Source organism: Gymnodraco acuticeps, unplaced genomic scaffold, assembly GCF_902827175.1.
Source record: "Gymnodraco acuticeps unplaced genomic scaffold, fGymAcu1.1, whole genome shotgun sequence".
In the NCBI taxonomy this organism is placed as follows: Eukaryota; Metazoa; Chordata; class Actinopteri; order Perciformes; family Bathydraconidae; genus Gymnodraco; species Gymnodraco acuticeps.
Window position 1 is genome coordinate 118,076 of NW_022989810.1, and position 144,179 is coordinate 262,254.

At 41.8% G+C, this 144,179-nt stretch overlaps 3 protein-coding genes and 1 non-coding gene across 5 annotated transcripts; 3 read left to right on the forward strand and 1 right to left on the reverse strand.

Moving 5' to 3' along the window:
• Positions 1-12,037: 12,037 nt before the first annotated feature.
• On the reverse strand, positions 12,038-22,384 carry LOC117555165. The gene is made up of 2 exons (XM_034229944.1): positions 22,250-22,384; positions 12,038-13,815 (listed from the first exon to the last, which is right to left on the reverse strand). Exons 1-2 carry the CDS (start codon positions 22,266-22,268, stop codon positions 12,326-12,328), a joined length of 1,509 nt encoding a protein of 502 aa, XP_034085835.1. The 5' UTR covers positions 22,269-22,384; the 3' UTR covers positions 12,038-12,325.
• Positions 22,385-23,291: 907 nt separating this feature from the next.
• rrp15 (ribosomal RNA processing 15 homolog) lies at positions 23,292-28,761 on the forward strand. Its single transcript, XM_034229957.1, has 5 exons — positions 23,292-23,445; positions 24,268-24,596; positions 26,455-26,552; positions 26,641-26,830; positions 28,148-28,761. Exons 1-5 carry the CDS (start codon positions 23,409-23,411, stop codon positions 28,289-28,291), a joined length of 798 nt encoding a protein of 265 aa, XP_034085848.1. The 5' UTR covers positions 23,292-23,408; the 3' UTR covers positions 28,292-28,761.
• Positions 28,762-32,025: 3,264 nt separating this feature from the next.
• On the forward strand, positions 32,026-98,693 carry tgfb2 (transforming growth factor, beta 2). 2 transcript variants are annotated; one of them, XM_034230388.1, is made up of 7 exons: positions 32,026-33,231; positions 87,304-87,467; positions 91,863-91,995; positions 92,089-92,199; positions 92,656-92,815; positions 94,440-94,593; positions 94,701-98,693. In XM_034230388.1, the coding sequence occupies exons 1-7, from the start codon at positions 32,886-32,888 to the stop codon at positions 94,857-94,859; spliced, it is 1,227 nt and encodes a 408-aa protein (XP_034086279.1). In that variant the 5' UTR covers positions 32,026-32,885; the 3' UTR covers positions 94,860-98,693. The 2 variants fall into 2 exon arrangements, with proteins under 2 accessions (XP_034086279.1, XP_034086287.1); XM_034230396.1 differs by having other exon boundaries at positions 92,681-92,815; positions 94,701-94,841.
• A 4,460-nt stretch (positions 98,694-103,153) lies between these two features.
• On the forward strand, positions 103,154-103,227 carry trnai-aau. The gene has a single exon. It is a non-coding gene; the product is annotated as a tRNA-Ile (tRNA).
• Positions 103,228-144,179: the final 40,952 nt, after the last annotated feature.

The window sequence follows — 144,179 nt, forward strand, 5'->3', positions numbered from 1 at the left end:
ATGACTTCTGTAAGGCTCTCCAGATTATATGTATCAATTATGTGCATCTGATGAAGCTTTTTGGCAATGAAGCCTAGATTTTCATGTTGTTTACACATGCAAGTTTCACGATCCGCTAATGTTGGATGCACAATCCAGTAGGGGCGAAGTGTGCAGAACAGAGAATATGACAGACGGTGGTTGGAGTGCTCAGCCAAGAACTTCAAATGGAGGTTCTTCATTGAATCCGTAAGCAATCTTTTTTGCATTTTCTTTTTTTCTTTTGTTTTCTTCCAGTTGTGATCCTGCTGACATCGTCACGTGAAAAGAACAACCTCACTGTTGATCTCAGCATGGCAGCTTTCCCCTTGTGTTTTTTCCGTTGGTACAAGCAGACATTTTTATTTGCCAGTTTCGTCCACCTCCTTCTTGAAAAACCAAAAACTTGCTGCGCCAGTTGGTGACAATTCCTGCAATGACTTGTCCGTCACTCTCTCTTCTTGAATGTGCGTACTTGATACGCACTTCCTCAGCTACTGCTGTATGGAACAACAAGGTTCTCTTTAGTGATGTGCCCGAAATATTCTGAATTAACTTGTTGACTTTGGATCTTGGAGATGGATGGTCATTTTTCAGTCTTTGGAGGCGTTTCTTGTATTTTTCTGCCCTCTGTTCGGCTTTTTTCAACTTGTCCTGTAGTTCCTGAAATTCTCTGTTTATTTTTGCTTTGGTAGCCTTCCTATTCCTTCTTCCAAGATCACGTTGCCTAAAAGAAACATAATACATAAACATACGTGTATTGTCACTTGACCATTTCACCTGCATGGACCTTTTCACAGCAAAACTTGCATTCCTCAATAACCTCAACTTATAAATGTCCTGACCATAAGGTCCCAGGTTGAGGGTCGACTGGAGGATCAGGGCTGACTGGGGGGGTGTTAATTCCCTCAAGTACCTTTTCCATGGCATTACTCCTCTGCTCTCTCCATTTCTTTCGCTGGGCACGCTGCTCTCTCTTACTTCTGTCTTTTTGCCTTTTCTTCTTTCCTGTCTCTACATCTTTCCTCCACTTCTCTCTCTCTTTTCCTAAGTACTCCTGTCTCTGCTGATCATTAGCATCACGCCTGGCACGATAGCGCCTTTGCTTTTCAGCAGCACTCAATGGTGTGCTAGAACTCTGTAGAAATCAATTAAAAAAAATTCTATTAACCTCTTGATCTAACCATGATTTAAACACCATCCATCCATCCATCCATCTTCTCCCGCTTATCCGTGGTCGGGTCGCGGGGGTAGCAGTTCCAGCAGAGAGCCCCAAACTTTCTTTTCCCTGGCCACATCAACCAGCTCTGACTGGGGGATCCCAAGGCGCTCCCAGGCCAGCGAAGAGATATAATCCCTCCACCTGGTCCTAGGTCTACCCCTTGGTCTCTTCCCAGCTGGACGTGCCTGGAACACCTCCCTAGGGAGGCGCCCAGGTGGCATCCTAACTAGGTGCCCGAACCACCTCAACTGGCTCCTTTCGACATGAAGGAGGAGCGGTTCAACTCCGAGTCCCTCCCGGATGACCGAACTTCTCACCTTATCCCTAAGGGCGACACCAGCCACCCTGCAGAGAAAACCCATCTCGGCCGCTTGTATCCGCGATCTCGTTCTTTCGGTCATGACCCATCCTTCATGACCATAGGTGAGGGTAGGAACGGAAATGACCCGGTAGACAGAGAGCTTTGCCTTCTGGCTCAGCTCCCTTTTCGTCACAACGGTGCGGTAAAGCGACTGCAGGACCGCTCCCACTTCTCCAATTCTCCGGCCCATCTCACGCTCCATTGTTCCCTCACTCGAGAACAAGACCCCGAGATACTTGAACTCCTTCACTTGGGGTAAGGACTCATTCCCTACTTGGAGTGGACAGTCCATCGGTTTCCTGCTGAGAACCATGGCCTCAGATTTGGAGGTGCTGATCCTCATCCCAGCCGCTTCACACTCGGTTGCGAACCGATCCAGTGAGTGCTGAAGGTCGCAGACCGATGAAGCCATCAGAACCACATCATCTGCAAAAAGCAGTGGTGCAATCCTTAGTCCACCGAACTGCAGACCCCCCTCCCCCATGACTACGCCCCGAAATCCGACCATGTATATTACAAACAGGATTGGTGACAAAGCGCAGCCCTGGCGGAGGCCAACCCTCACCGGAAATGGGTCCGACTTACTGCAGAGGACCCGGACACAGCTCTCGCTTTGGGAGTACAGAGATTGGATGGCCCTGAGTAGAGACCCCCTCACCCCATACTCCCGCAGCACCTCCCACAGTAACTCCCTGGGAACTCGGTCATACGCCTTCTCCAAGTCTACAAAACACATGTAGACCGGATAAGCGTACTCCCAGGCCCCCTCCAGGATCCTTGCGAGAGTAAAAAGCTGATCCGTCGTTCCACGACCAGGACGGAATCCGCATTGTTCCTCCTCAATCTGAGGTTTGACAATCGGCCTGACCCTCCTTTCGAGTACCTTAGAGTAAACTTTCCCGGGGAGGCTGAGTAATGTGATGCCTCTGTAATTGGCACACACCCTCTGATCCCCCTTTTTGAAAAGGGGAACCACCACCCCGGTCTGCCACTCCTTCGGTACTGTTTCCGACTTCCACGCAACGTTGATGAGACGTGTCAACCATGACAGTTCCTCAACACCCAGAGCCTTCAGCATTTCTGGGCGGATCTCATCCATCCCCGGGGCTTTGCCACTGTGGATGATTTAAACACATTTAAGTTAATTTAGAGTTAATAATTCCAACTACTAAATGGTTAGTAGTTTGGGTTAGGGTTAGGTAACCCTAGGGTTAGGGTTATGGTTAGGGTTAACTAACCCTAACCCTAGGCTATCCAGTGGCAATACATAAAAAGTTAATTTATAGCCTGTAAAAATACAGTAATACATTTAAAACATGCTAAAATATATATAACACATGTAATGTTACAATAGATTATAGAGTGAACAGAAGGAAATGCAACCCTGTTACTGTAATGCAACCCTGTTACTCTAATTAAAGTAACAGGGTTGAAAGTAACAGGGTTGAAAATCCATGCTAATGTTAGCTTTAACCTCAGGAATTATTGCTAGATGTAGCATGTAATGCTACTTTCAAGGCAAGGACAAACTTGGATATTTAATGAGAGAAAGATAACATTGAAATGAATATGCTTTATTCTGATAATATCAGTAACAGGGTTGAGTGGGTTAGAGTGCCACACTCTTTTAAGACCGAAAAGATTGTAAAAATATGAAAAATAAAAGAGAGGACTTACCTTTGATCTACCCATGGCACTAGCACATGGCTTGCTGATGTCACTTCCTGTGTGTCATTTGATTTACAGTTTTTCACTTCCTCTGCCAATCTAAAAAGGTTTCGGTAACAGGGTTGAGCGCATGTTGAGGGACACACCTTCTGCGCAAAATTACTGTTATCTAAAATATGTTTATGATTTAACAAATTGATTTTACCATTACAAGAGACACATATCAATAGAATAATACCAAAAAAAGGAAATAAAATCCCTATTTTAAATGTTATATATTTGACATGCAAGTTGGTCACCAAGAAGCGGGGACAAGAGAAAAAAGCAATTTTAGGGGGTGTTCGAGAGCTATTTGATCATTTAAATAATATTTTAAAACCACTTTTTCTACAAGTTGATATACATTTTGTCTCAAGACAAGTATGTTTAACACAACAAGTGCATGTTTTAGCTTTTTGGACATGGATTATTAGATTTTTTATATGGGGGACATGAATTGTCCTCCAATTCTGGAATGACCCATATACAGTAAATACTGTGGATATGTGTAATGTTCCTCTGCATTTAAAAATAAAATAGAATAAATAAATAAAATAGCTTTTGAAAATATGTGCATCTTAAAAGTGCTTAATTTTAGATACATAAAGTAAAGTGTAGCAGCAGCTTGAGTTTCCCTTTATCTTTGTTAACCGTTTCACATTACATTACATTGCATTTAGCTGACGCTTTTATCCAAAGCGACTTACTCACATCATGACTTAACTGTTTCAGACGATTATGGAACAATATCAGTCTTTACACATCATAACAATTGAACAGTTTTAAAGTTTCTCTTTCTTTCCCTCTTATATTGCAGTCCCTCACTCACTTTTTTGTATTCAGTGCGAGAATTGAGCTGGAGCTTGTCCTGCCAGGAGTTTAGATCTGTACTGAAATGGTGTCAGGGCCATTCTCATACACACATGCAGGTGCTCATTGGTTAGCCTCGGTTAGCCTGCGCTGGAACGATATTTAGTTTGAATTTTGATCCTGGTGGACTGATCATATCGGGCTCTGAGACTGCTTATTTTTTGTGACCTCAGTTCTGACTTGAGAGGGAATGTTTGGTCAAACACTTTGTGTTTTGTCTCATAGTGGCGTTTTGGCACTTTTAATGAGCGCCACGGTCTCTGAATGAGACACACTGGTTCTGTGCTCCCAGTGGGCAGGATCAGAGCCATATAATAGAAGAGTTATGACATCTCCGTTCACTCCAATGGACCACTTTTTTACAGCAATGGCGGATCGTGGAGCCTCTCAATCGTTCCCCGGAAGTTAGCGTCAAGGCGAGCAGAGCTGTGGAGTTGCAGCATAATAGACCGTTCGTGACGGACTTTTAAAGGTAAGAAGAAGTTTAAAGATTTATATTGCGGATATTATCAGTACATCTGATTCAAATTAACATGTGTATTAAAGGATGTCAGTGGATTATCCCTAAATTAGTAGATTTAGGGAACGTTTACAGATAACAGATCAAGCTAGGATACCGAAGCAAGTTAGCAACACACGTTGAACAGCCTTTTAATTGTAAATTCCGTTCTCTTAATGTCATTTGGTCCAACGTTGTTGAATTAGAGAAGAGGGGCTTCTAAACGGGATTGTATGCGGGGGTGGAGGGAGTTAAATATTAGATAAATATAACTTTGGTGCGTGTAAGAGTGAGTGTTTTTAGCAGAGCCATATTGTGTCCTTGTGATTATGTTGATTATTACCTGCCTGTATAATGTTGCAGCTCAGCTGATTTTGGATTGATGGCAAAGGGAGAGGAACTTAAGTGAGAGTGAAAACACAAGGTACGTTTAATACTACTGTTTTATATAAGTAAGCATACTAAACATGTATTATATCACTATATTACAGTGGCGAGCCGTCAGGGCCCTCTAGGCCCTCTGTGAGGGCCTAAGATATTCTAAAAAATAATATTTGAAAACATGAAAAAAAAACATTTTTTTAAAAATATTTTTAAAAATATTTTTTGTTGTTACATTTTTCATTCGTTTTACCAACATAACTTCATTTAATTGTATTTAAAATAACATTTCCAAATAAATAAATCCTTCGAATCTGCCTGTTCAGTTTCTGTTGGAATGTGAAGGGTTAAATGCCGTCTCTGCGAGTTACTGTGAAGACGGGTGGGCTTGTTGGTCCCTCTCTACATTCACAGAGGGCCCGCTATAGTAACTTAACGAGAGAGTAATGTCAAATGACAGTACAATTGACCAATCATATCTTCCCTCTAAATGGGCGGGCTTTCTTTTCGCGGACTTTATGACAAGTTCCGCCCGCTGTGAGGTCTATGCAAGTGGTGCAGTGACGCGTCCTAAAACCCGGAAGTAAGCTGCGCTCGGATTCCCTCGACAGAAAGCAACGGGATTTCTCCAGAGGGTTTTGGAAAATAGCTGGAAATAAGGTCTGTGGAAAACGAACCTGTTAGATAAATGCACGTTGTGTTCAGCCGGATAATATCCACATGTCTATCCTACTTTCATTATTTTCGAATCATAAATCTAATCGATAGATTTATGATCGATAGATTTATGATTAGCATAAGTTCGTTCATGATGGCTCACTTCAGTGATAGTGATGACATCGTTGCGAAATTATTAACCGAGTCATTTCCAAGATTGAGTTACAATGATAAACTGGAGTGGCAAAGGATCAGCTGAATGACCCGCAAGTGCTTCATCCAAAAGGACAGGAGGATTTAAGTGATTTGATCATCAAAGGTAGGCCTAAGTCATTTTCAATGTGGGCCGCCGTGCCGACTTAATTCATTTGTAATTGTTACTTGGCTGTGGGTGCCCTGTCATGATAGGTGTTTATATAAATGGTGTTGTTTTGTGTGGTAGAGGGTCGCTGTCATTGATGCGTTTTGCACCCTGGGCCGCTGTTTTGATATTCCGCTGAAGTATACGCTGAGACGTAATATATCTTCTTTTGTTTCGAGGGAAGGGGTTCAGAGGGCCTAGGTATAAAAGTCACGGCTCGCCACTGCTATATTATATAAGTAATCTTGTTAGTAACCTACTGTATGGCAGGTGGAGGGGCAGTGATGTTACAGGTGGAGGAGCAAAACTGCAAGACTGCAAACTCACAAGACAGAGAAATCGAAGTTTGTTCTCCAGAGAAGAGGTTGATTTCACTTCAATTTTTTCATATTTTCTAAAGATGTGGAAATGGCACAAAAAAACACGTGAGAGCTGTAACCAAGACAACTGTAACAACATGAGTAGACAGCCACCAAGGTTTTTCAAGTCCCTCTCTTACTCCATTTTGCCAACCCAAACTTCCAGGTACATGACGGGACACCTTGCTTGTTTTTGTTGTTTGCGCTCCTCTGGCAGGTGGAGGGCAGTGATCCCTTCCCTTCTTCCCTCAATCTTTGAGACTAATGTAAGTAGAAGACATGGCACTGTAAATGTTCGAACATTTAAAATATTATACCACTTAAAAATAAGAAATATTACTTTTGTTACTAAGAGTTCATACTTATTATACCTGTGTCACCTTTCACACTATCGCTGTGATCATGAGCTATGGGCTTTGTAGATACAGGTCCCGGGGTGAATCGTGGTGCAGGGGCCCTTCTCTTTTTGACCACAGGGCGATGCACGAAGATGGTGGGTATAGCCTCTGCTCTCAGCCTAGTCTTGCCCTTTTTTGTCTTGACAAACTGGTCTGCTTCAAAATGTGCCTGCGGAGTGACTTGAGGTTACTTCACACACAGAACAACTGTGTCTGAATCTTGTCTGCTCACATACATATTCCATAGTGGTTGAATACACAGTATTAGGAAACACTTTATACTTACTGGACATGTTATACTCATTACATACTGTATATACAATATGACCAAGAATGTGAGACAACTTTATAGAAATTCATATCACATATGTTACTGATGCCATTTGTCATACTTTGTTAAACTCACAAATAATAAAGTTCCATAACTTCAGTTGGGAACAAAGACCACACCTTATCTCCCCAAGGCAATTTCCCATCCAATAGGTGTGCTATATAGGTGTGTATAACCCTTTCTCCTGTCTGTTTATCCCTCTTTCAGCACAAGAACCAGAGGGGGATTCAATGGAGCCTGAATACCTGCACTGAGACCCTCACCCTGTACCCTGAGTCTCAACTCTCAGTGTTTTTCAAGCCTTTCCCTGTTTTTTGTATTAAACAAAACATTAAGCTTTCCCAATGGTGTGGTTTTCGTTTTGTGAAAAAGTGCAAATGCAGTGTTTGTATATAAATCACATATTTTTTTGCTGTTGGTCGTGAAATTGCTCCTGCTTCCTCCGCTCTGTGTCAGTGGGGAAGCTGTACATTCGTACTCCTTTCTCTGAGCGATTGGAGCATCCCCAGGCAGCACAGCAAACCATGGTGGCGACTAGGAGGCAGCACAGCAAACCAGGACAACAAGGAGGAAAAGGCACAGACAAACTGCATGATATGCTATTCAATGTTTATTGAATTCCATGTATTTGCAATGGATGTTCCTAAAACAACACATTTAACATCATCATCATCATGCTGCTGCTGCTAGTCCTTTGATAGTCACCTGTCGGTCTCCTGTCCTTTCTGAAAGCCATAAAGATGACATTAGTCATTTAGATAACTTGTGTCCTCAATTACCATGGGATTACTGAAACTACCATGAATTTAAGAAAATGGTAGACATTAATCTAATCTGAATTGTAAAGCATTACTTTAGATCCCCTCCCTCTAAATATATCAATAAACATTAGAAAGTGATGCTCCTGACTACCATACAGGTTTAAGAAGATAATATTGGTTTTAAAGAATTCAAAGCTATAAATAAACAGCAACAGGCTCTTTAACCAAGGCACTGTTAGCCTACCATGTAAACTAGTTGTTCACACTAATCCTAATATTATCACTTAATATTAGCAAATTCTATTTTATTTTTTAAAACATATTGATGTAAATACATACACATATCGATTTGTTGTATAAATATTGCAAATCAAAACCTTTATTCACTAATAATTACCAAAAATCGTAGTTCTATCTCCTGTTATCAATGCATTCACATTGCCCGCCATGAACTTCCGGGGAACGATCCTCTTCTACATGAACCACGTGACGATAACCGTTTTTGGACTTCCGTTGTCGTAACTCTTCTATTATATGGCTCTGGGCAGGATGAATGAGCTACTAACCTTTCTTCTTCATGAATTGTGTTCGTTTTGTTCTTGTTCTTCATTTGTTATTTACGGGCGGCTGGCTTTTAGGCACAATACCACCCCCTGGATTATATATAGTGTAATACTGCCCTGAGTGACAGACTTTTTTCCCACTCGTAAAAAAAGGCGTATTCGCCGTGTGACTGCATGTGCCGAACCGTGACGTCTGAACCGTGACGGTACGGGACGAATACGGATACCGTTACACCCCTAAAGAACATATTTGATTTTCATGTTAAAAAGAACAATTATTCAACAATATTTGACTTCTCCTCCTGCTTCTATAACATTTAGTTTTTGTATGCCAGCCATTTTGGATGAAAAGAAAGAGGAACTTCCCATCATGCAATTTTAACCAATGACATATCACTGGAAAGCCCAGGATGTCCTCTGTACAGCACATCAGGGATTGATAGAGTAGCTTAAAAGAGTAAAAGGAGATGCATGTTAACAAAATGTCCCCTACAGTGGACATTTGTCAATGGGCTGGGTCCCAGGAGGGACACAATGGGCCAATACAAAGCAGAAATGAAAAGAGTATTATACAATACATTTCTATGTACTAGGCATACAAATACATTAATCTCAAAGACTCTAACCCAGATTATAGCTACACTCTCATTTCCATCTGCACTCCCTGGGCAGGTACCCAGCTAGTGGGGAACGTTCTCACAACTTTGGCTAACGTTACCTACAGGTTCTAATAATGTTTTAAAGAAACGTTTTAATCCGATGTTCAAATAACCTTTTTAGGATGTTTATTATTTCAAATAATGTTCCTATAAGGTTTATGGTTAACTAAGACATAACGTTTTAACTGCAACATTCAGAGGATGTTTTGAGGATGTTATTGAGGCCTGAGATGACAGAATTTTTTTTATAAAACGTTCCTTTAATGTGATATGTTAACAAAGGTGGAACGTTTTGTCTGCAACATTCTAACGGTACGTCCACACAACAGCTTTTCAAAAATCTTGAAAATCTTGGAGCTGGGCGTGTCTGAAAGCTTGGGGATTTTTTGCAAGCAACGCGACCAACAACCAATCACATGAATCTCCCGCCCCCGACATACAAAGCAAAAAACCCCGGGGATTTTATGCCAGCAATATATATATATATATAAACTCCCCAAACAGGCGAAAACCTACCAGTTTCACCCACTGTCTCTGCCACCTCCCTCCATGCCTGGTTCCTCCGGTTTGTATCCCATTAATAGTTCTGGTCGTAAAGAACCGGGTGATTTGCTACCGTAATTTCTCGTTTGGAATATGAGGAAATGAACTGCGGTCTGGTTCTCCCTGCTTACACGCGGTTTGATTGGCTAGCGCTTCTACTGTCAGATTTGCATAAACGGGATTTGATTGGCTGACGCTTCCAGCTCAGCTTCAAAAGTTGAACATTGCTCAACTTTTGAATCCTGAAAATCCTGGAAATCTTCGCTTCGCTCCCCCACAATGCAGTTCGTCGATAAGCGAGGCAAAGTGACGTCATCCCCATTCAAAGTCAATGGGCAGAGAAGCGTTGGAAGCGTTGGAAGATTTGTTTAAAGCTGCTGTGTGGACGTACCGTAACGGCGCCTACACACGGCGGCGTGCGTTACCGCTTGGCGGTGGGCGTGTCTTGAGCTTGGGGAGTCAACGCGAGCAACGCGACCAACAACCAATCATATGAATGTCCCGCCCCGGACATACAAAGCAAAGCTCATGCTACATCCATGCTGGCTAAATATACTGTCTATGCTTGCTAGCTGTCCATTCAAATGAAGTACACTGGATATAAACTCCCCAAACAGGCGAAAACCTACCAGTTTCACCCACTGTCTCTGCCACCTCCCCCCATGCCTGGCTCCTCCGGTTTGTATCCCTGTATGTAAAGAGGGACTGGTCATATAGTACCGGGTGATTCCCTACCGCCACGATAATTTTCTCCTCCATTTTTTGACATATGGGAAATAACTGCGGTCTGGCTCTCCCAACATACACGCGGTTTGATTGGCTAGCGCTTGTACTGTCAGATTTGCATACGCGGGATTTGATTGGCTGACGCCTCCGTCGAGGCGGCAAAAGTAGAACATTGCTCTACTTTTGCAGCGAGCACCGCGAGAGAAGCTACGCTTTGCTCCCACAATGCAGTTCGGCGAATCATGATGTCACCCCATTCAAAGTGAATGGGCAGAAGCGTTGAAGCGGCAACGCACGCCGCCGTGTGTAGGGGCCGTAAGGATGTGTTTTGGACGTTGTTGGGGTAACACATTAAAGATGTTCTTTATAAAACGTTCCCTCAATGTTACATGATAACAAATGAAGAACATTTTCAAAGCAACATTCAGAAAATGTTTTCAGGATGTTATTGAGGCCTGAGATGACAGAACGTTTTTTATAAAACGTTCCTTTAATGTGATATGCTTACACAACACGTTCTCACTCCCAGCCCGTCACATGTTGACGGTCGGTCAGGGGCCCCTCCCCGTCACTCTATTACGGACAGGGTACCACTTGAGAGTCCGTTTTCAACGGGCAGGGCGTCCCATAAACCTTCATAGACCTCCCATAGCGTTGATAATAGACGCCAGGAGAACGCTCCCCGACGGTCGATTGTTATTGTCAATATTAATATAATAATTATTTATTTTTGAATAGTCACACTCGATTTCGCCAATTCTCTTGTTGCCCCAGCTGGTTGACACCTCTTTTAGCAGAAAAAAAAGGCTACATTAATGTATCAAATCGATGTTAATCCATGTGTGTGGTTGTGGAATTAATGCGTTGCCAGGAACGCAATAATTTACAAACTCTTCAACTACAACCCTAATTATATTTAAAAACATTCTAGAAGGCCTCACGAAATACATTAATGTAAATTTAAATGTAAATGTGAAGGGATGTGTGTAATGTGGTGGTTGACATTATTCACCCACGGATCTATGGGTTGGGGTATTGTTGCGCACGGACATTTAATAACCAACCAAGGTAACACCCCCAGATCTTATCACCTGAATCATCTCCTAGAGCACAATTGTGTTCTTTTTAACCAAATATCTCGCAGAGCGGTGTTAGGAGTGGCAACCTATTTTTATCTAAAGCAAAAGACAGAGAACCAGCACTTTTGAAACAGGGCTGAAACAGAGGGGATTATGGGATGCTACAATGCATGATCTGTTTGGTATTTCGAGCCAAACACTTCAGAGACATGTTTGTATATATCTGATGCCTATAATATATTGGTGAAAAACAGTATAATAGGGGACGTTTAAAGGACTGGCCTATTGTTATTCTATATTTTTCAAATTCTTAAATGTGCGTCTGTCAATACTTTCTGAGTTTAAAGTTCAATTTAAATTAAAAAAGGTCAGACGTTATTAAACAGATGTTCATCTGTAGTTTGTTACAAACGTTACTGGGGGACTTTTTACAGATTTAAGAACAATTTGGTGCTCTTGTGAGTTCTTGGTGCAGTAGGAGGGTGTGTGTGGTTTGTCCCAGTGTGTGTGTTCATGGTAATTAAGAAACGATTCTCCCAGTGTAACAGTGAGGTTCATTCATGTTTTTTTAATAGTGTTTGCACTACAACGGAGCTCCATAGCACACAGGAAAAATCTATAACAAGCAAAGTCAACATTTTTTAGCACTTTCAGTGTTCGTTTGGCTCTGCACATTGGATTTTGTTATTGTTAGAATAATAAGGAACTAAGCAAAAAGTTATCCTTTACAGTAGAGTACCTAAAGTAAAAAGGCAAATAGTGAAAATGACACACTGGTAACATATAGTGCATTGACAATTTTCACAGCAGACCTTTGGTTTCTAAATGTGTTAAAAAGGATTGGTCATAGCAAAGACGTAGGCCACAGGTACCTGCAGGCCGATGTTGACAATGTGCCATTTCCCCAATACTAATGCTCCTAACACCAGCCCTGCTATAGTTCCTAAAGTTCCTGCCCATGAGGACCACCTTCCAGCTACAGCCGCCGCTGCCCCCACAGACACCCCTGCTGCCCCCACGACCCCCAGCAGCGCCCCTGCTTTTCCCCCTTCTCCTAGAATCGGGGTTAAAACCTCCACCCCGGCCAGTAAAACCCCCGCCACTAAAGCTGCCCCCACTATTACCTTCACCTCTCCTGCTGCTCGTCTCACCAGCGGACCTCCCACTGTAGCCCCCAAACCCAACTGGCATAATTTAGCCACGAAGAAAGCTGCGTTCAAAGCTTCTAAAGAGGACTGCTGATTCACACGAGCACTGATTTTTTCTCTGGACTGCTTCTGCTCCGCCTGTGGCAGCTTCATGGCCGCTGTTACCACCACCTGCCCGGCGTGTAGCGTTAGCATGGCGACGACGAATGTAGCAACCATCCCCATACAGCCTATCAACATCCAGAACTTAAAGTCCGTAGATTTCATCAGGACGTAGGCTATGACTGCAACCAAAACTAAAAGCACTATAAACACGGATGGGTGTCCTCCGTAACCAAACACCCCGAATCCGGATGTCACCACGGCAATCACCGTCATTGGTATCCCAGAGAAAGCCAGAAAGTCCACGTATTTCACCAACACAGTGTTGATCCACTCATGGATGGTTCTCTGCTCCATCTCTGCTTCTTGACTTTCCATTTTCTTTCTCTCAATCTCCTCTCTCTGCCTCCGCTCAGTGGCCCATGTTTTCCTGTGATCCGTCGTGCTGCCTCCGTTCTCCACCATCAGGATCCTCTGCTCTATCTGCACAGCCACTCTGTTTCTGTTTTCCAAGTCTGTTAAATCCACCTGTTCCCTCCCCTTGTCCAAGAATATAGAACCCAGAGTGGAGCAGGCCTCTCCCTGCTGCCAGAGGATCTTAAATATATAGTGCAGGGGGGGTTTGAGCATGTTGAATAGACATAGCGCAAACAGAAGGCCCACCATGCCATAGTTCTTCACAATCCATTCAATAGAGATCCCCAGCGTGGCTCCGCTAAGAGAGGTCCCGAAGGCCCCAGCGACTCCTGCGGAGATCCACAGGCCAGCAGAGTCCTTAAGGGTGGGGCCGCAGCTCCTGGTGGCCACAAACACTGAAGTTAACACTGCAGACAGAATCACACCAGCTACTACTGAGGTCATCGCTGTGGTCAGTGCTGTGGCCCCCATCAGGGTCCCCAGCCCCAGAGCTCCCACAGTCCTGACCTCGTCCATCAGTGGTTTCAGGGGAGCGGCTGCAGTCATCACAGTCAGGGTCTGGTCCACTGGGTCCTCTGTCACTCCCAGAATGCATCCTCCCACTGCTCCCAGTGCAAACCCGACAGCCGCCTCCATTAAAGGGCTCCTCGATCCTGAAACATGACAACAACAAAGGTAATTGAAGAGGGAGTTCTGTGCAATGTGATAGTTAGAAAGAACTTTGTTTATTTGGTTTTATGGATCATTTTGAACTACTTGTTTATCATGGTGTAATGTTTGATAAAAGTTTATTTTTTTTCATTGATTTAATTGTTGCTTAATGACGTGAATTACTTTTTATTTTGTACAGTCCGCGGACTGTACAAAATAAAAAGTAATTCATAGTAATTCATCTAAAACATTTCAATATATATATGGAGTGCAGAATGTACAAAATTGGTTAAAATGTTTTGAATAGTAAATTGTGTACATTTTCACGTTCATATTTGTATTTTGTTCCTACTGTGACCTGTCTCCATGCTTTAATGTTCAAAAGCTCTTTATTTTTCTCATACTGCCTGTGCTGCAGCACCTCTTTCCACCCTCTGTCTGAAACGATGAGTTACGTATTGTAACCCTAGTTATATAAGCACAGGCGGAGCCCTCTCCTGGACTCTATGGGTACTGCCCTTGACCTCACTATGCGAGCGTTCACCCACTGAGAAATCTTTAAAAGTAGCCGGCCCCCAGGGGCGGGCCTACCTGAGTGCGTGCGTAGGCCCACAGTCATAGACTGTATATATAAATGGACGTAGGGTCCGTGACGTCACCCATAGGATTCTGCAGAGTTGCAGAGAAGCCCTTAGTAGGCGGAGTCGGCCAATAACGGCTCGACAGTGATGTCAGAGTTCAACTCCCGCCTGCTCCAAATAAGGGCAAAGAGGCGGAGCCGAGGCGGACCTCCTGCCACCGAGCTGGAAGTTCCAGAGCTAGCTGAATCTACCATGCTAAGCTAACATGCTCCCCATCTGCACACTGCCGTGGCATTTTACATTTCTAAGGTAAGCGGACATGAAACTATTCAGCAAAACTATAAATAATAATCTAAGTTATTGAGTTTTTAGCATAATACTTCAGAATCTTAAAATTCCTTAACGTTTGTATGCAATTGTGCTAATTTCAACACTGGAATCAAGCAAATATGAATATGTTTGCATGACATTAGTTATTTATATTTTGATATCATTTAATTACACGTTTAATACATTTAAGTCAAGCTAAGGTACATGTGATGGTAGCTAGTTAGTGCTCTTACCTGTGAGGCCTCCTCCAAACAGCATAATAACCAGACTGTATCATTAAAACTAAGTACCAGTTCTAGATCCTTGACTTTAGACAAACAATTCAAAAGACAAAATGTATTTAAAGACCAATCTTTATTTGAATGTGCCTCTTAACCTGAGATATTAGTTATACAGTAATAGTATTGACAATCTAAAAAAACTGAGCAACTCAACAGTCAACTTTATATTTCTTATTGTCTAAAGCATTTATTATTTTCATTTTTCCCCTCTCATATTCAGTGTGGACGGATTGAGACAGCGTGGTGTCCAGAGAGCTGCAGAGACTTCAGGGAGAAACCTCCGTGTGATGGACGTCCCGTCTGTTGGTTTGGAGAGGACTGAGGGTCTTTCCTCAGCGAGGAGGACCAGGCCTGATGGAGGAGCCCATGCTGGGCAAAGCTGATACCAACTGCACAGGCCTAGTCTGTCACTTTATTTGACTAAATGTGTTTACTTATACATTTAATAGGTTTACACCTTCTGTCCATATGTGCTTTTTATTTAAAACATGTTTGATTAAGTTTTGGTTCACATTTCAATAAATTGTATTTGCACTCCTTTCGTACATTATTCTTACTGAAAATGTTAGATTACACATTCACATCTGACTGAAGACTGAACATCAGCTTTTAATGTTCCTCTTGGATGTTCTTCTTGACTCTCAGAGAAGGAGAAAATGTTGAGTCGTGTCTTTCAGGCATGTCCTTTCCTAACAAAAATGACAGGAAACATAAAACATACTATTGCAGAACAAGTGTGTTATTTATGAAAGCGGTGTGTTTGTGTGTGGCTGTAGATATAATTATTTTGTAATTGTAATGTTTTTTGTTTTATTTCAACAGAGCTAGAAAGACAATCAGATTATGAATGAACAGTATGAAGTTCATCAACATTGAAATATATGTTATTATTAGGGATGCTCCGATCGCCAATTTCGGGGCCGATCGCCGGAATCAGTATCGGCCGATACCGATCGCCGATCCGATCGAGTGGGCGGGGCCTAAATGGAAGATTTAAACATCACTTTAAATCTTCCATTTAAAGTGATGTTTAAACTCAGTTAATGGGGCTCATTCACTGGATCTTCCACAAACAACAATCAACTTAATTATTACATTAAAATGATGTACATTATTCAAGTTTACATTCACTTTGGATAATAACACGGGAGAAATGAGCAGAAGCGCTCTCTTTTCCTCTCTCCCCCCTCTCTCCCCCTCCTGACAGCCTGTCAGTATCTCATGCAGCTCACTGATCTAGTAATGAGTGACCCGAAAGTGAAGAATAAATATATTTATAATAACTAGTTTAGCTTGTTCCAGAGGTAGATCAAATAGCTAAGTGTGTTAGGTCTAACTCTTGTGTGTTTCGCTCCGCTTACCGGTCCGGCGGGCGGAGCTGCAGGATTTCTGCTTCACACACACGTTCCATACCGCTATTTTACTGTCTTTTTCGGACACCTTAAAATAATGCCAGACCGGTGAAGACATTTTGGCGAGCTTGTTTTGCCGCGCACAGAGAAAAGTGTCATGTATTTTACGTCATGCGATCGGCTCTCGCGATCGGCATGTTTAGAGAGCACCGATCGATCGGTAGAGAGTGAGTATCGGCCGATATCGATCGGAGCATCCCTAGTTATTATCAAAATAATATTTAACTATTATCAAAACGTATAGTGCAACTGTAGAAGCTTGCTCTGTTGTCTCACTGAAAGAATAACTTTTACCACGTTTTTTCAGACAATATTGAGAGATAAATAGTAGCAGTTCTCACTATGTGTTAAATATCTTTGCCTTCAATATATTAAATTAGAAAGCTGACAGTCATATTGCTAAATATCTAAATGTAACTTTTTGCATGGAAAAAACCCTCAACTTAACTGATGTGTAAGTGATCTAGTATTTAGTATTGTTTAATGGAATGTATATCAGTGTATTAAAGTCAATATTTCATTCATTTAAACCAATATCTTTCTTGATTATTTGTACAGTATGAAAAGTCTTTGTACCTGTGCTGAAGTTCACTGCTGTGAGGAGTCCAGTTCTGTCTCTCACTCTCTGGTCCAGCCTGTCTGCATCACCTGGAAACCTTAAACAAACAGATATATATGTAAAGTACCATGTGTACAAACAATATAACTGATTATCTTCTGTTGAACATGTTGGATTGTGTATTGTCCGAGTCAGGGTCCTTTGTATTTTACTGTAACTTTGGAAGTTGTGTTACCAATGCTTACTGTTTATTTGATATCAATTTGGTAATGCAATTAATAAAAACAACAAGGTTTGGGTTCGTTCTTCAGATGACTGTGACGTTAACGTGTAAGCTCAATAATGAACTCCAGCTCAACCAACCATATTGTAATATCTAAGTAATCATCTTGAAATATGACATTAATAATTGTAAATATACACACATCTTATTGTGAGGTTGATTTCACATACACTACTTCGACGTTAGCTTGTCTACATACTTGAACATAGCCAATTTAAATTAACCATAGCGATGCATACAGTTCCTACTAACATAATAAACTATCTCTCTAAGTTACAAGGATGACCTTATTTTATCAACCTCAAACAGAAGCCGTTTATTCAACAGTATTATCCCACTTAACGCTTAACACTTGTCTATTTGGTTTTAAGCTTTATATAGTATATGATTTTAACTTGGAGGCTACTATTAGCATCGTTAGTACCGATGTAGCTGCCACTTGCTTACACGCTAACCCAAGCCTTAACATTCATTACGTAGCTGATTAAAATCATGAACACATAAATAAAGTACTCAAATTTCACTTACCGCAAAACCGCATTCATGCACCGTCTGTTTTAACCGCAGAGCGAGTCACAATAGTCCGATATATAAGCATGAAGTAAATTCCAAGTGTAATTCGTGGCACTATTCAAACGGGATCGAAAGATAATCTTTCTCTCTCCATTGACTTCAATACATAATTTTTCCGAAATAAGGTCCCATGCAGGTCCACCGGAAGAGTGGCGAAGTCCCTCCCCTTCCGGAAAGATTATCTTTCGATCCCGTTTGAATTGTGCTACGAATTACACATATGATGTTTGTCAATTTAAAAAATAATTTTGCCAGTCAAAAAAAAAAAAGTGTCGTAAAACTGTGAAGTAACAGATTTTTTTGTGTGAAACGGTCAATGAACTACATCTCTGGTCTCGCAGAACAACACACGTCACCAAGATGGCCGTCACTACTGTCTTGCTAAACAGGGATTGACTACCCTCACTATCACCACAATGAAACACGTCCAGAAGAATGTCATGCAAAGCTGCCTGCCTTCCTTTGATTCTCTCTGAACTGCCTGATCTTTTTAATGTTTAATGTCAACCATTTGTGCAGATAGCATGAAGTAGAAAAGATCGACGATGCTAATGTAGCGTTAGCGTTAGTAGCATTTCTCCCCCCTGGCTTACATGGTGTATTATAGAATGATCACACCGGTGTGACAGTACTCTTCAAAGGGTTCAAGAAATATGACTACTACTCTTCCTGTTTAACATTGTGGGTTACTTCATGTTACTTCATGTTAAGGCTAATACTAGGGACGCTCCGATCGATCGGTCACCGATCGATATCGGCCGATACTCACTCTCTACCGATCGATCGGTGCTCTCTAAACATGCCGATCGCGAGAGCCGATCGCATGACGTAAAATACATGACACTTTTATCTGTGTGCGGCAAAACAAGCTCGCCAAAATGGCTTCACCGGTCTGGCATTATTTTAAGGTGTCCGAAAAAGACAGTAAAATAGCGGTATGCAACGTGTGTGAAGCAGAAATCCTGCAGCTCCGCCCGCCGGACAGGTAAGCGCAGCGAAACACACACACAGAGGGAGAACCAGACCGCAGTTCATTTCCTCATATTCCAAACGAGAAATTACGGTAGCAAAGCACCCGGTTCTTTACGACCAGAACTATTAACGGGATACAAACCGGAGGAACCAGGCATGGAGGGAGGTGGCAGAGACAGCGGGGGAAACTGGTACGTTTTCGACTGTTTGGGGAGTTTATATATATATATATTGCTCGCATAAAATCCCCGGGGTTTTTTGCTTTGTATGTCGGGGGCGGGAGATTCATGTGATTGGTTGTTGGTCGCGTTGCTCGCAAAAAATCCCCAAGCTTTCAGACACGCCCAGCTCCAAGATTTTCAAGATTTTTGAAAAGCTGCTGTGTGTGTAAGAGTTAGACCTAACACACTTAGCTATTTTATCTACCTCTGGAACAAGCTAAACTAGTTATTATAAATATATGTATTCTTCATTGTCGGGTCACTCATTACTGGATCAGTGAGCTGCATGAGATACTGACAGGCTGTCAGGAGAGGGAGAGAGGGGGGAGAGAGAGAGGGAGAGAGGAAAAGAGAGCGCTTCCGCTAATTTCTCCCGTGTTATTATCCAAAGTGAATGTAAACTTGAATAATGTACATCATTTGAATGTAATAATTAAGTTGATTGTTGTTTGTGGAAGCTCCAGTGAATGAGCCCCATTAACTGAGTTTTAAACATCACTTTAAATGGAAGATTTAAAGTGATGTTTAAATCTTCCATTTAGGCCCCGCCCACTCGATCGGATCGGCGATCGGCCCCGAAATTGGCGATCGGAGCATCCCTAGCTAATACAAATGACAAGGCTAACGGCCCGTCTACACTACAGGCGTCGAAAAAGCTTGAAGCTGGGCGTGTCTGAGGCTTTGCGATTTTTTGCGACCAACGCGACCAACAACCAATCACATGAATCTCCCGCCCCCGACATACAAAGCAATAGCAATGTTAAAACGAAGTAAACTGGATATAAAATCCCCAAACAGGCGAAAACCTACCAGTTTCACCCACTGTCTCTGCCTCCTCGCTCCTCCGGTTTGTATCCCGGTAGATGAACAGAGACTGATAATACAGCACCGGGTGATTCACTACCGCTATAATGAATTTTCCCTCCATTTTTTTGAATATGAGGAAATGACCTGCGTAGTCTCTCCCAGCATACACGCGGTCTGATTGGCTAGCTTGTACTGGCAGATTTGCATAAACGGGATTTCATTGGCTGACGCCAGCTTCGAGCAAGCATCGAGCCTCAAAAGTTGAACATTGTTCAACTTTTGACGCCGATAGACGCTCGCGATGCTTGCAACGCCTTGCCATGCTACCCACAATGCAGTTCGGCGAAGTTTGGAAATATCCTACGTCACCACATTCAAATGAATGGGCGAAGCGTTGAAAGCATTTTTTGACGCCTGTAGTGTAGACGGGCCGTAACGGAGCGTCCACACAGCAGCGTGCGTTGACGCTTGGAGGTGGGCGTATCTGAAGCTTGGGGATTTTTTGCGAGCAACACGACCAACAACCAATCACATGAATCTCCCGCCCCCGACATACAAAGCAATAGCAATGTTAAAACGAAGTAAACTGGATATAAAATCCCCAAACAGGCGAAAACCTACCAGTTTCACCCACCGTCTCTGCCACCTCCCTTCATGCCTCGCTCCTCCGGTTTGTATCCCGGTAGATGAACAGAGACTGATCATACAGCACCGGGTGATTCACTACCGCTACAATGAATTTTCCCTCAATTTTTTTGAATATGAGGAAATGACCTGCGTAGTCTCTCCCAGCATACACGCGGTTTGATTGGCTAGCGATTGTACTGGCAGATTTGAATAAACGGGATTTCATTGGCTGACGCCTCCGTCGAGGCGTCAAAAGTTGAACATTGCTCAACTTTTGACGCCAGCTACGCCAGCAACGCTCCACGTCGCTTCCCAAAATGCAGTTCGGCTAAAAGTGACGTCACCCCATTCAAAGTGAATGGGCAGAAGCGTTGGAAGCTTCAACGCACGCCGCTGTGTGGACGGGCCGTAAGCCTGTAATGCTAACTAACGTGCTTGCTACTAGCTAGGTAGCTAACTTGATCCAGCCACTCCTGGTCCTTTCATCAGACGGGAAGCGAAAGAACGAGCAAGATCCCATTGCTGGTATGATAACAACCTGGTACTAAGCACACAGGCATCTTGTTAAAGTTATCTTATCTTAGCTATCTCTTATATTTAGCGGAGGAAAACAATTGTGACATCAGTTATGACATCACTTACGCGACTCTGGGATTTGTAGTCTTTCTAGTTGCGTATTTTTCATAGTCTTATATTTCAACAGTTTTACGACAAACTGTGACTTTTTTGACATGGAAATTATTTTTTAAGATTGACAAACATCATATGTAATTCGTGGCACAATTCAAATGGGATCGAAAGATACGTTTTCTCTCTCCATTGACTTCAATACATAATTTTTCCGAAATAAAGTCCCATGGACCGGAAGTAGATGGGCGTGACTTCGCCACTCTATAGAGTCCAGTAGAGGGCGGAGCCTGTGAGATATAACCAGAGCCCAGTCTGCTCTGATTGGTTAGCTGACCGTCTCTGTTGTGATTGGAAAAGTTTGTGTGTTACAAAGTGATGTTACAGAAGCAAACAAAGGAGTCCAATTGTGGCGTTTCAGGCAGGGGAGAAATGAAAAGAGAGAAACTCCCTCCGGGGATGAACTTTGGTTTTTTAGCTTTTGCAGACCATTTACAAAACGTGTATAACACTCTACAGGAAAGGGAAAACCCCCCAAAAGCATAATAGGGCCTCTTTAAGATTTAACATAACTATATATAACATGTTGTTTTATTTGCATTTTTTTCTCAAATGAGAGGAAATGAACTCAATGTGAGCAAAGGTTTACTTTCTAATGTTTTAATGATATAGAAAAGCATAAATTATATTTCTACCTTAAAATGTACCAGTAACCAATGACTTAGATGACATTCTGTTGATGTGTGTTAGTGAGTGAAGCCACTGTGTGTCTGTAATGCATGGCCAGCCTCCAGTCAGAGAGAGAGAGAGAGACTGGTTGATCAGGTTCAGCAGAGACGCATGCTGCTATGATTCCTATCAGTTCGCACTTTGAAGGACTCCAACGCTTACTTTTAAGCTATGACTGGGATAGTAAAGATATAAATAAAGAACAATAGAAAAGCTACTGTAATAGATTTAATTTGAACACCACAAGGACATTAAAATTGTTCTTTTCTATTTTCTTAGCATGTAGAAAAAGGAGGCATTTTACACTGCTAATTGTGTTTTGTTAAGCATAGTTTACACTAGTTAATCGGCCAACCACACATGCAAAGCAACGTCCAGTCATCAACACAGAGATACAGAGAAAATGCAGATATGGAAAGTGGACATGTCTTTACCCAATTTAATCCGTGCCATGTTGTTCTGGTGGGCAGTAGACAGCAGTAATGCCAGGCTTTCTCCTGGTAGTCATGAAATACAATTGAAGGTGCTTCTTTTCCCCTGTTTATAAGACAGCAGCACATACAGGACACACCCACTACCGGTCTGCCTTTCTGTATCCCTCCTCCAGGTGATCCCAAGTGATTACAACATGACAAGTGTGTGTATGGTATCTGCACATTGGTTTGATTGTGTCCTGTGTGGGATCTGAATAACTAATGTGTGAGAGGTGTAGCCTAAGGCCAAGTAGTAAATACAATACAAGGATTGAACATGTTAAAGTATATAGGTGTGTGGTTTGATGCTAAATGAAACTTGCATCAAACTACCGCTACATATACTAAGCAGTTAAGGATGCATTACTGGGCAAATAATAAAGGGCTTTCTTAATATCGACTTTCGACTACCAAGGTTCTTCTACCTTTTTGAGAGAGAGAAAGGGTCAAACTGGATATTTTATATGGGGTAGTGAAAAAGAAGATGGAAGCATAACAATAAGTCAGGAATAAGAATACTGTAATATTATTTATGTGGATAACAGCTCACAGAGAGATTCATTGAAATGAAATTGTGGATACATTAGCCAAGCAGTCAAAACAAACAAGATGACATCCTGGACATTAGACAGTAAATCTGAAGCAAAATAATATAATTAAGGGTGGCAACATAATTGGGATACAGGAAATAAAAAGCATCTTCAATATATGAGACTAAATAAAACACTGCATTTAATAACATCACTCAGGATTATGTAAGCACTGTCAGGTGGATAATTTAGTGGAGCATGCCATTCAGCGCTACTACCTAGTATATCTAAAACAAATACAAAAACATTAAAGAAAGACATGAGGAAGTCTTAAACATGTCTTGGACATTGGGTTAGAGAGACAATTAAAACATTTAAAAATAAAAATTAAGCAGGGCAAGATAGTAATATTTTAGTTATTTATTTTAATTGGTTATTTATATATTAATAATTTAGTAGAGTAGTACACCGACTGGGTTGGTCCCCGCCCCAACCCAGTAGGTGGCAGTAATGCACCTGATCGGTTCATGCGCAGAACCTTCGCTGTTTGCTAGTGGTGCTCTACGGACCCGTTTCAGTGTAACTCCACGATGGCAGCTCTGGTGAAAACACATGTGCAGTTGTCTGGTAGGTTTTTTTCTATACAGTTTAATATTGTTGCGTCTCAAAACTAGGACAAGGGGTGTTTTTCACACCTTATGTTAATGTTATAAAGATAGTAGCTAGCTGACCTAACTTCATTAGCTCTACTGTGTGTTAGAAGCAAACATGATGCACAGCTAGCTTAGCATTAGCCCTGTTTCTGTTGGTTAGCTACCCAGTTTAAATAGAACTGAAGCTGTGCTCAATGATATTTGTTGTTATTAAAAAGGAAAAACAGCACTGTGTTGTGTGTACTGTTTCAGACTAGCTAAAACCTGTCTGTCACAGGAGAAAGATTGTATTGAATACCGTTAACGTAAACTAATGTAGTGTGCTGTTCACTTGCATTACAATCACTCACAACAAACCTCTTTCCATACTCTTACAATACACTTTGTTACAGTTGTCAGAAAACCCTTATGGTTTGGATGCTTTTCTGATAAATGTTGACATCGCAGAGCAGCACTGAAACTTTGGTTTCACTTTAAATGTAGCTGTTGATTTTAGGGTTAGGTTTGAGTGCTAGACAACAGACATAATGTTTCACATGGGCCTTTTTTAAGGGGTTTTCTTCAAAGCAACCTATCAAGTACAATGTATACATTGGGTTTCTAAATTAGGCCAAATGTAACGAAATGAATAAATGCTGTAGCACTGCTCAATATATAAGAAAACACGGCGCTGACGTATTTGATACAGTAATCTAATACATTCATTATTTTACCTGCACTAAAGATATTCTACTATCAGTGTAGCTGTCGCAGTAATAATCATATAAATAATAATGTGTATTTGTGGTGTCCTCAGCGGACGATGCACAGCCTGAGTCAGAGGACAACGAGGAGCAGAGTGATTCTGAAGAAGGGAGCAATGACGAAGGCTCAGATGATGGAGAGAGTGATGGAGGAGAAAATGACCAAGACGGGGACGAGGCAGAGGATGAAGACGAGGATGAGGAAGGAGGAGAGGGTGAGGACGGAGGTGACGGAAACGCCAATGCCGGGTGGGCAGAGGCCATGGCAAAGATCCTGGGGAAGAAGACCCCGGAGACAAAAAGCATCATCCTGGTGAAGAACAAGGAGCTGGAGAAGATGAAGGAGAAGGAGAAAAAGGAGCTGCTGGAGAGAAGGAAACAGGTATCAGGCGCACATTTTGAAACTCCTTCATGTTGTCTGTTTATTCTGTCATCCCATTACTAACATCTAAATTCTTTTAATGAAAGAAGTCCAAGGGTCCGTGTCTGCCTGAATGCTGAGTCACCCTGTTTTGCTCCTATTATGAACACATTTAGATTTTATTGTCCTAAATGAAATGTTGTAAGTGTATCCACACAAACTCCGCCCTTACGAACCAGACCTCGGCGCCACATTTAGATCCTACTGCTCTGAATTCATTGTGTCTAATCTAAGGATGCAACGATGGCAGTTTCCAATGTTAATGTTTTAAATAATGATGATCAAAATCTGGAGTCGACATGTGATTTTGAAATATTAGAACACTGACCCTTACTTTGAAGTAACTTGCAGCATGTCTTGCACCGTCGTTTGTGTTCCCCAAAGAGAGTACTCTGCAACTTGTCACAAAGATGGCAGGGTTAACGGATTTCCATTTGAATGATAGCGCCTTGCAGGATGCCATCGCATTGAGGCAAGATACTCCTGGTGAAACATTCCTGTGGGGTTTTACTTTTTACCTTGGTTCCCTCGCTGTGTGTGAAATGAATGAGTTGCGTGTTTTCTCACAAGGCTACATGTGGAATGTGGCCTTAATATACAGGGGTGCACATCACTTTTTTACCCTGGTTCTCAAAGGAGCACCTGGAGATGTTGCTTGGTGCTCATCCTTAAATTGAAATAAATAAACCTGTCTTTATTTGCCAGACACACGGCACAGAACACACACACAGAGGTGAACACAAGACAACATTAGCACGACCAGTAATCCTACAAGCTGTCATCACTACCCTCCTGACTGTTCTCCTCACTGTCTTCCTCTGTCAGACATGGTAGCTGATGATGTAGGCCTACTACTTTCTCTCTGGTTGAGTCTGCGATTAGCTGCTTGCATCCACAAGTCAACAGCTGGGTTTGGGTCGAAAGTCCAGTTTTAAACGATATGTCTGGTTTACTGTCCTATAGTATACATTGGGATGATTTCAAACCTGTGTATCCCAATAATTATAAAGGAGTGCCTTGGAAATATGTGTTTACATAAATTGTGACCAAACCGTTTGAACTTAGACTAAAGTGAACTATCTAAACACTCAGAGTCCTTACCTCACTGAGCTGTAGTTATCAGCCTCAGTCTGACTGGAGAGGGCTCTCCCTCCACATTATTGTAGAAACATCTTCTTCTTCCGTTAGAGCAGCTAGCACCAGATGCTAATAACAACAGCGCCCTCCCTTTCTCCCTCGCTCACTCCCACGCTCACTCGCACTTTGGCTGTGAGCTGCGGGTGCCAGATAAGCCAACATCCCCCATTTTCATCACTTACAGCACCCATCGTACAGGGCAAATGAAACGTGTAACCGGGGTGAAAAGGGTGTTACATTTACTTAATTATGAATGTTGTTACATCAAGGCCGAAAATTAGGATGAGCCCCAACGGTCAAAAATGTTTTACCAGCGCAGCGCCTCCACAGATCTGGCGCCCTAGGCGAAAATCAACGCCAGTGCGACGGGCCGGCCCTGAGTTCATATGCAACTCGCAAATATCTTTCTTTCTCTCCCTCCTCTCTCCTCTCTTCTCTCTTCTCTCTCTCTCTCTCTCTCAATGTTGGTACACAAATACGCCTTTTTTCAAATGACCCGGTGCTCTTTTTTTGGCCGAGGTGCACCTGCGCACCAGTTATGTGCAGCCCTGTTAATAAGCACATTCATAGGTAAAAAGCCTTGAAGGAATTATTTGTAGGAATACATATGCAGACAGATTGTGTTTTTCACAATATGACAAGTTTGTGGAACTAATTGTGAGTTTGTTTTTGTGACCATCAGGTGGACAAGAAGAGAGCGTGGGAGAATCTGAGCAGGGAGAAGCCGGACCTGGTGAAGGACCGAGAGAATGAGAGAGCTATGCAGAGGATCGCTACCAGGTGAGGACTCTTTTTCTCTGAGGCTGCTTTGTTAAGCATTCTCAGAAAGCACGTTGAATTCCTGACTCCAGTGTGTTCTGGTGCTCAGAGGGGTGGTGCAGCTGTTCAACGCTGTGAGGAAACACCAGAAGACCATAGATACCAAGGTGAAGGAAGTGGGAGGCTCGGAGAGGAAGAAGGCCAAGCTGCTGTCGTCCGTCTCCAAGAAAGACTTCATCGACGTGCTGAGGAGGACGGACGGAGGCAGCGGATCAGCTGTCAAGGCTGAAAAGGAGGCGGTGAGTTCAATGATGTCCTGTCCACGTGTTCCTTATGAGAGTTACATGTTAGGGTATTGTTAGGATTTTAGAGATATGGTTACACTTTTGGTTCTGCCTATCGATTTCAGTTTGTATTGGTTCTTGATTTTGGTTCTTTGAGAGGTTAAAAAAAGTTGCATTCCTATTTCACGGCAAATGTGTTGGACTTATTAAATATAATGATTTCATATAAAAATCTATGCCTTGTTTTGGCCTTCACAAGTTTTAGGGATGCTCCGATCGTTATTGGCCGATATTCACTCTTAATAGATCGATCGGTGCTCTCTAAACATGCCGATCGCGAGAGCATGACGTAAAATACATGACACTTTTCTCTGTGTGCGGCAAAACAAGCTCGCCAAAATGGCTTCACCGGTCTGGCATTATTTTAAGGTGTCCGAAAATGACAGTAAAATAGCGGTATGCAACGTGTGTGAAGCAGAAATCCTGCAGCTCCGCCCGCTGTGACGGACCGGTGAGCGAAACACACACTAAGAGTTAGACCTAACACACTTAGCTAGTTTATCTACCTCTGGAACAAGCTCAACTAGTTATACATATATTTATTCTTCACTGTCGGGTCACTCATTACTGGATCAGTGAGCTGCATGAGATACTGACAGGCTGTCAGGAGAGGGAGAGAGGAAAAGAGAGCGCTTCCGCTCATTTCTCCCGTGTTATTATCCAAAGTGAATTTGAATGTAATAATTATGTTGTTTTTGGAAGCGCATCATTTATTGAAAAATGAATCTGAACTTTTTGATCCGTATATATAAACTGAAGCAATATAAAAATGATCCCCATTAACTGAGTTTTAAACATCAGCATATATTACCGGTCATAGTCCGATAATTACCGGCTAACAGAAACTCTGCTACTCAATTCACAATACAGCCCTTTAAATGGAAGATCCCCATAGCCCCCACCCACCCTATGATCGGATCGGTAACGACCGATTCTGATTCCGGTGATCGGTCCCAAAAACCCTGATCGGAGCATCCCTAACAAGTTCTATGTGTCAGTGTCCAACCATATACAGTCAGTGTCCAACACATATCCTGCAGTAAATATCTGCCGGGGCCGGATTGCTTTATTGTTTGCAAAAGTAAATGAATCATCATTTCATTTAAAAAACATTTAAACATTCTAAACCCTGATTCACAAACTGACTTCCCCACTGAGTGCACTCAAGGTGTTGCTGTTGCCTCATGAAGGCATCGGTGGGACAAGGCACAGCTAGAAGCACATAATTAACCATGTTTGCGTGTGTGTGTGTGTGTGTGTGTGTGTGTGCAGGCTGCAGAGGAGAAGCCCGCCTGGAGCGTCCTCACAGACGACTTCATGATGGGAGCCACCATGAAAGACTGGGACAAAGACAGTGATGGAGAGGAGGCCGATACAAACCAAGGAGCAGGGGGGGAGGACAGTGACTCAGACTGAAAGGACTGCAGGCTGTGATGCCTTCAGGGACATGTGTGTGGATCAGAGACCCTGACCCCTCCTGTCAGTGTGTGTGGACTGCGCAGAGAAAAAACCTGGAATGTGTTTATACTGACTGTATAAACACGCAAATATTTGTATGGCCTCTCACACTATGATGTTTGTTGCTCAATATGTTGTGCAGAGAGGGGAATGATGAGTGACAGTACAACTCTGAGGGACAATCACTGATACATGGGAACAGGATGTGACAGGGAACTGAGGGAAGCTCCTTGCCATGTGGAGCTCCTGCCCTCCATCAGTTTGCTTCCATTTCCATCATCATCTACATAATGTTTTTTTATGAATGACCTGTGTTCTGTAAATATGAGTGTGTTGTAGAGTGCTGGTTAAATAAACAGCTAGTTCATGTGTATCAGTGCTCTGTGGTCTTCTGTCGACTGGACATGTGTCTGGTGGTCATAGTAACAGTATTTTTATAAAGATTATTTTTGGGGCTTTTTTTTGCCTTTTTCAGTCATTTTCACAAGATGACGCAAACAAACAGTTACAGATTTAAATACAGAAAAAGGGCAGTGTGTCCCCGCATTTTTACTGTTTAACTTCAATCTCTGACTTCTGACTTAAAGAGGACATGTTCTCATTTTTAAGGTTCATATTTGTATGTAGTGTCTCTCCTGGGACATGTCTCCATGCTTTAATGTTCAAAAAGCTCTATTTTCTCACTGCCTGTGCTGCAGCACCTCTTTTCACCCTCTGGCCGCTTCTCAATGTCGAGTAAAACTGCTATTTCAAGTATGCTACGTCATCGAGTGGCGCCGAAGGACTGTTGAAATGCCCAGCATTCGGCGCCACTCGATGACGTAGTATACTTGAAATAGTGGCTCTGCAGCAGGTATACTCCACATTGAGAAACGGCCTCTGTCTGAAACCAGAGGTTTGTTGTGATTGGTCAACGGCTTAGCGATGTGTTGGAAAGGTCCCCCCCCTTTCATTTCACATACAATGTGTTGGAGTGCTTGCCAATAGAAGCGATAAAGTTACTTAGTGATGTTACGGAAGTAAACCAGGGAGTCCAATGGAGGCGTTTCGGGTCCTTAAAAAGACAATGCAAATGAATATTTCCTTAAATATTCCAGTTTATTCACCTGCCAAGTTTGACACAAATATTTGGGTTAATCAGGCCCTGGTTCAAGTTTATCAACTGCCCTTGTCAGCTCAATTTTAAACGTGCTTTTTCCCGTTGATGTTGGTGTTGGGATCAGGGTTCAGGTTCTAACAGGTTCAAACCCCACTGCAGTCAGCATGTCGTTGTGTCCCTGAGACACTTCACCCCAAATTGCTCCTGTGAGGATTGCCCACAGTATTGAGTATGTAAGTCGATTTGGATAAAAGCGTCTAACATGTAATGTAATGTTGCTCTGGTGGAGCGGAGCATGGAGGGCTGGCACCAGGTTTTGGCAAATAATTAAACCATTTCTGACAGATGTGGACATAAATCAAGCTGGCCCAGAGTGTGTGGGAGCGGCCGGAGCAGGAGGGTGGAGGAGACATGGTGGAGGTGGTGCTATCTGACATCAGGGGACAGGAGGAGACCCTGAGCCACAGACTGTTTGTCATAATGTCATAACTTAAACTGATATTCAATATGCGCTCATGGTTTTCTTATTACATTGTGGGCAGTCATTAAGAGCATGAGTTGTGGCTCCTTTCAGCTGAACGTCTGGGAACTGAAGAGATGATCAGAGCACCACATGGAAAGATATAGGGTGAATATAAATGAGTTCCATTTCTTAGGAACTAAATTGAGGAACATTGTTTGGAACTTATTCAGCTCAACAGATATTTTTTGGGGGAAACCGCTAAAAGGAGCCATAATCTAGTTACACGTTTTAAATATTACATTTATTGTCTCAATCACAGTTTTCTCAGTTGTCTGACTACTGCTGAAACAAATGCTATAGAGAAAACAGTTCAGATCACCATGAAAATGAAAGCCCATCTTCCTCTTCCCTCGGACCGCCCAGCAGATACTGTGTTTCAGACTTCTCTGCATTAATATGATGTTTTATGTCTGTATGTTACGTTTGTCATGATTGCAATACAATTACACTTCTAGTAACATTATACTGAAAGTGCACCATAAAAATCGAACTAATATGTGTATCATTTTTTTCTTGATTAAATCCAACCAGAGAATGTATGCAGGCGGCCCAAATAGGATACAAGTAGGCACATCAAATATATAGATTTGTTTATTTTAAGGTGATTTTATTTATTTGATCTTTTATTTGATTTATTCCAGCTAGGCCCGACAACAATACAACCACTTGAAATGATAATGATAATTTTTTTTCACCTTTTTGTCTTATTCTTTATGTTTTTATTTATTTGTGTTTGTAATATTAATAAAATAAGTATTACTTATGTTTGTTATATACTTTTTATTTTGTAAATACTTCTGGTAATAAATAATAAAAAATACAACTCTTTTTTTTCATTCATAAATAAAAACAACCTCGAATAAAATAACCCAGAAAAATGATTGAGTAAATTACATGCTTTTACGGACCTCGAGGTAATTTATAAACACACGCAAAAAAGAAAAAATTAAAGAAATCTAGACCGCAAAATAATTAAACAAGCGAGTGCCTGTTTTTCCTGGCCACGGTCAGGGTCCTTGAACACAACACGAGCCCAACGTGTCATCACGTGGTATGTCTCGTCTGACAGGGGTGCAGTTCTGCCGGAGAGCACCGGAACGCCGCTCCGCTCCGGCACTTCACAAATTACAGTAGCCTACCCATAAGGAGCCGTACACATGCCGCAGTTTTTGCGTGGCTGTGTCTTTAGTTGAAAGCCCAGTGGCGATCTGCTCATCTGTCACACTGATCATACAGTCAATAACTTGTTGTTATTAGCATCTGGTTAGCTAGCTATGCTAACGAATATAAGAAGTTTCTACAACCAGTAAATAAAGGCACATCTTTATATGATCGTTATAGTTATAAAAAACAAGAGAATAAAGTAAACAGGTATAAAACAAGAATACAGGGGAGTGATTTGTAAAATATCCATAAAGAAAAATAAAATCTGCTTACTGTTCTGTTTCATATGGGTGTTGAGATGTATGTATCCATAGAGCTCCTAATGTTGCTCTCAAAGTGCACCAGATTGATGCTTTTAACTTCAACATATTAAAAACAAATCTTCCCCGGGGAACATGCCCCCGGACCCCCCTAGAGGAGGTTAGGTCCCCCCCCCCCCCACTTAAATCATGGGAAACTAAATACATTTGCACACATCTTGTGTCCATATCTTTCCGTTTTGGTGGTCATGCCACAACCGTGCACGTGCATGCATGCGCGAGTCATGGTAAGATATCTGGACTAAGAGGTTGCTTTTTCTTTGCACAGCATGAAAGAAAGGCCAAATGAAATGAATGGGCTGTGATTTTAGTATTTTTAAGCAGAGGTCAATCATTTGTACGGCCCTCGGAGGATGTTGAACACATTGAAATGGCCCTTGAGAGGAAAAAGGTTCCCCACCCCTGTTTTAAAGAGTAGAACAACGGAGAAATGTTTCTGATGTTCTTAGTAAACAGTTTAGATGCCTTGCACTGACGGGCTCTAAGACCCTGCGTCACCCCGCGAGGGTGGGGGGGGGGGGGGGGGGCAGTGGTCCGTTAGCCGCTGCAGCGCTGTCCCAATGGGCACAGCGAGCGCTCCTATTTACAATAAAAACTCTGTAACGTAGATTGAAGGGGTTCCCTGCTCCCACACTGATGACCACAGCCTCGGAGTGAAGCGCGCGGAGGAGAAGCACGTGCGAACTTCAGTCCTTTATAACTCTCCAACTTGGCACGCGCAAAGACGAGCGGTTCCCAGACTAGATGGGTTGAGGGTGACCCGTAAAAACGCTATGCAGTCGCCCCGAAGCAAACTCCGAGCTGGAAGACTTTTTCACACTGAAATCTCATTTCTTTATGGATTATTGATTTAAATAGGCCTACTTGTATTAAAGTTCACAACTAGGACACCAGGACTGCGTCTGGGTTCGGGTGTTTTTTTTGAAGACCACTTTAGAATATGCCTAGAGGATAAAAAGCATCGTGTCGCACATCCACTCTCTCAATCTTACGGATAGGAACCTGGCTGAGGTGCGGGTGGAGCGCGCGGATGCGGTGGAGGTGTGCGCAGACCCGCAGGCTGTGCGTCCCGCTGACCAGACCCTCAGCTGTCTCTAACTCCCCTCTTCTCCTCCATATGTCTCAGATGCTTCGGGTGGCCGCACGTCCCCCCACGGCACCATCCAGCTGCACCTTTACGCACTCCGGCTGTGAGATCACCGCCATCCAGGAATAGATCCTCGCGATCCTTTCTGACTGAATATCAGCTCTGTTTGTCTGCGGGGACAGTTGAATGGATTTTCAAGTACACTTTACAGAAACTGTGGAATTAGAAAAATACGATTTTTGGAGACATAAAGGCGCTTTACTTAGACTTTCGAACGAGAAATGCGTCTGCCTGGAGATATTTAAATCACTTTGGTGAACTTTTTTCTGTTTTACTATTTGAGATTTGAAGAGGAGAAAATGAACCTGTGTGTGGTCAGTCTTCTCCTCACTCTGGATCTAGCCGCCGTGGCGCTCAGCCTGTCCACGTGCAGCACGCTGGACATGGATCAGTTCAAGAAGAAGCGCATCGAGGCCATCCGAGGGCAGATCCTGAGCAAGCTGAAGCTCAGCAGTCCGCCGGAGGACTTCCCCGAGCCCGAGGAGGTGTCCCGGGACATCCTCGCCATTTACAACAGCACGCGCGACCTTCTGCAGGAGAAGGCAAACGAGCGCGCGGCGACGTGCGAGCGCCAGCGCAGTGAGGAGGAGTACTACGCCAAGGAGGTGCACAAGATCGACATGCAGCCAGTATACCCGTCAGAGAGTAAGTACGTGTGTGTGTTTGTCCAAGTGTGCATAACCTTAATTAATGACACACACCCACTGATGGTAGTGAAGTGTGAAGTTTAAAGGACTCAGGTCCGCAATAGGCTCAGCGTTTGGACGTGGTCACGTGTGTTTGTCATTGTTTTGGAAGACTCGTCCCTTCGTGCTTGGCTGGAGGAGTGCAGGGAAAACAGCCAGATGTAATGGGGGTGGGGGGAGCGGTTATTTAGACATCAACAACATCTTCGCCTCTAACTCTGAGAACTGCAGGCCAGAACAACATCACATAAACCTGGTTTTGTGTTTTACCAGTTAAGCATAACATCTGTAGACTTTACAGTTGGCAGTGTTGACACAATGTCCATGGCTGGATGATCTGTTGGGCAGGGGCAACATTGTTTTTGTTAACCTTTTAGTCTTCATCTTCATTTGTCCTCCTCTGGCATATAGTTTAAAGGCTCTCCGTGATCCGAATGACACAGACTTAATGTCACTAAATGTCTGCAGTGAAAACCAACTGCAGTATTTTTTTTTAACTAAATCATCTACCTAGTACAAACACTTGTATAAGCCTTATTTTAATCATTAGGTCCTAAAGATTGTTTATTGCGCTAAATGGTTAATAAAGAGTTATATTCCCTTTCCATTTATTAGACTGAGCCAAGACCAACTGCAACGCTGTGGATTGGAGAAAGGGCTTAGCGAAAAGCAAGTGTTAATGCTCTATGGGCGCAGTTACGGGTACATTTGCTCTTTAGGGTCAGGCCATTTTTGGCTTCATACGCCAATTAGCAACTTTCATAGGAATGAACTGTGTCCCGTCTCCGACACTGTATCCAGTTCTCTTTACATCCATAATAGCCTACAGTCAGCAACAAGGGAGGACAATGAAGAGCTGGCCCGAGGACCTGTCAATCACAATAAAGGTACAGGGTCTGTGCAGATGGCAGTAATGCAATACCTATAGATTCCAACAGCCCTTATACTCAACAGAAGAGATGGGGCGAGGCAGGATGCGCTTTTACACTTAGCCACTGCTGCATGTCACAAGGGTCTGCATATTACCAAGTTCCATTTGTTCATGAGAAATAGGCATTTGTTCATGAGAAATAGGCAAGTTACAGTGTATTTTGTAGAGATGTCTAGAGCCGATATAGACTAAACCTATATTGTGTTATCTATGTGGCTCAAGATGCCTTTTATTCATTTTAAATAACATGGCAGACGAGAAGCTACTTCTTTCTGCGTCCAATGTTCTTAATGTAAATGATTCTCAACAAGTTTGCAAGGTGAGCCTGGTTTGTTGTGTGTAGGACCCACTTCTGCTTGTTCTGTGTCAAACTTTGATTTAGTTAAGTTACCTTTAACTGTGTGCATGTTGAAATTCATCAACTTGTTTACATTTAGCTTTCCTGGAATGCATTTTCAGCACATGCAACATGCTGTTGACCTTTGATGTTACTAGGCTTTGTCTGTAAATATGATTTCACCCTTTTTAGTATAAACATCAGTGTCAGCATTACAAGTTCACTATTCCACTGCCACTCTGTTTGGCACAATGATGTCCAGCCTAAAATGTGTTCTAACAAATGTGTGTGTGTGTGTGTGTTTGTGTGTGTGTGTGTGTTTGTGTACGGGGTGTGTTGTTTTATTTATGAATTTAAAACAACTTGTAGTTTGCAGCGGAAGCCATGGTTGAGCAATAACTCTTCACTACAGTGGTGCCGCTCTGTGGCTGACCCTGACCTTTGGCCTCCTGTTTCGAGAAGATGAATTTCTCCTCAGATCAAAGACACATCAGAGAGAAAGGCTTGGCTGTGGACACATAATAATCATATTAAATGAAACTGCAGAGCCATTGACCCGGGTATTGTTTCCCCATTCACATCGGAAATACGAGCGCATGAAGTGAAGCAAAAATAAATTAGCTCGACATTTTGTATGCCCTGAGGTGTATTTTGCATCAGATGTTATCCTTGGCCCTGCCTCTTGTGTAAATACCTTAAATATGAATAGATCTGGCCCGGTGCCAAGGGCAGTCAGGAAAGCATTTGCAGGGTATAAATATTACAGAATCAACACGCAGGGAGGAAGGAGGCCAGAACTGATTTCCATTCATGTGAGGCGGTGACACTGACCAGGTCCTCACATCTGGAGACAGATGCTGAACCCTCAGCTGATAGGCTCTATTTATTTAGTCTCTTTAACTTGACTTGTGAGCGTGAGTTGTGTGAAACTGAATATCACACACAGTATCTTACTTGGTTGGGTGCCAGGAAATCCTCAGAGGCAGCAGTGTGGGGCACTGGCCCTGAAAGCCTTTCAGAAATACTGGGTAGTGGAATGAGGAGGGGGGGGTTGCATATGGAAGGGGCTGTCCCACGTCTCACAGTGGTTTATTTAACTCTAGTTTGCTGTGAGCCATCGTGTGTATATCCCTGCTACCACTCAGTGATGGGAAATTCCTGCAGGAGAAACACTGAGTCGGTAGATCTTAACTTTTAACGTCTGTTTGGAACTTATCTCAGCAAACAGGAGTATGGAGTCGGAAATACACAACCACACAGGACGATCTAATGAAACTACAGGTTGCATCATTCTTTAGCCACACTCATTTTGCCCTTACTTTGTTGAGCTCACACACTATATCGAAGTGCAGAACTAAATCTTTGAGGCACCCCCTTGATCATTTGGTTTTTCCTGAACAAACTCACATCGTATTGCAACATATTGAAAGGTACCTGATGACTCTGTCAGTGTTCTTTTTTAATTTATGACCACCTAGCCGCACATTATAGCGCTTATGACACGGCTACATATTAAATAAACTAATGACACGACACACAAAACTGATTTTAAATGAATTTATTGATTTAAAAATGATCGTATTGTTTCCCATAAGAAAAATAGTCTGTTACTTAAAATGACAGCAACACTTATCAAGGTCTTCTGTAACTGTCCAAGCTGCTATACCTATACATTATACAATTCAACTTTGTTTTTAAATGCTTAGCCAATGAAATGACAGCTCTGTCCATGACATTATCTGAAAGCAACTATATAAATAAAAGAGGTGAATAAGTGTATTACACCCATACCCTTCTGGAATGTCAGGTTTTTTCATATCTTGTTCTTTAAGGCAGAATAATATTAGGGTCTTCCTAATGAAATGCAGGGCGTGTTATGTTGTTATCTTTATTTCCCTGAGCTTTCCTGTTGGTGACATGCATCTCTCCAACCTGTTGCCTCTGCTTTATGCTCTGCATCTATTCATAGAGAGAAAGAGTAAACCATTCAATGATCATGTGTAGAATACAACATGTGTCGTAAACATTGTTCCCTTACAGTTTGTTAAATACTTACCTTCCAGATACCATTGGTTGCATATTAACAGATAGAAAGAGTGGCGCAGGAATGAGTCCTAAAACTCGGAAATGACATTTTACCACTTCTGGTTCCCTTGTCTCAAAGTCAGTGTTTTTTTTAATGTCTTTTTGGTGTTTTTCACTTTTTGTTCTACGACATGAAATACATCAGAAATATCCCCGCTCGTGTATGTCCAACGCTTCTGCATTGCATTTTGAAAATGACAAAGTGCTGTTAATATGTGGAGATTATCCTGCTGAACAATTGGTTCACCATCATAAACGTGTGTTGGCCACAAAGCTAGTTTTCTGCAATATACAAAAATCCTTTTGTCGAGGGAGGCCTTGCGATGCTAACTTTTGCGTCAGCCTACAACATACGTAATCACTGCACCACTCTTTGAAAATAGCTTTATTATCCCTTCGTTTACTTTTAAACTGCCAACTGAGTGACAAGTTTAGCTTTCAGTGTTTTTACTACTTTTACAGCAGATAAAGTCGACTTTATCGCACCGACTGAGAGATTGATGCTGCTCATGACCCCTGCAGAAGATGTGAAAATAGAGTAGACAAAAAGAGATGTGTTGTTCCTGTGGTATGCATATATCAGGAGTGTAATAGGGTGAAACATCCTGATAAAGAGACTCTGTCCTTGAAGGCAGGAAGGCTGTTACGAGTGGCTGAACACAGTCTGAATGAACTTCCCCTGAGTCACTGATAAATCCTGCTTCTTCTCGGCTAGTGTCTGTCTTTAGTGATATTTGGCATTTGATTTAAATTGCTTTTTGATTTAAGGACAGACGAGCATGGCATCAAAGAGTGATACAGATTTCACACTCTTTCCTGTATATAATTCTGTATGAAAACAATATGCTGAGTGAACATTTCAAATATAATTCAAATAAATGACGAGCCAGAGCATTATTGCCTATTTACTAGGCAAAAGTGGACCACATGTCTCTCTCTGCTCTTATTTAGTGAGCAGAATACAAAGGCAGCAATTAGCTCCCCATCAGGTAACAATTCCCCACATTACACACTTGGAACCTGTTTTGTTTTTTTTGTTGGTAAAATTGCATTAAAGTCAACAAGTGAGGGGACTTTTACACACTTATTTTTCCAGCATGAACAAGGAATTAGCCTAATTATCATGAACTGAAACAAAATATCTGGTAAACAACTAAATGACTTAGAGCTGGTAATCTCAAAGCAGAGGGAAGTGTCGTCCGTTCCAGTATGAGACATTCCTGTGGTGTGTAAATTGCAAAGGGGATGCATGACAGAAAGTGTTGTTTGGCATTAGTTTGCAGATCTGTCTCTCATCAGGCCTTCAAAGAGACTGCAGGAAGGATGTGTCACTATCTTAATAGGAAGCAGAGAGACTGAGACTGATTTATTTGAAGAGTTTATGACTTGTTTCTGCAATGGTGTGCACTACAGTGGCAAACTGTGAGCATTGGACTATCAACCCATTTCACCCAATGCAAAAAACAGGAGAGCAGAACTTCAGGCCAGGAATAAAGGACTGTTGCAAGTCATTCAATGTTTAACCTCCCGATACTGATCCCATTACAGCATCTCAGGTTAGCTGCCACGAGTGACTACCAGTTTTTTCCCAACAGCTACAATCTGCATACTTATTGTGGAAATGTTTTGATATGTCTTATTTATGATGATAGTAGAACAGGAAAGTGGTTTGGTCAAGTGGTAGTAGTCAGGGTTAGGGTTAGGGTTAACCTGGGCTTTTTTTCACGAAACTGTGTCTCAGGGCTTCTTAAAATGTAATAAACTATGAATGTGTCATACTCACTTAACGGGAAGAAACTCAGCTAACTGACAATACGAACCATTTTTACCGAAACAAAACACAAGTCTCACAAGAAGCGTCTAAATGAGCCCTGAGCAAAAATATGCTAACGGACTTAGCACAGAACTCTAGATATAAATCGATCGATATACTTATCGGATCTGCACAAAGAAGCTTAGCTAGCAAGCTGAGATTCCACAGATTCTGGAAATATAAGTATCATCACTGAGCGATCAGAACTTGCGACAGGGGAAGCAAAACCAGACAACACACGACGTAGCTTTAGGCAGTAAAACACGGAGATATGCTCACCTATTGCTGTTATTCTGATCAAAAGTTGTGTTCAATGGCATTAAAACGAGAAAAACGCGGCTGAAGGTTAATCCATAAATTAATCCATAGGTTAATCCAATGTGTCTGTCACTTTGAAAAAATTATTGATAATCCATAATTGCATTTTTATGTCAAAAACTGAGTTTTCATATTAGTTGTTAATGATAGCTTCCAGAGTGTATGACAGCTTCCTGTTTTGGCTACGCATCACTCTCACTCCTTATTTGGTAATGTGTGAGTGTAGGTGGAACTTCCCCTCGATTTCATTGGCTCTAACGGTTAAAAAGAGATGTTAATAATCAAAATCAACCAACGGGGGCCAGAGATAGGTCGAATCCACCCAAATGACCCCAGAATTGCTAAATCTCTCTGAAATGGTCAAATTTCACTTTTTTGCATCAATCTTCATACAGGGTACTTATTATATGTTATAGTTTGGATTCCTAAAGATTTTAGTCTACTATCCCATCATTCAAGGGTGGTTTTCACTATAAGTAATGTTTTTTTTTTTGGACGGACACAATCATTAACATTTTTTTACTATGTTCAATCTGAATTTACTTTAAAATAAAAAAAATCTATTTTTATTCTGACTCTTCTACATCCAACTCACAGGTTTATCATTGCTTTGAGAAAAAAGATTATTAATTTATCCCTTTTAGAAGTGAAGTTATGGTCATTTGTTCTGGGAATGTCATTTTCGAGCCTGAGACCCGGAAAACAGGCTCGGGGCTTAACAGGTTAAGGGTTGGCTGACTCATTAGGCTTTATTGGTGGCACCTGTTTGATACATGGTAGTTGACTCTGGAGCAAGACATATATCACAAAAAATATTTACACCCTTATGATGATACAGATCTGTTTCCGAGGGGGTGTGCGGAGGAATCGTTCGTTCCTGGTTAACAAGTCATGTGAGACAACCGTGGCCTGGCCCTGAGTCAGGGGCGGATCTAGAAAAATATTCATGGGGTGGCAAGAGGGTGGCAGGACAATTTGAGGGGTGGCATCCCCTGGCAGAAGTATATGCTGATTTAATCACAGTCATATCAATCAATGCTAACTTGGAAAGCCACAATATTCATATTTTAACTCAATAACATTAGGTGACATTATTGTGGTACATCAGTAAAGCCTTACATAAATATATAAGGTGGCAGACGTAATTTAATGAATTTTAACTGAACAATAACTGAATGACTTTGTTTCACTCTTAGACCAGCAGGGGTACCAATCTATGCAGACTGCTGCAATAAGTACATTAATTAACTGTCTCATCGATGTCTGTCTGTATGCATATGATAATATTAACAATCATATTATTCCTATCAGCTGTCCATCACTTTTATGATTCACATATTCAGTGTTATTATTAAATAAACTATATTTGTTGGAGGAGTTAATGATGAATGTTCCTCAAGATGCTTGCTCACCCTCCTTCAAATTTGAAAGACAAGTAATTACTATCATAAATCAAAAGAATCAAAGGAACAGTTCAGCGCCCCACAACTTCATTGCAAACAGTTACAACCTTGACTTTACATCAGAAAGAACAAACATTAAAGAAGTGACTAACTGCATCAGTTAGGGTTAAAAAACGTGTATTCAGCTAAAACATATACATTACATCGCTGCAGTTATGATCCAGTGGAAAGCCCTTACCTACTGGCCTAGTTAAATCAAAGTGGTTACTTTTTTTTGGCTTGGCAGTGAAGTTTTACACACCGTCTTATTTGACTTTCTCAGGACTTGAAACTGTTGTTTGGGGGAAGACCCCCACAAAGAAGAAAAATATTATACACACGTAAGGTCATCATCTTAAGAGTTTATTATTCTCATCGACTCATCCGTGAGCAGAGCATCAAGTTGGCATGCCTATTACAGCTGAATGTGGCGATTACCATCTTGATCAGCAAAACGCCTCACAAAATTATTTAGATTTAAAGCTTTAGTGCGTTTTGATTCAATGCTGAGTACAGCCAAACTTGACAGGCTCTTCTCTGTCATTGTAGACCGCAAACAGTGGCGGCGCCAGAGTATTTTGTTGGGTAATCTATGGTAGGGCTAACCCATTCATAGGCGGCGCGTGAGGCTCAGGTTTAGGAAGGCTAAATAACTTTTTTTACCTGACGCTGCCCGCCTCCGGCGTCTATAGAAAAGAGATCAACTCAGTGAAAGCACCGCCTGCTGACCAATCAGAGCTCAGTGTGCGGAGTTTAAAGCTATCAAGTCATATTACAGGATAAAGGAAATACAGTTTAAACTGCCGTATACAGAGAAGACGCCGACGTGTCGCACTTATCATTCATATCACATTATCAATCAGATCATCGATGATCATATAATATCATAATGTATCATATATTTCCTTATCTGAGTCAGCTTCTCGAGCCGTATCTGGCCGTGCAACACTCACATTGTCACATACTGTATGCAGAAGTATTATTTTAAGCAACACATTAGGTTGACGAAACACTCAACTCAAATGTAATTAAAGTCAGATCCCCTCGTGTTTTAGATGGGGCAGTGATATAATAAAACTGTTGTACGCTTTCAAACACTCGGTAGTTATTTTTTAACCAGTTGTTCTGTATTCTCCTTGCAGGTGCAACTCTGTGGCTTGTATCCTGGATTATATATTTAAGTCATCATGGATGTTTAAAGTTCATATTTGTCTAATATTAGTTTACTTTTCATTAATGGAGTATGATGTTGCGCTGTCAGTACACTTGTCCCTGTTTGTGATTGGTCAAATGTTGCTAACCCCGCCCCTTTCACGTGAATGCCCTCTCAGCTGGAGAGAGAAACCCTGGCTTGATTTACCGAGTTGATAACCAGCGTCGTAGGACCGCTTAGCGAGATCTCGTTTGTTAGGGTTAGTTAAGATAACTCAAACATATCCAGGGTCTGTTGAACTGGCTTCGTAGTACAGGGCACAGGTGGCTGCGCTGGTACTGTTATTGTGAATCAGTTACTCCTTGAAAAGGTCAGTTGCAGTCCCAACAATGATCCAGCAGATTGGATGGGTGGATATACAGCGCACATCTACAGAGTTCTTAAGTACAAAGGTCACTACTATTTTAATTTTCTATTACAAACTCATATTCCACTTATCGTTTTAAAGTGATTTCAACCACTGTAAAATACATACATGTTTTGTTAACTAGTTCTCTTTTAGACCATTTGATTGTTCCCTGAGGTTCCCCGACGCTACTTGATGGAACTTTATGCTGTTTTGTCAAAGAACTATTGTCTAAGTCAAGAGTTAATTGTGATGCTAAACCAATATAATACCCAAAAATCCTATCACTGACAAGCAGGGCCGCCCCTTTCCAACTTGGGGCCCCAAGCGACATTGTAAGATGATTTCCAGAAGAATTGTAGTTTGCAGGTGAATGGTCAAATTTCCCTTCTACTAACTCTTCTGGACTAATAGTAGCAGACTGTTCTGTCATTCCAACTGTAAACAAGAGGAAAGATTAATTATGTCGCATTTCAGGTGGAACAGTGAAGGAGGCACCTCTCTTCCTGCTACTTATTGGTCTGGATTAAAGTTTCGGTCAAATTTGTTTTCTTTTCAGACGCATGTCAAATGCACTGCTTTCTTTTGTAGTATCTTTAGTGCAGTGATGATGTATTTTTGTAGACCAACCCGGAAGTTAGCAACACAAGGTCTCCCTTGACCAAAAGCAAGGGATTTACCCAATGGATTTTGGTATATTGAAGAAAATAAGCTCTGTGGCGAACAAAGATTATGATACATAACACGTTCAGCAGGATAATCTCCACATATTATTAACACTTTGTGATTTTGAATCTGTAAATACATTTGGCAGAAAGAAAATTACCTACCGGACTTCTCTCGGTGTGATGACATGTAGGACATTCACAAGTGGGGTATTTTGTGACTTTTTAATAAGATTTTATCTCGTAGAACAAAACATGAACATCTCTTCCGCTTGTCGTAACCACAGACCTCTTTTCAGGCTTCTGTTCACAATATGTTAAAAAAAACACTTTCTCAGAATCAAACAAAACTAAGAGTTTAAGAGGGAAAAAACGGAGTCAAGCAAAATACAATTAATTTCAAAAATAAAACTATAAGTTGCAAACAAATCATTTGTGTAATCATGTAAACTACAAGTCTTTTTTCTTTGTTTTAACATAGGTTTCTGTTTGCAGTTCTTGTTGCTTCTTTCTCAATGATCAGACTTTTGCTCTCGCTGCAGCTCTTTTCGTTTGCGCTCCCTCATTTTTTGTTTTCGATTCTGACACAAACATCCCAGGTGGGCGGGACTTTCAGGGGTGTGTCCCCATTGGCTACTCAGTTTTTGAGTGACAGCCCACGACACCACAGATCGTACAGTGCAACTCATGCAGTAAACTCCGGAGTCCACTCGGCCACGTTAGTGTCGGTGTCTCCTGGGGAGTTTTCATGAACATATCGGACTTCTCTTATGGATTGCAGTGCATTATACTTGTGTTGTGTTGTGTTGTGTTGTGTTACCGTGCTGCGAATGGATCTGGCCCTTCCTACATCCAGGACATGGTTAAACCGTACACCCCAGCGCGTGCACTACGCTCTGCATCAGCCAAACGACTCGTTGCGCCCTCGCTGCGAGGGGGACCCAAGTTCCCATCGGCGAAAACACGTGGGTTTGCTGTCCTGGCTCCAAGATGGTGGAATGAGCTCCCCATTGACATCAGGACGGCAGATAGCTTGCACATCTTCCGGCGCAAACTGAAAACTCATCTCTTTCGACTCCACTTCGAGCGTTAGAACGATTAACGAAGCACTTTTATACCAATAAAGGACTGGATTACCTAAAGCCAGTTGAGTAGCACTTGAAATGTTTGGCTCTATGAAACCTGATGTACTTATATGATTCTGTTTTCTTCAAGGTTGTGTCTTCCTGGTCGAATGTACTTATTGTAAGTCGCTTTGGACAAAAGCGTCAGCTAAATGCAATGTAATGTTGTGTAGTTTATACTTTATTCCAACTTTTAATATATTTAATACCTGAACACACTGCTACTGTTAAATAATTTCCCAATTTGGGATTGATAAAGTGTCTGTCGGTCAATCTATTTATTTTATAGATAAAAAACACATCAATGTATTTTCAAGCTAAAGGTTATACACAATATAAACTGTATACTGTTATTTTTTAAAGACATTTCAAAAGCATATATGGCTATGTTTAGGACAAACAATTAAAGACTGCTTTAATTTAACAAATTCTACAATATAAAAGTGACAGATTTGCTTTATTAAACAGACCAGACCTAGGCTGCATACCAACACAATTAGGAACATGCTCACATCTTACTATGTTGGTCTGAAGAGCTGAAGCATTCATACACAATGGATACAAACTGTGTTGTCTCATTCTATATCCTGTGAGAAAATGATATACATTTAGCATTAAGAATTTGACATACTATTCCTGAGGAAGATATGAATAATCAACAGATTTTAATGGAATCTCTAACATTTTCATGTAGAATAAAGACAAAAGACTGATTATACAAATTACATTTATTGAAATTTGAACCAGAAGATGAAGTCTCAAAAAACGTTTCAAATAAAAGGACATAAAACAAAAAGGTGGATAATAATTAAATGTATGTGTAAAGATGTGGTCAAATGAAATGACACTGAGCCAGTGATAACAGCTGTGCCCAGCGTGGATGAAGCTGGTGCAGGCCTTTCTTCATGCCCCCCCCTCCGTGGATCTGATGCTGTCCCCTCAGAGGAAGTGGGAAACGGGATAAGACCTCTGGACGCCACGCTGTCTCAATGATCCACACGGTTAATATGAAGAAAATAATTGTTTTAGGAAATGAAAAATATGAAGTTAACTATCAACAGGTCTCCATATAGAAAAAAACAAATTAATTGTGCCATTAATTAAAAACATTTATTTTTAAATGGAATTGGAAATGAATAGGAAGAGAGCTCAAATTTGATACTCAATACGAGTAGTGTCTATGTGTAGCATTTTGCAATGCATAGAAGAGAAGCCAAAGCTCAACATTTGTATGACAAATAACACTCAGCTCAGGGGCATCATGGACGGTAGGTTTTCCTACAAAGTTAACTCAGCCTCCATTGATTTTCATATCAAATTAGCATGTTAATAAAATAAGCTATCATGGCTTATACTTGCATCTCTAAACAGAATCATGAAAGCATGTTGGTAGAGTCAGGCACACGAGTCCGTTTGAGTGTGTGCGCCGGTGTCTGAACGCTCACTCACTGCTAGCTTTGTAGCTAACTGTCCCTGCTATTAGACTACTAGCTTGCATTGTTATGGATCTAAAGCAGGGGTGGGGAACCTTTTTCCTCTCAAGGGCCATTTCAATTTTTTCAACATCCTCCGAGGGCCGTACAAATGATTGACCTCTGCTTAAAAATCACAGCACATTCATTTGGCCTTTCTTTCATGCTGTGCAAAGAAAAAGCAACCTCTTAATCCAGATATCTTGCCATGACTCGCGCATGCATTCACGTACACGGTTGTGGCATGACCACCAAACAGAAAGATATGGACACAAGATGTGTGCAAATGTATTTAGTTTCCTATCCATGGACATGATTTAAGTGGGGGTACCTACATGCCCGGCGCCGTGGGAGGGCCAGGCCCTCCCATTTGACATTCTTGCCCTCCCCCAATAAACACGTTTTTATTATTTATAAAAATTAAAAAATATTTGTTTTGTTATAAATAAACTGTGAACTTTTATGCTACGATGTATGTGATGTCAGATAGTAACTCAAACAAAAAAATCGCAGGCTACATCAAATAAATTCATGTGTCTGTTGTGATTTGTGATTCGTCCACATTTAGACCAATCACAGCGTCACACTCAGCCGCCTATTCTGGATTTGTTTATTGTGCATTCTGTAGACTCCCATTTATGTTTGAATTACACAATGGACATCAGAAATTGTCTCAAAAGCAACCCGGTATCACGGCAAGACGTGAACATGTGACGATTTACCATGCTGGGAGACGTGAACATGTCACGGTTTCGTCCCCTTCAAACGTGACAGCTACACGGTATTGTTAACCAGTGGAGAAATAACCGGAAATACCAAGCAAATGCTACCCCGACATAATGATTTATTTTGTAATAGTCACACTCGATTACAGCGATTTTCTTGTTGCCCCAGCTGGTCGACACCTCTTTTAGCAGAAACAAAGGCTACATTAATGTATTAAATCGATGTTAATCCATGCGTGTAGATGTGGAATTAACGGACGTGACGTTGTGCGATTGAGTTGCCAAGCAACAGCTTCGGTTCATGTTAATTTACAAACTATTCAACTACAACCGTAGTTATATTTAAAAACATGTTAGAAGGCCTCATGAAATACTTTAATGCACATTAAAATGTAAATGTGAAGGAATGTGTGTATAACAAAATACATCGGTCATTAAACGAAACCGGAAACAGACGTAGGCAAGATCCTCAGCTCGATGATTGGATGGTTATCCGCAATGCATGCTGGGATTTGGTGTTTATGTGATGTGAAATCTGAAAACGTTTTTTAAAAATACAATAATACTTTATTCCGAGTGTGCTTGCTTTACTCTTTGGAGGTCATCACATAACGGCATTGTAATACACGGTTCGGCTGCATTAAATATGACATATCTGCCGTAGTTCTCTATTTATAGAGCCCTGCTGAGAAGACTTCTAGACAAACAGGAGAACTGCCGCCAAAACTGAAGATGTGACGTGGATCATAAATATATAAGCAATTAAACAACATCTTACATTTCTTTTCACACAATGCGTCTCCTTGCAGTATCAACACTAATTCGGCTGACAGTTATATTTGATCCAATTGGTAGATAGGCTGTATTTAAACCATAACGGGCAGAGCTGATAGAAAGGGACACCTGGTGGTCAAAGCACGTTATTGAATTTTATTATTTTATTATTAGATATTAATAGGATCTCTATAAAGTATATTCATTACTCGTTATTCTCTACTAATAGTTCATTAAAGACTGTATATAATGACTAGTTTGAACATCCCTTTCAAGATTTCAAGATGTTATAAGCTAAGGTTTATTGACATATCATATTATACACAACTACTGTGTAGTTATGCAATGAATGAAAAACTTGGGTCGCAGGTTCCTCAACAGTGCATTACAAGACATCTATCAATATGTGTGTATACTCCACCATTAAACTGTCATTCTGCACATTTCTTATACTATCTACATACATCTTATAAGAGTATAATACATATGTATAATATCAGTTTAATAATAAACAAATAAGTGCTTAAACATAGTTAACATTGCAGGAAAGCAATATATTAGACGTTAAGTACTTTGTCAGGCTTAATATTTATCTGTAGATACAAATGTCACTGTGTGTGTTGTGTGCTCTGCATGTGTGACCATTAAAGAATCAGAATACCTTTATTAGTTCCACAGAGGGGAAATGTGCAGCGTTACAGCAGGAAAGAGCCACAGACAGCTTAGTGTTGCATATCTTACATGCGTTAAAAAAGTACTAAGTTAGAATAAAATAAACAATATGCTAAAAAAGTACTAAGTTATAATATAATAAACAATATGCTAAAAAAGTACTAAGTTATAATAAAATAAACAATATGCTAAAAAAGTACTAAGTTATAATATAATAAACAATATGCTAAGAAAAAGATAAAAAGTTACATAATTTTCAAAAATACAGATCAAAAACAAAATGGCATATATATTGATTTAGTGGCCAGGTATAAATTACACAGTTATTAATGGCATATATATATTGCACATATAGCACATATTGCACAAAGTTGGTTTGTATTTAGCAGCAAGGGGTGTTATAGTCTGTGTTGTGGTGTGTGTAGGAGGGTCTACTAGGGGCAGTGCTGGTTGTAAAGTCTGACCGCTGCAGGAAGGAAGGACCTGCGGTTTCAAGAGGGTTTCAGCCCTCCATATTCTTCTTAAAGCTTTTTTCTTATTCAAAATAAGACCTTAACCTAAAGTACTCTTTAATGTTTAAATTAAGCCTTATTAGTTTGTCTGTTTTGTACATCCTCCTATTAATATCTAATTAATTAGGGCCGGGACTCGATTAAAAAATTAATCTAATTAATTAGAGGCTTTGTAATTAATTAATCGAAATTAATCGCATTTTTAATCGCATATACATATTTGACCTGAGAACAGTGAGAAGCAATTTTTTTTCACATGGATTTTAGTATACCATTAGGCGCATTCACACCGCAGTACTTTTCCCACAAAGGTTCATGAGAACTTAGTTCATGAGAACTCTTTGAACCTGGGGGTGGATTAGGCAAATGAAGCCGCTGACGTCACTTCTTCTTCTTCTGCTTTGGGTTTACTGGCAGGCCGCAAACCACTTCACGGCGTATACTGCCGCCCAAAGTCCCCGGCCGGAGGTCCCCGGAGTTGGGGAAGGCTTCAGTAGAAGCTGCTGGGAGTCCCAGCAGCTTCTACTGAAGCCTTCCGAGTAAATCGCCAGAACGCCGACACCTCCTCATCTCCACCGCTCCCATGTTTTATTTTGTGTTGCCATAAGTTAGTCTCTCTGCGTTTCTGCGCTGGGCTAATGCTAATAATGCTAATGCGAGGATAATAAAATGGCGGCTTCACAAAACATTTTGGGAGTTTTACGGGGCGTGGTTTGCAATCCGCCCAGCCAATCAGAAATATAGCTCTTTTCTCACAAGAGAGCCGCACGAAAGTCCCTGCTCTCTAGCAGCTCTCTGCTCTCTAGCAGGGACTTTCGTGGGGGTAAAAAGGTTCTCATGAACTAATTTTAGTACCGGCTCTTTTTGGTGTGAACGCGATAAAAGAGGCTAACGTCCACGCTAGCTTCCACGCTAGCTGCTATATGTTTTGCATTGAGGTGATACTTGAGGCTTGATGTGCTGCGGTGATATGCGAATTCCTTTTTGCATAATTTGCACACAACCGTGCTCTTATCGACGCTTCCATCCGTCCGTTTTTTAAAACAACATTTCCCACTGTTGTTCACTGTGGTTTGTTGTTGTCTGAAGTCATGAACGTTAGTTGGTGCTCCAGTATAATCGGTAAGCCTGAAACTCATCCAGTGAGAAACGTTCCGCGGTGCAAAAATAAGTGCGATTAAAATGCGTTAATTTTTTTAACGCGTTAATTTTTGTGTAATTAATTAATCTTAATTAACGCGTTAAAGTCCCGGCCCTACTAATAATAAAATAATACAATTCAATAACGTGCTTTGACCACCAGGTGTCCCTTTCTATCAGCTCTGCACGGTTATGGTTTAAATACAGCCTATCTACCAATTGGATCAAATATAAAAGTCAGCCGAATTAGTGTTGATACTGCAAGGAGACGTATTGTGTGAAAATAAATGTAAGATGTTGTTTAATTGCTTATATATTTATGATCCACGTCACGTATTCAGTTTTGGCGGAAGTTCTCCTGTTTGTCTAGAAGTCTTCTCAGCAGGGCTCTATAAATAGAGAATTACGGCAGATATGTAATATTTAATGCAGCCGAACCGTGTATTACAATGCCGTTATGTGATGACTTTCAAAGAGTAAAGCAAGCACACTCAGAATAAAGTATTATTGTATTTTTTAAAAACGTTTTCAGATTTCACATCACATAAACACCAAATCCCAGTATGCATTGCGGATAACCATCCAATCATCGAGCTGAGGATCTTGCCTACGTCTGTTTCCGGTTTCGTTTAATGACCGATGTATTTTGTTATACACCCATTCCTTCACATTTACATTTTAATATGCATTAAAGTATTTCGTGAGGCCTTCTAACATGTTTTTAAATATAACTACGGTTGTAGTTGAATAGTTTGTAAATTAACATGAACCGAAGCTGTTGCTTGGCAACTCAATCGCACAACGTCACGTCCGTTAATTCCACATCCACACGCACGGATTAACATCGATTTAATACATTAATGTAGCCTTTGTTTATGCTAAAAGAGGTGTCGACCAGCTGGGGCAACAAGAAAATCACTGTAATCGAGTGTGACTATTAAAAAATAAATCATTACGTCGGGGTAGCATTTGCTTGGTATTTCCGGTTATTTCTCCACTGGTTAACATGGGTTAACAATACCGTGTAGCTGTCACGTTTGAAGGGGACGAAACCGTGACATGTTCACGTCTCCCAACATGGTAAATCGTCACATGTTCAAGTCTTGCCGTGATACCGGGTTGCTCAAAAGGTCTAAGGATTTATTAAAACGAAATAGCGATGAAAGAACTGCAGCCGATGGTGCTGCTGGCGACCCTGCACCTGCCGTTGCAGCAGCACGCCTTAATGTCACAAGCTTGACCTCGGCAAACCCCGGGGCTGAGTTAGCGAGCCCATGCCTTGACTCATCAAGGCGGCCGCCCAACGCTGTCCTCCGAGGCACAGCTCCTTGTGCTCCTACCATCAGCACCTGCGTTACCACACCCTGTACCACATCCGCCAGCATCCTCCTCCTGCTCCGTGCCGGTGCCTCCACTACAGACGCTACCTTGCAGCACATCAACAGGTACTATTGGGCCAGCAACCGCTCAAAGACCAACAGCCCCAGATGATCTTGGGGTTAATAAACCCAACCAGGTGAAACTGGATCGTTATCCAGGGAGATTGTTTTCAGGAAAGAAGCGCACTTTTGCCGCTGCATGGTACAACAGACCATGGCTTGAAGATTCGTTAAAAGCAGACGCAGCCTTTTGTTTCCACTGTAGACAGTTTAAAGTGAATACGTCTTAATCTGATGTGGGTTTTACTGTCAAAGGTTTTTGCGACTGTAAACACGCATTACAGACTGATAAAGGACTGCTAAGACATGCCGCATCAAAAGAACACATTTCATGTGAGAGTGTGTGGAGAGAGAGACAGATACGAGAGGAAACAAATAAGGAAATTAGTACTTTGGTGCAGATCAGCTGGCACGGAGCCATTATTACGTGTCAGCTGTCAACCAACTCCCCAGAGGTGACCACGATTCACTCCACAGCATGTCCGAGTCAAGCAGTGGGCTCTTCCTGTCGCTGTTTGAGTATACGCTGCAGTACAAAGATGCAGAGTTGGCCACAATAATGGAAAGCATTCCCCACACAGCAACACACACCTCTCACGACATGCACAATGCCATAATAGAGCTAACAGCAGTTCATCGTCTCCGTCTCTACTATTTCTCTCCGAGTGCAACGATGAGGAAGCTGCCATCCTTAACCAGCATGCCTTGCTCGTGATTTACGAGTGTTTGTGCTGCCACGCACACAATGTTTCAAAAGTAGTTTATTTGTGTATGTATTTGCGATAAGTGTGCGTCTTTGCGCAATGCTGTTGGCCTTGCTGTTTGATATATATATATTGTGCCGCAGGACCGCAGCACGTGACGGTGTTGTTGTGTGCCCTCCCATGAAAATCATATGCCCTCCCTTTAGATTTGTTCTGGCGCCGGGTCTGGGTACCTAACCTCCTCTGGGGTCCGGGGGCATGCTCTCCCGGGAAGATTTTTTGTTAAATATTGAAGTTAAAAGCATCAATCTGGTGCACTTTGAGAGCAAAATGAAGAGATCTATGGATACATCTCTCAACACCCATATGAAACAGAACTGTAAGCAGATTTACTTTTTCTTTATGGATATTTTACAAATCACTCCCCTTTCAAACTGTATTCTTGTTTATTAATAACAACTTTTTTTACTGTCATATAGTATTTTATACCTGTTTACTTTATTCTCTTGTTTTTTTATAACTATAATGATCATATAAAGATGTGCCTTTGCCTCACTGGTTGGAGAAAAAGCTTCTTATATTCGTTAGCATAGCTAGCTAACCAGATGCTAATAACAACAAAGTTATTGACTGTATGATCAGTATGTCAGATGAACAGATCGCCACTGGGCTTTCAACTAAAGACACAGACACGCAAAAACTGCAGCATGTATAGCCTACGGACTTATGGGTACTGCAATTTTTTGAAGTCCCGGAGTGGCGTTCTGGTGCTCTCCGTCAGCACTGCACCCCTGTCAGGCGAGACATATACCACGTGATGACACGTTAGGCTCGTGTTGTGTTCAAGGACCATGACCGTTGCCAGGAAAAACAGGCACTCGCTCGTTTAATTATTTTGCGGTCTAGATTTCTTTAATTTTTTTTCTTTTTTGCGTGTGTTTATAAATTACCTCGAGGGCCAAACCAAATGGTCTCGCGAGCCGTATACGGCCCGGGGGCCGGAGGTTCCCCACCCCTGATCTAAAGTTAGCAAAAGCTAACTTTCATAGCACAGCTTTGCTTTACTTCTCACTTAACACAATAAAGAATCAAACCGTATAGTTCAGCACAAACAACACAAATGATCAATACTTACATATATTTTCACTTGTAGTATTATAATAATTGAAATGCTGGTTCTTCAGGGGGTCTTCTGTCCAGTGGCGGCGCCAGGGTATGGCTGGGGTAGGCTACAGCCATACCAAGAAATGGCTTAGCCCCAGTAAGCAAAATAAAGTCCGCCAACTCGCGTGGAGTAAATTGCACAGACAGCAGTTAGTAAGATTGATTTCAGTAGCCACGTGTCTGGAAATTACGTAGTGATCGTCTTCTCAATAGAACATCTTTGATAATGTCTTCTGGCCAATCAGAATCACGATAACGGCGTGGTGTTGTTGCAGGAAGTCCCGACGGAGAATACTTTTGCTGTAGTACATCTCTATATACATCGATACAACATTACGTGTTGATAGAAATCAACACGTAATGAAATAAGACCCCACGGTTTGATGTAAAGTAATTCACAGCCTCTCCCCTCTTCTCTCTGTGAGGAGCAGCAGGTTCGGCTTTCAGAACAAAGTAACAAAAAACTAAAATGGCAATCATTTTTTTAAATGTGTAGTAATAGATTTATTTATTTTTCTTCTCAAGAGAGTACCAGAATGTGTATTTTATGTTAGTATTTCAAAAGATCTCCTGGGGGACAATCCCCCCAGACCCCCCTGCAGGGGTTGGGTTTTCAGCATGTCAACTCTTTCACCTGTGGGGAAATAGCAGGATTGGCTCCAGGTCGCCCTTTTTATTTACTACAAGACAAATGTGCCTTTTTATTTCATACAGTTACATTTGGATTGAGACAGGGAAATAATCTAAACCTCACGCGTGGCATTTCACTGTCAAGGGGAGCTTGTATGTAATTACAATGCTCAGCTACCGCAGCTACACTGTACAATCGCCGGAGGAATGGGCTGTCACTCAAAAACTGAGTAGCCAATGGGAACGCACCCCTGAAAGTCCCGCCCACCTGGAATATTTGTGTCAGAATCCAAAACAAAAAATGAAGGAGCGCAAACGAGAGAGCTGCAGCGAGGGCAAAAGTCTGATCATTGAGAAATAAGCAAAGACAACTGCAAACAAAAATATATGTTAAAACAAAGAAAAAAGACTTATAGTTTACATGATTACACAAATGATTTGTTTGCAACTTATAGTTTTATTTTTGAAATTAAATGTATTTTGCTTGTCTCTGTTTTTTTTCTTCTCTTAAACTCTTAGTTTTGCTTGATTCTGAGAAAGTCTTCCTTTATCTTTATGACACAAAACTAATCCCATACTTAAAGACGAGGGAACAGGAAGTTGTAAAATGTAAAAAGAAAAAACGAATTTACGGGTTTTAGACTCATTGCTGCACCACTTCTTGTTAGCAAAATCATCATTATATTGTCAATGATGAGAACTCAGGAGTAACATTTGAATGTTAAGTTTTATTATCACCGCATGTAGCGACTTTTATTTATAATATATATATATAGTGGGGAACAACTCGATTTGACATAATTGGCTGTTTATGTAACCTAGGTCCAGGTCTAAGAGACTAGAGGGCCCAGCCGTTTTATGTATTTGTTAAAGATTGTGTGGAATGACATAAAAATGGAAGATGTGGGGTTCATGTGTTAAAATGAAAGTATAGGAATTGACACATGGTTCTGTTAGCTTTCCTTGCTAAAATGTGTGTGTGTTGTGACATAGAGCCTGGTGTGCATGTTGTTCAGCATGATGGATGGTGTTTAGTTAGACACAGTGAAACTACTGGCTAATCTCCCCTGCACCTCTCTAAATAAACCCAGTCGTGTGGCGGCTGTTTGTGGGGAGGCTTGTAAAAACACCAAATCACTGTTTGTTAGACTTTCCAAAAATCCCTGAAATGCTGCACATTAAATATTGTAGATTCTGAAATGTAAAGTTTAGTCTTTAATAATGATTATAATGCAATCCATTATGCTATACCTGAAAACATGACTATACAGAAATAAAGAACTGTCAGTATTCGTAGAAAGTAAGGGTGTAACGGTATACGTATTCGTACCGAAAATATTCGCTATGGGCCCTTCGGGTCGGTACACGTGTGTAACGAAGTGTACCGAACGAATATAACGTTAAACGTAAAAGATTGAGAACGTGAAAAAAATGTTGGAAGTAATCTCAGGTGCTGCGTCGCAGCGTTCAGTGTAATTTGCTCACATTGGATTCAACGCGTCATAGAGCGAGCAAGTATGAGAGCTGGTCACAGGGATGCGTTCATATGTAGTCAGTAGTTTGGGGAACTGTCGAAATGATGAACGCAGATAAAGTTGAGCTGAAAATCCTTCAGCATCATTGAAGTCTCCGGTTTGGGAACATTTTGGTTCCGCAGTTACGTACAAGGATGACGGACAAAGACAGGTGGACCGAACCAAAGCTGTTTGTCTGCATTGTTCAACTAAAATGTATTACGCAGCTGGCAATACATCCAACTTGCACACTCATTTGAAAAGGCATCACCGAACGTGAATATCACCGGTATCAAAAGAAGTTCAGTGCCATGTTAGCAAAGCGCTACCTGGCTGTATCTGACTGCTACCTCTGTCCCTAGCGAGAGGGTGTTCTCCACAGCATGAGACATTGTTAGTGCCAGCAGATCTGCCCTTTCAGCAAGCAATGTGGACAAGTTCATCTTTCTTTAAACAACATGAAAATACAATGACAAGCAAGTCATAATGTCAAACTAGTACAGTACAGTTCAAGTAGGCCTACAGATTATTTCAGTTCATTGAAATGCTGCTACGGATACAAGCGGCCGAGATGGGTTTTCTCCGCAGGGTGGCTGGTGTCTCCCTTAGGGATAAGGTGAGAAGTTCGGTCATCAGGGAGGGACTCGGAGTTGAGCCGCTCCTCCTTCGCGTCGAAAGGAGCCAGTTGAGGTGGTTCGGGCACCTAGTTAGGATGCCACCTGGGCGCCTCCCTAGGGAGGTGTTCCAGGCACGTCCAGCTGGGAAGAGACCAAGGGGTAGACCTAGGACCAGGTGGAGGGATTATATCTCTTCGCTGGCCTGGGAGCGCCTTGGGATCCCCCAGTCAGAGCTGGTTGATGTCGCCAGGGAAAAGAAAGTTTGGGGCTCTCTGCTGGAACTGCTACCCCCGCGACCCGACCACGGATAAGCGGGAGAAGATGGATGGATGGATGGATTGAAATGCTGCACCTTAATGTTTATTTTATTATATTTTGTATTTATTTGAGTGAATACATTATTCACAGTTTAATGATAATTAAAAAAAAACTAAAAAATATTTAATGTTTTGTGATAATTTTTTCTGCTGTACCGAAAACGTACCGAACCGTGACCTAAAAACCGAGGTATGTACTGAACCGAAATATTTGTGAACCGAAAGGCTTTCCCGAAGTGCAATTTTTGAATTTGCAACAGGGGAAATGTAAACATACAAAAACAATTGTGGATTCTCTGAGCATATAATCTGACAGCAACTTTACCATTAAAGCAAATCAACATCAGGGAAACATCGTACATAAACTTTGATGTTCAATCCTTATTATTGTAAATACAGAGTATTCTCCTGTTTCACCGGACCCCCGTGCTCCGTCCTGCTGTCCAACTGTCAACTGTAACAGCTTGATCTGGGATGTCACAATGGAGAAACACAGTCGTGTTATAGTATAGCTTGTATGTACCGGTCCTCACACATTAAGAGCTTTACATCTTTCAAAAGTGACAAATGAGAACGGAAAAATATTTGGGATAAGTATTCTACGTCTTGGATGAACTGTGGAAAGTGCTTTAATTTTAAGAAATTGGCTAAACCTTGGCAGCCTTTGTGAAGTAAATGTAGTCAAAGCTTCAGGAAAGAACAATGTAAGGTTCTTGTTTCAGTCTGTAGAGATATGAATAGGCTGCAGACTAGAGACCTGGTAGAGGATGAATGCTGCTTTGAAAGTCTGTATTTACAGCATGAGTGATGAAGCCAGTGGGGGTTGAGCTCCAGCCATCAGGCCAAACAGAGCCACATGCTTACATGAATATACACTGTTCCAAATTTGAAACTGTGATATGCAGACTGTATTCAGATGATTTTATAAGAGTCAAACTATAGCTCTGATGCATCCTGACTTAATCTTTCTTGTGTTGTCTCCAGGACTTTCAGAAACGTGTAGAAAGACACACACCTACATGTCTAAGTGAGGACCTGCAGAGAACTCTGATATTAAGGAATGAGAAACTCGAGGTTCAAAAGCTGCAGCATTTTATCTGCACACAGCTAGTCACTGTAAAGTGGGCCTGATTTAAATGTAGTGAGATAAGTCTATCAATATTACTACCACTATTTGTTTAGTATACTGAAGCCTCAGCAAATAGTTCAGTATGTATTCAGACGGTGTTTGTGTTCACATTTTGTAATAATTCAATCCTCTCCAGGGTAAATGGAACTGATTTTCTTTTGATTCGCGTGAGCGGGAGCTCTTTTTTAAACGTTTCAGCTTATGTCATTGTCATTATGATGGATCTTTTTTGGGCAGTATTAGAACTAGCCGTCACGTTGTTATTGCTGCGTTGCTACAAACACACTGCATGGTAACTAACCGTCATTTTTTGTTTCTGTGGAGTGTGAGTATTCAACTGTGATGACCGAAGCCCAGGTTTTTGGCTACAGTTCTTTATCAGAATCTTCCATATTCAGCTGAGATCCTTTATTCCTGTGATTGAGTAATACAGAGAAAGCAGCTGCACGGAGGGCTGAAAACTCTAAGACCTTGAGCATTTTCCTGAGTGAGGGACCTCAGCACAGGGTTGTTGTTGAGTGCCCGCTCTCTGTTCACTTACGCAAGACCTGGACGCTGCTGCCATATGAGCAGTTGCTCAGCCACTGTGGCCAAGCAGCATTGCGTAACAGAAGGGGGAAAGAAAGAGACGATTGAGCGAGAGTTAAAATAATAACAAGTTCTCCTCCAGCACTTTCTGTATCGTTTACAGCAACGGCAAAAGTCCTGTGTAAGATGATAGTCTTATCAGGAGTGCAGTAGGCAGCGTGTGTGTCTCGCTGCTCAGCCTGGGTTATGCAACAGCTTGGTGGCAGAGCTGTGAGCTGTGGGCACTGAGGTGTGTGTCCCTTACTGAGAGAGGCTGCCACTTTGCATGTGCACACACCCTGTGTATGTTTGAGTCTCTGCCATGTTTTTTTAATTGCTTTATTCTCATAAAACAACATTGGGAGTGAGCCACCCCAACAAGCATTTCAAAGCTTTTATTTACAGCAGTGCAAATAGACACCAGTTCTTACAGGGTGGTATTATGGCTCAGTCAAATGCCTATTATAAGAGATCATACAGTGTTGATGATAATCTGATATTGGCTTTCTTGTTAGGAGAGCTTTTTTTTAAAGAGGCCCTATTATGCTTTCTGGGGTGTTTCCTTTCCTGTTCCTTGTATAGGTTTTTGTGCATGTAAATGGTCTGCAAAGGCTAAAATCCAAAAGTTCCCTCCAGAGGGAGTTTCTCTCCAACACACTCCCTGTTACTTTCATAACATAATGACATCACCTTGACAACACATTGTACATGATAAGCTAAGTGGCGGGACATCTCTAAGCTATTGACCAATCACAGGCTGGGCTCTGGTTTCAGACAGAGGGTGAAAAGAGGTGCTGCAGCACAGGCAGTATGAGAACAATAAAGTACTTTTGAACATTCAAGCATGGAGACATGTCACAGTAGAGGCACTACATACAAATATTAACCCGAGCATAGTACGTCTTCTATAATTATATTTTAATTACTGTTCTTGATACTAGGAACTTGAATATTCAAGATATATGATGATATTATAGGATGCAGTTATATCAAATATTATTAAATAGTGTAAATGAAAGATTCAGAATGCAGCTTTTCTTTGACTGATGTTGAAAACATTGTGGCCTTTTCTTTAGAAGCAGCCTTTCTCTAATTTATTCTTAAAGCCAGTAAAAACTATATTTTTGTTGACTGAAATGTACACTGGACTTCTACAGTTATTGTGAAAAACGTTGTTTCTATAGGTAACTACACATCTGAGTTGACAAATATGACTCCATCCTGGGGCCTCTTCTCTTTAACATCTACATGCTATCACTGGATCAGATAATGAAAAACAACAACATAAGTTATGCGGATGACACACACATTTACATTTACATTATGCTCCAATTCAGACACTGAGTAAGTACATTGAACAAATCAATGACTGGATGTGTCAGAACTTTCTCCAATTAAACAAAGATAAAACTGAGGTAATGGTTTTTGGAGCCAAGGCAGAACGTATAAAAGTTAGCGCTGAGCTTCAGTCTGCAATGTTCAAAACAACAGATAAAGCCAGAAATCTAGGTGTAGTCATGGACTCTGACCTGAGTTTCAACAGTCACATTAAAACAGTTACTAAATCAGCCTACTATCACCTAAAGAACATATCTAGGATTAAAAGACTAATGTCACAGCAGGATTTGGAAAAACTTGTCCATGCTTTTATCTTCAGTAGACTCGACTACTGTAATCAAAGTCAAAGTCAACTTTATTGTCAATCTCAAAATATGTTTGTACACACAGAAAGATCGAAATACTGTTTCCCACAGTCCCGAGGTATAACAAACACAGATTAAATTACGAGAAGACTCAATAATTGCAAAAAAAACACACAAAATAACCGTTTACTTCAATTAAGCAGGATATATATATATATATATATATATATAATATATATAAAGATGATGTACATAGTGCAAATGAGAGTGCAAAAATGTCCATAGCAGCGTAAAAGTGACTGGTGCTGGATTTGTTGTGTCTGTGTGTGTGGGGGGGTGTTAAAGTCCCGGTCCAGTGGGGGCAGGGTGAAGATGTGGGAGGGGCGGGAGAGAGTTCAGCCTCCCGACAGCCTGGTGGACGAAGCTGTTTTTCAGTCTGGTTGTGCTCGACCTCAGGCTGCGGAACCTTCTCCCTGAGGGCAGGAGGGTGAAGAGGCAGTTGGAGGGATGGAATGGGTCACCCACAATGCTGAGTGCTCTGCGGGTGAGGCGGGTGTTATAAATATCCAGGAGTGATGGGAGCGAGGCAACAATGATCCTCTCAGCAGTGTTTACGATGCTCTGCAGTGTCTTGCGGTTGGATGCTGTGCAGCTTCCGAACCACAAGGTGATGCAGCTGCTGAGGATGCTCTCGATGGCGCCTCGGTAGAAGGTGTGCATGATGGGTGTGGGAGCACCTGCTTTATTCCGTTTTTCGGACAAAGTAGAGGCGCTGCTGGGCGAGTGACGTGGTGTTGTTGCTCCAGGAGAGGTCCTCAGTGATGTTCACCCCCAGGAATTTGGTGCTGCTCACCTGCTCCACTGCAGCACCATTGATTGTCAGGGGGTGGGGGGGTTGGGTTGAGGTTCTCCTGAAGTCGACAAATATCTCCTTTATTTTCTCCACATTAAGGAAGAGATTGTTGTCTATGCACCACAATACTGCTGGTTCACCCACCTCCTTCCTGTACGACGTCTCATCGTTGTTGCTGACGAGACCCACCACGGTTGTGTCATCCGCAAACTTGACAAAGGGGTTGGATCTGTAGGTGGGTGTGCAGTTGTGGGTCAGCAGGGTGAAGAGGAGGGGGCAGAGCACACATCCTTGGGGGGAACCCGTAGTGTGATGGTGTATGAAGTGTTGCTGCCGACCCGTACAGATTTCCGGGAGTAATGTCGTTTGGCTGTCCGGATGCCACAGGATAGGTCGGCCCTGGCTGCTCTGAGACCAGCTGTATTGCCCTATCTGAAGGCAATGTTGCGGGCCCAACATGTGTGGGCTAGCCGCTAGCCTAGCCCGGATGCCTCCGCGCTTACCCCTCTTCTGCTTCCTTTCACACCACCTGCGGCGTCTCCTTTCCAGCTGGGGGGTAGCACTCGAGGGCGAGGTCGGGCGGAATATTCCGAGGCCGCTTAGTTCCTCTGTAAGCGTAGTATCCAGTGTGTGGGTTGTTGTTGTAGATGTTTTCTTGTCCAGCAACTGTATTGAATACTCCTTGCCTGTCGGTCCGGGGTAGTTGTAGTTAGCAGACAAAACATTTAAAACACTAGAAAATGCTAAAAACACAAGAATACAAAAAAACGGTGGTGTCTTCACAGGTCTCACTAAAAAATCTATTAGAAAGCTGCAGCTGATTCAGAACGCCGCTGCTCGAGTCCTCACTAACACTAAGAAAGTGGATCACATCACTCCTGTTCTGAAGTCTTTACACTGGCTTCCTGTGTGTCAAAGAATAGATTTCAAAATACTGCTGCTGGTTTATAAAGCACTGAATGGTTTAGGCCCAAAATACATTTCTGACCTCCTGCTAAATTATGAACCATCCAGATCTCTCAGGTCTTCAGGGACTGGTCAGCTTACTGTCCCCAGAGTCAGAACTAAACATGGAGAAGCAGCGTTCAGTTATTATGCTCCAAATATCTGGAACAAACTCCCAGAAACCTGCAGGTCCGCTGCAACTCTGACTACTTTTAAATCCAGGCTGAAGACTTATCTTTTTGCCGCTGCTTTTAATTGAACTATTCTTATCTTACACTGCACTGTAACTTCTATTCATGTATTTTGTCTATTAATGTTTATTTTTATTATCTTTGCATTTTAATGACTAATTTTAAATGTCATTTTCTTAATGTCTTTCATTTTTGTAAAGCACTTTGAATTGCCTTGTGTTGAAAGGTGCTATATAAATAAACTTGCCTTGCCTTGCCTTGTGTGTCCTTGACCATATCTTGCACATTTAAAGGTCCCATGTCATGGCCATTTCTACTGATCATAATTCCATTGTTGAGGTCTACTAGAATAGATTTATATTGTGCAATTTTCCAAACTCACATTGGTTTCTCAAACAGCATCTCTGTAAAGTATGTGTATTCGCTCTCTGTCCTAAATGGCTTGTTGGAGCTCCTGCCCCCCCCCCCCCTCCCTATGAGCCCAGTGGCCGTCTGCGAGACAGCGAAACCCAGCCCGAAACCAGCCCGAACACACACACACACCCGCAGCCTGGCTGGGAGTTTGTGTGTGTGCTCACACACAGACTCACAGCCTCGCCACGTCCCGCCGTCTCAGGGAGGAGAAATCGGCGGAGCTGCAGCTGAGAAAAGATTGAGTGTGTGTGTTAATTTAACGGCTCCACGGATTGGTCCATTTGGACCAATGGGTCCATTTGGGTATGGGCACGTCACTGTACCCAGGAAGAAAACAGTGGAAAAAGAGAAATTTCCAACGAGGCGTTCTGGGGCAGCATAGACAGGTATTTTCTGTGTTAGAGTTTTACTCACTACAGGGTGTACTTTGAGGGGTTGTGACTTTGCAGACAGTTTACATGCATAAAAACATTCATAACACACAAGGGGACGGGTTATAACAGGAAAAGCATGACATGGGACATTTAAGTTCTAATCATGGAAGTAATTTACTGCATTTTATTACTTACCTCTTGATTTACATATGCTGCTCAGATAATAATAATTCATACAGCACACTAAAAACTCAAGGTGCTTTACATCAAATCGAAACAATTGTAGAACAGCAAAAATGAGCGTTCCTGTTCAAAATGACTGGCTGTCGGACAAATGTGCTGTTGGTCCTATTGAGATATGTTGGGACTTTTTGGGTTTAGGGACAATGGATGGGTCCATTTCCACTCCTAACCAAACAAATAGTTAAAATCCATTAAGTTTTCCCTTACAGTGAAACATTTTGGCAGTGAAAAAAAGGCCAAAATGGGGACTTTGACAGACTAGGAAAGGTTTATTTTAAGCCTAGCCCATTGCCAGAACTTTGAGCTAATAAGGAAGATGTTGATTGTTATGGCAGATCCTTATACAGCGTATTTCTCGCTTATTCATTAAGGCAGTGGTTCTCAAAGTGGGGGGGGCGCCGACGCATGACAGGGGGGGCACGAGAGACCAGGAGGAAAAATGGTTATTTAAAAAATCATATTTTGAAAAATTATTGATTTGAAAATAATATGATACAGGACAGTACTATTACGTCTGGGTCTCTCTGTTTCATTAAAGCTCGGCTCTGTGTGTGTGGAACGAGCCATTTTGTGTGCGTGTGCGAGCGAGAGAGAGAGAGCGCACCGGTACCGGAGATCGTTGTTGTTAGCTTCTGGTGCTAGCGAGCTACGCTAACGGATATAAGGAGTTTTTTCAACAACAAGGTGGAGGAGAGTCCTCTCCTGTCAGACTGAGAGACTCAGTGAGCTAAAGCAGGGGTTCCCAACCCCCGGTCCGGTACCGGGCCGCGGAGGTGTTACTGCCGGGCCGCGAAATAGCTGTGAGTTTATCGTAATATTTGCAGAATTATAAATATATAAAAATATTTTATCGTAATATTTTTTTTAAAAAGTGTTTAGTGCACCTATACCAGTCATATTATTTCATCCAGTAGCCTAGTTCATCTTTCACCAGAAAACCGTTGAAAATGGCTTTTATGATTCGGCGGCTCAGCCTGGTCTCAGCCTCTTGTGTGCACGAGAAAGTTACCGGTGCGCCAAGTAGGAAGAGGAGCGCACAGGAGACAACCGTTTAATTGCAGACTGTTATGTTTATGTGGGGAAATGGCAGTGCATACATTATTTGAGATATATTTCAAACTCGGACTTCATTTTAAGGACATGTCGGCCAGGGGTTTATTTTATAGCTTTTCTTTTTAATGACTGATTTTAAAGGCCATTTTCTTAATGTCTTTCATTTTTTTGTAAAGCACTTTGAATTGCCTTGTGTTGAAAAGTGCTATATAAATAAACTTGCCTTGCCTTTGTTTAAGCACCGGATTGGCAAAACAGGAGAGTAAACCAGTCTGCCTTGATCTATGAATTCATGTCCGAGACTCTCACGGTATCTGCTGCCCGCAGCTGTTTTATAGAAGGAAAACCTCCCTCACTTCATGAAATGGCTGCAGGCAGCATCAGGAGGCAGCGGGACGTGTAACTCCGCTTCTGAGAAGTGCAGCACCAGCGCGCCGAGAGCTGTGCCTTTTTACGCACCGCCTTCGCTGTGTTTACCTTCATCAGAACAGCGAGTGACTGCAGGCTGCTACGTGTTAACCACACACACCTCTACACACATCTCTACACACATCGAACTGCCCGATTACTCCCCCTTTTATTAGTTTTATGAAGGAGATGTCCAGTCACCAAGGCGCATGATGTGTGTGTGTGTGTGCTCTGCTCAGCTCTGTGTTTGTGTCTGTCCGACACCGGCATTTGTTTTCAAATGACCATGAACAGTAATTTACACACATCTGGCTAACTTCATAGGTAGCCTATATGCGGGGGTTCCCAAAATAAATTAGTTTAATCTTAATCTCGATGTAGTGCTATGCTGTCGGACGTGCACCGGAACGAACGTCACTATCATAATATCTTCTGAAAACAAATGCCAGTGTCACACACACACACACACACACACACACACACACACACACACACACACACACACACACACACACACACACACACACACACACACACACACACACACACACACACACACACACACACACACACACACACACACACACACACACACACACACACACACACACACACACACACACACACACACACACACACACACACACACCTCCTTCATAATGCGCCTTCTCCTCGTTTTCCCATCACTGGATTATCCGTAAATCATACAAACAAAACCAAAACGTTGATTTATCTGTTTTCCCGTTTTGGTTTAAAAACTGAATAACTTCGGTTTTTTGGTTTTCCGTTTTTCCGAAAAACCAAAAAACGACACCGGTTCTGTTTTAAACGTTTTTAATATGTTTTGGATGCATATTGTTCTAGTATTTGTTCAGGCTGTTACATACAATTAGCCTCTGTTGTTGCTGGTGGTGAGTAAATATTAAAATCAGTTAAAATTGACAACCGGTCCGCGATCTTTTTTTAATGTATCTGCATTTATTGTGCCCCCCTCAGAAAATAACTGGCCCCCCCAGTCAAATTGGTCTAGAACCGCCACTGCTTGGCACAATAAAGGTGGGGAACCCCTGAGCTAAAGGACTCTCTCAGTGTTATCTCAGTGGGTCTCAAACGTTTTGGTCACCATTAATGTAAACAATTATTTCCGAGGCACACATTTATATGATCATTATAGTTATAAAAAAACAAGAGAATAAATGAAAAACAGGTATGAAATACTATATGACAGTAAAAAAGTTTAAAAGGATGATTTGTAAAATATCCATAAAGAAAAAGTAATCTGTTTCTGTTTCATATGGGTGTTGAGAGATGTATCCATAGATCTCTTCATTTTGCTCTCAAAGTGCACCAGATTGATGCTTTTAACTTCAATATTTAGAAATCTTCCCGGGGGAGCTGGCCCCCGGACCCCCCTATGTGAGGTCCACACACCACCTATAAAAATAGCACTTTACCCCTGCTTACACCTATATGCCTCGAGCCTTCATTGTAACTGTCACACTGTGTGTGCGTGGGGAGTGTTGCAGTAGAACATTCCACTGTAGCGCCCGGTACATTAATGGGAAACCCTAAATGTTTGAGCACCCTCTATGAAACGTCAAGCTACCCCACAGCACCCCCAAAATAAATCTTTGGTCACTGAGCCTGACTATTTGTGTTGGGGGGGCCCGACTTTTTTTTTTCTCCAAAGGGGGGGCCTGACAGAAAAAGTTAGTTAATGTAAGAAAAATTGTATGTGGTCATGTGCAAACGTATATGCTTTGTTAATTGGGAAATTCATATCCTGATAAGATATGAATTACTCCTTAAGACGTCATGAGATAATGACCTTTTGATATCTGGAACATATTAACATATCAACTATTCTATGTTCGTGCGTTAAACATGATTAGGAAAATGTGGGTGCGTCATTTAGAAAACCTATATCTGCTGTCTGTTTGTTGTACTCGGGGGGGCATTTCTGCAATTGGTTGCTGTTGAAGCAAGGTGATGTACCTCATTATTATTTGTTGTTGCACAACTGAATAATAATTCATCTCAACCATATTTGTGTTGTATTGATCTCTCTCTCTCTGTGTTAACATTTAAAGTTGGTGAGCCATTAATTGCACTAACATGATCACTTGCGGCCTCCACAGGCTGGTTAAGAGGACTTTGGGGTCAGCCGTCAATAGAATATGTTATTAATAGATGGTAAATCCCCACAACCATGATACTTCCTTCGTGCAAACAGTCATATATTATCTCGGCAAATATAAGAGTGAAAGGGCCAGTAGGATGCAAGATCAGACTGACAGGCGCACATTTAAACACATTATCTGTGCCAGGCGCTGGCTCAGAGTGCTGGATCTATTTCTGTTGCAGTTTGTTCACTGGTGATATGGAAATTATTTTGGATATGGCTGCGAGCCGTTTGAAATCATAGAAAACAAAGGGAGGATTTGGAGGTTGACGACTTTTAATTGTACCCTTTTAAAACAAGGTGAAGATAATCAGAGCATATATTATTTGAGCTGTTTTTGGATTGGTGAAGCTGGTAGCCAAAGCTCCAAACCCCTTGCCTCATACCTATGTGATAGAGTTTATGTAAATCTGTATCCCTCTATGATTGTTTCTGTTATAATGCCTCAATAATCCCGGTCACACAGTGCATAAAGAGCATGCATCAGCGTTGTGTATATGTGTGTTTATCTGTTGCTGGGAATTGGGCCTGTGGAGACTGACGTGGTGGAGGGGCTTTCAAAGCGACGGGTATTTTTAGTTCCTCGGGATTATGTGCAGAGTTGTTTTCAATCTAGTATTGGCAGGTGAGTGGCTGGGCGGAGGTGTCTGCAGGGAACCAGACAGGCGGGAGCTCACATTCCCCCGCTGCAGAGCCTTTTCTTTTCCTCTCCTGCTCTCCCTCTCTCCACTTATTCTCAGGCTTTTATTTGACGCTCCCGACACCTCCTTCCCCTCTTCCCGTCTCCCATCCCTCTCGCTGTTTCCTTAATTTCCTCTTGGCTGTCTGTAGCTGTCTGTTGCTATCTGCTCAACTCTTTATAATAATAATAATAATAATATATTTTATTTATAAGCGCACTTTTCATTTGCGTAAACAAAACTCAAAGTGCTACAAAATTAAAAATTTAAAAGGGTGAAACAAAACAACAAAAACAATAAAAACAATAAAAAAACAATTTAAAAACAATTAAAACAACATAATAAAAGCTGTGAGGGGATTTAAAAATCTAGTTAAAGGCTATTCTAAAAATATGCGTTTTTAAGTCTTTTTTGAACGCCTCCACAGTCTGTGGTGTCCTCAGCTGGTTTGGGAGGGCATTCCACAGTCTCGGAGCAGCGGAGCAGAAGGCTCGGTCTCCCATGGTCTTCAGTTTTGTCCTTGGTGGGATGAGGAGGTTTGCCTTTACTGAACGTAGGTTCCTCGTGGAGGTTTGTGGGGTGAGCAATTCCTTGATGTAGGAGGGAGCATTTCCATATATGCACTGATGAGTGAAGAGGGTGATTTTGTAGTCAATCCTGAGTGAGACCGGGAGCCAGTGCAGTGATTTGAGGATGGGTGTGATGTGTTCGTACTTCCGCACTCTCATCAGGATCCTAGCAGCTGTGTTTTGGATGTATTGCAGCTTCTGGATGTTCTTGCTAGGAATCCCAATGAGAAGTGCGTTACAGTAGTCCAGCCTGGAGGAGACAAAGGCGTGGACAAGCTTTTCAGCATCTGGCAGACTGAGTGTGGGGCGGAGTTTCGCAATATTTCTAAGGTGGTAGAAAGAGGTCTTGCATATTTGCTTGATGTGGGCCTCAAAGGTCAGGTGAGGATCCATTTTAACTCCCAGATTGGTAACCGTTGGTGAGAGTGGAATGTTCTGACCAGAGATGGTGATGCTGGTGATGGCGGATGAACGGACCTGATGCCAATAAGAATGGCTTCAGTCTTGGAGCTGTTTAGCTGGAGAAAGTTGTGCTTCATCCACACCTTTATCTCCTCCAGGCATGTGGTTATTGTGGATGATGGCAGAGGTGCAGAGGGGGTTGGGTTTGCTCTGATGTAGAGCTGTGTGTCATCAGCATAGCAATGGAAAAATATTCCATGCCGGCTGATGACACGACCAAGGGGGGATATGTATATGGTGAAAAGGGTGGGGCCGAGGACTGATCCTTGGGGGACACCGCAAGTCACAGAGTGAGTTCTTGATTTAGCCGCTCCCAAGGTGACGTGCTCAGTCCTCCCGGTGAGATAGGAGGTGAACCAGTTTAAGGCAGAGTCAGAGAGTCCAATTGTAGTGTGAAGACGGTGGAGTAGGATGTCATGGTCGACGGTATCAAATGCTGCAGTTAGATCCAGGAGGATGAGGAGAGATGGAGATCCGGTGTCAGCTGTCATCAGCAGGTCATTGGTCACCCTGACTAAGGCAGTTTCTGTACTGTGGCCCTGGCGAAAACCAGACTGGAATTTCATTCTTTCATTCCTCTTCCTCTTTTTGTCACCATTACTCTCTATGTTTGTCAGGTATCCTTTTCCATAAATCAGAATCAGAAACAGGTTTATTGCCAGGTAGGTTCACACATACGAGGAATTTGACTTGATGTCATGGTGCATACATAAAATATAAAACAAGAAATCTAATATAAAACCAAAAATCTTTAAGGACACCGTAATACAAATATAGTTAAATAGCAACAAAATAAAGCAGTCATTTACATGGAAATAGAATGCTATGAATGAATTATAGGATATGAAATATGAAACAAGAAATATGTGCAGTAAGCAGTATGAACATTGTGTGCATTAATGTAATGCATAGAGTCTGCGTTGTGGCTGAGGTAAGTGTCAGTGGGGGGGCCGGGCCTTGTTTAAGAGGCCGGTAGCGGAGGGGAAGAAACTGTTCAGGTGGCGAGAGGATTTGGTCCTGATGGAGCGCAGCCTCCTGCCAGAGGGGAGGGGGGTGAACAGTTTGTGTCCAGGTTGGGAGGGGTCGGCCACTGTCTTCCCTGCCCGCCTCAGGGTTCTGGATGCGTGCAGGTCGTGGAGGGATGGCAGATTGCAGTCGATCACCTTCTCTGCAGAGCGGATGACTCGCTGCAGCCTGCCCTTATCCTTGGCTGTGGCTGCGGCGTACCAGATGGTGATGGAGGAAGTGAGGATGGACTCTATGATGGAGGTGTAGAAGTTCTCCATCATTGTCTTTGGCAGGTTGGATTTCTTCAACTGCCTCAGGAAGAACATCCTCTGCTGGGCTTTTTTGATGAGGGAGCCGATGTTCTGCTCCCATTTGAGGGACCCAAACAAACTATTAAGAAGGCAAATCTGAGATTTCATTTAACTCCAGCTCTCGACACAGGTTCGGGAAAGCCCCATGAGCTTCTCGTTGTAGAGTAAAAATGGAACGCACACGCTATTTGTTGTTTGTTTATATCAAGCAGTCTGTCTTCCAGTTGTTGCCTCTTTTGAATGAGGAATACACACTACTGACGCCTGCTGGTAAGGAGAGTTATTGCCACGCATGCGCAGTTCGTACGTGCAACTTGGCCATGGGCTGAAGTCTTTGCGGTGTGTTCCAGTGCGAAACATGGCCAAGACGCACGAGACGTGAGGCGACGTTCTGTCGGGACGTGTTCTTTGGTGTCAGTTTGGTGTGTAAGAGGCTTTAGACCACGCCAGACAGATGCAGAGTCGTTTGCTGAGAGCTGATGTTGGAGTTCCTCAGAGTATTGTTGTTAAGCATCTCTCACCGCCTTGCCAAAGACGTACTTCGACTCTCTAAAACGTGCCTTATCGCCACTCCTAAACGCCTCCTCCTTTTGCAATCTCACGGTGTGATAGGCTCCCTTGATCGTGGTGTAACAGTGATCCAATATGTTCCCCTGTCTGGTGGGGCATTTAATAAACACCAAGAACAATAACTAGGCAGTCCGGATAAGTCCTCTCAGTCTCCACACACAGTATCTGGTCGGCGAGTGTGCGCTGCGCCTCCTGCACGTTCGCATGCGGTGGGATGTATACACTGACCAGTGGCGGCTGGTGGAAAATATTTTTGGTGGGGCTGTTGATATAGTGAGTAAAACAATTATTTTTGGGAGAAATGACCCCTTAAATTAGGACTTCTGGTGATGTAATGGCGCGTTTCCAGTGCAGCGTGGAGCTCGCTTTAATGCTGCGTTCAGACCGGACGCGATGCGAATATTCGCTTCGCTCTAAACGCTCGAGTTTCACCGTGGCTGCCAGCTGTGTTTACTCGCATCATTCAAACAAGACGCGCTGGCTCGGGAGCTACAACTACAACAAAATGAACATATTTTACCGTGATTTAATTGTAATACACGTTTCTAAATGATGCCAACGTAACAACATACTGGTACCGGTTAGTAAAAACCATGAATTAATGCTTTGACAAGTCTGCAGACAGACGGCAGGCGAAAAACCTTTTAGAATGCTTGTTTTCTGAATGGAGCTTGGCTAAGCTAACGTTATATGCTCCGACCGTCCACACTCACAACAATGGCCTATACAGACATAAATAAACCAGCGACTGTATTCTCCATGACACAGACAGTCTATGGTTTGTACTTGTTTAACTTTTGTCTAGTTTCTGAACAGATCGTATCTGTCCCCGGCTGTTTGAAGAGCAAGCATGGGAAACAAAAGAGAGCATTTACCTGTTTGCATCCAGCTAGCCATGCCTTTCTGGTGTACCAGCTACGTGAGAAGCCTCGTTGATACGTTTTGTCTTTTTCACGAGCTTGCTGTGATATATACAAATCGGGTTGGTCCAGTCCAAGGTCTTTAAGTATCAATTTATCTCCCAAACTTCTCCTTTCGAAAGGATTGGAGAGTAGCTCTTGCACGGAATTGGGTGCGGACTGAGGTCCGGCGACTCCACCTGCACACCATTCTCATCCAACACCTTGGTCACTCACGAGTCTAAAAAACAACTCACGTCAACGCACGTAAGCAACGTGGGCGCCAACGTGAGCGCCCTCGTGACCAAAATATTTGACGGCGCTGATTGGCGGAAATTATGTTTTGGCGGCACAGTTTACTATTGAGACTTTTGCAACGTGCTGGTTGCTGCTGTTTGGCTCGGGGGCTCCGCCCGGTAATGATAAACTAATGTCATGGGCAAGGCCAGGCAGGAAACATGTGACTTATCAGTAACTTTAGACATCGTAACACAATTTTAAACGAGATTTTATTGTAGATTATACATTTTACTGATACCAATTGTATGATATTTACCTTGTTCATTAAAAATAAAAATATAAAATATATATATTTTTTAAATATATTTTTTTTAATTACATTTTTTTTTTTGTATGTGGGAAGAGGTGGGGTGGCGCCCCTAGCGCCCCTGTGGGCCGGCCGCCACTGACACTGACCAGTATGAATGAAGAGAACTCACGGGGGGAATAGAAGGGTTTGTAGTTGATGATAAAAGTTGGGAGAACAGTGCTGCAGAATCATTGTCACATCGTTGCACCAGCCAATGTTTGTGTAAAAACATATTCCTCCACCTTTTGATTTGCCAGAAAGCTCCGTGTCACGATCCGCTCTGAACAGCTGGAAGCCTCCCAGCTGCAGAGCCAAGTCCGGAATCGATCCACACAGACAGGTCTCAGTGAAGCACAAAACACAAGATGAAGAAAAGTGTCTGTTTCTAACCAGTAGCTGAAGCTTGTCCAGTTTATTGCTTATGGAACGCACGTTGGAGAGGAATATTCCGGGTAGCGTCGTGCGAACTCCGCGGCTCCGGAGCGTACAAGTGTCCCGGCCCGTTTCCCTCTCCTGTGGCGTTTCAGTGCTCGAATGCATGTGAGGGTACCATTGACAAGAACGTCTAATAATTCCACGGAAGAGCAGAGCAAAGTGGGAAAGTAATCCGCTGAAGTTGTTTCTCTAATGTTTAGGAGCTCTTCCCTGGTGAAAGAGTTCGGTGTACTGTATGTAAACACTGAATTAACGCACAAAACAAGACATAACAGAGCGCACCAAAACACAGAAGCAGCCATCTGCGGTGCCATCTTAGCTTCAATCAAAAATCACCTCTATAAACCCGGACAACAATGTAATTCACAGTCTCTGTTACGAATTCTTTAGCTATGAAAACATTTAGCTTTTATTATTACATTTGTTGTATACTGTTTTTATATTCCATCTCATTCAGTACTGTGAAAAAGGACCTAATCGTGGAAGTCCTAATAGTGGTCTCTAAATTAGACAATTTGAAATACTTTGAGTTCAAACAGGATGGAAAGTAGTACAAATTGTGTGTATGTTAACAGGTCACATGGATCACATGGCATGTAGCATACTAAACCAGCTTCATAATTAAGACATTTAGCTGAGGCATACTTCTTAAGCATCTGCTTATCGCTCATAAAGAAGTAGTCCTATCTCTTTAATGTTGATTTTGTGAACGTGCTGTGTGAAATTTGCCAAAATTGGGAGAATAAGAGCAGGTTAAAGTATCCTGTCACCTTGAGGTTCATAGTGCCTTATGTGTTAGTCTGCTTGCTTCTACATTGGGTGCAAGATCAGACATTTTTTGTATATATGCACGGTTAAAAACCAGCTTCTTTGTACAATGAAATTCCTCTTTTGCCTTCTACTCTTAACACAAGGTATGAATACATTAAGAAATACAAATATAGAAAAATGTTTAAGATAACTTATTTTACAGTATTCAATATAGCGTACAGTCATACATGTGTATGTGTGCCAGTGTGTTTTTGTGTTTGTGTGTAAGTGTGTGTAGTACTCACCAGGACAGCTGATTATAACACACACATACACACACACACACACACACACATACACACACACACACACACACACACACACACACACACACACACACACACACACACACACACACACCACCACACAGTGTGAGAGACAGGTGAAATTAAGATAAAATTGTCAGTACATTAAAGGGAGAGAAAAGTGTGAATGGGTCCAAAATGCCGTTGTTTGTTTTATACACAAAACACTGATTTTGTCCTCATTCAATAAAGGTCAGAACACTTTATTACCTGAAATTCCACATGGATAAGCACCTCCATACGTAGCATTTATAAGCGGTGGGAATTTTATACTGTAAGTAACTTCTGTGGAATAGATTGCCATGCTCAACCAATTGAATCGTATAATTGCTTCACATTTCATTACGTGACCTTGTACTGTTTTACTGTAGTTATATGTTCTCTATATGTCTTCTTTAATTTGTATGTAAAGTATTTTTATCACTCTAAATACTCCTCATCCTCTCCCCTACTCTTCCCCTGTGCATGGTTTACAGAAGTGAGAAATATTCTAAAGTAGGTCAAATAGTTTTCCCTCAAGACAGTCCCGGTATTTCTGCCCTGCAGACTAATATGCAGCCTGTGTTTCCATTCTCAAACAGTAAAAGTGATTCTGAGGTAGTAAACAGTTGCATCCGGTAATACATCTGAGTTCTGGGGAACTTGCACACAGAAGAAGTCAACGCACCATGTCTACACTGGAAGAAAAAAACAGAAGATCCCTGTACAGCTTAATGATGTTACATTCAATCTACATGCTTTTCAGTAATGGTACTTATGGTTTCCGAACAGTTTAAAATATTACACAAAACACCTCATAATATCACCATATGTGTGCGAGTCCAAAGAGATGGTAATGATGATGTCGGTGCCAGAACCCACCACCAGTGCTGAGGAGACACATGTGCACATGTCCATTCCTTCATGCCAGTACATCTGCAAATGCAGTCACAGCTGAATTCCTAACAGCTTGGGATCACAGCGTAATTATTTCACAGCAAATGTTTTCATTTATGCATTCCCACATTTTAAATCTGTTATTGTTCGGCCCACAGATAGAGCTGAATAATGTGGCTGCCACCTGGTCGTGACATGAATAGAGAACCAAGGTTTGGAAAGTACATTTGGAACACCCTTTTCATGGCCTAGAATTAGGTTTAAAGAAAAGAGTGAAGTATTGAGGCTGCCTAAATCCATACAAACCGGATCCAAATCCAACAGTTTTTGTTTGTTCCTGTCTTCAGGGTCACTGTAACGACTCTTTCATGTTGCAACCTCCTACTCCCTGACAGTGCGTAAAGTTGCCCCGTAAAGTTGAGTCCAGTCGCAGCTGGATCATTACATCTCTTCCTCAGAAACCCTCGAGTCTGGCTCAGTGTGGGAAGCTCAAAGAGTTTGGTTAGATGCAACCTGCATCTGAAACTCAGCCGAGGTCAGGAGGCTGCTGGGAGAAGCTGCTGCGCCACACTGTTGCCGATTTAGTAACAGATCCTGATACATTTCACTGTGACTTGTAGTGATGACGGATGGAAATGAGCTCAAAGCTAAATCTGGCATATTTACGCTTGACACATTTTATTGTTTTAAGTGTTCATTAATGTGCATAATCCCTGCTAAATAAACGATTCAATAAATGAACTTGAGGTGCATATCCAGAAGTGGCTGAAGTTGTGCGTAGCAAAACTGCCTTTTTACACATCCAGCAGTTATGGAATAACATGATTATTCATCTAGAGAGGTGTTGGTGTCAAATGTGATTAAAGTCCAGTATTCACTCTTTTTCTGCTCTATTTTAAAGAGGATATATTCTGCTCATGTTCAGGTTCATATTAGTATTCAATGTTTCTACTGTGACATGTCTCCATGCTTTAATGTTCAAAAAGCTCTTTATTTTGTTCATACTGCCTGTGCTGCAGCACCTCTTTTCACCCTCTGTCTGAAACCAGAGCCCAGTCTGCTCTGATTGGTTAGCTAGCCGGCTCTGTTGTGATTGGTCAATAGCTTAGAGATGTCCCACCCCTTAGCTTATCATGTACAATGTGTTGGTGATGTCATTAGGTTATGAAAGTAACAGGCAGGGGGGGGGGGGGGGGGGGGGGGGGGGGGGGGGTGTGAACTCCCTCTGGAGGGAACTTGGGGATTTTAGCCTTTGCAGACTAAACCTTTACAGGTTATCTGGCCGGCTCTGGCGATTGGTCAACCACTTAAAGATGTGTAGCATTAGCCTATCATGTACAATTTGCTAGCCAATAGAAACCAGGTGTTGAGTAGTGCTGTAGTGTGTTACGGAAGTAAACAAAGGAGACAATGGAGGTGTTTCAGGCGGTGTTAGCAATGTTAAGCAATGTTGCAATTGAATATGGTTTTTATAGTTGTGTCTTTTTTCATAGACAAATTGAAATGCTGTTGTTCTACCAATTCTGATTTTCCTGGTCAAATAAAAAAAAAAAAAAAAAATAGGTCTCCTATTATGCAATTTGTTGGCATATATTATGGTCTCAGATATATAAAAATGTATAAAACGGACAAGTCAAATCAAGCAATCTGATTGGTTCTTAGCCGTGATATACTGAGCGTTTATAAAACGGACAAGTCAAATCAAGCAATCTGATTGGTTCTTAGCCGTGATATACTGAGCGTATACCACGGGTAGAATTGTAAGTTACTTTTCACAACAAGTCAGTATCCCTCCCCGTCTGAGAAAAACAGTATAGAGTTGGGCTGAAAAGCAAACTGCCTGCAGTTTGCTTTTCAGCCTGGAACAAGAAAGCAGCGGAGAAGTAAATAAACGGCAACATACAAATCAATGTAAATAAATAGCCAAATAATGGATCAACGCTCTCTGTCTAATATGTTCGCTAGCTGTTAGTGTTGTTGCATAGCAACCACCTCACACTATGTTTCGTGCAGAAGGCAACGGAGGGACTATTTTATTTTGAACATCATTATTTACTAATAAAAACTATTTAAATTAGAGTGTGTATTTTTCTTTCATATTGCACACTTGGTAACCGTTTTATAAAAGCAATAGCTCACTTCAGGCCGCTTCGCGTCGGGCCGAACCACGCCCCTTAGCTGTGATATAATGAGCATATACCACGGCCTGTCGTGAGCTATATTGCTTAAATATAAAAACTATGATGTGTTTTGCTCAAAATACCAAACAGATCATGCATTTTAGACATACCTCATGTCCCTCTGTTTCAGGCCTGTTAGAAAAATGCGAATTGTGGGTCATTAGCTTGAAAAAAAAAAAAAGAGGAGAGGGAGCTTGTGCCTGCTCAGAATTCTACTGGCAGATACAGCTAAATTCTGCAGTGATTAAACACCATCACATTCCAAACCACATCAAGTGGAAACTTTGGCGCTGTTCCGAGTTTGTTCTAATCTGTCAAAATGACAGACTGCTTTCAGATTTTTCCTTCATTGTTAAACAAAATACGTCACGACGGAAAATATTCGGTTAACGCGACCTCTGCATGGCATACATAACACAATGAGAAGTTAAAAAACAAAAATACACCAGATATCTAAACAACAATCCACAAGTTAGAAAAAGGGAGAAATAATTTAATTAAGACCGATAAACAATGATTTATATGATTTATAGAACAAACACTCATGTGCCGATTAATCGTCACATCTTACCACAGGGTCATTTGTAATGTTTTGTGTTCTATATCACACCCATTTCCCCCATATTTCATCAAAGATATGAACTTCATTTCTTATCTCATAGTTATTTTTTTCCATAAATGTAATTTATCTTTCATTCTTCCATCTTGAAAGTTGTGATCTTTTAACCGATTTCTTGTCATTAGTTTAATAATTGCTACTCTTATTAGAATAAGTACATGTATTCCTTTTTCATGGGTAGTGGGTGGAGTAGAGTGCCTTGTTTGGGAACCTCAGAATAAGTCTCTGCTCTATGCAGACGATGTGTTTGTGTTGTCTTCATCAGACCAAGATGTCCCCACTTGAGTGGTTTGAAGCTGAGTGTGAGGAGCTCGGGATGAGAGTCAGTACCTCAAAGTCTGAGGCCTTGATGGTGTCTTCCTGAAAAAAAAAGTGTTCTGCCTTCATGTTGGGAGTGAGTTACTGCCTCAATCTAGTTGAGTATCTCGATGTTATACTCCTGAGTGTTAAGGAGTTGGGCCAATGGAGCCCGTCCAGGCGGCTGGATAAAATAGTTTGGTAAAAAAGCATGGTAAAAGTTATTGGCTATTGACGTCACTTTGCTGGGCAAGCCCCACACTTGCAATGTCAAGCGCCCAGAGTATAGGAGAATTTGCATGCCCAAAGACTTTGGCAATGAAAACACACATTTGGGCTGATTGTCTGCTGCTATTTGACTATTTGCCAAGAGCTGTTGTGCTCATTTCCTCCTGGTTGGCAGAAGTTAGTATTTATTTAAAGACCATAGAAACTGTCATCACCATGAACAATGTGAGTTATCTTCCACAGCACAGATTTTTAGTCTACACCACTGGAAAAAATAACCACATATTAAACATGGAGTTGGTCTAAAGGAAAAGAGAGTGGTCATTAATCACATGGATACTGCAACTGATACTTTCAAATTACACACTATATATATTTATCTTTTGAAAATTGACCCAACCATCACTTTTTTAAGGGACACTACGCTTCTTTTTTATTTTGATCAAAGCTTTTTTTTAGATACATCGAAGAAAGTTATATCTCAGTATTGAATCAATGAAAAATGTCAACATTTTGGGTTATACGATTTTCCCTTTTCTTTCCAAGAGGGAGATAACATTTTCAATCTCATGTATGTGTACATATTTGGTTAGCCTAGCTTAGCATAAAGCCTGGAGGCTGATGGGATATATACATATATTGCACCACTCCTTTCTGCCATGCAGTAAATTATGTGTTCCTGCCATTCAACATTACCTGATCTCCCCTGCTTCCCTGCATACCTTTTTTACTTTCCCATTGGCCTTGCAGTATACTCTAGTTACCAGCTATTTTCTATTTTTGCCTTTTTCCTGTCTGTTTTAACCCTTTGGATGGTTCTTTGGACTTCTGACCCTTTGCCTGATTCTGGATAAGTATGCCTACAGACAGGCTGTAACTGAACACCATTACATCTGAACCTTTATATTAACCTGCCTGATTACCAGCCTCTTAGTTGTGCTTTTTGGTCCAAACCTGGTCATACTGAGCAATTACAATCTATGATGTAGTTCAAGAACATATTCAAAAGGATATATAGTATGACACACTACATTTTATTTGCTGATAATTACCCCAATTAGACAATATTTAAGAATCTAAGCATATGTTTCAGTTTTACCAGTATCATTTACCTACAGTATGTGCAGTGCAGCCTTATTCTGTTCTTACATTTCATATGGAAAATATGTCGTAATGACAGATTAGCCAGAAGTCCGGCACTCAGAGTTCTACTAACTCATTGCAGAGTGGAAGAGAACCTTGAAGCCAGTGGTTTCTGCTGACAAAGCCACCAGTCAGAGAGTTTACCGGCCAGGGAAGCAGAGAGCAGCCTTCTCCCCCCGTGCAGGAAACACCCCTTTAATCAATCCTCACACAGGTTTCTTATAAACTCTAAACGTCCTTTGGTCAGAAACACTTTAGAGGTTTAATTATTTTAAAGATATTAGATACTGACAGATGGGCCTCTGTTTGCTTCCGGCTCACTATGAGGTGTACATTTGTGTCTATTATTACTGTGTCAATGTCATGAAGGATTCTGAAATACATGAAGCACTTTAGACAGTCAAACAAACTGGGGGATTGTGTCCAATGCTCTAAATATAACATATGCTCTTGGATCTCAGGACAGTATTATTATATTATAGTGGAACTTAGTCTACATGGTGATTTGTTCAAGCACAACAAGCAGATGGACATTTTTAGTGCAACACAGCAGTGTTAATACATTGATATTTATACCAACATAGTGTACATAATTTACTGGGAGAAACCAGACAATTGTTCTGGTAAAATCTAACTTTCAGCAGCCCCATGTAGACCAAATGGAATGTTCCTTTGTTTCATAACCTCCAATTTCCTTCGCTTCATTTAAATTGTTGACTATTTAGGTCAGTCCTACTTAGCATATTTGCTACAATGCTAAATATTTGTGACTCAGTTTTTACAAGTTACACATGTGCTGCTTTTGTTACATATTTGGTGTCAATATTGAGGAAATGGATTAAGATTTGGTGGTCATTGTGTTTAATAAAATGTATAGCAACAATAGGTGCCCACCAAACTAAATAGCTTTATATCTAAAATGTTGGACACTTAGGTCAATCTAAAATATGTTTTATCTTGGGGAAGAAGCTATTTCTGGTGGAATAGCACCCATTGACTAGAGTGGCCGCGATCTTTGCGAACGCCGCGGCGTAGCCGTAACCCGGCCGTAACGCGGCCGTAACGCGACGCAGACGGACCCGGTGGAATCTAGGGGTAACCCTAACCGTAACTTAGAGCCAAGGACCTAGCAGGGCAACATGGTTGTGCCATTCATGTTCTCATTATCTAACAGCTAATTAAACCAACAGAGAACAGTCTCTCATATAATCTCTGTACTCCTGTAACTTGGGTTAGTCCTACATCATATGTTTTAGTGCTTTGCCACTGCTATTTGAGGTAATGGGAGTGATGAGTAATGAAGTGACTGATTACGGGAATCAGGGGCCCCGTGATGGCTGTGTGTGACAACCCTCGTGACATCAACTTTTCTCTGAGAGAGAAACTCTATGAAAGCCTTCATGTCACTGTGTGTGTGTGTGTGTGTGTGTGTGTGTGTGTGTGTGTGTGTGTGTGTGTGTGTGTGTGTGTGTGTGTGTGTGTGCGTGCGTGTGTGTGTGTGTGTGTGTGTGTGTGTGTGTGTGTGTGTGTGTGTGTATGATATGACATCACTCGTCTCTCTTCTGTCTTAGTCCCGTCAATGTGATAGAGCGATGCGCACACACACACTCATAGAAACGACCAAAGTGGCGCCAGTTGTGGTGGATCATTTTTATGTCAAGTTTGGATAAATCAGTGGTAATGTGGGCTGACTCCGCTGTATACCGCTGCCTGCAGCCACTCATGCAGTGATTGGCTTGTGGCCCACACTCTCAACCAACCTCTGGAATTTCCCTGCAGATCTCCTTTTACTAGAATACCCAAATGTATTTGGAAATAGAAATGGAGGGTCTGAATTGAAGCAACTTTAAATCATCACAAATAGTGAAAAGTCAAGTAAAATTCTGACTACATTAAACCCATCCCATTTGTGGATGTATGACAAGTACAGCTTTGTGGTAAAGCATTGAAAATAATATTACAACATTTATTTTTAAGATTGAGATAAGAAGATGGATAACAATAATGTAATGTAATAGTGTAATGTAGAGTGCTGGAGTCAGGATATGGTTAGCTTATCTCAACATAGACTTACAGGGGGAAACAGTTAGCCTGGCTCCATCCAAAGTTCTAATGTACATCACCGATGATATACCTGGTCCTGTGACAAAAAATACTTGTGTTGTCCGTCAAGGGTTGAATGTTTGTTTGTCATTGTACAACACAGGATGGTGCAATGAAATGCAGTTTTAGTCCCTTTATGCTATGATATAGTGTGTAGAATTATTTTAGGTATTTCAAAGCCTGTGGAAAGAAGCTGCTCTTCAGTCTGCCGGTGCGATAGTGAATACTGTATTCCTTTCCAGACGTCAGCAGTTTCGACAGCAAGTAAGCTTTGCAAGGGCTCCCTTAACAAAAAGTGATGAATTTATCTGTTGGATTTTGGAATATTGCAGAAATGAAGCTCTGTGACAAACACACATATATGATACATACAAGTTTTGTCAAGTCCTACAACAGGACCTTCACGAGTTAGCACCACTTTTTTTCAAGTGAAAAGCTACCATTAGACTTTAAACAAACTACATCACGATTTCATGGCTGCGCATCAACATTGCTAAGCTAAAGGTGGCTAATGTCCAGAGTGATGGCGGTTAGTAGTATCATAGACACCTTTTAGAAACGGCTGTTTTAATGACACATAGAAGCTTCAGACATTCACCAGTGGGGTATTTACTGACATATTGTATGTGGAACAAATGTGAATATCTCTTGTGTATCAGCTTGTGTTAGCCAGAGACCTTATTTCAGGCATCTGACCAAACACACATTTAAAAGAAAATAATATTTAAAGGTGAAGCGTTGGGAATGGTAAAATGCTTAGTAATTTTCTTGTTTTGAAGACTAATTTCTTCTGAGCTCTCTGAGTTGTCTGAGCATCACTCTACGATTCCAGCCAATGATGGTAGTGTCAAAGTACACATAAGAGTTTTCCTTATGTTGGGGGTTGCAGTAGTGTGAACAGCATGATATCAATAGCTACAGCATTAAACCCCCCCTAAAACCACAAACTGTTGTTCCCACATTACTGTTTACTTTGCTCTGTACACTCTTTACACCATGACACCAATAGCCATCTCAACATTGGGAAAATAAGGGAAAAAGTAGATAATGCTTCACACAGAGAATGGTCAGGTGGTGTGAAAGTAGTCAGCATATCGTGGTAGGATGACATGTTATACAGCTCAAGTTGTTTGCCTGAAGCATACTGAGTCCCTGCAATGAGCTTAGAATTTTTTTTACATATTGACCTGCAGTACAGTCAATATATTGTTTTATTTTAATACTTACATGTAAGTGTCAAACTACACAGATTATTTTTAGTGGCGTGTGAGTGAACTGAAACCTGCCTCAGTGTACCTCAGTGGTTCTCAAACTTTTTCTGTCCTTTGGAGAAAAAAAAAAGTCGGGCCCCCCCCAACACAAATAGTCAAGCTCAGTGGTGGCGCCAGAGATTTCTTTTGGGGGTGCTGTGGGGTAGCTTGACGTTTCATAGAGGGTGCTCAAACATTTAGGGTTTCCCATTAATGTACCGGGCGCTACAGAGGAATTTTCTACTGCAACACTCCCCACGCACACACAGTGTGACAATTACAATGAAGGCTCGAGGCATATAGGTGTAAGCAGGGGTAAAGTGCTATTTTTATAAGTGGGGAGTGGACCTAACATAGGGGGGTCCGGGGGCATGCTCCCCCGGGAAGATTTATTTATAAATATTGAAGTTAAAAGCATCAATCTGGTGCACTTTGAGAGCAAAATGAAGAGATCTATGGATACATCTCTCAACATCCATATGAAACAGAACTGGAAACAGATTTACTTTTTCTTTATGGATATTTTACAAATCACCCTTTAAACTTTGTTCTTGTTTTACTGTCATAATTATTTCATACCTGTTTTTCATTTATTCTCTTATTTTTTTATAACTATAATGATCATATAAACGTGTGCCTCGGAAATAATTGTTTACATCAAAACATTTGAGACCCACTGATATAACTTAGACTAAAGTTAACTATCTAAACACTCAGAGAGTACTTTAGCTCACTGGCGCGCCCCCCACTTTGAGAACCACTGGTGTACCTCAAGGAGTCAGTACACCAAAAACATTTTATTTTATCCACTGTCTGTTTGTTTTTTTAGGGTTTTCCCTTTCCTGTAGTGTGTTATAGTTTTTGGTGCATGTAAATGGTCTACAAAGGCTACAATCCCAAAGTTGCCTCTCACACATATCCCACAGTCATTGTTTAATGACTGGGATATGTGTGAGAGGCAACTTTGCCAATAATAATGATAATAATAATAATAATGATAATAATAATGGCATCACTATGTAACACTTGCGCTTCAACACATTTTAGGTGATGGGCTCTGGTTTCAGACAGAGGGTGAAAAGAGGTGCTGCAGCACAGGTAGTTTGAAAAATAAAAATCTTTTTGAACATTAAAGCATGGAGACATTGCACAGTAGAGACACTAAATACAAATATGAACCTGAACATCAGCATAATATGTCCCCTTTAGTTGTTAATTGCATCGAAAATATTGGTATGAGAGCAAATATCAGTCTTACCCTAGAACTGGGCTCTACAACTGGATGTCCATCAGAATGTGTGTGTGTTTGAATGTGAGTGTGTGTCTGCCATTCCCAGCATGTGTCAGCGTGGGCTCTGCTCAATGCTTCCAGTGTTGTGTTCAAGCACAGCGCACTCATTCATGAGGCTCTGCAGCAGTTTGTGTAAACTGTTCACCTTCAGCTGGTCCTCCAGGAGTTTGAAGTGTGACTTTCTCCATTGAGGAATGGGAAGGAAACAAGAAAGAGCATTGTTAGTGTTGGCTCATCTGCCTCGGCTGCTCACACTGCATACTGCTCAGTGTCGGCCACTGACCGGATGGAGCACAGGGATTAAACATGTTGATGTGTGCTTGTTTGATCAGAGCATTGCTTCGGAGTTCATACAGGTCACACACTTCCCATAGAGCATTGCTGCATCTCCATGTGCTTACTGTAGGTTCTCATTGGTTTGCTAACGGTATGTACAACAGGTCCTACTATCCAAGGTGGATTGCATCACACTTTTAGTAAACTTTGAAATCACTTGAGGAAGTGTTGTTTAACCAATTCACATGTCTTATTCATTCTTACTCACTAATGGTTTTAACCTACAAGTATTATTTATGTATCTGTTTTATTACTGTTAATGTTTTATACAAACTATCCATCTGATGTTGGTGGCTGCAACTTTTGGAGTAGCTCACATATTGTGCTTCCACAAGACCTGCACGATATGACCTAAAATGTATGTCACAATATGTGTTTTGTATTTTGTAGTAGACAATTTTATACAATTAAACGGGATGCCCCACTCTGAAACTTTATTCAATCTCTTTTCACTCTACAGACAATGAGAACATGTCTTAATTCCAAATATAAATGAAAATATGGTAACGGCCTTCATAATGTATGAAGTTAATGTTATGTGATTCATTTAAAAAGTAAACAGCTGTGTTTTTATAAGTTGTGAGTGAACTTTAGGCCTATTCCTACGTAATATTGTACATCTTACCATAGTCTATGATTTCAACCCACAGGTAGAATGAGTTTAAAACACTCTACGCAGCAGACTCTGTTAGACCCAAACTTTTCAAAATGCACTGCTGTAGGAAATGACACATGAAGATCGAGAGCAGTGCTGCACACGCACGGTTCTTGTCAAAACAGACGGTGAAAATGAGCTGCGAAGAGGGGCGAGCAGCAGCACAGAGTTCAGTGGCAGCCTGCACAAACTGCAGACAGTATAACTGTGTCGATGTAACGGAGTTCATCAGGTACTACAGCTACCTGATGTTTGTGCTAAAACCAAAATGTGTTTGTTTATCGTGATAAGATCGCTACTGTAAAATCCTACATCTTAAATAAATTATTGCTTATCTGGTATAGCAACACTTTCAAGATTCAAATGTCTCAACAAGGGTTTTGGTTGGATTTTCATCATTAGGTCAAGTTTAAATCATTCCAATACTTTGATATTTGACCTAAAACCTTCAAAAATACATTCCCATCAACCTTAGCTGTGCTTATAAGCAGTGGTTAGCATGCTCACACATTTAAATAGGATCAGGGACACTGTAAAAATAACCCAAATTAGCTTAAGATCAGAATTGTAACATTGTCACTGTGAATTTGAGCATTTTGACAACCATTTAGCTCAAAGCTGCTGTACTGAAGATCTTCCTGTTGTTCTGACACTCACAACTCCTGGTTGGAGCAAAGGTGGTGCAGCATCTCAACAAATACATGTAAACCCATGCATACATATTACATACATACATGTATATTGGTTATCTGCTGCTGGAGTTGGCAAATATTGGGCAATTATGTTAACTTTGTGTCCTGATGGTAGGCTGAATATGCTGAGTGTAGAGAGAGATAGACACTCTGGAGACAGCCGGCTGAAACACAACAGCGGCGAGGTATTTCTCAGGGGGGTGTGAGGGTCCTGGGAGTTGGCTGGACAAACAGTCAGAAGTTGAAGCAGACAGTAAGTCTTTCTGTACGCTTCATTCTTCTGCCACAGTGTGTTTCTGCTATTATGTCATTTACATAGATACTCCAAATCCACCAAGGATGGCACTTTCTCTCATCAAGCAAATAAAAAGGATTCCCACTGGCCTGCTCACAGCTCTACGTGCAGTACTGTAGAACAGTACTCTGTGCATTCTATCCACAATGTACTCATTCATATGGACAGCAGCATGTTCATATTTGAAAAGCTTGATATGTTATAGCCAGGGTTGGGAGAGTTACTTTGGTTACTTTACTGATTTGGCTTTTCTTACTCATATATTCTTTAAATATAAAGTGTTCCGTTTTCTGAGGAACATTCATGACCATGTATTTGGCGGATTAGTGAAGCTGGATACTAACAATGTACATAGGAAGTCAATTATCCTGCAGGGAGTCGGCTTGCTCTGTTCTTAAGAGACGACATATTTTCTTAAATGTTATTACATGGGAGTATACATAGTGTCAGGGCTGTCTTCATGTGGTCTATAGCTTTGATGTTTAATGAACTGCCAGAGGGGCAAAAACAAGTTTCCATGTCTGTGAACAATAAAGTCGTATTATTCTATTCTAAGGGAAAACACTTTCAGTAAACTGCATGACTGTGCAAATACTTAAGTATTATAGAGAAAGGTTTCAAATGGATCTGTCTCTTATTACTCTTTTCATAACTGCCGCTGTCTGTTAGAAAGGCTGTATCCTGCTTCTTGTGGTTTTCCCTTTCCTGTAGTGTGTTATATGTGTTTTAGTGCATGTTAATGGTCTGCAAAGTCTAAAATCCCTGTGTTCCCTCCAGAGGGAGTTTCTCTTTACTTCACTTTAAAATGTTACGGGGTAAATCTGCATTTTGGTATGAGGACGCACGGCGAAAGTATTAGGGTCCAGCGCCACTGTTGCCAGGTTTAGAAAAAACCCTGTAACACTTGCGCTTGTGGTGAAACAAAATTAAATCAGAGACAGTACATCTAAAGGTTTGACAAGAATTGCCATATTAAAAAAAAAAGTAAAGGACATGAATCAAAAACGTATTTCTCTTGTGTGTCTGTGTTTGTGTGTTGGCCTGTCAGCTGCTGCATGTCTGGCTGCTTGCTGTGGTTGTATTCTCTCTCTAAACACACCGCAGTGTCTTGCTAATCCTGGGCTTCTGCCTTACGTTACAGCCATCATTTTCAGACCTCCGGGCCTCCTGATTCATCGTGCTGTGGGACGCTGACAAACACTTCTCCGCCGCACACATGGTTCTCAGTATTCCGCTGTTCATGTGTGTGTGTTCCACTGCATCTGTCAGACATGGCAACACATGTGGCTGTCAGTGCTGCGCGTGTCCCCCCCAGTGCTGCGTAAGCGTATGTCAAACACTTCCACACACATGGTTCTCAGCAGTGTGTTAGTGGGATTGTGCTGCTGCTACTGTGCATGGCGGCTGTCACTGGGTGTTAGGGTTCATCTGACCTGGCTTTGAAATGTTTGACGCCAGGAGAGATATCATTCAGACTTTAAAGGCACACTCTGGACTCTGCAGGATCTGTTTACTAGTCACAGGGAGTAGAAATCATGAAAATATTAGTTGTTGAAAGTACCTAAGTACATTTACTAAAGTACCGTACGAAAAGGGGCCCTATTCTGATGATTTTCAGGTTCTTATTGTACATTTTCTGTCTCTCTTCTGTAGGGTTGGGAACCGAAACTCGGTTCCAGATGAGAACCGATAAGAAAATGCCGGGTACCGGGTACCCATACAAAATACACAATTTCGGTTCTGCTTAACGGTTCCTAAACGCGGTAGACCCTGTATTCCAGCGGGTCCGTCTGCGCCGCGGTGCTGCGGTGACCCGGTGGAATACAGGGCGGACCTGGAGAATCACAGAACGGTACATTTTTTAAAACGGCATCATATAAATTGCGCTGACAGGCGACAGAGGTCCACAGTTGCCCCGCAGCGATGCTCCCCCGCCCTCCCGTAGACATTTCACGAGCTCAGTCACTTCATAAGACCAAAGATAGGTCGCGGTAAACACTCTGAAGTGAGGCTCCACTACACTAAAAAAAGAAAAGGCAAAGTGTAATGCCTGTTAATAGCTTGCCACAGGCATAGCTCAGTTAAAATAAAGCACAGCTATTGTGCAATACATTTGTATTGCATGTATATTTTTTAGTAACAATTTCAGTTAAAGCTTTTAAGAATAAATATATTTTTGTTATCTAAACGTTTGACCTCTTTATTTTACAATTTTGGAATCGAAACGGGGAATCGATAAGAACCGGAATCGATAAGCAGAACCGGAATCGAAATCGGAATCGATACATTTCAAACGATACCCATCCCTACTCTTCTGTGACATGTCTCCATGCTTTAATGTTTAAAAAACTATTTATGTTTCTCATACTGCCTGTGCTGCAGCACCTCTTTTCACCCTCTGTCTGAAACCAGAGCCCGGTCTGCTCTGATTGGTTAGCTGGCCAGCTCTGTTGTGATTGGTCAATCGCTTAGAGATGTCCCACCTCTTAGCCAATGTGTTGGAGCCAGCCAATAAGTGTGAATGTTACATAGTGATATCGGTATGTTAGGGAAGTAAATAAAGGAGTCCAATGGAGGTGTTTCCGGCAGGGGGGGGGAGAGTGTGTAGAAACTCCCTCTGGAGGGAACACAGGGATTTAACCTTTGCAGACCATTTACATGCACAAAAACCTACAGTATATAACACACTACAGGAAAGGGAAAACCCCAAAAAGCACAATAAGACCCCTTTAGATTAATTCTGATCCTGAGCCACAGCTCAGACATACACAACAGAAAATAGAAAACACAACAACATGTACATCCATGCTGTTGTGTCCGTCAGAACCGCTACAGTTTTTAGCCGTCAACACTCTCAACCCAAACTTTTACTTATTTGTTGACAGGGCGCTGTTTTACCAAAACAGAAATATCCTGATCTGATACTGACTCAATCCAACATATAAGGTGGTGTAGAAATACAAGCAATGTGTTTGTTTTGTATTTATTACCAACAAAAATGTTGGGGATGACCTCTCGTGAATTATGAATTTTCATGTATTCCAATATTTGGATTGTATGATATGTCTTAAATGCTATCACATTAACACACATTGAAAATATAGTGAGCCTATAGCCTGCCTTACTCTTACGATCTTAAAATGTTGTCTTTTCAAAAATGTATTCTTAATCCCAAAGACTCTGTTCTCTATACTTATATATGTATATATACTTTCTGTGCAGCTGTCAACAAACCACTTAAAAGAAAGATATTATTTTAATTTGTATTGGCAGAGTACAGTTCTCTGACACACTGTGAGGTCCCCATCTTTCCCTGTTTTCCGATCCCACATTTTTTTCCAATTTTCAGTGTGGATCACCACAGATAAAGTAATGTCTCCCTGGAGAGATATCGAGTCATTTTGTCTGTTCTCTCGCTAACATTCACACACTTATCCTTAATCAGCCGCTCTCTCTCTCTCCTTTCTTATAGATGTAATCTCTCCCACACACTTCAACCCTTACTTCAGGCGGCTGACGTTTGATGTGTCCTCCATGGAAAAGAACGCCTCCAACCTGGTGAAGGCTGAGCTCAGGATCTTCCGTCTTCAAAACCACAGGGCCCGGGTGTCTGAGCAGCGCATTGAACTGTACCAGGTACACACACTTCCCCCGGGCGGGAACCCTTTATGCAAATAAGAATGAGCAGTTATTACAAAGTACAAAGTACTTATTCGGGTAGAAAAGTAGCAGCGGCAGCAGTATTTGTAAAATAAATTAAGGGTAACATGTAGAATGTAGTGTGGTAGAAGGTAGAACACAGGGGTACACTTATATATAGCGCAGAGATACGTACAGATTCTTGTTACAGTGTTAAGTAGTCAAACTAAGAAGACAGCAAGCAATAATAATAATTTTAACTAGTTACATATTGCACATAGATTTTATTGCACATCAGAGTCTTTGTTTTGTTTGTTTGTGGTATATTGTTGGTTTTTGGATGTTTTCATCATTCAAGAGTTCAATTTATTTGGGCGAGGAAAGGTTTAACATTTATTTTTACTTTAACATCATGATTAGATTGAACGACAACACTTGAACATTGTTATTTTAATGTGTGTAAGATGTGTGTGAAAGCTTCTCCAGATCTCATCCAGCCTAGGAAAATGTGAAACATTGGTTTCCTCAAAAACCTTTACTACAAGCAGTGAGGCTGTAAGCAACACAAGACATGTATTAATAACAGGGTGGATTATGGGCACTGTACAGACACAATTAAAATTAATCTGAATCCTAGCTAACAAGACCATAAACACTGACCAATCAGAGCAGACTGGGCTTTTTGAGAGTGGGGCCTTAAAGAGACAGGCACTTAAAAAAATGTATTTTTATAAACAGCCGGTTAATACATGTGCTGCTGCTGTGATAGATGAGAGCAACGCATCTGGATACTTTCCCTCTACGTAAGGCCACGCCCCTTTTTTGGGGGAAAACACTTGCTGTCACTTTTGCCTGGAAGGCTTCACAGAAACACAACTCAAATCAAATTAAACTCTCCTGGTTAAATAATCAGTAGAACAGATAAGCAGCAGTGCTAGAAAATATCTGGATGCAGCTTTCAAATAAAGGACCCTTGCAAAAGTTATATCAATTGTAACTAATGGAATTGTTCATGTTTTAATGGTATGGTATAATGGTATAATTTGATAATTGATTTACCCAACTCAGATGACGGAAGCCCTAATAACTTTTTACATAGTTCAAGGACTGTGAATCTTTCATTCATTACATATATTGAAAGCACATTTGGAAGGAATCTTTAATGATCAGTATAAAAAGGGGCAATAAATACAGAGAGCCAACCAACAACACACTCAAAGACACGTTAGTCTTGTTTTAAGACAACAGCTAATTCAGACCAACTTTTGTAAATTGATCTTTAGGGTACTTTGATAAACTTAAACACAAGACACGTACTTGTTAGGTTTGGTAAAACATCATAGTTTGGGAAAACAAGTCGTTTATTTTTTAAGTATATTTCTTATGTAACTCGAGTTATGTATGTAAGTTACGTACATGATTTAAGTTGACTTACATATGTTACTCCATAGCTGCCCCTCCCTCTAGAACTCTCTTGACAAACACCCATTACTGCATCATTCTGTCCATGTTCGAATAACACATAAAAACTCTACTTTTAGAACTGCTTTTGTTGTGTATTATATATTTTGACGTAGACCTCCCACGGACGTCTATCGCTCTTTTACTGAATCCCTGCCACAATGTTTTAACAAATATGTATTGAAAAAGTAACACAAGTAAACATGAGGATCTAAAGCTGCAATTACATGATACATGATAAAACAGCTCTTCGTTTGGCGTTGCCTTTGTGTTTCTATGGAGAGAGCAGTGCTGTCTCCCTGTACACAAACTCGCTCGGACCAGTCATTAGCCCGCATGGTTTTTCTTACCACTGCTACGCTGACGACACCCAATTAATTCTGTCCTTTCCCCGCTCAGAGACCCAGGTCGTTGCACGCATCTCTGCTTGTCTAGCTGACATCTCTCAGTGGATGTCTGCTCATCACCTCAAGCTCAACCTTGACAAGACTGAGCTGCTCTTCCTCCCGGGAAAAGATTGTCCCACTCTTGACCTAACAATCAACATCGGCACCTCAGTTGTTTCCCCGACTCAGACTGCAAGGAATCTGGGTGTGACCCTAGATAACAACCTGTCCTTCACTGCAAACATCGCTGCTACAACCCGTTGCTGCAGATACACGCTTTACAACATCAGGAAGATACGTCCCCAGCTGACTCAGATAGCGACTCAGGTTCTGGTCCAGGCTCTCGTCATCTCACGCCTAGACTACTGCAACTCCCTCCTGGCTGGTCTACCTGCATGTGCCATCCGACCTCTGCAGCTCATCCAGAATGCAGCGGCTCGTCTGGTCTTCAACCTTCCTAAATTCTCCCACACCACTCCGCTCCTCCGCTCCCTTCACTGGCTTCCGGTAACTGCTAGAATCCACTTCAAGACACTGGTACTTGCTTACCATGCTGCGAATGGATCTGGCCCTTCCTACATCCAGGACATGGTTAAACCGTACACCCCAGCGCGTGCACTACGCTCTGCATCAGCCAAACGACTCGTTGCGCCCTCGCTGCGAGGGGGACCCAAGTTCCCATCGGCAAAAACACGTGGGTTTGCTGTCCTGGCTCCAAGATGGTGGAATGAGCTCCCCATTGACATCAGGACGGCAGATAGCTTGCACATCTTCCGGCGCAAACTGAAAACTCATCTCTTTCGACTCCACTTCGAGCGTTAGAACTATTAACAAAGCACTTATATACTGATAAAGGACTGGCTTTTCTAAAGCCGGTTGAGTAGCACTTGAAATGTTTGGCTCTATGAAACCTGATGTACTTATATGATTCTGTTTTCTTCAAGGTTGTGTCTTCCTGGTCGAATGTACTTATTGTAAGTCGCTTTGGATAAAAGCGTCAGCTAAATGCAATGTAATGTAATGTTGAATACGTGGAAGCGCTACCTTCGGAGTCCAGCACCACTTGAAAGTAAAAATGATGGTTCATATTTACTTTGTTTACTGCTGCCCTTTCAACACGCAACCAATCAGATGACAGCTGTATGAAGCAGTGCAAGCTAGCAAGGGAGGAAACCATAGAAACAAAACGTAACTAGGTATTTTCACTGCAGGCTCTGCGCCAAACCTTGCGTTGAGCAAAGAGCAAATCACGCATCATGTGAATTCAGCTTTAGACATAAAATAGAGCAGAAACACAAAAGTCTTTAGAGGATCATGAGTATATTACAGTGTTACAGTCACCTAGACGAGTCAACAAGTACAATCCTCAGAAGAGTTATAAAATCTCTTTCTTCCACATCATAAAAACTCATTAATCTCACCTGTGATTCTTCTCTCTATTTACTGTGTCTACCCTTCACTCAGGCTTTCCTAACCAGTCCTAACAGGAGATCTCAGTGAGAGCAGCAGGAATTGTGTTTTACACATTAGGCAGGGATGAGCCAACAGAAACACATGGTTCTGAAGGACAGCTGAATAACACACTCTGTCCAGCATCTGGTTACGCTCTCATTGCTCGTCCCAGACCTGGCCAATCAATCAAAGAGAGAGAAAAGAGCGGACTGCTAGACCTCAACCAACGCCTCAAAACAATTGTCCTCCAAATATACTTTGTCTGCTTGTGTGTCTTCTATGCTAATGTATGGTGTATTAAGTTATGACTTTGTGTGTGTGTCTTGTGATTGTGTCTGTTTAGAATACACTGCATTACCAAATGCAAATACAGCAGCTGGTAAAGCTCAGTAAACTGCATATTTGGTAACTGATTTTGCAGTAACAGATTTTTCCTTAAAGTTACTTAAAGCACCTTTAAGAAGAGGAAGACTCAGGGTGGGGGTTCCATTTCAGGTGTGCTTCGGCCCGATCTAGCCCCCAGATGCTACCTGGAATGAGACAAAAAGTGCCAGATGAAATAGAAAGAGATAAGGGAGACCGAAAGAAGGGATGAATGTTTGAAGGGATGAAGGGTCGGGGGATGAAGGGATGTAGCGATGTGGAAAATGATGGGGTAGGAAGGGGAATAGATGAATTTAATTGAGAAGGGGAGGGTGGGTGGGTCTTACAATTGAGAGACAAACAAGGCCGGATTAGAGGTGTGGTTCAGGTTTGGCTCTACCCCCTAACCTTTTTGCTAATTCACTTCATTTCTTTAACCATGACTGCAAGCTTTCTCTAACTTAAACAAAGAAGTAAAGTCACAAAACCCTGATCAATCAGAAAAAAACTAATATTGTAGTATTAGTAAAACTAGTATCATTTTTTGAAAGGCAATAATAGATGTGTATATATCTATATATATATATATATATATATATATATATATGTACATGTATATATATCTAGACATTTCTCTGTATCTACTGAGACTACTCCAAGTTTCTTAAACTGAAGTAATTACATTTCTGTTATACAACTTTAACTGTGCTTGCCTCTGTTTTCTACACAGATTTTAGGACACAAAGACCTGACGTCCCCGACGCAGCGATATATAGACAGCAAGGTGGTACGAACACAGACGGAGGGCGAGTGGCTCTCCTTCGATGTGACGGAGGCAGTGAGTGAATGGATGAACCACAGAGGTGAGCACATGTCCCCCCCCATCACATTCCTCATGGTTTACCCCATGTGTTGTTTGGTTGCATCCTCTTGTTGTGACTTTTGTTTCTCCACAGACAGAAACAGTGGTTTCAAGATCAGCCTGCACTGTCCATGCTGCACCTTTGTGCCTTCAAATAACTACATTATTCCCAACAAGAGTGAGGAGCTGGAAGCACGCTTTGCAGGTAAGGAGAACCAGCATTTTTTTCAGGATAAGTCTGGTGTTATTCCAAATTGAATGAATGTCAACAACTCTGATGAAAACACAAGTATTGTGTTGTTTATATTGTAATTTCCTGATTACCCTATACCCTATCCATTAAAATGTATAAAACCAATGCATTTATACATAATTTGCTAAAAAGAGCACAAGGTTCTTCATAGATTTAGCATAATGTTTCTGTCAAATTGCACAGAATTTATGCATTTAACTCTTAAATGTACACATGTATCTTCCAGTAGAGCATGCTATAGGGACCCCAGAGGGTTTGAGGTGTAGGCACCAAAGTTTCACTATATCCTGCAAGAGCCACGGGGTTAAGCCAAAGTCGGACTGGCAATCAATATCACTGGTGGGCTAACTTCCTTTGAAGCTAATTTGTGCCTTAGATGCAGCTTATTGGTCTCTGTTATGTTTCCAGGTATTGATGACAGCTTCGTCCATAGTGCAGCGGTGCCTAAGCACAGATCCCGGGCTCCACACCTCCTGCTCATGCTGCTGCCTTCATACCGGCTGGAGTCACATTCCCACCAAACCAACCATCGAGCCAAGAGAGCTCTGGATGCTGCCTATTGCTCCAGGTACTAACCCGGAATAAGGGTTACTTTAAAAATATATTCCGTTAAAATGACCAGTCACCTGTAAAGTAAGTCTATAAACAAATCATTTAACACGTGAGCACATTCTACCGTTTAAAAAAAAAGGAAAATGCTCCGTTTTAATTTAATACACACAGTTAAGTGAGGTGGGTGTTGTATATGTCCAGGAGTGATGGGAGTGAGGCAACATGCTTGACCATTGGATTGGGGATGGAATCCAGACGAGAGACTGACACTGGCTCCCAGCAGCCTGCAAAACTCGGACCAAACGCGAGAAGTAAATTGGGGCCCCCGATCAGAGACCATGTCAATGGGGAGAAAATGCAGCCTGAACACATGTTGTAACATGATTTCAGCAGTTTCCTTGGCAGTAGGTAATCTGGTTAATGGAATAAGCAGGGTAGACTTTGAAAACCGATCTATGACGGTGAGTATGACTGTGTTACCGTCTGAGGGTGGTTGACCAGTGACAAAATCCAAGGAGATGTGGAACCAGGGACGATGAGGAATAGGCAAGGGATGAAGAAGGCCGGAGGGAGCTTGAACTGGCGAGACAGAGCGTCAGGTTTGATGTTCTTAGAATCTCGGTTCCCAATGTCATAACTTATTTCTGCTGTGGACAGCTTTCGAGAGATGAAGGCACACAGGTGAACTTTCTGATCCTCGGCTGACCGTTGAGAAAGAACTACCCCAATTCCAGTGTCCGAGGCACCTACCTCCACAATAAACTGGCGAGTAGGATCTGGAAATATCAGAATAGGAGCAGAGGTGAAGCGTGATTTCAATTCACCATAAGCCCCTTCAGCCACAGTGGTGAGGGCTGTGAGAGGGGCTGCCACCAAACTGTAGTTTCGGATGAACCTTCGGTAGAAGTTGGCAAAACCCAGAAAGCGTTGGAGCTCCTTGCGTGTTGAAGGGTGCGGCCAGTCAGTCACCACCTTGGTCTTGTCAGGGTCCACCTTGATGTTTCCGGTGGTGACCACAAAACCCAGGAAAGAAACTTCTGTGGTGTGGAACACACACTTCTCAGCTTTGACGAACAGGTGGTTTACCAAGAGCCTCTTGAGGACTAGGCGTACATTTCCTCCAAGTCCAAACATGCTCCTGTTTGGACTTGGAGAAAATCAAAATGTCCTCCAGGTACACAAAAACACAGATATTGAGCAGATCCAGAAGAACATCATTCACCAACCCCTGGAAGACTGCAGGTGCATTGATAAGTCCAAAAGGCATGACCAAATACTCATAATGTCCACTAGGAGTATTAAAGGCCGTCTTCCACTTGTCCCCCCCGATTCTCACGTAAGCGTTACGTAGGTCCAGCTTGCTCAAAATAGTAGCACCTTGTAACAATTCAAATGCAGAGGAAACAAGTGGAAGGGGGCACCTGTTCTTGACAGTGATGTTATTGAGTCGTCTGTAGTCGATGCATGGGCGTAGAGACTTATCCTTCTACCCATGAAGAAAAATCCTGCCCCACATTGACACAAAAAAAAAGCCTGACTATGAATGGAGGACCCTTTGTATAAACGTTATCTATTGTATCCCCTCTAAACATTTTACACATACTGCACCCTGTTTGAACTCTCCCCTGATCTCTTTGCAGAAACGTTCAGGACAACTGCTGCTTACGCTCTCTCTACATCGACTTTAAGAAGGACCTCGGCTGGAGGTGGATCCACGAGCCAAAGGGCTACGAGGCCAACTTCTGTGCCGGGGCCTGTCCATATCTGTGGAGCGCCGACACCCAGCATTCCAAGGTACTGAGGGACAGGTCGACCATTTAACTATCTATGGTGTCAGGTCGTTTTCCTTTACTTAATTTCATATTATCTTTATGAAACATCTCTAAATGTTGTGTCTTTAGGTGTTAGGCCTGTATAACACCATCAACCCTGAAGCTTCGGCATCGCCCTGCTGCGTATCCCAGGACCTGGAGCCCCTCACTATCCTCTACTACATCGGCAAGACCCCCAAAATAGAGCAGCTCTCCAACATGAAGGTCAAGTCCTGCAAGTGCAGCTGAAATAACTTACAAAGCAGCACACACACACACACACACACACACACACACACACACACACACACACACACACACACACACACACACACACACACACACACACACACACACACACACACACACACACACACACACACACACACACTCAGTGGATTTGGATATACATACAGTCCAACTGGACTATTTGCTTGGTTTGCTGGAGTATGGTGGTACAGAACAATTCAATGCGAGCACAACAAGCAGGAACAGTGTTGTCATGATACCAGAAACTTGACTTATATACCAATGCTGTACAAGTACAATTGAGCTTTACATTATTTCAAAGTAACATTTATTTTTAAAACTAACATATAAAATGATGAAGGCACTTGCAAACGACAAGCTATTACCCCTGCTACCCAAGCATCAAAAGGCTTTTTATACATATTGAACATACTTCTCCCAGAAGAGTGCCAATGCAGGTATTTGCTCGTACATGAGTCTGACATTGCATGAATTAGTTTGTTCTTATGTGGCCAAGCAAACCAAACTAAAAGTATAACTGCCCTTATATTTTATTTGTGCAGCTTAAACCATGAACTAATGCAAGAGAGGCTTTGAGGACTTTCACTGCTGTCTTGGTTGCTAACTAAATATTGGTTTCAAAAGATTTGACTGTATTTAATAAAACCTAACTGATGAATCGGACAGTATGAGCTTATCACAGACTAATAAAGATAACAGTCTTAAAGAGGCCTTATTCTGCCTTTCGGTTTTTCCCTTTCCTGTAGTGTGTTCTAAAGGTTTTTATGCATGTAAATGGTCTGCAAAGACTACAATCCCTGTGTTCCCTCCAGAGGGAGTTTCTCTCCCACACACTCCCCCTGCCTGAAACGCCTCAATTGGAGTCCTGTGTTTACTTCAGTATCATAATGACATCACTATGTAACTCACGTGCTATTGGCTAGCGCTCCAATACATTGTACGTGATAGGCTAAGGGGTGGGACATCTCTAAGCGGTTTACAAATCACAAAAGAGCCGGCCAGCTAACCGATCAGAGCAGAGTGGGCTCTGGTTTCAGACAGAGGGTGAAAAAAGGTGCTGCAGCACAGGCAGTATGAGAAAAATAAAGAGCTTTTTCAACATTAAAGCATGGAGACATGTCACAGTAGAGACACTACAATTGTCCTCTTATAACGTTCCCTGCTAATACAATTTCAGCTGGCAGAACACATTTGATAACAACACACACACACACACACTCTATGTCAGTATCCCTTTTTGCATTTTGAAGGCCCTGTCACTATGCATCACCTCACACGATTGTCACACCGAGAGTAAGGCAAACACTGGAAATATAAGTGATCTATATGTGAAATAAGTCCTGAAATGTACCCAGCCCCACCACTAACACCCCCCACCCCATCAGCCCTCCACAGTATTCACAGTCACACCATACCGTGTCCTCATTTCTGTGTTTGTCTATCCTTTTGGTATCCTTTGGAGTTTTATAAATCTTGTCATTTTGTTTTCTATTTAAAATAAATCTGTTTATAATTTAGCACCCTGAAGAGTTTGACCCAGTCGATAATTGGAATCAACCTCACACTGATGATGTACATATATGTATGTATAATATCTACTTCATTTTGTGATTTAAAGATGTTGGGAAAGGATTATGTTGAATAATGCATGAGCCACCATTAGAGAATTACATGGAAGCTCTTTGAAGGATAATTCCGGTTTATTATAACAATGGTCTAATTTTTGCAGTTAGACATAATTTCCATTCAAACATTAGAAATCAGTGAAATCTGATTTCTTTCTTGGCCGCAGAGTTAGTGAAGGAGTCGAATATATTTGTCACAATGGGATTTACTGTCTGACCCTAACCCTCATTTCAGATAAATATGAAGATGACATAAGGCTGTGTGTCCACAGAGTGTGTTTACTGACAGAAAGGTGCTAGGGAACGCTTCAGAGCAGCATCTTATCTTCCTATTGCAACAATTTATTAATCACCCCCTTGTATGACAGACTAGTATCGCCCCATTGTCTTTCATCATATTTTTGTGCTACTATCTATTTGTTTGACATTGTTAAGTCACCATAGTCACCAACCAAAGGAAGTCATTCCAAAAGCGTTAAAGGGGGAATGATGATATCTGTTGTAAACACACTTGTACGGTGAATTCAAGACTGAAAACTCAGAAAGAGATGCTCTGTGCTCACACGCCTTAAGGGACCAACCAAGATTGAATCCTTCACAGTAAAATGATCTCTCTGGAGTTTTTGTAACAAATAAATAACCGGTTGTTTAGCTTTGAAGACAGTTAAAGGACGTCAAGGGTACGGCTGTTTTTTTACACAGTATACAGACCCACTTAGAACTGGGCCCACGACAGTGTTCAGTGTGTATTTTCACAGTGCATTGAGAGAGTATTATTGATATTTTAGCAGTGCTCACTTTCATTTTGACCCCTAAATGAAGTGTTTTAAATAATTTGGAAATAGATTGGCTGTTTCATCATGTTTAAAGTAGTAACCGTGTTCCCAGATATCTACAACTAGAATATAAAAATATATACAGCGCAGAAGTATGCAAGTAGCCTGACTTTTAGCAGGGAATTTAATCCTGACATTTCATCATTTGGTGTCCGGATTTTTCATTCATTGTGTGCAAGATAGGGTCGGGTCATTTGAGTTCTGATATTGAACAAACCATAACAGATGGAATACGTACATTTGCCCCACAATCAATATATGTTGGAATTCTGAATAAGTTGAGACAATCAAATCAAACTGTAAACCATCAAAGGAAACGCCAGAAAACCATGCAAACTGCACACAGAAAGCCCACCAACTATAAACATTAGACCCACTGCAAACCGGAATCATCCTTTTGATTTTATGTGCACACAGAATCTTGCTGTTGTATCAAGAACAACGTTCAAAGAACAGAGGTGTCCTTCATGTCCCATTTGGTTTGTTTGCCAGAGATTGATATCGAACAATTCGAGACTTTCCCCACATTGAGAACATTTAAAGAAGTGAGGACATTTCCTAAACTTTAGCGGTACAGCGGTGCCCTCTCATGCGCTCAGCACAGCCACAAATGAAGGTCTAGGTTCAGAGACAGAAGTAGCTGATAAAAGTTTTTAAAAGGTATTAATGAAGAGTAGGTATGACATTGAAAAACATATGTATCCAGCCGTTGACAGGCACTGACTGGTTTGTACACTGAAAAAACTGAAACATTGTCTTTAATTAAATGTATTGAGTCAACACATTTCACACAACTGAATTAGGTTAGTTTAAAAGCAATACTATGAAGTTTAAATAGCAAAAATACGAGGTTCAACTTAATATTATTGCTTTCAACTAACCTAATAGAGTTATGTGAAGTCTATTGACATAATAGATTTAATTAAAGTCAATGCTTCAATTTCTTCAGTGTAGAGTCATTGTGTGTGGTCATACTGTTAATATAACAATTGTATTTCACCCATACATTTTCTGTCTGTCCATCATTATCTTTTTTATTTCTTTAACAACAAAAAAATTGCACTGATGCTGTTTAATTTTCAAAGTATTTAGTGTCCTTAGTTAGTGTGAACCCCCCCTTTAATGACGGGAGGAGAGTTGACCCCCAGCACCCCCCCGTGGACTCGCTGTGCAGCAGAAGACAAGAGAGCTAGGCACCTTAGTTTATCACAACAGAGCTGTTATTTTTATGTGTATTTGTTGTTGTTTTGATGATGATGATGATGATGTTATTGTGACCCACAAAGCTGTATTGTAACACATTGTTGTTGTGGTGCTCAAGTGGTAAATAAATTATTTAAGTGTCAAGGGAATTGTGTGTTCTGTGTGTACTTTCTGAAGCGGATGTGTGTGTAGTAAACATCTGGGTCTGCTTGCACCAGAACATGATGACCCAACTGTCCAAAGAACAGATTCAGAGTCAATAACAGAATGATTTCTAAGGATATGTCATATTCTTTACAATATAAAGAGGTTGTATTGGATGACCGGTTTTCTTGCAATTAAACCCTTTTAAAATTCGGAGCTGTTAAAACTTAAAGATTTAACTGAATTTCAGATTTCTTTAGTTGAGCAAAAAAAGATTTTTCCAGAATATATACAACAATGTTTTGCTTTTAAAGCAGTGGTTCTCAACTGGTCAGGCCTCGGGACCCACTTTTTCCTATGTCAATAAATCGCGACCCGAAATTTTGAACCACTCAAATCTATTCAACAAAAAATTGTGCTGTAATATATACGCTTTTCAGCATACAATATTAATTAAAGTGAAGTACAGTGCATATATCCCTTCACAGAACTAAAGTATGCTTTTAAAAAAGGTTTAATGAGATGATGGAATCAAAGCTGAACTGTATTATAAAAAGGCACACACGCTGAGTTATTCTCCGTGGGGACTTCCGGCAACAATCTTGATGCTGATTGGCCAGAAGACTCGAAAAAACATCAGCAAAGATGTTTTATTGAGAAGATGATCACTACGTGACAGACATTTTCAAAACCGTTTATGGTCTCCGGTACTTCCAGTCTAATGCACAGCGTTAGAAAATCGGGCCTTCAAAATAAAAGTTTGACTTTTTTGCACAAAAAAAAGAATTTCAATTTATTTTTTCTTTACTCACACATGTAGTCAGGGTGAAAATGTGGAATTCTTTACCAAACAATTCAAAAGGCTGTATGAACATCCTGAGGTTCAAGAAAATGTATTGAAAAAAATTAAAGAGACGGTAAGAAGATTACTCTAAGGTACTCGAAAGGAGGGTCAGGCCGATTGTCGAACCTCAGATTGAGGAGGAACAATGCGGATTCCGTCCTGGTCGTGGAACGACGGATCAGCTTTTTACTCTCGCAAGGATCCTGGAGGGGGCCTGGGAATACGCTTATCCGGTCTACATGTGTTTTGTAGACTTGGAGAAGGCGTATGACCGAGTTCCCAGGGAGTTACTGTGGGAGGTGCTGCGGGAGTATGGGGTGAGGGGGTCTCTACTCAGGGCCATCCAATCTCTGTACTCCCAAAGCGAGAGCTGTGTCCGGGTCCTCGGCAGTAAGTCGGACCCATTTCCGGTGAGGGTTGGCCTCCGCCAGGGCTGCGCTTTGTCACCAATCCTGTTTGTAATATACATGGATCGGATTTCGAGGCGTAGTCATGGGGGAGGGGGTCTGCAGTTCGGTGGACTAAGGATTGCACCACTGCTTTTTGCAGATGATGTGGTTCTAATGGCTTCATCGGTCTGCGACCTTCAGCACTCACTGGATCGGTTCGCAACCGAGTGTGAAGCGGCTGGGATGAGGATCAGCACCTCCAAATCTGAGGCCATGGTTCTCAGCAGGAAACCGATGGACTGTCCACTTCAAGTAGGGAATGAGTCCTTACCCCAAGTGAAGGAGTTCAAGTATCTCGGGGTCTTGTTCTCGAGTGAGGGAACAATGGAGCGTGAGATGGGCCGGAGAATCGGAGCAGCGGGAGCGGTACTGCAGTCGCTTTACCGCACCGTTGTGACGAAAAGGGAGCTGAGCCAGAAGGCAAAGCTCTCTGTCTACCGGGCCATTTTCGTTCCTACCCTCACCTATGGTCATGAAGGATGGGTCATGACCGAAAGAACGAGATCGCGGATACAAGCGGCCGAGATGGGTTTTCTCCGCAGGGTGGCTGGTGTCTCCCTTAGGGATAAGGTGAGAAGTTCGGTCATCAGGGAGGGACTCGGAGTTGAGCCGCTCCTCCTTCGCGTCGAAAGGAGCCAGTTGAGGTGGTTCGGGCACCTAGTTAGGATGCCACCTGGGCGCCTCCCTAGGGAGGTGTTCCAGGCACGTCCAGCTGGGAAGAGACCAAGGGGTAGACCTAGGACCAGGTGGAGGGATTATATCTCTTCGCTGGCCTGGGAGTGCCTTGGGATCCCCCAGTCAGAGCTGGTTGATGTCGCCAGGGAAAGGAAAGTTTGGGGCTCTCTGCTGGAACTGCTACCCCCGCGACCCGACCACGGATAAGCGGGAGAAGATGGATGGATGGATGGATGGTAAGAAGATGTCCGGTAACCAGTTTTGCTGATGGAAGATTGTTGTGTTGAATATTTTCTTTCTTTTTTTCAGGTTACTTGTTTTAGTTTTTTTTCAATTTACTGAAATTAAATGTTAATATAGGCAGCTGTGATTGACTGACCATCTATTTTTAAATAAGAGGTAACATTAGACTTTTTTCTCCCTGTTCCTTTCCATCATGGGCTCTATAAACTGATCAAAGTGCACTGAAGAAACTGAAACATTTACTTTAATTAAATGTATTATGTCAACAAGTTGAAAGGAGCAATATTACATTTAAATAAAAAATAGTAGGTTCAACTTAATATTATTGGTTTCAACCAACCTAATACAGTTATATGAAATGAGTTGACTTACATTTAATTAAAGTCTTCTGTGTACAGTTTGTTTACCATGAGTGTCACACAATAAAAAATACATTGTAAACTCCATTCTCCAGTCTATCCTGAAATTATACGATTATTAGTTTTAGGGGACACAACAAGGTCAATCCTGATGGGATGGATTTATCATGATGCTGACAGGACAAACGAGTGATTGGTGGGGTGAAGAGCAATGGGAGTGAGATCAGCACAAAGAGTGTGGGAGGTTTTTGTCAGCTGTGGAATGAGGCTCCATTAGGAAGAGGTCTGCACCTGTGATAAATAAAGAGCGTGTGGTCCCGGCTCTCTGTGATTCCTGTCCAGGGAGAAGACCCGAGGAGAGCCTGGCACCGGCTCCCAGGCCTAATCTGGACCTCCACGAATCATATATATCAACTTGAAACTATTGCAGTGTGTCATCATCACACACACCCCTGCTGATGTGGGTTAGAGAACAGTTTGATGATTAATCAGCCTTTTACCAGTCAATATGTTTTAACTCTGATACTGTAAAAAATGATTTGGGTTTTAAGAGTGCTGAAGGAATTTGTACATAAAATCCAGAAATCAGAGTTGATCAGGCTTAGACAGAAGTGTCTTACTTGAAATGGGATTACGTAATCAGGATACACAAAAAAGGTAACAGTATTCCCTATAGTCACATTAAAAAAAGGAGAGGTTGAAAAGTACTCATATGAACACATTATTTATGTAAAACGTAGCTAGTAGCAACACGTGTCAAATAAAGGTAGTGGAGTAAGAATTACAATATTTCCCTTGGAATTGCAGTGAAGTAGAATGATAAAATAGCAGATAATGGAAATACCCAAGTACATGTACCTCAAAATTCTACTTATGGGATACTAGCATGATTACAATATTTGAATACTTTTTAAAAACACAGAATGATACATTAAAAGGCACATGCTTACACATTAAACTTGTTTTTTAATGCAGTAGTTGGACACCTGATTTAACAAAAAATGCTGTGTACGCTTTTAATTCATGTACTAAAAAAAAAGTTCTGTTAACTATACTACACTAAACAAAATGTCTGGAGGAGAATACAGTACTAACATTTAATCTGGAATCATTAGGGCTGTATATTTCCTGTACTTGGCTTACGTTTTCTTCTTTGACACTATAGGTAAACACCTGATTTGTAAACATATTGTGGAAGTTCTTCACACTGGTTTAAACTTAAAAAAACAAACACATATTTCGTTTTTTATGAAGGAATAATTGTTTCCTTTCTTGAGAGCTGTGAACAATGGATCATCAGTAATAAAATGGTGAAACAGGAGCTTCACAGTAGCGCTGCTCACTGCTCAGCGACACGAGGGGACTGGACTGTGCGGTTTCCCTCCTCTGGATCCTCCTTCAGGAAACAATAAAGCGTTTTACATTAAATGCTTTGAGGAAGACTTTGATCTGAAGCACAAACAACTCCATAATAAAACACAGTGACAGGACTTAGGCAACTCCCGCAAACATTCACACCATGCAATAAAAAAGAACAAATATTTTAAAGAGGTAAATTCAAAGTAAGGCCATAACAAGTATAGTAATTGAGACTTTTGTACTTAAATTACTTAGGATCAGTCTTTGGGAGTAACAGAAGATAATGTAACATTATCACATTATTAGGATATGATAATGATGAATCTGAAACCGTACAGAAAAAGAGACTTCATCAAATTACATAAAGCAAAATGGGAATAACTAGCAGGATAACAATCTTAACATTAATTTTTAAATAAAGAACAATAAACTACCATTATATGGCAGCATGCCCTAATGTGAGGGTTTTCACTAGTTAAACATATCACATTGAATAGAAGAAAAGGTCACAAACATCACAATACAGTGGAATTCTCGGCCGGTTAGCTCAGATGGTTAGAGCATGGTGCTAATAACGCCAAGGTCATGGGTTCAATCCCCATACTGGCCAGTGAATCTAACTTATTAACCTGTTAAGCCCCAAGCCTGTTTTTCAGGTTTCAGGCTCGAAAATGACATTCCCAGAACAAATGACCATATCTTCCCTTCTAAAAGGGTTAAATTAATAATCTTTTTTCTCAAAGTAATGATAAACCTGTGAGTTGGATGTAGAAAAGTCAGAATCTATATACTGTAGATGTTTTTTATTTTAAAGAAAATTCAGATTGAACATGATAAAAAACTGTAAATTATAGTGTCCGTCCAAAAAACATTTTGTTAGTGAAAACTAACCTTGGATGATGGGTTAGTAGACTAAAAGCTTTAGTAATCCAAAGTACAACATATAATAAGTACCCTGTATTAAGATTGATGCAAAACAAGTGATATTTGACCTTTTTAGACAGATTTAGCAAAAAAAACCTCTTCTGGGGCCATTTGGGTGGATTTTCCATATCTCTGGCCCCCCTTGTTCGATGTTGACATGTGACATCTCTTCCTGACCGTTAGAGCCAATAGAATCGAAGGGAAATCGTCCCGCACACACTCATATTAAAAAAAAGGTTGCGTCTCTCCGCATGCAATCTTGCTTCAGAGCGTAGGATCTCCCTGCTCTGATATTTGAAAACTGAATTGCAGTTTTATTGCTTATAGATTATCAGAACATTTCAAAGGGGACACAGTCACATTGGATATTAACCTATGGATTAACTACAGCATCGTTTTAATGCCATTGAAGACCAGTTTTGACCAGACAAAGACCTAGGTAAGCCATGTTAGCGTTGTAGGCTACCTAGCGCCACGTTTTTGTTGATAACGTCGCGAGTTTGTATCCTTCAGTGTTGAGTTGGGCACCGTTGGAATGTCTTTACGATCATAAACGATGTGTTGGATGTGCAGCTAGGATAAGTAATAAGGGAGCTAGGAGGGATTTTCGGTGCAGTAATAGGTTAGCATTTTTTGCTCGGGGCTAATTCAGAGGGTCACTGTTAGCAGTGTGTTATTTTTTTATATATCTTAGCATATTCATACACACTGCTCATACTGCTCACAGGCTGCTGTGTATATCTAGTGTATTCATACCCCTCACTGTTTATTCATCATTCTATTCATTTTATATTTTATTCTGTCGATTGTACATTACTTTTCTGCTTGTTGCACCTGGTTAGAAGCTAAAGTGCATTTCGTTGTCTCAGTACCTGTAATATGTGCAATAACAATAAAGTTGAATCTAATCTTGAGCAGGAACAAATGGATTTACTTAGTACATATCTGACATTAACGATTAAACATATGTGTGCATTCTTTATAAATGCAAACCGAGTCAAGCCGACTCCGGAGGTGGCGGTATGCACCTTAAAGTTGTTTGCAATCCGCCAAAAATCCGAGAGAAGAAGAAGAAGCCGACTCCGAGCTGTCCGACTTCAGGCGAGCTTTTTGAGACCTCCCCCGGCTGCGATCGGCTATTCTCGTCTACTTTCGAGGCGAGCCGCAGCTCGTCTCAAACAAGCCTGTTGTTTCCTGCAAATGACGTGATTTCGGACCCGGAACCGGGTCCGTGGGTGGTCCCATGTCATGGCCATTTCTACTGAACATAATTCCATTGTTGAGGTCTACCAGAATAGATTTATATTGTGCAATTTTCCAAACTCACATTGGTTTCTCATACAGCATCTCAGTATGTGTATTATTCACTCTCTGTCCTAAACGGCTTGTTGGAGCTCCTGCCCCCCTCCCTATGAGCCCACTGTGCTCTGATTGGTCAGCTCGCCCACTCTGTTCTGATGAGTCAACCACCGTTACAGCAGAACATCAGTGATTATGTGTTACAATGGCAATAGCAACCAGAAAATGACACCAGTAATGACAAACAGATGAGAATGCTGCGTGGGGTCTGGGTGCCCTGTTGGCGGGACGTTGCGCGGCTCGCTGCTGCGAGGAGCGGACAGTGTGAGCTGGGTTCATTTCCTGCTTGCTGCGTGGGGTCTGCGAGACAGCGAGACATCGTAAATGGACGAGGGGGGGGCTACAGCTCCACTAGCACCCGCTAGTGGAATTTGCCATTCCTCAGGTACACACACCTTTCAATAAATTCATTGACCCTGAGGTTGACAACATCCCTGATGAAAAGAAAAGAAGTGAAAGCCAAACTTTCTCAAGAAAAGAAGTGAAAGCCAAACTTTCTTAAAGAGCAACTTGCAGGTTAGACACACCAGTGAATAAATGTTTAGGAAAATTATGAATACACTAGATTTTCAAAGAAATATACAGAAATATACACTACAGTGACATCTGGCAGCGTTTTTGTAAGACATTTTTACTTCCGCATAAAAAAAGCTTCGCCACGTGACCTCCCGCGTGTGACGTAACTTGGGGGAGAGCGGCCGGTCTAACGTATGAATAAACATGGATCACAATGTTAGTTTTGAAACAGAAGAGGTTGAACATATATATTCGAATGCATATGATTATAATTATGAGCCTGCTAGGCGTCCAAGAGACCAGGAGCAGCCAAGGATTAGAAGAAATAACGGCCATCGGCGAGAAATGGAGTTGTGGTGTGAGGAGAACCGGTGGAGAACAGGGCAGCTGTCTTGGTGAGTGACCGGCGTTAACTACAGTTAATGTTAGCTAACGTCAGTCACATCACAACATTGTAAAGTTAGCTATCATATATCAGGCTATAACTAAAGTAGTATTGAGAATATAGTAACGTTACTGGCAGGAATGTTGATACTGATCCATAACAGAAACTAATGCGCAAGTATCAGCCGTATAACGCGTTACCTAATGCAACTCCACACTACGTCTTACGGTGCTGTGTACCGGAGGGGAGAGAGAGAGGAGCGAAGGGGGGGAGAGAGATGTAATACGGTTTCCTGATAAACTTTTTGTTTGATAGGCTTCAGCTGTGGAGAGTATGTGCTGCAGGGAGGTGGATGCACCTCGCACAACGCACCCAGGAACGAACGAACGCTAGCTCCAGTCCTTTTCCTGTTACCCCCAGTTTCCACCGGGTCCGTCTGCACCGCGGCGGTCGTAAGGATCGCGGCCACTCTAGTCAATGGGTGCTATTCCACCACACGTGCCGTGTTACGGCTCAGACGCGTCCCAGAAGCGGCTCGGCGCAGCGCTTCTCTAAAATTAGGATGAATTTTATTTTTGCCGCGGCGCAGCCGTAACATAAGGTCGGGCAGGCAGCCCCCCCTCGCAGGAAGTGGAAAGGTGAGCATCCGGGCCAGGCCCATCCCCCACATATACTAATTTAGCAGACCCCCCTCCTTCATCACAACACCTCCACTACGATACGCACAATGGACGATGAGGTTTTCATCATGGAAGTGGAAAAACACACTCTTTTATATGATGTAACCAATGCTTACTACAAGGACAACATCAGAAAGGACAAGGCCTGGTTTTTAGTTGCTGCAGTTTGTGGAGTGGAAGGTAACAACTACATATTAATGTTTTATAATTAATTAATACTTGTAGGTACAGTACAGAGCCATTCAATAAACACAATTTAAACAGACACAAAAATAAAACATTTAACTACGTAGCCTACTTTCTTTCTTGTAGAAGTACAAATGTCCAGGATGCCCGAATCAATAACAAAACTGCGAGCCTGCACGCACGACGCTACGCTTCTGAAACGCTTCTGGGACGCGTCCAGTGGGTTATGGCGCTAGAGGAGGTCGGACCAAAACCGCGGCGCAGCCGTGACGCAGCGCGGCGCAGCCGTGACGCAGCGCGGCGCAGACGGACCCAGTGGAAACTGGGGGTTAGGGAAACTGTGGACTCGATGTCCTGACAGGCTCGAGTTTGTGCAACCTGCACAAACTCCATCTCACCATGATTAAAAATGGTGAAATGCAATGTAAAATTACCGTAGAAATACCAGCTCACTAAATCACAACCGCTCAAACCAACTAAAAACTACTACCGCGGCAGAGAAGGAGTCCGAGAAAGTTGCTCCCCCATGTGACGTAATATGACGCGTTTGACGTATGACGTTACAAAAAAGCAGTTTTTAGTAGCAGAGCTCAAAACTGCTCCTTTCCCTCTGAATTCCTGCCCTTATGTCTTGTAAAACATATCAAATCCTGCATTAACTTTTTTAATTGTAATTTTCAGGCAAGGTTAAGCATAAATGTAGTAAAAAAAAAACCTGCAAGTTGCTCTTTAAGAAATAATCCAGTGCAGGTCATTTACTAGTGATGTGTGCAACCTGATTCATTTAATTTGTGTTAATAGAAAATTACATTTTCGTTTCATTTAGTTGAGTTAGCTTTTTTGAGCGGTTTTCAGTAGCTTTAATTTCACATGTGTTTGTGAGTTGCTCTAGCTTTGTTACAATGAGTAAAGAAACCTTCTCTCCATTTTTATACTGGACCCAAGTGCCCAAAAAACGAGCTTTTTACTTCAGAGCCAGAGTTGTTGTATTCTGACTTCAAATATCACCACCACATGCATTTCCATCAGCTCTCTGTTTAAACTAAGCTGTAATTAGTCGTTTTCTGTGTAAAGAAGTGATGTTTTCTTACTGACAGAGACATGTTGCTACAAGAGGACCGGTTGACTTTTTAATATTGAATCCAATCAGATTCCTGAGGCTTGTGCAACATTTCTTCACTATCTGTCTTTGCATATAACCACCACGGGTGAGCTCTGAGGGGACGAGCTGAGGTCCTGCTGAATGTTGCACAGAGCCTCAGCCATGCAGCAGGCACTCCCTGTGAAAGGTCTGCAGCAGGAGACAGATTTTCAGGGTGAAAGGGCACTCTGTCTCCGGGGAGAAAAGCGATTTGGAGATTTTGGTTACTCAGCTGCAGCTGGCGGCACACAATAACACAAAATCAGAGAGAGAGGTACTGAAACTGTGACATCAGCTTCCAGAAATGTGTTGGCCCACAGAAGAAGAGAAAACTCTCAGAGGCTACTGACAGAAAGTACATGTCTAACCGCGTAATGTGTGTGTGTGTTTGTGTTTGGATGCTCGCAGCCAAGGCATTCCATTGACAGCAATTCAACCAAAGTTGATACCATCTCGGTGTGGTTCACTGTGCCCCCCTCCCCGGCCCCGCCTCTCTTGTGGTGGCGGTATAATAGCCCAGAAGACAGAGTGTTGTATTGCGACTGTAATTACACAGGAAGGCCAACTCTCTTTGAGCTCTGGATTAGCAACTCTCTTTGTGTTTCACAGAATAGGGGGGGCACAAAGGCAGACTGGAGTATCGCTCCCAAGCTCAGTACAAAGTGAACCCCCCCCCCCCCACCCTCTGTTCTTTCCTCTGTACTGGTTTCTTCTAAAGTTTGACAGGCGTCTTGGAGATATCATGATAGAGAAAGAGGCAGGAAGGCAGCCCTGGAGCCAGAGACATCCAATCCCTCCAGCAGCAGTCTGCCTGTCTGCCTGCCTGTCTGTCTGTCTGTCTGATGTTTAACTTAAGTTCACTTCAATATATTGAGCCTTGAACACATCCAGAGATATCATCTTTTTTATTGTCTGAACCTGGCCGCTAACAGTTTGGGAGTTCACCAAGTGAGACAGGCAGGAAATCTACCAAGGTAAAAATGCCAAAGAATGCATGCTATTACAAAATATGTTTGTAATTGTTCACTATCAGGCCTAAAGTACAATGTTTTGATGGGAAAAACTAAAAGAAAACTCTACTTGGTTTAGAAATTGCCTCCAAGACACACTTCGGTGGAATTAAATCTATTGAGATGCTAATAGGAATAGTGATTCAGTCAATTCAGAGAAGCCAGTAAGAGTACATTTGATTTAATAAATGATCAGAATGTTGCCTACCCTTTTCCAATGAAAGACGCTAGCAACGTAGCATCAGGTAGCTAGATAGCTCCTAAAGTTGCCAACTTTTTTTTGCAACACTGACCTCCGAGCTCTCAAAGCCACTCCCTAAAAAATGTAATCATAAACGTAGACGATAATTAATGTTAACAAGGAACATGGCTATTGTTAGTAATCCCACCTGTTAAATAATAATAACTTTATACAGCACTTTTCAAAGCAAAGTCACTAGTGCTTTACATGGATTAAGAACAGGCCATTCAGGCAGCAACAACCATGAGGTTACAATTCCCCAAACTCACCCAATAAAACATACAGCATTTTAGGTTAGCAGCTTTTGATAAGCTCCAGTTACGTGCAGCGTAAATGCACGGGCAATCAAAGCAGGATCACATGACAAACACTGGCCCCCAAAAGAGTTGCCAATACTCAATCATTACAGGAGGCGCAATTAAGGCGACAGAATATCTGCATGAGTTGATGATGTTTCAACCTAGGTAAATAATGTCTGTGTGGTTTCTCTTTCCTGTACTGTGTTAATTTGTGTGCATGTAAATGGTCTACAAAGGCTAAAATCCCAAAGTTCCTGCCTGAAACGCCTCCATTTGACTCGTTTACTTCTGTAACGTAGTGACATCCAGGGGCGTTTCCTGGACCTGGAAACATTCGGGGCTTAGCCCACAGTGGCAGCGCCAGAGATTTTCTTTTGGGGGTGCTGTGGGGTAGCTTGATGTTTCATAGAGGGTGCTCAAACATGTAGGGTTTCCCATTAAGGCACCGGGCGCTACAGTGGAATTTTCTACTGCAACTCTCCACACGCCCATACACAGTATACCCGCGACTGTTACAATGAAGGACCAGGCCAGGCGACGCCACTGGTGACATCACTATGTAATATTCACACTTCTATTGGCAAGCTCCAACACACTGTACCTGATAGGCTAATGGGCGGGACATCTCTAAGCTGTTGACCAATCAGATTCTATTGGGCAGAGGGTGAAAAGAGGTGCTGCAGCACAGGCAGTATGAGAAAAATAAAGAGTTTTTTGAACATTAAAGCATGGAGACATGTCACAGTAGTGGCACAAAATACAAATATGAACCTGAAAATGAGCAGAACAGGGTCCATTTTAAATTATTGCCGTGTTAAGGCCCTGACACACCAACCCGATTTGGGAGTCAGAGGCCGTCGGGCATTCGCGGCGCCGTAGTCAGGTTGGTGTGTCCCGCACCGTCTGCCGTGACACGCCTTATTTGGACTGCCTGACCCGATGCATGGCCGATTCAACATGTTGAATCGGCCATGCATCGGGTCAGGCATCGGCCATGCATCGGGTCAGGCAGTCGGACCAAGCAATCACTCTGATTGGCTGTTCAGCTAGCGAATCAGAACCGAAATGGAAGTGAGGGACGTAAACAAACGATTTAAGAAGTCACACACAGACCAGTGTTGCCAACTTGGCGACTTTGTCGTTACATGTGGCGGCTTTCCAAACCCTCCGGCTACTTATTTTTGTCAAAAGCGACTAACGACTGATCTAACGATTTGTAATGGTGTTATTAGGGACTTTTCTGGTGTTTGGAGACTCACGTATTGTTCTGCAGTTAACGAGCTGCCATGAGCCCCTCAGCCCTCCCATAGTACTGACAGGCGCGCAGACTCACAGTTGCCTCCCGCAGCAGGCAGCTCAGCTGCAGTCAGAGCAGAGAGGAGACAGCCACACTCTCCCGCGTCGAGACAGCTTCAGTCACTTAATCACCTCGTCCACTGTGTGTGTGCCTCTCTGTGACAAGCTAAACATCCACGTAGACCATGTCACAGTCTAAACTGTATTCACAAAAGTACAGAAAGGAGTCAGTGGGAATCAAACCCTGAGTTTACTTTAAAGGATGGTTGAAGCCATTTATTGGAGATGACACACGGGCATACTATACTGCCTTTATTGTAAGGGATATTTCTACTAAAAACTACTCAAACTATTTCTACTTTCTACTATAATACATGATAAAATATGTCTTGATTATATTTTGTAGTGTTCGGAATCTTCAAAGTTAACTGAAGTTATCAAATAAATGTAATGTAAAACTGAATCAAACCATAAACAAGGTGGCCTGTTGGGATTACTATATATATCTGCATTATTTTATCCCACTTTATGCTTTGCTCTTGCTGCTTATTTTACACTGATTTTATATCTTATTTCTTACTGATGTAAAGCACTTTGAACTGCAATCCCCTGTATGAAAGGTGCGATACAAATAAAGTTATTATTATTATTCAGATGGATGTTCCTGCCCCTCTGTTCATTCTCCCATTATCCTCCTCAATCTGCCTAGAAGTATTTTAATGTTGTAGCTGTTACTATAACCAATACTAATGCTAGGGCTGCAACTGACAGTTATGTAGGCACATTGTTATTGTTTCTTATCGCTAACCCCTCTTATGGCTGATAGCTCCAGTGCCGCACAAAACATGTTTTCGATGGACGAGAGGGAAATGGAACGCACACGCTATTTGTTGTTTGTTTTTATATCATGCAGTCTGTTCTTCTTCTCTGTCTTCCGGTTGTTGCCTCTTTTGAATGACGAATACACACTACCGCCGCCTGCTGGTAAGGAGAGTTATTGCCACTCATGCACTGAAGTCTTTGCGGTGTGTTCCCGTGCGACACATGGAGGATACGGCGACGCAACAGTCGGCGTCGGCGTCGGCTTCGGCGAGTTCTCTGGTGTCTGCTTGGTGTGTCAGGGCCTTTAGGGGCCTCTGTCTTTAGGGTTTCAACAGTTGATGAAGATAAGTGAACAATTAGAAAGAATCCAGGGTTGACTGTCAGTTGGAAACTAGAAATGACGAGGTCTCCTATGTTAACCTGTTAAGCCCGGCAGCCCCCGCCCCCGGGGGCTGTGGGCTTTTCTTTCATGAAACTGTGACTCAGGGCTTCTTAACATTTAACAACGTATTAATGAGTTTGAGTTTGTTTTGCAAGTGGGTATGCCCACTTAACGGGAAGAAACACAGCTAACTGACGATACAAACAATTTTTACAAAAAACAAAACACAAGTCTCACCAGAAGCCTAAATGAGCCCTGAGCGAAGAAATGCAAACGCACTTAGCACAGAACTCACGGTAGAAATACTTTATTACTTATCGGATCTGCACAAACAAGATATTAGCTAGCAAGCTGAGATTCCACAGATTCTAGAAATATAAATATCATCTCTGAGCGATCAAAACTCGCGGCAGGGGAAGCAAACCCAGACAACACACGACGTAGCTTTACGGAGCAAAATCTGGAAAAATGTCTTACCTTTTGCTGTTTCTGATCAGAAGTTGTGTTCAATGGCATTAAAACGATAAAAACGCTGCTGAAGGTTAATCCAATGTGTCTGTTTCACTTTGAAATGATTACTGATAATCCATCTTCATATTTATGTCAATAACGGAGATTTCATATTAGCTGCTACGAGAGTGTATGACAGCTTCCGGTATTGGGCATTCTGGCTACGCATACCAATGGGTAATGTTTAGATGGATTTTAGGAACTTCCCTCTTGATTTTATTGGCTCTAACGGTTAAAAAGAGGTGTCAATCATCAAAATTGACGAGGGGGGCCAGAGATATGGAAAATGCACCCAAATTACCCCAGACATGTTTTGTGAAATGTCACTTGTTTTGCATCAATCTTGATACAGGGTACTTATTATATGTTATAGTTTGGATTCCTAAAGCTTTTAGTCTCCGATCCCATCATTCAAGGGTGGTTTTCACAATAAGTAGTGTTTTTTTATTTTTGGACGGACACTTTAATAATTTACATTTGTTTACTATGTTCAATCTGAATTTACTTTAAAATAAAAAATTCTATATTGATTCTGACTCCTCTACATCCAACTCACAGGTTTATCATTGCTTTGAGAAAAAAGATTATTAATTTTCCCCTTTTAAAAGTGAAGATATAGTCATTTGTTCTGGGAATGTCATTTTCGAGCCTGAGACCTGAAAAACAGGTTCAGGGGTTAATAGGTTAAGGTCTGATTTATTTTTACTCAGCCAGGAGCCACAACCTACTCCCTACACAGGGCGTCACCTTTCCTCTTTTTCTTCTGACATACATAATTCCTAGAATCATAACCACTACGGCCACTAGAAGGTGTTTCACATTAACATAAACACATGTTGTTTTGGGGCACTTGCTGAAACAACAGATTAAGTTGCTCTTCTTGTTGAGAACAGTCTCAAACACACAGGGAGAAAGGGAAAGGAGGAAGTCTGAGAATAATGCCTGTCTTCTGGACCATCCTCACACACCTTTCTTTGACCCTTTCAAGCCTCAGTTCAGATGCGGTGAAACTCACTCCCTCATCCATGGACAGCCAGCAGTGAGCGATAGCTGTCATTTATTGTTGGAGTGAGTTATGATTGTGAGAAATGGAAGTGGGGCCTGCTAGAGAATTTAGATTTATTTTCTCCCATGGTGCACCAGTGTGTAACAGGGAGACCCATAGGGATGTGGCGTGGGTGGGCCATGGGAGAGCGGTTTAGCCCAGGGCTGAATATGTGTGTGTGTGTGTGTGTGTGTGAGGGGGAGTGTGAGGTCAGGGATGAGAACATGCAGATTGAGTAACCACCATTCTATGTTGGTTCAGTGACCCTGTACAACATTAGAGCTGTGCGTGTAAAATCCCACTTAGGATAATAACCAATAATAATTAAAAGGAAATCTGGGCTGAAATAGAGCTGGAGATTCCCACTGGTAAACGGAGGTGTACACAGGGAGAGAGGAATATAATGTTGTGGGGGAGAGGGGGGGCACTCATACTATTACCTCTGATAATAGCGATCTGGTATTGTCATTATGGGGAGCCGGCCAACACATCCACAGCTAACCACTGTGCTTTTAACTCTTGGTTTGCACCGAGCTGCAGTGAACACACATCCCGCTCTGCCCAAATGAGGAACACATTTTCATTCTGTGGTCAGACCACATCAGTACACAGGTTCAGCAGTATCTGTGTTTGTGTGTGCGCTTCACATACACACACATAAAAGAGTTTGTTTTGCAATAAAAGTACAAAAAAAAGCTCTCCCTAACTTCCAATGACTTTCCCAGATAATGCAACCATGCTGTAGGTCTGTAGCCATCTGTTGTAATTATTTCAATTTATTAATGATAAATGGGGTATTTTCCACGGTTTGACATGTTAAATGGGTGGAGAATACTACATTAATGATATGCCCGGTGCTATAGAGAAGACAGTAGAAGGAGCGAATCAGTATGGCTCAGAACAGTCTCATAATACACACATGCACATTGCACACAGAAGGATTCACACTTGTATTTCATAATCCGCAAAAGGATCCACACTTGTGTTTTTCAATGCACACACAAATGTGTTCCGTTTCATATACATGTAAATAAAATCCAAATACAGAAAAATGTTTTACATATGTTTTTTTGATCCTCACATATTTGTTTTCCGTTTAAAACCTCTGAACCTGCAAACACAAACCGCTTTCTGTGCACGGATCGCTGTGCATTCGTGTGTTTTTTTTTTTAGACTCCCCTGACGGTCACCCGATTCGTACTTGTAATTTTTTCTATCTATAGATGTCTCCTTCATTCTAAGCCAATCACATGAGCGCGCCCCCACGAGGGTATGATTTCTTGCGTTCATGACGTAGCGCTTCATGTACGCATTTTGCGCAGTCCGGAGCTGACAGGTCCATGGAGCCTGCCTGCAGGCGCTAATCTCAGGACACCTCCACTCTCAGTACATTGTCACTTTCCAAACAGTAAATGCACGCAAATACAAGCCTTTATATTATTAAGGTACAGCGCCACTTTCCAAACCATTGATGAATGCTTGTGTACACAAAAACGGCAGACAAAACCGTTTTAAATGTGTGTTTCCTGTATGGCGAATACAGCTGCTTTATTTATGTCTGTATGTGTGGAGGGAGCAGCTACAGGTTAGCTTAGCCTAATCGATCAGTGCACTACGAAGCCAGTGCTAGACAGTGAACTGTCAACGGGGGGAGCCCCGCCGGTCATTATCGGCCGATATTCACTCTAAATAGTTAGATCGGTACTCTCTATAATGGCCGATCAGGCGAGCTGGATCTGATCGATATGGACATAAACGCGAGTGAAGTATAACCGGACGCGAGAGAGAGATCAGATCAGCTGCTGAGTCTGACGGAGACACGCAGCTCTGCATGATCACCTGATGCTCCGCCCTCTGTTTAGCGAGCTGACCAGACAGCGCAAAATGCGTATATGAAGTGTCATGAACGCAATAAATCATACCCTCGTGGGGGCGCGCTCATGTGATTGGCTTAGAATGAAGGAGACATCTGATTGGCTATAGATATAAACAATTACAAGTACGAATCGGCTGACCGTCAGGCAGACCCGGCGTCATGGGCGGGCCCCATGGGGCCGGGGCCGCCCATCCAGGATTTGGGCCCGCCCATCCAGGATTTGGGCCCGCTGTTTTAATCAGGGCTGAATACAACATTTTAATTGTTTTATTATTATGTTCAGTGGTGGCGCCAAGGTATACTGGGGTAGGCTACAGCCATACCAAGAAATGGCTTAGCCCCACCATGAAAAATTATTTTAAAGTAAGCTAAATAAAGTCCACCAACTCGCGCGGAGTAAATGCACAGACAGCAGTAAATACCGAAGACTAGAAACGGTTTGAAAACTTTTGTCACGTAGTGATCGTCTTCTCAATAGAACATCTTTGATAATGTCTTCTGGCCAATCAGAATCACGATAACTGCGTGGTGTTGTTGCAGGAAATCCCGACGGAGAGTATACTTTTGCTGTAGTACATCTCTACCAGTGACGTGCGATGACGTTCATGGCTGGTGAGGCACTGATTCTTTCAGAGTCAGATTTACAAATATTATATTTTGACCTTAATCGACATGTTCGGTTATTTTCAAAAGCTTTTTTAGTCTGATGCGTCGATTCATTTTAAACAGACTGTTCAACAAAAGGATACCCCAAATCTAAATATTGGATTGTTCTTTCTTAGTAAGATCCCATGTTCATTTTACAATTGTGGTCTTACCTTGACTTGAAGATGAAGTCCATGCTATCCTTCTGGACAACAATCTCCATTACATTTTTGTAAAAGTCCTCCTTATCTCCCTCTAGTTTCAAAAGTCTAGTTTGTTGTTTGTCTACCGTCTCTGCGTAGAATAACAGTAGCAACAAGAACATGTGGGCTCACGTGCGCCCCCTTCAGTGCGGCAGAGGTTATGGCTGCCTCTCCAGGTGCTTTTTTCATTGCCGTTGTATGGTGAGACCAGCGAGCCTAAATATCATATATACGTGAAATAAGTTATTTAGAGACTATGGATGGCGAGGATAAATGTAATAAAGGGATCTACAAACATTACATGGTGACATACAGTGAGATGGTGCAGGCATGCGCTTAGGGCCCGCTTTCCAGCCAGTTTCTGTGGGGTGACGCATTCTGAGGTGACCTGACCCCACAGTAACTGGCTTGAGCGCGCTCACAAAATAAGTGCCCGCGCTACATTAGTGCCCGCGCTCCAGCCATTTACTGTGGGTTAGGCAGAGCTCGTCCCTGTCTCACTCCTCTTCGCTCCCATGTAGTTGTAGCGGAGCTCGGCCAATTTGCTGATTTTCACTATAAAAAGCGATTGGAATCATACAGAAATCACAGACTTACAACACAGATCAGTGGAGACATTTTATTATTATTACTATTTCGTTTTTCTTTAGTTGTTTTTCCGTTACATTGGAGTATGACAGGTGAAGCTCTGCCTCCCCTGACTGCACGTCGCTGATCTCTATATACATCGAAACAACATTACGTGTTGATAGAAATCAACACGTAATGAAATAAGACCCCACGGTTTGATGATTGATAGGTGTGTGGGTTGTCTTTCATTTTGACACACAGAACAATGGGGGCTATCCACCCTTATCCACAATGTAAAGTCATTCACACAGCCTCTTCTCTCTGTGAGGTGCAGCAGGTTCAGCTTTCAGAACAAAGTAACAGAAAACTAAAATGGCATTCATTTTTTAAATATGTCGTGTAGTAATAGATTTATTTATTATTCTTCTCAAGAGAGTACCAGAATGTGTATTTTATGTTAGTATTTCCTGGGGGAGAATCCCCCCAGACCCCCTTGCAGGGTTGGGTTTTCAGCATGTCAACTCCAGCTGGTCGTCCTTTTTATTTACTACAACACAAATGTGCCTTTTTATTTCATACAGTTCAATTTCGATTGAGACAGGGAAATAATCTAAACCTCACGCTTGGCGTTTCACTGTCAAGGGGAGCGTGTATGTAATTACATTGCAAATACTGACTTGAGCCCCCACCACTGTATAGGTTAGCCCTACCATAGATTACCCAACAAAAACACTCTGGAGCCGCCACTGATTATGTTTATTGTTGTTATTTGTAGGGCTTTGTCCTAATATTTATTTTTGTTTTAAACTATGTTGAAAGATTAGTTTAATATCATTTTTTTTATTATGCTATGAAATTCTGAATGAAATTCTGAATGAAAGATTTTTCCCAGTTTTTCGCTGGGTTGAGTCGTGTGGGTTTTTGAGTGAGATGCGGCACAGCAGCCTGTCAGTTTACGCTTGCTAGGTTAGTTTGGCTATTATCATTTATATTTATCTGCAACAATGGATATCAGGAAGTGGTTCACACTTATAAACTTGAAAGGAATATGGCAACTCAGCGCCAGATGCAGGCACATTAGAAGACATCAGTTACCAACGAGCTAGCAAGCCAGCCAAGGGAGGCTGGCAATCAATTATATTTTGAAGAGAAATTGACTCTCAAGCCGGCTCTCTCACAAACTCCTGCTCTGTGCGCAAGCAGACCGCTGCACATGCTCTCTGCCTCGCTCAATCTATCTCTCTCTCCCTTTCTCTCAATCGCTCAACCTTACTCCACCTCTCCACCCTGTGTGTGCTCAAGTTTGCCTGCGTGCTTGCCCAAGTTGGCACAGCGTTACAAATGTGCCACAAAACCAACCAATGGATGTAGCCTATAATAAGACCGTCAACAGCCTTATGGCAACCTAAACCCCCCCCCCCCCCTCCCCCCCTTGACAAATCTCGAGATTTCCCGGGAAATGTGAGTTTCGGGGTGGGCCCGCCCTGGTAAATCAAATGCCCGCCCAGAGACGTATGTCTGCCGCCGGGTCTGCCGTCAGGGGAGTCTCAAAAAACCCACACACGAATGCACAGCGATCCGTGCGCAGAAAGTGGTTTGTGTTTGAAGGATCAGAGGTTTTAAACGGAAAACAAATATGTGAGGATCGAAAATACATATATAAAACTTTTTTCTGTATTTGGATTGATGTATATGAAACGGAACACATTTGTGTGTGCATTGAAAAACACAAGTGTGGATCCGGAAATACAAGTGTGAATCCTTCTGTGTGCATGTGTGTATTATGAGACTGTTCTGAGCCCATAAATCAGAGCTTTAGAAAATTCAAAACAGTAGATTGATATTGGATTTTTTTTATCCGAAACCTTTCTACAGTTACCAACAATAAAACATTGGTTGTAATAGTTTTGCCTGAAGTTGCGTTCACATGACCAGCGGTAAAACGGCTCTGCTCTGATGTTGCTGTTGTTTTTCTATGGAGAGATTTTAAATTGTTACGGTCAAAGTTCAAATTACTTCAACTATGACCTCGATTGTCACTCACCTTTCAACGTGTAACCATGGAGAGAACTGGTTACAACGTCGGAGGCGAGAGACCCCGTTAATTTGCTATGAGAGTTTCTCAATGGCGCATGAAGCCAAAATGGAGCGACAGTAGAATAAAAAAGTACCCATATCTGGCACCGTACAGTTTTCCATAAGTATTTTTGGGCCCAATAACTTCACGGACTAGAAATCAGTGTAGTACCACCGTTTTGCCACTATGAGAATTTGCTTCATCGGCTGGCGGTCTTCCTGGGGCTTGCGTGCAACCAATCAGATGACAGCTGTGATAACTGGCGCAAGCTAGCAGGGTAGGTATAAAAACAAAACCCTACTAGCTGTTTTCAATGGAAAGGTCTGCGCCCAACCTTGCTCTGAGCAAAGAGCAAATGGCGTAGCATGTAGCTTTATAAATTGAAGAACATGGATTCCCAAGTGGCATTATGTTCTCCCAAGACACCAACTTTTTCTAATATAAGGCAATAATATACAAAAAGATGGCGAGACAAGGTAAAAGGTAGTTCTGAGCCGAGGACAGAGAGTGTGGTGTGTGCAGCAGTCAGTGTGGAAAGACATAGCGTGTTGGGGGAATATGACATGGCTGAATGGAAACTCCACGGAGCTGCCTTCACTGCTGCTCACATGCTTCTACCTCTACAACACACTTTAGCTCCACGCTCAGCTGGGGCTGCTTCTAGACCAATTTGTGTATGTGTGCCAATGTCCCTCTGCAATTTACACTTCACCAAGAAAGAAAATTCTTGAAACATTTGTGAGGTCAGGACATTTGGAAAAGGTTGACAGTTGAAAGATGAGATAAAAACAAGTTATCAGTAAAATATCGTTCAGATTTGGTGTGAAAATCTGCACACACACACACACACACACACACACACACACACACACACACACACACACACACACACACACACACACACACACACCACACACACACACACACACTTCCCTCTTTTCCAAGCAAATGACCTCGCCAGGGTTCCTGGATGCCTGCTCAAACATCTGTGGCTGTAGTAGCCCAGGACTAAGGATGCAGTGAGAATCCTGCACATAGTATTATGTTTTACACAGTCACATTACAAGGCTGGGAATTTCCCAGAGTTTATAGACTTGGGGGGTGACATGGAGGCAGGATGTGGAGAGAGGCGCTGCTCTGCCTACTCAGCAGCCGTGGAGGATGGAGCAGCAGGGTCCTAACCTAGCCCAGGTGTGCTCCCTTGTCCTGTGGAATATCTGACACTAAGGTTTAATCAGGGGATCAGACATTGATAAAGCTTTTGGGGGTAAACCTAAAACTAGCTAAAACAGGTGGCTTTAAGAGGCACTTAAAACCTCTTATTTTAAAATTCAATTTCAGAATGTATTGTTGAAAATGTAAGAGCCAAAGGCTGCTACTTTCTAAATTGTCTTTATCACAGTTTTTATTTGTTTGCAGGTCTTTGAAATTCACAAGAGATTAACAAGCACATTGTGATGACTTGTTGTTGGTTCCATTCGAAGGCCACAAAAGTCACATTAATAAGAATACACTTTTATGGGACACAGATTTAGGCACAACACCTGACCTGCTGGTTGCTGTGCTTCTATGATTGACATCTATACTGTCAAAGGGAACAATGTTTGTGTTGCAGCTGTTAGGAACTACTTAAACTGTGTGACCTGCGGACCAGTTCATCCAGAGGGCTGCAGAAAACCCTACTTCCTGTTCCTACTTCCTACTCCCTTCAGGGCAGATATTAACAAACCTAAACACTCACATCCTACTCGTGTGAGATTAAAACTTGATTTCCAATTTGGCCAGGGGCAGCACTGTGACTACAGTAGGAGTCCCTGTTTGAAGAGCTGAGATCGAGAATGGGTTGGCCTGATATCTTAATAGTGCTAATAGGTCTGTTACATTGTCTGTGGGCATTGAAGTGAAGAGGTATTTTTGTTGGCCGACCCGGAAGTTAGCATCACAAGGGGTCCCTCGACAAAGACCAATTGGATTTCCTTAGTGGATTTTCATATTTTCTTAATGTTAAGCTATAAACTGTATTGACTTAAATTGTTGCATTTTGCACTATCTGTATTAAATCAAATCAAGTTTTATTTATATAGCACATTTTAAAAACGATTTTTGTATAGCGTGGCATTGACCTTAGTACAAGGACTGCTGATATCTCAGAATAAATTAGGTCCACTAGGTCGGACATGCAAGAATGAGCAGATTTGTATTTATTTACAGGAATAGCTTGGATTAAAACCAACTACACATGCTGTAATGGAAGCCAGAAAGACACCAGTCCAATGCCAACATAATAAAAAAAAAAGCCAACAAAGAATATTTTAGGAATTATCTTTTGGCCTTTATTAGAGGAGGGGACAACATGCAGCAAATGGCCACAGGGTCGAATTCATCATCAAGAGAAACATGAGATTGTTGGCCTAATCTTGATTATTGCATAGGTCTGGCAAAAAAAGAACGAAAGTAATGCAGGAGGTATTTCTGCGTGAAATTCGCCTTAAATTAGGAGATTGCATCATTATCCAGATAAATGGCTGCTGCCAGAGTGGATGGAATGTCTGTAGAACTGAGAGGATGTGTATCTATCTGTATCCAGTGGACCCAGTGCTGTTTATTGCTTCAGGATCCTGATAATCATCTGAATGAGACAGATGAAAAGCTACATATGATATCATTGTAGCTCAGCCAACTTTTATTTCACTTGATCTTGAGCTCTGAGTAATATGCATGAGTCTGTGACGTACACCTCTATATGAAAGTGTATGTGACCCCCTCTCTCTTCCTGTGTTTGTGTGTTGTTTGGGCAGGGCATGTGAGAGGTAGCAGTGGATTGAATGACTCTCAGCTCGCCCCGGTGGAATGGACCCCCTCATTGAATGCAGCGTTGTCTCAAAGGCTGAGTGCTGGCCTTGATTTGAAGCCAAAAAACCCAACTGTCCCTGTCCATCAGTATGACAAGCCAAGCCGGGGATAAACCCAATGACCTGGAAGAGAGGGGGGCAAAATAAGTTTGGGGTTAGGGCTGGGGTAGTGAAGGGACAGGCAGAAGTACTGGTTTATGGGCAAGAAGAGAGATGTATGACAGTTACGGTACGTCCACACTGCAGCTTTAAACAAATCTTCAACCGCTTCCAACGCTTCTCTGCCCATTGACTTTGAATGGGGATGACGTCACTTTGCCTCGCTTGTCGCCGAACTGCATTGTGGGGGAGCGAAGCGAAGATTTCCAGGATTTCCAGGATTTTCAGGATTCAAAAGTTGAGCAATGTTCTACTTTTGAAGCTGAGCTGGAAGCGTCAGCCAATCAAATCCCGTTTATGCAAATCTGACAGTAGAAGCGCTAGACAATCAAACCGCGTGTAAGCAGGGAGAGCCATTTCCTCATATTCCAAACGAGAAATTACGATAGCAAATCACCCGGTTCTTTACGACCAGAACTATTAACGGGATACAAACTGGAGGAACCAGGCATGGAGGGAGGTGGCAGAGACAGTGGGTGAAACTGGTAGGTTTTCGCCTGTTTGGGGAGTTTATATATATATATTGCTCGCATAAAATCCCCGGGGTTTTTTGCTTTGTATGTCGGGGGCGGGAGATTCATGTGATTGGTTGTTGGTCTCGTTGCTCGCAAAAAATCCCCAAGCTTTCAGATACGCCCAGCTCCAAGATTTTCAAGATTTTTGAAAAGCTGCAGTGTGGACGTACCGTTAGGGATCATTGAGTGGGGCAGTCATTTGTGTCTTAAACACAGAAAAGGCTTAGCATTCCTGTTCCCTCGTATCGAAGTCATAGTTTTTTAGAAAAGGTTTTGTTTTTAGGAGCCTGTAATAAAGTTTGTGTTTAGCACAAGCTTAAAAGATTTTCACATTTTGTTCTACTAGATAAAATACGTTAGTCAATACCTCACTCGTGAATACCCAAAGTTTCTATGTGTCATAACTAGGGTTGGGTACCGAGAACAACATTTCGATTCCAACGGCATCATTTAGAGATGTGAATTTCGGTTCCGCTTTTCGATGCCTGAGGAAATGTTTCTCGCCGCTCTCCGTAGCCTACTGTATGACTGCGGCGGGGCGGGAAATGTAGCGTTGTACCTACACTTCCTACAGTGTAACCTGGGACCAGGGCCGGCCCGTCGCACTGGCGTTATAGATGTTCGCCTGGGGCGCCAGATCTGTGGAGGCGCTGCGCTGACAGCTCTGGGAGGGGAAAAAAAAGTTTTGACCGTTGGTGCTCATCCTAATTTTCGGCCTTGATGTAACAACATTCATAATTAAGTCAATGTAACACCCTTTTCATCCCGGTTACACTTTTCATTTGCCCTGTACGATGGGCGCTGTAAGTGATGAAAATGGGGGATGTTGGCTTATCTGGCACCCGCAGCTCACAGCCAAAGTGCGAGCGTGGGAGCGAGCGAGGGAGAGAGGGAGGGTGCACCGGTACGCGCTGTTGTTATTAGCATCTGGTGCTAGCTGCTCTTACGGAAGAAGAAGATGTTTCTACAATGATGTGGAGGGAGAGTCCTCTCCAGTCAGACTGAGTGGCTGATAACTACAGCTCAGTGAGGTAAAGGACTCTGAGTGTTTAGATAGTTCACTTTAGTCTAATGGCGCGTTTCCACTGCAGCGGGTAGCCGTGCGGGGCCCGTTTTTGGTTGCGTTTCCACTTGGCCTAGTTTTGGCCCGGGGCTACTTTTTCACCTTTTTTCTGGCCCGACTAAATCGTGGTTCTAGGGCCAGGAACAACCAGGCTGAGTCAGGCTGAGTATGCTAAACTAGAGAGAGAATCGCTGGCAAGGGGGCTACAACTACAACAAGATGAACATATTTGACCGTGATTTAATTGTAATACACGTTTCAAAATGATGCCGAAGTAACAACATACTGATACCGGTTAGTAAAAACCATGAATTAATGCTTTGACAAGTCTGCAGACAGACGGCAGGCGAAAAAACCCTTTTAAAATGCGTGTTTTCTAAACGGAGCTTGGCTAAGCTAACGTTATATATGCTCCGACCGTCCACAGTTGGAAATATGTGTTTACATAAATTGTGATCAAAACGTTTGAGACCCACTGAGATAACTTATGGCACGTTTCCACTGCAGGCCTCGCTCGGCCTCGCTCGGCCTCGCTCGGTTTGGTTAGGCCTTATTAGGCCCGGGTCACTTTAATGCTGCGCTTCCATTACAGTTTAGGAACTGGGGTAGTTACTATAGTAACGCAGTGTAGGCGGAGCCGTGATGTCATCTTCAATGAGAGACCCAGAAAAACAACACAGCCGTTAGCTCTTAGCACTCAGAGCTCACAGCTCTTCATATCTGTTCAGAAACTAGACAAAAGTTAAACAAGTACAAACCACAGACTGCCTGTGTCATGGCGAATACAGTTGCTGGTTTATTTATGTCTGTATAGGCCGTTGTTGTGAGTGTGGAGTCCACACGCACTCCTTTATAATTATTGGGATAAAACAGGTTTGAAATCATTCCAATGTATAGGACAGTAAACCAGACATATCGTTTTAAACTGGAGAGATACAAACATATGCATAAATAAAATAGTAAAATAAGATGAATGAACAACAAAAATAAAATACGTTACATGTATTTGTTATTGGCTATGGTAGGTTATTGGTTATGTTCACATACTTATTTGATTATTAAAATGTAAACCGATCTTTTTCATATGGGTGTTTAGAGTTGTACCCCCTAGATCAGGTCTCTAGTAATTCTGCTCAAAGTGCACCAGATTGAAGCATTTTACTTTAAAATGTTCAAACATTTCTTCCCGGTATGCCTGAGAAGGCAGATATGCTTGTTTTTCTCAACAAGAACTGTTCTTTAAAAGTTGGACTGGTGCACTGTTGTAGCTTCAGTGGTTCTCAGGTTACAGTTACATAGCAGTGAATATAAACAGACTGATTAATGTGAATATTACTGTAAACTAACCTGTGTAAAAGTTTCTCGAATAAATGTACTTTTTTTGGTGGAAGAAGCAATTTATAATTTTTTTACCCTGCCCCTCAAAGAATCCGAATTGAGAAACGTTAAGAACCGGAATCGAAAAGTAGAATCGGAATCGGAATCAGAATCGTGGAAATTCAAACGATACCCAACCCTAGTCATAACAAAAGTGACTAAATAAACTAAACGTCAACACACGGCACAAGCCCCCCTTTAGCTTTTGGGTGTAATGCACAGCGATCTGGATTTTGTTTGTTTATAGCCTAACGTTAGCTTTTCATTTCTGCCGATTGCATTTACGCTTCAAAAATAACATATTGGTGTTAGCCACAAAGCTTATTTTCTGCGATGTACCAAAATCCGACAAGGAAGTCCATTGCTTTTTGTCGAGGGAGTGTAAGAAATAAAATGTTTATATAGCGTAATTTAAATTGAATACACTGTTTTAATTTAAAGCTGTTTTATTCTGAAAACCGGAAATTAAATACACTGTTTTAGTTTAAAACAGTTTTATTCTGAAAAACCGGAAGTGCACACAACGACTTTTGCGAGTAAATATTGTGAGCTTCAATTTTAGGTTAGCATTAGCATGTGGCTAAAGACTACGTTTTGAAACAGTGAATTAAAGGTGAAATGACACGTAGTGCCTATAGAGATGGTCACTCTACAAGTACAGCACTTGCACAAATGACCGATGACTGGTTAAAGAGCATGGATGATAGGAGGCTTGTAGGAGCTGTGATGTTAGACTTTAGCGCAGCATTCGATGTAATCGATCATAGTCTGCTGCTGAACAAACTAAAATGCTATGGCTTTGGTTCTGTTGTTATGTGTTGGATGGAGAGCTACCTGACTAGGAGAAGGCAGCGAGTCTTTTTCAATGGGAGCTTTTCTGAAAGTAAGGTGTTGCAGTGTGGGGTCCCACAGGGGAGTTCGCTTGGGCCTTTGTTGTATTCTATATTCACCAATTAGCATATTTTCATTTGTATATCATTGCATTGTTTAATTAATTAAATGCTGTTGACTTTTATTAACTTCCTTGGACTCTTTTCAGTTAATCCTGCTCTCAGGGCTAAGAAATCCTAACAGGAGCCCTTGTGATGCTAATTTTTTATTTAATTTGTATTTAACCTTTATTTAACCAGATAAAAGCATTGAGACAAAATCTCATTTGCAATGCTGACCTGGCCAAGAAGGCCATAACACATAACACAAACATATAAAATACAGAGAACATAACTAAGAAAACAAAAGACGAAAAAGCAGTCACTACATTGTGCACATTAGGACAGTAAGAAAGGTGCACTATTACTGCAAGAGCAGCTGGTGGTAAGGACCTCAGACAACTTCGATTTAAAACATGCTATTGAGACATGTGCCGTCAGTTTGAGGCTTGATTGAAGGTCATTCCAAGACCAAGGACCATAATAAAAAAGACTCCTTTTCCCAGCCTCAGTCCGCACAGCAGGAACCTGGAACCGTATCCAGGCACTGGATCTGAGGTTGTAAGAGTCACAAACTGGAGCAAATCTGGCACATATGTACAGTGGAAGCTTACCTAAAATGGCTTGAAACTAACTTCCAGGTCAGCCTACAAAAATATGTCATGACTGCACCACTACCGTCCATTTGTTTTTCTTTATTCAACAAGTAAACGGAAGAGCGTCTGATGCCCCTTTCACACCAACGCGTTTTCAGCTCGGAGCTGGAGCCTGAAAAGTACCGTTTTTTCCTGTTCACACCGCAGAGGCACCGCCTCTTAGCTCCGGAATCCGGTTCACTTCTAGCTCCAAAAAATTGTCGGTCTAGAGGCAAGACCTAAATTATAGTAAGTTGTAAAAAAGTTTGAGTCAATATAGGCTAAGTTTTTCTGCCTAAATAGTTGAACGTAAACTATATCAATGCATGGCAATTAACCCGCTATTTAAATTGACTTTGGTTGAAGTTAACAATATTGATATTATATAGATATATATTATATCATTGATGCAGTCTGTCTGAACACTTTTCAAATAAAATACTGCAAATGAAGAATATTTTTAATGTTCTGCACAGATAGTGCCTTAACTTGAATTTGAAAACACGTGGCAACTTTATTAACAGATGAAAAGATATGTGGAAGGATAAATTCTTCATCGGCTTCAATGGCTCTCTAGATAAAGGGTGTTTTATGGTTGCTTGTATTATCCTCAGATAGTGGTTTGCTTAAATACATAGTGACATTTGAATAAATATTGAAAAAAAGGGCTCCAAAAAAGGCATATAACCTGGCCGGTGTGTATTTCTTCAAGCACCACAAGATTCATAGCTTATAAAGTGCAATTCTGGGCCATTGATTGTGTAATTTCTCCAAACACATACAGTAAAAATGCATGTTTTTGAAGCCTTAAAATGGTGCAGGAAAAGGACTTTACATTATATTATACTTAAAGGCAGAACTATTCAGTTAAGAGAAGAGAAAAAGGAAAGACAATTGTTATAATGGGTGATGTAACATTAATGACAGACATAATATGAGGTCCTTGGCACTCAGACTCTAGAGGGGTCATTTTGTGATCAAGGGGGATCATTTCATTTCAAACCTTTATTTATGCAGGTGAATCCCATTGAGATCATTGCTCTCTTTTTCAAGGGTGACCTGCTGCAAGTAGGTTCCACATGAATACATATAAAACATAAAACAACAGAAAAATAAAAAGGACATCATACAGCATATTTACAGTGACTACAGTTTACATAGCTAGTGCCATTTACAGGTTGGATTGGATGGCATCTATCCTTGCTTTAAAAACATTTAGTGGAACCTAATTGCTCAGTTTCCATTCCTTTTGCAGACTGTTCCAAGACAGAGGAGCTGCGCATCTAAAAGCTTTCTTCCCTAAGTCAGTCCTAGCATCACCCTTGTATACAGCATCAGGACAATATCATATGGAGTCAGATACTGGAAGTGTGCTGGAGGCGTTGACTGGGACTGATGGAAGGATGAGGCTGATGAGACTGAAGAATCTGCGAGGAACGAACTAGCGGCAGAGAAATACTCATATATTAAAAGACAGCAGCATCATAAGAGGCCAACCATGTGACAGAGTGTGTCAGTGTGCTGAAGGATAGACCAGCTATCCAGGCCAGACTCCAAGGTGTAAAAATGCTGCTGCTGGAGTACTGACTGGAAGTAGTGCTGATATCATGTCTACCATCCTCTTAAAATACTCTGTCCAACAATATCAGTCTCAGGAAGAAATGTTTTTTAACGCTTACTAAAAGAAAAACATGCATTCTTGTTCTCAGGAGGGGACATTGACAGAGGAGTACTGGAACAGTACACAGTAAGTACTTCATAGTACTTGTGGAGGTAGTTTCAGTAGTACTGAGTCCAACAGGATCAATCTCACAAAGAACTAATGGCAACAAAAAATAATTCCCTCATCAAACTTAGCAGAAGTGGCTTGATTTTGTTCTCAGCAGGGGACTTTGACAGAGTATTTCTCAAAAAATACACAGTAAAAGTACTTCAATGTATTGTAAGTAGTAGGCTAACTAATACAAAGTCAAACAGTATCAATTTCATTAAGAACTAATGGTAACATTATATTTGTATCATTCATCAAAGATAGCAGAAAAATATGTGCTATGGAGGGGACTGACAGAGGATTACTCACAAAGTACACAGTAAAAGTACTTCATTTCATTTCTGGTAGAAGTCAAACTAGGACCGAGTCCAAGAGTGTCAGTTTTATTAAGAACTTGTGGTAAAGAATATATCACTCATTGAATATAGCAGGGAAAAAAATGAAGAGCAGCTGATTTGAAAAAACAAACTCGAGAGGCGGCTGAGTTGACCGCAGTGCAGAATCGCTGTAGTTTAAATCTCCTAACAATGTTGTCCATTTTAGACATAGGCTTATTATATTTACAGCCCTTAGTAACATCCATTTTCTGGGCTCAAAATGTGTCTTGGCCGTTTTCGTTGTGATCGCTAAATTCACCTTGTTTATAATATTATCACCGTTCCAAGCAAACGAGTGCTTTTGTTTTGAAATCACTTCCGTGTGTTTCGCCCCTCGCTCCAATGACCATTAGACCATTTAGTAAGGTAAACAGCAAAAAGGCCTCTCAGACGCTCTTCCGTTTACTTGTGTAATAAAGAAAAACAAATGGACGGTAGATACACGGATTAAGAGGCTCTTAAGATGTGAAACACATCATTGTATTTAATGTAAAAAAGGAGAAAAGGTGTGCACATTTCTGTAGTTTTTAACATGTTGATGAGGAAACATGTGACGCAGTGAAACAGTGTGGCTTATTGATACACCAATAACATGTGTTAGTAGGATACATTTTCTGTTGATTTGAATATGAATGTGAACCTCTTAGCTCATTATGTTGTAGGCTCACATTCTTACACATACTTACATACACACTTATCTTACACATCACACCTTTATCTTTACTATAACTGTTGAGCTTGTTACAATCATGTGTTACGCTTAATGCCAATGAAACAAAAACTATGCTTTACATGTGTTTAAAGGTTGCAGCACATTTATAAAACCAAGTTAAATGGGAGTTATTGTTTAAAAAAGGAGCCAAAAACATTTGACTATAGGCAACATTTTTCATTCCCACCAAAGTTGAAATACACGAAGACTAATACTGTCCAATCACTGTTTCATCTCACAGAGCAGACCTCAGGGGTGGAACAATAAACAAACCATAACATCATGAAGGTTTTTAGGAAGTGAGCGTGTGTGTGTGTGCTCCCTGCTTTTTCCCAGGCGTGAGACCTTTATGCTAGCTACTGTAGCTGACAATTAAGCAGAGACACGCCAGCAGGTTAACAGATTACACCACACACACACACACACACACACACACACCACACCACACCACACACACACACACACACACCACACACACACACCACACACACACACACACACACACACACACACACACACACACACACTTTCTTGGCTCTTGTATGTAAACAGTCTGGATTCACAGGAATAACACTAGCAACAGCAACCTTTTATTCTTACAGTTTGGAGCAGATTCAACCATATTGTGGGTTTCAAGAGTATTATCTGTGCTTGGCAAGTGAAAAATGGATGACAAGGTAATAACAGTTATTAAAAGCCTTACTGATTTGTTCTAATCATACCGTATTTAAAGGTCTAAATGAACATTGTCAACAGCATCATTAACTTTGCTGATGACACCAATGTCATCGGCCTGACCACGACAAGACGGCGTAGAGAGGGGAGGTCAGAGCCCCGACATCTGGGTGCCAAGACCAACAACCTCCAGGTCAATGTCAGCAAAACATAGGCAGCGACAGGGAGAAGCCCTCCTAATCACCATCAATGAGACTACAGTGGAGAGTCAGCAGCTGCACGATTATTTGGGTCCTCTAACGGCGCTTTTCCACTGCAGCACGAAACACAGTTTAGTGCGGCCCGGCCCGTTTTGTTTTGCTTTTCCACTAGGGGTAGTACCGGCTCACGGGTACGTTTTCACTTTTTTTCTGGCCCTCCAAAATCGAGGTTCTTACCGAGCCAACAACCGGGCTGAATATGCTAAACTAGTGACGTAAACACTCCCGACTGCTGATTGGTCAGAGAGAATCGTCACAATTCTTGGGCGAGACAAGCACCATTTTTAAAACAGACGAGCTACCGTCAACAAATCCATAAAGAAATGGCAGCAACAACAAAAACACGCCGTGGTCGTTTGACGAGGTACAGACGTTACTCCACCTCGTTGCGGATGAAAAAATACAGCAGGAGCTCGACGGCGTAACGCGAAACGACGCCTGGACTCGGCAACGGCCATGCAGGATGGTAAGTGTTTGCTAACGCTCTGTTCTTTGCTTGAAAGCGTTGTGTCCCTATCTATTGTACAGCTCACTTCTAACAAACAAGCCTATTTTATCCTTACATTTATGTTCGACAACCCATGCTTTTATTGAACCCCGAAGGGCTACGGTTAGCACAGATAGCATTAGCTAGAGCTATTGTTTGCTAACACCATATATTATTATTATATATATATTACATGTTACTTGTTAGACGCTTTTATCCAAAGCGACTTACATACTCAATACTGTGGACAATCCCCACAGGAGCAATTTGGGGTGAAGTGTCTTGCCCAGGACGGCTAGAGTTGTTGTTGCTATTTAATATTGTGTTGCAGCAGTTTGTGGAATTAAGAAGTCATGTATGCTGTTCTAGATGCCATTGTGACTAGCAAGGAGGAGTCCCGAACAACGAGTGATGGCAGTGCTACAGAGCACCGTTCAGTTCGAGCACCAGCAACACAGACAGCCAGCGCAACCCAGTCTCATGGCATTTTGTGTAATTTAATCTATTGATTCGTGTTCACCAACATGAGTTTCCCCTTTTTTTCACGTCACACAGAACGATTTTAAAAGCAATGTATTTCTATTGGTAGTGTGTTTCGTGCTTGCACCACATATTTTTGTCCGGTCGGGTCTTGGAAGACCGGAAGCTGTGGGGTTCATAAAAACATGTTCTTACTCAATATCAAGCCACAATTATTGTTTTTATTTTAAATCGTATAATGTCTGACTTTTTTTGCCATCCACGAGGAAAATAAATGGGGCTCAGAGCCTCCGAATACTGAAATCTGTATTTTTTATCTTTTTTTCCTTCTAATTTGTTATTCTTTTCAAAATAACACACTGTTATTTCCTCAACAATAACACACAATTATCCTTGTTTTATTTATTTGTTTAATTCTATAATCTCTGGCTTTTTTGGCGTCCGTCAGGAACTGAATTTCAAAATAAAATAACCGGAAACAGACGTAGGCCTATAAGCAGGGGTGCACATAACTTTTTTGCCCTGATTCTCAAAGGAGCACCTGGAGATGTTGCTTGGTGCTCATCCTTAAAATGAAATAAACCGTAACTTTTGAGGGGGTCTTGACTTTATTTGCCAGACACACGGCACTGAACACACATGCAGAGGTGAACACAGAACACACATGCAGAGGTGAACACAACACAAGACAACATTAGCACGACCAGTAATCCTACAAGCTGTCATCACTACCCTCCTGACTGTTCTCCTCACTGTCTTCCTCTCTGTCAGACATGGTAGCTGATGATGTAGGCCTACTACTTCCTCTCTGGTTGAGTCTGTGATTAGATGCTTGCATCCACAAGTCAACAGCTAGTTTTGGGTCGAAAGTCTCTGTTGTCATCTTAGACAAGTGGATGTAATCAAATAAGTATGTGAACATAACCAATAACCTACCATAGCCAATAACAAATTAATGTAACTTATTTTATTTGTGTTGTTCATTCATATCTTATTTTACCTTAACATTTATTTATGCATTTTTTTTAAATCTCGTTTTAAAGGATATTTTTGGTTACTGTCCTATAGTATACATTGGAATGATTTAAAACCTGTTTATCCCAATAATTACAAAGGAGTGCCTTGGAAATATGTGTTTACATAAATTGTGACCAAACCGTTTGAATTTAGACTAAGAGTCCTTTACCTCACTGAGCAGTAGTTAACTTATCAGCCTCTCAGTCTGACTGGAGAGGACTCTCCCTCCACATTATTGTAGAAACATCTTCTTCTTATCTCCGTTAGAGCAGCTAGCACGGCACCAGATTATAATAACAACAGCGCTGGTACCACCCTCCCTCTCTCCCTCGCTCACTCGCATTTTGTCTGTGAGTTGCGGGCGCCAGATAAGCCAACATCCCCCATTTTCATCACTTACAGTGCCCATCGTACAGGGCAAATGAAAGGTGGAACCTGGGTGAAAAGGGTGTTACATTTACTTAATTGTGAATATTGTTACATCAAGGCCGAAAATTAGGATGAGCCCCAACGGTCAAAATGTTTTTTTCCCTCCCAGAACTGCCAGCGCAGCACCTCCCCAGATCTGGCGCCCTAGGCGAACATCTAGCCAGCGCTACGGGCCGGCCCTGAGTTCATATCATGGTTCATATGCAACTCGCAAATATATTTCTCTCTCTCTCTCTTCTCTCTCTCCTTCTCAATGTTGGTACGCAAATGCGCTTTGTTTCAAATGACCCGGTGCTCTTTTTTTTGGCGGAGGTGCGCATGCGCACCTGCGCACCAGTTATGTGCAGCCCTGCCTATAAGGGACATTTCGAGCATCATTGCGATACAAAACCCATGTACACACCCAATTAACAAGATCCTCAGCTATGGTTTAAGCTCGGTGAATGGATGTTTTAGCCGCAATGCACGTTGGGATATGGTGTAAATGCGATATGAAATCCGAAAAAAAAATTCAGAGTTTAGGATGGCCGAAGACACTACACTACCCATAATCCTCAGCTATCGTTGCTTGATAAACCCCGTGATTAATCTTCAAGCTCTGGGATTGGATGTTGGAGTGGCAGTGCGCCAAGGTTACGCAGTGTCAAACAGCACTTTGAAATGGAACGAAACCACGGAAGACTATCCAAAACTGGACTCGAACGGGAATTAGTTTGTCTGTTTTGCACATCCTCCTATTAATATCTTTGTACATCCATCACTAAACTGTTTTATTGTAGAGATCACTTACAGTATCTTCTTGATTTTTTATATTCTATATTTCTATCATTGACCTTCTACTTTCCCCCTATTTTGTATGTACTCTTAATATGTTTTTCATCAAATATAACATATTAAAACAATTATTCAATAACGTGCTTTAACCACTAGGCGGTGCACACAAGGTACACACAGCATACAATTCCATAATCAGGGCTGCACATAACTGGTGCGCAGGTGCGCATGCGCACCTCTGCCAAAAAAAGAACACCGGGTCATTTGAAACAAAGCGCATTTGCGTACCAACATTGAGAAGGAGAGAGAGAAGAGAAATAGAGGAGACAGGCGAGATGAGAGAGAGAGAGAAGAGAGAGAGAGAGAAATATATTTGCGAGTTGCATATGAACCATGATATGAACTCAGGGCCGGCCCGTAGCGCTGGCTAGATGTTCGCCTAGGGCGCCAGATCTGGGGAGGTGCTGCGCTGGCAGTTCTGGGACAAAATGCGAGTGAGCGAGGGAGAGAGGGAGGGTGGTACCAGCGCTGTTGTTATTATAATCTGGTGCCGTGCTAGCTGCTCTAACGGAGATAAGAAGAAGATGTTTCTACAATAATGTGGAGGGAGAGTCCTCTCCAGTCAGACTGAGAGGCTGATAAGTTAACTACAGCTCAGTGAGGTAAGGGACTCTTAGTCTAAATTCAAACGGTTTGGTCACAATTTATGTAAACACATATTTCCAAGGCACTCCTTTGTAATTATTGGGATAAACAGGTTTTAAATCATTCCAATGTATACTATAGGACAGTAACCAAAAATATCCTTTAAAACGAGATAAAAAAAAAAAAGCATAAATAAATGTTAAGGTAAAATAAGATATGAATGAACAACACAAATAAAATAAGTTACATTAATTTGTTATTGGCTATGGTAGGCTATTGGTTATGTTCACATACTTATTTGATTACATCCACTTGTCTAAGATGATAACAGAGACTTTCGACCCAAACCCAGCTGTTGACTTGTGGATGCAAGCATCTAATCACAGACTCAACCAGAGAGAAAGAAGTAGGCCTACATCATCAGCTACCATGTCTGACAGAGAGGAAGACAGTGAGGAGAACAGTCAGGAGGGTAGTGATGACAGCTTGTAGGATTACTGGTCGTGCTAATGTTGTCTTGTGTTGTGTTCACCTCTGCATGTGTGTTCTGTGTTCACCTCTGCATGTGTGTTCAGTGCCGTGTGTCTGGCAAATAAAGTCAAAACCCCCTCAAAAGTTACGGTTTATTTCATTTTAAGGATGAGCACCAAGCAACATCTCCAGGTGCTCCTTTGAGAACCAGGGCAAAAAAGTGATGTGCACCCCTGTCCATAATAACTTTTCCATGTATAACATCTGAAGATGTGTAGTTTTATTCATGTTTTACATAATTTTACAGGATATTGCTATATTATTTCACATGTTTTACTTCTACACATTAATATCTGATTTGTAAAACATCACAGACAGAAAGGTATATACGTCATTTAATGGTAAGCTATTGAAATTCTGAATCCATAGATGTGTCTCCCACCCAAAACCCCTGACTATTCTTTCAACTCAGTATTTACATTCTTTAATTCAAAGAAAATCAGTGATATCTTTAAAAACTACAAGTCCTTTTCTATCAGCTGTGCACCGTTATGGTGTAAATATAACCTATCTACCAATTGGTTCAAATATAAAAGTCAGCCGAATTAGTGTTGATACTGCAAGGAGACGTATTGTGTGAAAATAAATGTAAGATGTTGTTTAATGGCTGATATATTTATGATCCACGTCACGTTTTCAGTTCCTCATGTTTGTCTGGAAGTCTTCTCATCAGGGCTCTATAAATAGAGAACTACGGCAGATATGTAATATTTAATGCAGCCGAACCGTGTATTACAATGCCGTTATGTGATGACTTTCAAAGAGAAAAGCAAGCACACTCGGAATAAAGTATTATTTTATTTATTTATTTTTCGGATTTCATATCGCATAAACACCATATACCAACGTGCATTGCGGCTAAACAATCCAATCACCAAGCTTAAACCATAGCTGAGGATCTTGGGTAATCAGTTCAGTGGCTGTGTATCTGTTTCCGGTTATTTTATTTTGAAATTCAGTTCCTGACGGACGCCAAAACAGCCAGAGATTATAGAATCAAACCAATAAATAAAAACAAGGATAATTGTGTGTTATTGTTGAGTAAATAACAGTGTGTTATTTATAAAAGAATAACAAATTAGAAGGAAAAAAAGATTTCAGTATTCGGAGGCTCTGAGCTCCATTTCTTTTCCTCGCGGACGGCAAAAAAAATCCGACATATAAGATTTAAAATAAAAACAATAATCGTGGCTTGATATTGAGTAAGACAATGTTTTTATGAACCACACAGCTTCCGGTCTTCCAAGACCCGACCGGACAAAAAGACGTGTTGCAGGCACGAAACATACTACCAATAGAACAATTGCTTTTAAAATCGTTCTGTGTGACACGAAAAAAAGGACACGAATCAATAGATTAAATGTCGTGACTATAACACGAAATGCCGTGAGACTGGGTTGGCCAACGTGTGGTTCTAGCTAAAAAATAGTCATGGCAAAACGACTGGAATTTTGACTTTTTTTAAACTTAAGATCATCGTCAGTAAGTAAAATAAGCAATATGGAAATGCTCTGTTACAAGTAAAGTAACATACAAAAAGTAAAAGTAGTAAGAATCACTATTAATGTTGCAGCTAGTAAAATTATGTGTGACATCCTAATATATTCTTGTATATTTTTCATTGTTAAGTATTGTGCAGCAGACACATGGACCTGCACTGCTTTCCATTCATTTTGGACTGTGATTTGTTTTAGATTTTTGCACTTTAAACTGGTCTCATATTTATTCATACTTATATTCATTTATAATTATCCATTTACTTCATGACTGTATATTTGTGCATACTCATACATATGTATGTATACATACATTTATATTAATTATCAACAGGCTGGACATAATGTAATTCACTTTCACAATCATTGTAAACATCTAGGGCCAGAACTGTCTTTAGTTCATCCTTACTGTTGTTCTGTTTATACTTATATATTTTATTCTTATATCCTTATGTGACCTGTACCTGTCCTGTGTTTTTCATTCGTATGGCTGTTGCTGCTATGACACCTGCATTTCCCTACAGTGATTAAAAAAGGTTTATCTTATTGTCTTCCAGGCAAGAGGAGAGGAGCACCTCACAGTCCTGAGGGAGATGCACAGTGCAGATCTGGCCTTAGTGGCCTTTTACACTTGCATTTATGTATATAGTTTTGCTGTGTTTTACATTTTTGTATTTATGTTTATAGTTTGCTTTGTTATTTGCACTTGTTTGATGATTAAACAGTTTGTTTGTAACAAGTATTTTTATCCTGATTTCCTCTGTGTCAATAGTAGATCTAAACAAACAAAACAGACCACAAAACAACTTTCTTAATGTATTAGAAAGATTTTCTTTTCATGATCTGTTATTTTCTCAAATGTTCTTATTATGGGGCATTGCTTACAGGAGCTTGAAATTCAAATATTTACTAAATAGTCAATTCTGATAACATTTTCTTTTTTTAAATCATTTGATAAACACATGTATATGTCAAAAGTAAAACATATTTATTTATGTTCAATTCAATTTACAATCAGTACAATGAATGTGTTGCTATAAATTAGCGCATCAGACCCTCTCGTATGTCCCTGCCCTCCTCCTCTGCACCTTGTGCCACTGCTACCCCAGGCTCTGCTGCTGCTGGTGCATCCCATTCATCATCATAGGCCTCTCCACGACATTTGTTGCACAGGTAGGTGTAGGTTTCCTCAGACGTCCTGAAGTTCTGCACCCACTGAGTGTGTGTGAAAGATGGAATAATCACACCCCAACACTCGGTAGCTCTGTTGAACGTCCAAACACATCAGTGTTTCCCCTAGGTTTACTGCTTTGGGGGGGTGCTGCCTGAGCGGGGGGGGGGGGAGCTCTCTGGAGCAGAGAGAGGAGCTGTGGATTATTGTTATTGATTATTGCATCATTGTTTCTTAGGGTCAAAAACACTAAACTCAACTTAAAATGAAAGCGTTTAGTTTATTTAATAAAAGAGCACAAGTTCAATGTGAAAAGTGACAGTAGATATAGATTAGTTGCAATTTGGTGCTATATATATATATATATATATATATATATATTAAAAAAATTATAATCTCTTTTTTTTAAACACCTTGAATTTCAGGGGGGCGCGGGGCTCCGTTGGCAGGAGACAATGATCGGGGAAACACTGCACATGGTCTGCGGCGGCGACTTTGCAAATGGTATAACTTCTGAAATACACATAAAAAAGCATACATATTTTAATACATAAAAGTGGTAGCTAAAATGAATTAAATACTTGAAACACTCGCCATATAGTGAGCGTGACCCTACACACATTGCTAGTTAGCGAACGTTAGTAGCGTTGTCGTTTTGAAGTGATCAGTCATCTTGTCGTCTCTGCTGCGTTGTAGGATTGCCCAAACTCTCCTGTTAGCTGTATTTTACGCAGCGTCGCTCCGCCCGCCGAACAGCCGATCGCCCCGCCTACACTGCGTCGTTACAATAGTTACTACCCCAGTTACTAACTGTAATGGAAACGCAGCTTAAAGTGAGCCTGGCCTACCAAGGCCAAACCCGGCTGCTGCAGTGGAAAAGCGCCATTATTCAGTGTTTTTCAAACTTTTTTGAGCTGCAATAGCATTTTTACATTAAAAAAATTCCGCGGCACACCAACAACCCAAAAACGTACAAAATGACACGATGTAGCCTAATGCAGCGTACAGTATATAATGACAATTTAATAACAACTCTCTCAATCTGGCTATGAGTTCAGCACAAGTAGCTTTGAGAGATCTCTCAGACACCTTTGTGTTTTTTCTCATAACAGTTACCTGTTAATCAGTTTGTTTACTCAGGCAAATAAAAAAGTCCCTGTTTATTTATTTTGAAGTGACGAGTGTTTCGTTTGGAGATGATATTTAATCTAGTTTGGGACCAAGGCACTGTTGGATTTAATTTGCAGCTTTTCATAATATTAGTCATAGCAGCAGGTTTGATTACATCACTAAATGTAATTTGCCGGTAAAAGTAAGACACATAGCTGGCCCAAAATATGATGGAAATAATTTGACCTTTCTCAGTAATTGGATGGAGTATACAAGCCTGTGTCTATTTTCTCCCTATTTCCTAGAAATATACCGGGATTTATCATTCAACAGTTGCTTAAGTGAGTCGTGAAGATGGAAAAGCCATCCCCTAAATGTGGACACCATTGAAAGATGGTCACAGCCATGTTTTATACAGCAGCACCGCACACAGTGAGCAGAGTGCTAAGTAGCTAGCTTTGAGAGCTCTCTCAGACACCTTTGTGTCTTTTTTGTGTTTTGTTTTGAAGTGACAGGTGTTTCGTTTGGAGATGATATTTAAGCTAGCTTGGAACCAAGGCAGTGTTGGATTTTATTTGCAGCACTTCATAATATTTGTTGGAACGATTAAGTAAGATTTGACAACTTCCCAAGGCACACCTGGCAATCTCTCGTGGCAAACTGGTGTTCCACAGCAGAGTGGTCTAAAATCACTGCTGTAAGTTAAAATTAGGGCCGGGACTCGATTAAAAAAATTAATCTAATTAATTAGAGTCTTTGTAATTAATTAATCGAAATTAATCGCATTTTTAATCACATATAAATATTTGACCTAAGAACAGTGAGAAGCAATTTTCTTCACATGGATTTTAGTATACCATTAGGCGCATTCACACCGCAGTACTTTTCCCACAAAGGTTCATGAGAACTTAGTTCATGAGAACTCTTTGAACCTGGGGGTGGATTAGGCAAATGAAGCCGCTGACGTCACTTCTTCTTCTTTGGGTTTACTGGCAGGCCGCAAACCACTTCACGGCGTATACTGCCACCCAAAGTCCCCGGCCGGAAGTCCCCGGAGTTGGGGACTGGCTTCAGTAGAAGCTGCTGGGAGTCCCAGCAGCCTTCCGAGTAAATCGCCAGAACGCCAACACCTCCTCATCTCCACCGCTCCCATGTTTTATTTTGTGTTGCCATAAGTTAGTCTCTCTGCGTTTCTGCGCTGGGCTAATGCTAATAATGCTAATGCGAGGATAATAAAATGGCGGCTTCACAAAACTTTTTGGGAGTTTTACGGGGCGTGGTTTGCAATCCGCCCAGCCAATCAGAAATATAGCTCTTTTCTCACAAGAGAGCCGTACGAAAGTCCCTGCTCTCTAGCAGCTCTCTAGCAGCTCTCTGCTCTCTAGCAGGGACTTTCGAGGGGGTAAAAAGGTTCTCATTAACTAATTTTAGTACCGGCTCTTTTTGGTGTGAACGCGATAAAAGAGGCTAACGTCCACGCTAGCTTCCACGCTAGCTGCTATATGTTTTGCATTGAGGTGATACTTGAGGCTTGATGTGCTGCGGTGATATGCAAATTCCTTTTTGCATAATTTGCACACAACCGTGCTCTTATCGACGCTTCCATCCGTCCGTTTTTTAAAACAACATTTCCCACTGTTGTTCACTGTGGTTTGTTGTTGTCTGAAGTCATGAACGTTAGTTGGTGCTCCAGTATAATCGGTACGCCTGCAACTCATCCAGTGAGAAACGTTCCGCGGTGCAAAAATAAGTGCGATTAAAACGCGTTAATTTTTTTGTAATTAATTAATCTTAATTAACGCGTTAAAGTCCCGGCCCTAGTTAAAATGTTTACTTCTTCCATAGAGATATTATATTAACTTCTGCTGTACTTACCTGGTTGCTCACTAACACACGTTATGTCTGAAATAACATTTAGTAAATTAGGTTTATGTCCTTTTTAACTCGTTTTTATATTTTATACATTTTAATGAGTACTTCTAGAAGGAGCCTGAGAAATTAGAATCTCATTTGGTCTTGGGCTCACAGGCGATGGAGTTAAATGACAGTTTATTTAAAGGGGAGTCCTACAGATAGAGAAAAACAAGGTAGTCCTAGCACACAGAAGGCAGTCTATGTGGATGACCAGTGTTTGCAGCTATAACCAATTGAACCTATAACACGCACATCAAAAACAGATATTTTTTGCATACCACAAAAAGCTGCTTTCCAAGTTACAAACTTTTCCCGTATATTACCTGCTGCTGAAGATCTGAATCACCACAGAGGAATCACCGCATCACATTTGTCCAACATCTTAAGATGGAAACTTTGCAGGCTCCTGTCTCACCCACAGAAACTTGAAGAGTTTCCATTAAACACACACATAAAGCCAAAACATCTGAAGCCTCATTGAAATCTGCCTTTATGGCCACTGTTTGTATAAATATGTAAGGATATGAAGTGGTAAGATGAAGTTAGAAACATGTCTTACCTATACTTTGTGAAACTGTAAATTAATGGATGTAATATTTGTTTAACATTTTAAATTCTAAATTCCCCAGGTTTCCAAATGTCTCACCACAGGCTTATTACTCTTGCAACAGATTTTTCAGACCTTGGCATCCCTCTTTCTGAAGAGAACACATCTGGTACAAGTACCTCCACCACATATCTAGGTATCAGTTTGGACTCAATGTCCTTCCAGGCTTCTCTACCCTCATAGAAAATACAACACATAACTATGCCCAGGTCTATGCTGGCAGACTAAACCAAATACCAGCTAGCCTGCTTTGGACTCCTCAATTATACCATTTGCATAATTCCACAAGCAACATCTTTCCTGTCCAACCTTGAATAATATCCCCCCTTTCTCCATGAGTTTTATAGAGGATGCATGGAAAACTTGGAAATGCGTCTTTGGCAAGATTTCCTGTCATCCTGGAAAGGCAACTCCTTCACTACGACTTTATCATCAAGCATGAAGATATTAAACTCTTCATGGATGAAGCTGGAACGGAGGGGGATGGTTTTCTTCCTTGCAGCCACGTGTGATACTATAAGTAAAGCTGAACTTCCTACTGCAATGACCCTAACCAACGACCATGCTTCTGCAGTTTCCCTTTCCTGTCATATTCGGTCTACATTTCCACCAATAGTTAAGAAAAACTACAAGCCTGGATTGGTAATACACTTTACCACGGAACCTTTCAAAACATTGGCAGGTATACTTTGCTCACTTTAGAAAGATTGCTTTTGTGGTGTATTAAGGAGACGGACACCGCTATGTCGTTCACATCTTTACTCCACGTTGAACTTCACCTTCAGACTGCGCATGCGCGCTACAACAGGTTAACCAGGACCATATTCACTGAGGTCCAAAAAGCACCAGTTTGCCTTGTAACATAATAAACATTATGTAGTCAATATACCACATTATAATAATAATACATTACATTTATAAAGCGCTTTTCCTGGTGCTCAAAGCACTTACAAGCAAGTAAAACTAAATAACAATAAAAGTAAAAAGTGCTAAGCTAGGTGGAATAAGGGCGAGGGGTTAGTGAATTAGGAGTTGAAGGCAAGAGTGAAAAGGTGAGTTTTGAGGGATTGTTTGAATGATGTGAGAGTGTTGGCGGATCTGACGTGGCTGGGGAGGGAGTTCCAGAGTGTGGGGGAGGCTGCTGCGAAGGCCCTGTCACCCCAGGTCCGGAGCTTTGTCCGGATGGGCTGCAGTAGGTTAGCTTCAGCAGACCTGAGGCGACGGGTGGGGGTGTGTTGTTGGATGAGGTCACAGAGGTAGTGGGGGGCAAGGTTGTTAAGGTGAAAAATAAGATTTTAAAGTCAATGCGGTGTTTGATGGGGAGCCAGTGGAGGTCATGGAGGATAGGGGTGATGTGGTCGGAGCATCGGGTGAAGGTGAGCAAGCGGGCAGCTGAGTTTTGGACATATCGAAGTTTTTTTAGTGTGAATGCAGGTGATCCAAAAAGTATGCTGTTGCAGTAATCCAGCCGGGATGTTATAAAGGCATGGATCAGAGTTTCAACAGTGGTCGATGAGAGGGAGGGTCTGATGCGGGCGATGTTCTTTAAATGGAAGAAAGCGTTTTTTGTGACCTGGTTGACGTGAGGGAGGAAAGTGAGGGTGGGGTCGAGGATGATGCCAATGTTACGGATGTGAGTGGAGGGGTGGACAATGGAGCCGTCCATGGTAAGTGAAACACCTTGGGTTGAGCGGGTAAGTGGGTTTGGGCCAATGATTATAAATTCTGATTTGTCACAGTTAAGTTTTAGAAAATTGTTTTGCATTCAAATGTTAATGTCAGTAAGGCAGGTGCTGTGAGCTGGGAGTGTGTGGTTGGAGGATTTGTCCAATTGGGAGGATGTAGATAATGAACAGAAGGGGACCAAGTACAGAACCCTGAGGGAGGCCATGATTGACGGGGGCTGTGGGGGATTTGGAGTTGTTAATGGAGATGAATTGATGTCTGTCAGAGAGATAGGATTTAAACCAGGAGAGGGCAGTAACGGTTATGCCAATGGAAGGCTGGAGGCGGTTGATGATGATGGAATGGTTGATCGTGTCAAATGCGGCTGATAGGTCAAGGAGAATGAGAATTGAGAGGGAACCAGAGTTAGCAGAGAGGAGAATGTCGTTGGTGACCTTGAGTAGGGCAGATTCTGTGCTGTGGCGAGTATGGAAACCAGATTGAAAAGGTTCATGAAGGTTATTGCAGTCCAGATGGGTTTTGAGTTGGGAGGCAACAGTTCGCTCCAGAATCTTTGACAGGAATGGGAGGTTAGAGATCGGCCGGTAGTTATTGAGGGAATCAGGGTTGAGACCAGGTTTTTTGAGTATGGGAGTTACAGCAGCGAGTTTCAGATCAGGGGGGACAAGTCCAGTGGACAGAGAGGAGTTAATGACTGTGGTGATAAGATGAGTGAGTTGGGGGAGGCAGGCCTTGACAAGGGTGGAGGGCATGGGGTCCAGGATGGAAGTTGAGGTATTCATGCCGGTGACTTGGGCAACCATGTCCAGTGAGGTAATTTGTCTGAAGGCTGTAAAAGGGTGCTTTGAAGGAGGAGGGTAGGCAGGTTCAGGAAAAGGATGGGTGGTGGACGAGACGGAGGAGTTGGCTATGTTGCTGTGTATTATTTCAATTTTGCTTTGGAGGAATGAGAGGAAGGATTCACACTTTGAGGTGGTGAAGGAGTTGGAGATATTATCCATGGGGTTGAGGAGCTTGTTAATAGTAGACAAAAGGGTCTTTGGGTTATTGCTGCCAGATTGTATTACAGAGGAGTAGTGGAAGGAACGTGCACTGTTGAGGACATCTTTGTACTGCTGTTGGTGCAGTCTATACATGTATTTGTGGATAGGGAGACCAGTTCGTTTAGCATGTCTTTCGAGCTGGCGACCTTTAGTTTTGAGGCAACGGAGATGATCTACCAGGGGGCCGAGTGAGTGAAAGAGACATACTTGGTTTTTATTGGAGCGAGTTGGTTGAGACAGGAGGAGAGAGCATTGTTGTAGGTGTTGACCAGGTCAGTAGGGGAAATATTCTGGGTGACGGTGGAGTCAGGGATGGTGTCAGCCAGTAGGCAGGAGAGGGAGGAGGGGTGTATGGACTTGATATTCCGGAATTGCCCCCTTCTTTCATCTACGTAACATTGCAAAAATCAGGCATATCTTGCCTCAAAACGATTCAGAGAAACTAGTCCATGCATTTGTTACTTCAAGGCTGGATTATTGTAACTCTTTATTATCAGGGTGTACCAACAAGTCAGTGTTACGTCCCCACTAAGGTCTAGGGGACCTGGAGACAATAACACACTACAACCAATAATTATGAGGGAGTCAGCGTAAAGGTTGACAAAAGGTTTATTCCTTGAACAACCTAACTGAACATACTCTTTGTGTGAGGAGGAGGAGGAGGAGGAGGAGGAGGAGGA

Excerpts from the sequence above, each read along its gene's own strand:
- rrp15 (XM_034229957.1), top strand. The coding sequence starts at position 23,409 with ATGGCAGCTCTGGTGAAAACACATGTGCAGTTGTCTG. Across the intron at positions 23,446-24,267 it reads AACACATGTGCAGTTGTCTG|CGGACGATGCACAGCCTGAG; the intron begins GTAGGTTTTTTT and ends TGGTGTCCTCAG. Across the intron at positions 26,831-28,147 it reads TCAAGGCTGAAAAGGAGGCG|GCTGCAGAGGAGAAGCCCGC; the intron begins GTGAGTTCAATG and ends GTGTGTGTGCAG.
- tgfb2 (XM_034230388.1), top strand. The coding sequence starts at position 32,886 with ATGAACCTGTGTGTGGTCAGTCTTCTCCTCACTCTGGATCTAGCCGCC. Across the intron at positions 33,232-87,303 it reads GCCAGTATACCCGTCAGAGA|ATGTAATCTCTCCCACACAC; the intron begins GTAAGTACGTGT and ends CCTTTCTTATAG. Across the intron at positions 92,816-94,439 it reads GATGCTGCCTATTGCTCCAG|AAACGTTCAGGACAACTGCT; the intron begins GTACTAACCCGG and ends ATCTCTTTGCAG.